The sequence below is a fragment of the Eucalyptus grandis genome, chromosome 7 (assembly GCF_016545825.1).
Source record: "Eucalyptus grandis isolate ANBG69807.140 chromosome 7, ASM1654582v1, whole genome shotgun sequence".
NCBI classification, from domain to species: domain Eukaryota; kingdom Viridiplantae; phylum Streptophyta; class Magnoliopsida; order Myrtales; family Myrtaceae; genus Eucalyptus; species Eucalyptus grandis.
Genome location: NC_052618.1, coordinates 21,591,984 through 21,736,162, shown reverse-complemented (window position 1 = coordinate 21,736,162; position 144,179 = coordinate 21,591,984). Strand labels below are relative to the sequence as shown.

The 144,179-nt window shown below is 39.0% G+C and overlaps 7 protein-coding genes and 3 long non-coding RNA genes across 35 annotated transcripts in view; 2 read left to right on the top strand and 8 right to left on the bottom strand.

Annotated features, from left to right (window-relative positions):
* Positions 1 to 3,997: 3,997 nt before the first annotated feature.
* Positions 3,998 to 4,288, top strand: LOC120295711. The gene is made up of 2 exons (XR_005553031.1): positions 3,998 to 4,143; positions 4,220 to 4,288. It is a non-coding gene; the product is annotated as an uncharacterized LOC120295711 (long non-coding RNA).
* A 12,935-nt stretch (positions 4,289 to 17,223) lies between these two features.
* LOC104453001 (peptide methionine sulfoxide reductase B5) lies at positions 17,224 to 20,465 on the bottom strand. The gene is given in 5 exon segments (XM_039317109.1): positions 17,224 to 17,529; positions 17,705 to 17,868; positions 17,871 to 17,899; positions 19,805 to 20,126; positions 20,292 to 20,465. Coding segments are annotated over 4 exon segments (666 nt in total). The 5' UTR covers positions 20,113 to 20,126; positions 20,292 to 20,465; the 3' UTR covers positions 17,224 to 17,364.
* Positions 20,466 to 57,142: 36,677 nt separating this feature from the next.
* LOC120295316 lies at positions 57,143 to 59,432 on the top strand. The gene is made up of 2 exons (XR_005552664.1): positions 57,143 to 58,009; positions 59,281 to 59,432. It is a non-coding gene; the product is annotated as an uncharacterized LOC120295316 (long non-coding RNA).
* Positions 59,433 to 61,271: 1,839 nt separating this feature from the next.
* On the bottom strand, positions 61,272 to 79,492 carry LOC108960780 (TMV resistance protein N). Of its 15 annotated transcripts, XM_039318287.1 has the most exons (12): positions 75,486 to 75,600; positions 74,239 to 74,332; positions 73,771 to 73,902; positions 73,652 to 73,696; positions 71,985 to 72,084; positions 69,645 to 70,619; positions 67,797 to 67,983; positions 66,591 to 66,791; positions 64,992 to 65,057; positions 64,429 to 64,528; positions 63,036 to 63,495; positions 61,272 to 61,626 (listed from the first exon to the last, which is right to left on the bottom strand). In XM_039318287.1, exons 8-12 carry the CDS (start codon positions 66,753 to 66,755, stop codon positions 61,509 to 61,511), a joined length of 909 nt encoding a protein of 302 aa, XP_039174221.1. In that variant the 5' UTR covers positions 66,756 to 66,791; positions 67,797 to 67,983; positions 69,645 to 70,619; positions 71,985 to 72,084; positions 73,652 to 73,696; positions 73,771 to 73,902; positions 74,239 to 74,332; positions 75,486 to 75,600; the 3' UTR covers positions 61,272 to 61,508. The 15 variants fall into 15 exon arrangements, with proteins under 15 accessions (XP_039174221.1, XP_039174222.1, XP_039174224.1 ...); XM_039318288.1 differs by lacking the exon at positions 71,985 to 72,084; XM_039318290.1 differs by lacking the exon at positions 73,652 to 73,696.
* Positions 79,493 to 87,321: 7,829 nt separating this feature from the next.
* Positions 87,322 to 94,037, bottom strand: LOC120295731 (toll/interleukin-1 receptor-like protein). The gene is made up of 6 exons (XM_039317190.1): positions 93,841 to 94,037; positions 92,659 to 92,853; positions 91,102 to 91,167; positions 90,539 to 90,638; positions 89,168 to 89,627; positions 87,322 to 87,777 (listed from the first exon to the last, which is right to left on the bottom strand). The coding sequence occupies exons 2-6, from the start codon at positions 92,821 to 92,823 to the stop codon at positions 87,708 to 87,710; spliced, it is 861 nt and encodes a 286-aa protein (XP_039173124.1). The 5' UTR covers positions 92,824 to 92,853; positions 93,841 to 94,037; the 3' UTR covers positions 87,322 to 87,707.
* A 2,317-nt stretch (positions 94,038 to 96,354) lies between these two features.
* Positions 96,355 to 104,163, bottom strand: LOC108960745. Of its 2 annotated transcripts, XR_005553068.1 has the most exons (6): positions 104,020 to 104,163; positions 102,772 to 103,014; positions 101,298 to 101,391; positions 100,829 to 100,960; positions 96,923 to 97,821; positions 96,355 to 96,599 (listed from the first exon to the last, which is right to left on the bottom strand). It is a non-coding gene; the product is annotated as an uncharacterized LOC108960745 (long non-coding RNA). The 2 variants fall into 2 exon arrangements; XR_005553067.1 differs by lacking the exon at positions 96,355 to 96,599 and having other exon boundaries at positions 96,607 to 97,821.
* Positions 104,164 to 105,981: 1,818 nt separating this feature from the next.
* On the bottom strand, positions 105,982 to 122,496 carry LOC104455267. 10 transcript variants are annotated; one of them, XR_005553061.1, is made up of 13 exons: positions 122,081 to 122,496; positions 121,170 to 121,401; positions 119,704 to 119,797; positions 119,228 to 119,358; positions 119,109 to 119,153; positions 114,196 to 114,390; positions 112,269 to 112,368; positions 111,351 to 111,496; positions 110,773 to 110,871; positions 109,858 to 110,003; positions 109,281 to 109,380; positions 107,609 to 108,069; positions 105,982 to 106,334 (listed from the first exon to the last, which is right to left on the bottom strand). XR_005553061.1 is itself a non-coding variant. In XM_039317193.1 (7 exons), exons 3-7 carry the CDS (start codon positions 120,105 to 120,107, stop codon positions 118,648 to 118,650), a joined length of 312 nt encoding a protein of 103 aa, XP_039173127.1. In that variant the 5' UTR covers positions 120,108 to 120,124; positions 121,170 to 121,401; positions 122,081 to 122,496; the 3' UTR covers positions 117,503 to 118,647. The 10 variants fall into 10 exon arrangements, 3 of the variants coding, with proteins under 3 accessions (XP_039173127.1, XP_039173128.1, XP_039173126.1); XR_005553060.1 differs by having other exon boundaries at positions 119,228 to 119,283; XR_005553064.1 differs by having other exon boundaries at positions 110,773 to 110,859; positions 119,228 to 119,283.
* Positions 122,497 to 123,476: 980 nt separating this feature from the next.
* On the bottom strand, positions 123,477 to 126,158 carry LOC120295975. Its single transcript, XM_039317609.1, has 3 exons — positions 126,121 to 126,158; positions 125,459 to 125,788; positions 123,477 to 123,746 (listed from the first exon to the last, which is right to left on the bottom strand). Exons 1-3 carry the CDS (start codon positions 126,156 to 126,158, stop codon positions 123,611 to 123,613), a joined length of 504 nt encoding a protein of 167 aa, XP_039173543.1. The 3' UTR covers positions 123,477 to 123,610.
* A 1,463-nt stretch (positions 126,159 to 127,621) lies between these two features.
* LOC104454930 (disease resistance protein RPV1-like) lies at positions 127,622 to 133,745 on the bottom strand. Its single transcript, XM_039317191.1, has 5 exons — positions 133,492 to 133,745; positions 132,055 to 132,283; positions 130,524 to 130,623; positions 129,246 to 129,705; positions 127,622 to 127,855 (listed from the first exon to the last, which is right to left on the bottom strand). Exons 2-5 carry the CDS (start codon positions 132,211 to 132,213, stop codon positions 127,780 to 127,782), a joined length of 795 nt encoding a protein of 264 aa, XP_039173125.1. The 5' UTR covers positions 132,214 to 132,283; positions 133,492 to 133,745; the 3' UTR covers positions 127,622 to 127,779.
* Positions 133,746 to 142,321: 8,576 nt separating this feature from the next.
* LOC104455269 (TMV resistance protein N-like) overlaps positions 142,322 to 144,179 on the bottom strand; it is a 2,485-nt gene continuing 627 nt past the window's right edge. For both annotated transcript variants that reach the window (XM_039316259.1, XM_039316260.1), the window contains exons 2-3: positions 142,763 to 143,859; positions 142,322 to 142,676 (exon numbers count right to left, since the gene is read on the bottom strand). In XM_039316259.1, coding sequence (XP_039172193.1) covers positions 142,473 to 142,676; positions 142,763 to 143,170 — 612 coding nt within the window. In that variant the 5' untranslated portion in view covers positions 143,171 to 143,859 and the 3' untranslated portion in view covers positions 142,322 to 142,472. The remainder of the gene's footprint in view (positions 142,677 to 142,762; positions 143,860 to 144,179) is intronic.

Sequence of the window (144,179 nt, the reverse complement as noted above, 5' to 3'; positions counted from 1 at the left end):
AAATACCAAAATTACTCTATTTTTGGAATAAATACCTAGTATTAAAATTTTCATTTAATTTGTACAAATCAACACTCAATTAAATAAACCACGCATACCATTACAATCAGCATGAAATTATGGTCACCGGCTATCCAACCTAATTTCGGGAAAATATTTAATAATTAAATAATTACGGAAATTAATTAAATAAATAATTTAAATTCTAAAAATACTAACTTAGGCCAAAAATGCCTAAATAAATATCAAAACGAGCCCAGAAAATTTCTGAACCCAACTAGATAAATAATACAATTTATCTAGTCCATATCTAAGCCGTTTTAACCACCTAACATGCATAAATAAATAATTTAATTTTTAATTTAATCTAACTAACCACCTAATTTCAAATTAAATTAATCTAAATACCCCTTAAATGTCATTAGCCTATTAAGAAGAGTTTAGTACATAAACTCACCGGTTTAAAAATGAGAACCGGTTCACCACGACAACGGCCGAACTTGGGCTCTCGACGACACCAACGGGCTTGGACCGGGCCTAGAACTAGCCCAACAAATCTCAGCCCAAGCTGTGACTTGTTGCTAAATTGGGCTGGGCTGACGTTGGGCTGACTTCGTGGGCTTCAAAGCTAGACTGGACTGAAGATTTTCGCTGGGCTGAGCTAGAATTCAAGTGGGCTGTCGCTGGGCTGATCCACAAACTAGCTGGGCCAAGCGAGGATGGGCTGAAGACGGGCCCAACTGCTGGGCTTGTGGACTGAATTCGCTGGGCCAAAGAAATGCATGAGCTGCAGGCCTTCGCTGGAAATGGAGGAGGATCGGTGGGCTGAAAACACGCGAACTGGGCCGATTGAAGCAACAAAGAGAGAGAAGCAGCATCGTTGTTGGTTGGGGAAGAGACGAACGACGAGGTTGTCGCGGGACGTGGCAGAGTCGAAGCTGGGACGATGCGTGGCTGCAGCAGGCGGTGGAGTGGAGCAGCTGGCCGCAATGTGGAGGTGAAGTGGTCGACGAAAGGCTTCGGTGAAGGGAGTGTTGACCATGAGTGCTGCAGGGAAACGAAACGTGAAAGTGGAGAAGGTGGGGTCAACCTCGTGAAGTTGCTTGGGGGAGGGGGGCGGGGGTGTTGACTGAATGGGATTGTCACACGAAGAGAGGGGAAATAAAAGGGAAAAATGGCAGCAGAGGGGATTGTTTCGGTGGAGATGAAAAATAAACGAAGATACAGAGGAAATGAAAGCAGAACCGAAGGGGATGAAGCTGGCGTGAGGTGAAGAGAGAGAGAGAAGAGTCGGTCGAAGATGATGGGAAAAAATAGAAGAAAAGTCAATAGTTATCTCAAATTTCATCATGAATTAGTCCCCCAAAAGCCCACAAGCATATCCTCTTGTCCCAATTACTTTCTTGCAATAATTTCCCACCAATTAACTAAATTGAAGTCAATTTTGCTGCCCCAAAATCCAGCTCCGAATTTCACTCAAATACTCTTAGATTTCTTTCCCAATTCTCCAAATCGAGGTCCAATTTTGCTGAAGAAAATCCTGTACAATTTCCTGCAAGTCCCGATACTCAAAGGCTTGGCTCAGAAGTCTAAATTTCCATCGACTTAGCATATCTGAATTTCCACTAATTTTCCGAATCGTTTGAAACGATTTTCGGTAAAAATCTCGAAATCTCCGAAAAATCTTCGAAGGATGAGTCAACATTCTTAAAATAAATCGTGAAACGACAGAACTAGAAATCGGGTTCAAATTCGCGGTTAATTTCAATCTGACGCGACTTTAACGTGACCTGGTCTACTGAGTAGCTTTTAGGAATTTTTGGTGCAATTGACCCATTAGTCACAATGTACATTTTCGACACATTAGCGACTCTCGGTTGTTGTGAAAATCTCGAGATTTCAATACGGACGCCGGTTACAGAAACGACGGGAAAATCGATCTAGTGTCCTTCAAAAGAAATTTTACAATTATGTGGAATCACCCGTACACTAATCATATATTTCTATCAAATTGACCTATCTCCGGTCTCTAATCGATTTTTGACGGTGCCATAATGACCCTTGTAGATCGACACGGTCGAGTAATCGATTCCAGGTTGAATTCTCAAGTCCATTGCGTTAAAATCCCTTAATTACTCCCCCAGATTAGGGGTGTCAAAAAAGCCCGACCCGACCCGACCCGAACCAACCCGAACACGGCCCGAACACGAAACAAGTAGTATACTTGTTTCGGGTCTTGATACTGTTTGAAACACAGACATAAAACAAGCAATAAAGATATGTTTAGGGTCGGGTAGGGTCGGAACATTGTTCGACCTGAAACACGATAACTTCGAATCCAAACATAAACAGTAAACACAAACACGTTCTCATCTTTCTCGGCTCCACCTTCTTTCCGATGACACGACTGTGCCTACGCTCACGACCGCCGGAACCCTAGCCACCGCCGAATCAGTCGATCGTTGCCGTCCGTCGACACACCTCCGCCTCGCCGTCTCCATCGCCACCCCTCGTCTCAACGCCGGAACCCTAGCCGCCGCCGAATCTGTCGATCGTTACCGGCGACGCCGAGGAGGAGGACAAGTCGGCTCTTGACCCCGAGCTCCGATCTGACTTCCGGTGGAATTTCAAGGTTCGCTTCTCCCCGTAGTTCTCGATTACGCTCTATATAGGTTTGATCCGCTGCTTCTTGATTTCCGGGTTTTCGTTTTTGTTTTGTTTCTGCGAGTTGTCTGGTTTTCATGTCGAGCGAGTGCGGCATTCTTGTTCGCCGAAATTTATAGCTAAAATGATCGATGGGTCTCTCTGCATCGTCTTCTTTAGCTTTGGATGATTTCGAGAAATGGGGTGAGTCGTCTGGTGGAGTTGGATTTAGGAAGCTGAACAAGAACCGGAGAGTTGCCGTCGGATTTGTGTAATTGGTGTTTGCCAAGAAAAGAAGAGATTCGGCAGCTTGACTTCTGAGAGAGCATCTTCTCTCTTTCCAGGATTAGGCTAGAATGAAGGAACTGCGAAGATGCTCGCGAGAGAGAAAAAGTGCTGCAAAATGTGCCGTCTTTTTGTGCTAATTAGGTGATGTGAGCTGTTAGGGGTATACTTGTTTCTCATGGAAATGTGATTCCTTTTTACTGGAGAGTGGAAGGCTGTGAATTAAAGTTAGATCTTGCGCATAAGTTTAAGTACCCCGCTTCTGATTTTCGTGTCTCTGAAAAGAAGCAATTTCACATGTAACAACAAATAAGACACGACGACTTGACAAATTAATTTAGGTTCATACCCCACATGACATGAGTGATATCCATAATGGAAGCAGATAGCGCATATTTTTTTATCACAAACAAACTGGGATCTACAAGCACAAAAGAAAGTTCATTTTTTCAATGCAAAGGGAAGTAGAAACAGAGGACTATATTTTCTTTATATGACATACCTCCCTGTTTATTGACTCTCCCTTGAAAGCCACATTCTACTCCTTGGCGAAACACCACCCAATCCTAACAGAACAAAGCATAGCTGAATTGTACTTTAAACAAAACAACAGACAATAGAAAAGAAGAAGAGCAAACAAAGAACTTATCATAGACTCTCACAAAACCATCAACCAATTTATTGGTACACGAGTGCTTTCTTTCGTGTTACTTCTTGATGTCTTGTTAGACCGGTAGCTGGAGTTCCATCATAATTATCTGGTGCACATTGAGATAAGCATTCCTATTCTCAATGGAAGTTCCAGGTCGCGGACATCTTAATTTTGTTGTTTATGTAATTGAAGCAAAAAAGGTCTTTGTAGATAATCTAGTTTCTTTCTAGATGAAGTTGCTAAATTACTGTTTTTGTTTAAATATATACCATTGTGGCAGATTCTTTACTTTGTAGATAGAGTAATGGGAAATGAATTTATAGTAAGAGGATGTATGTTGATCGATTTACTTTGTTTGGAAGAATAGAATGTTAACTAGGCCTCCTCCTCATGCGTCGATGGAGATCGACTATTAGTTTTGTCCTCCCTTTTTGGCATGTTTGGTACATTGAAAACAGATATGTTTTCTTTTCCAAGTTCAAAGTGATCATTTCGAGAAGTTTTTCGCCCTTGAATTAGACAAACATGGTTATGAAGCTTTATACAAGAAAAAAACGATCGAGGTTATTCATGGACTTCTCCTTTTATGTTGTCTTAGGTTTTACGTCCCTTATTTATTCATATGTCCATTGTCTGCAGGTTTATGGTGGGAATATCAATACAATAGATGGTTGTGCTACATTTTTTCACAAAGACAGGTTTTCTAATGTAAAAAAATACAAGGTAAAAGAGTTGCTGCATTTGATGTCTTCTCCATCTTTGTATCATCAGAAGCTAAAGGATTCAATGTGTCTATGCAAGTTGCAGCATAGTCCTTGACAGAATGCAGCAGAGTCCTTGACAGAAGCATTGGTTCCAAGCACCCAGAAGAAAGTTGCTTTAAATCGATTAATTAAGATTGAGAAGCTTCGTGACAAAGAACTACAGCCTCAAATTCTCGAGCTTTTAAAAGGATTTAACGAACCCCGAAAAAAAAAAAAAAAAAAGTAACCCTACCCGACACGGACCCGAACCGACACGAAACACATTAGATGGTCTTATGTGTTTCGGGTCGGTCGGGCCGGGTCACGCTGTGACCATTGTGTTTCGGGTCGGGTCGGGTAACAACAAGACCCGACTCGACCCGACCCATTGACACCCCTACCCCAGATAGTCTAATTATCTCATGAGTGATTAGCTCAAAGAATGGCACTATCGATGTGTCAATGAAATGCCCAATTTATTTAATCGAAAACAAATTTTGAAAATTCTATAAATCAATTCGACCGGGAGTGCGTAGTCGATTTGCGGGTGATTTCGCACGATTATGATATAACTGAAAACCCAAGCTAATATATTTATAATAAATTTACAAAAAAAATAATTTTTAACTACAAAAATCATAAATTGGTAGATCTATAAAAACTTTACCCTCTATTAATTTTTATTAAGTCGGGTTAATACCATAAAAATTACAAACCGGTACACTAATGATAAATAGAAGATAAAATCTCAAATTTTATGATAAAATTTAACATAAATTAATTTATGTTAAATTTTACATAGATGTATTAATTTATGATTTTTTGTGGTTAAAAAATTAATTTGAGATAGATTTATCATACATCATGTACCTATTTGAAATTTTTATGCTATTAGCCGAAAAATAAATGCGGTTCAAAAATAAATGCCGGGGCCGATGAAATTGCGAAAATGAAACACGAACTACCCTAATAAATAAAACAAGTCATCCTAACAAAAACAATTCATTATCATTATTATTATTATAAAATCTGGGCAAATAATTATGATCGTGGTCCCGCTTCATTTACACGAACACGGACCGACACCCAGATCTGGAAACCGCGAAATCGAAACGGAAACGGAAACGGCGCGAGCGAGCGCGCGCTCGCTGGCTTCCTGGGGGTCAACGCAGAACTTAACGGTCAAACCGGGCCGTCCGCCCGCCCGCGAAACGGACTCGGCTGCCCGGACCATCTCGTGTCGCGAGAAATTGGCGAGAAAACCAAACCCCCGAACACCAACCCGTACGTTGTCATTTTTTCAGCGAGAGAGAGAGAGAGAGCGAGAGGGGGGGAGTAGGATCTGCTCACGCGGACTTAAATATCCTGTCCCTCTTAATAAAAATTAATAGTGTAAAGTTTTTACAGATCTAATGAATTTTTTGTAGTTAAAAAATTAATTTTTTTATAAATTTATTATAAATATATTAGCTTGGGTTTTACACACCATTCACAGCAGCCGAAGGCCGCATTTCTAGAGAGAGAAAAGAGAGAAGACACTGTTTGACCGACTTCAAGTCGTTCTTGGTCACCAAGCATAAACTTCCCCCCTTTGCTCCTTATTCTAACCAATCGCGGAGAACGTGCTCCACTCCTCTTTTTAACTAAATTTTTTAATATTCGCATGCGACACGGAAAGAAGGAAGGAAAGGTTGGAGTGAGGGGAGAGGCCACTTCACTTCGCTTCCGACAACTTGTCACGCAACTTCCTCCTCACCCACTTCCCCCTCTCCTTTACAAAGCCCCCTTACTCACGCCCTCTTCTCTCCCTCTCTCCTGCAGAGCTCGGTCTGAACTCGCAGAATCCACGCGCAGAGCGACCCAAGAGTGTTTCAGAACAGTCCGTCCATGGCCTCTGGGCAACCGGCCAAAGGAAGAAAAGGAGAAAAAAAAAAAGGGGGAAGAAAAGAGAAAAGAAATTTAAAATATAAAAAATAATTAAAAATTCGAAAAAATGTTAAAAATAATAAATTTTATCCATATAAGCATTGACCGTGCCACATAAAACAGTCAGCGTCCACATTAGTAAATTTCAGCTAAAATTGACTAGATGGGTTCAATTGGTAAAATCGAAATATGTGCCAATAAATTAAAAAAATGCCTGACTCATTTTGCAAGGCAAGCTCATCAATGATTTGAAGCAAAACATGCCTGACTCATTTTGCAATTTCACAGTTTAGAAAGCTCGATAAGCACAAAGTGGAAGATGTCATCTATAGCAAGCCGTAATAGAAATCGACTTCAATCAGAACCGTCTTTAGTTACTTGTGACCACACGTTTAATTGATACAAAGAGAGACTCACAGTGCAGGTATAGCTCCTGGGAGGCCCTCGTAGAAAGCGGGCCAGCCACAGCTGGAGTTAAATTTAGTTGTAGAACGGTAAAGAGGAGTCCCACATCCTGCACAATTGTACACCCCCTCTTCAAAAAACTTGTTGTATTCACCCGTGCCTGGATATCTACATTTTAGAGAAACAGCAACAGATGAGACAGATCAAGGTGACAGTTTTTTGTTCGAAGATAAGACATGAATATATATGTCCAAGGATTTATCACAAATGATACCCAATATCAAACCAGAGGAAAGAGTTGCTTCTTGTACATAAACATAGTAGAGGAGGCATCGAAACGTATTCAGTTATGCTCCTTTGTTCTCCATTGGTTTGATACTTGAATTAGAAAAAAGGATGAGATTGCATTCAAAAAGAATATACATGAGTCTTCAACTACTTGCATCTGGCTCGGCAACATTTAAGTCCTCTCAGTTCACTTCCGAGCCATTAAGGATAGTTGAAGAGGATTGTTTGTGTGTATAACAACTCAACAAGTAAATACTATACATAACCACAGGAATAGATTTCTTTCCCTAAAGCATTATATGAGGCGATCATCCACCTATTTTAACAGCTTTCTTTACTCGTGGGTGTATACCTATGTCGCAGCCCACACTAACATAACTAACAGAATGCATCTTATTACACAGCATTTTGAAAAAATCAACCATTGTGCTCCCAATGTCATTTGATTTATCCATATCATGCGTTTTCTTTCTTGTTTTCTAGTCGAATATTTGCCCAAGCAACACATAGTACCAAAACTGTAGTCCATCAGGTGCATGAGGTCCATCAATTGATTGATTACTAAAGCAAGAAAGCCCCACAAAGAGGGTTGACAAGACCTTAAGCTATCGCGATCAGCCTTAGCAGGCAATCGATGGTAAAAGCATGATCATGAGAACGACAAATGAATCATTTTCTAAAATGCCGCAGCAGTAACGAGAGGATATTATTCTTAGTTCTGCGATTCTCTTAAAAACAGCACAGGAACTTAGCCGTTTGATCCCTCCTATATCCTGGACGTGTTCATCGGAGTTGTTATTTAGAAAATCAAATGAAAATTGTATTAAAATAGTATAAGGGAGTGAAGAATAACACCCCATCCTAGTCACTATTAGATCCAATCAATCGTAGGAGCAATCCTAGCGTTGGCATCCCAAAATTCTTGCATAGGCTCACTTATATGGTTAGAAAGTTATTAATTATTGTTATAGAATGACTAAACCTATATGGATCCAAGTAGGCTAGACTCGAGAAGGGATTTAGGGTGCGTTTGGCTGCACCCTATTTCTGTTCCTAGGAACAAAATTTCTGTTTTTGTTCAAAACAAAAAAACAAACGCGTTTGGGTGCGTTTCTATTCCTTTTTTCTTTTGTTCCCGAACAAAAAAAAGAAACAGAAACAAGAAACACAAAATTTGTGTTTCTTGTTTCAAACACAATTGAGGAACAAAAAGGAACAAAATTGTGTTCCTTTTCTATTTCTTGCTCCCTTCGAACACCGCCTCTCTCCCCCTGCGACGAGCTTCTCCTCCTGCGACGAGCGACGAGCGACGAGCTTCTCCTCTTGCGACTGCGACGAGCTTCTCCTCCCGCGACCGACGAGCGACGAGCGTCTCCTCCTGCGACTGCGACGAGCGTCTCCTCCTGCGGGAGAGAAGTCCATCGTCTTCTCCGGCGCCGACAGCGACCTCTGTCTCGACAGCCCGCTGCTCCTTCACCGGTAAACGTGGTCACTTTGCTCCTCCTTCACCGATTGTCTTCACTTCGGCGAGAGCCACCCCTCGCAGATCTGGGCAATGGCTAGTAGGAGCTCGAGTGTTAGGGCTCGCTCGAGCCAGCGCTTGCCTAGATCTGCGAGCCGCTTGCTCGAGCGAGTCTCGCAGATCTGGGCGAGCGTTGCTCACCCAGATCTGCGACAGCAGCTCGTCTGCTCGCTCGAGATCTGGGAGAGAGAGCAGAGCAGCGAGCGTCGCTGTTGCTCAAGCTCGAGCGAGCAAAGCAGCGAGCGTCGCTGCTGCTTAGGCTCCAGCGAGCCGCCCGCTGTGTGCCGGAACTGGAACCATCGGCGGCTCTTCTGCCGTGCCCAATGGTGCTGGCACTGGTGATGGGGAAAGGGCACGAAACGGGGCAAATATCTGGCCTTTGCTGGCGTTCCTCGACACCATGAGGAGTTGCTGTTCCGTTGATCTTTGTCCCGCGATCCTGTTGTTCTGTGGCAAAAACGACGCCCTATCTAGGCCAATATCTTCCGGGGTATTTTCCTAGTCTTTCTCCATTTATTGATCTATTAATGTCAATCAAAGTAGTCAGCAAGAATCATGCAAATGCCTGAATCGAGCGAGCAGAGCAGCGAGCGTCTGCTCACTTGCTTCTCCGCTCGAGCCAGCAGAGCAGCGAGCCCTGCTCTGCTCGCTCGAGCGGTCGCAACAGCAAGCATAGAAGTTATTGTTGCCAAGCGAGCGTCTGCTCACTGCTGCTACACTTTTCATTGTGTGTGGACTATCAATTGACAACATCGGGCATGACAAAATAGCCTTTTATCACTCTCATAGTTCTATACATTATTGTTTCTTTAATCTCAATCTCTATGACATCATGTAGATCTATGGATTTGTGGCTGAATATATCAAAGTGATGTGAATCAATGTCGAAGTTATTGTTATTTATTTTTCTGCCTTTGAGTTAAAGCTTCTCAATTTGCATTTTGTCCTATATTGCTTGGATTTGGTCTAATATTAGTATTTTCTGTGTGTCTCTATGAACCCTTGCGGCTCAGCCACATTTTGATCCAATCGGAAGTCGATGAAGAAAAAGGAAAAAATGGGTGTTAAAAGTGAGAAAGACAAAAGGAAGAAGATGACGCCCGAAGAAGAGAACGTGTAGAGGGGTAGACTAAAGGGGAGGAGAAAAATAAAAGTAAAAGAAAAGAAAAGAACAGAAAAAAAAAGGCACGTGAGAAGAGAGTGGCTCGATTCTCTCCCTCGCTCTGTTTTGTGCTGGTGTTTTCTGTGTTTCTTCTCCTCCCCTCCCCCCTTTGGGTAGGTCGCGACAACTACTTAGTGAAAATTTGTGCCCTACCATGTCATTTTCATATGCGACCGCATATGACGTGTAGTTCATTTAGTACATTCTTTGTGAATCTATAAGAACAACGTTGTTCGACTTTTTTTTGTAGGAATGTTGGGGATTATACATTATGCGAGATCCTTGGTATCTTATGGCTATAATGCTTCGATTTTTTCTCTTTAAGTTATGGATTTGCAGAGAATGGAGGGTGTTGTTTCGTTGTTGGCTTATTGCTTATTGTCTTGAATTTTTCTTTACTTAAGGTACATCCTCAATTGGTTGATTCATTCTCAGGTGAACGCTGATGCTTTGAGAACTTCGGTGGATCCATCCAAAGTTCCGGATTGCCAGTGCCAATCCACGAAGACATATTCTTTTTCCCTTGCTTTGTCCGGAATTTGCCAGTCCCTGCCACATAAATCGCAATTTGCTGAATTTGGAAACAATCATCCGCATGCTAAGGTTGGATAGAAACTTTTCCCTATATGGAGATCCAGAATATCTATGCGAACCTACAGAATTGGAGGTTGCAGATGATACATTGCATGATGCACCTGGAATAAACATGCTTAGGACAAGGATTGCAAATAAAATGGCGAGGGATCATAATATGCCTGAAATTTCATGACTTTGTGTTTCCGACTTTTGTAATTTTGTTTTTAAGTATTCACTTATCAAATCCAATGTGATGAAGTTGAACAATGAACTATATTACTTCATTATTGTGATGTTATGTATGAAAGGGTCTACGTAGAGATCTATGAAGTATTCTTCTTTTAGGTAGCTCTTATTGTGGGATTTTTACTTACGAAATTTTGTTCCAAGTATGCACATGACCATATTCAAAATGTTTGTCTTCACCAACCATGAACAAAATTAAATTGATGAGCATTTCATTAGAGTGATAATGCAATACCAAGTTTACACTTTATTGAAAAAAAAAAGGCACGTGAGAAAAATTTGGAACAAAGTTTATTTATAAAATTTTCTTCAAAGTATGCACTTATAACCATGTTCAGAATGTTTGATTTTACTCACCATGAACAAAATTAAATTGATGAACATTTTATGATAATGAGAATTCAAAGTCAAGTTTACACTTTATTTTTAAAAAAAAATAAATGGGAAAATTTTGGTACGAACTTAAAAAAATTTCTTCCGACTAAGCAAATATGATCAAGTTTAGAATGTTTGTTTTCACTTAATATGAACAAAATTAAATTGATGAGCATTTCATGAGAATGATAATTCAATACCAAGTTCACATTTTATTAAAAAAAAACAATTGAAAAAAAATTGGAACATAAATTTTTTACAGTTACCAAACGTGTTTCTGTTCTTTTTCTATTCCAGAAACATAAATTTTATACGATTACCAAACGCGTTTTTTGTTCAGAAATTGTTCCCGGAACATAAACACTTTTTTCTATTTCTGTTTCCTGGAACAATTTTTAAACAGAAACGCAAACAAACGCACCCTATATGCCCATACCGACACACATTTTACCATTTTTATTCAACTAGGGCTCAGCGAGCCCGGTAAGCACCATCGATCCAGGGTTAGTCGAGAATTGACTTCCGTGAAATATATTGTACCAATTTCATATGAACCAAATAAGATGCAAATAAAAAATAACTTAGTTAGGGCCTATACCGTCTGTGTTTGTAGTTGGTGAAGTGAAAAATTGAACTTGTGTTATGCACTTCATCCACATGTATACATTCTTTCTTCTCTTTTAACTAATAGATCGATCTCATGTGCTTGTTTATTTTTTATTTTTTTTTACAATAGTTCAAAGCAAATCCTAGCATACAAATGCATTATTTCAACCAAAGAATCTAAAATAGTAATCCAAATTAAGAAGATTTTCAATTACAATTTCGTCCATTCCTTATGAATATATGAATCAGGGCTAGAAAATATTTGAAAAGAATTGAGTTACATTAGAAAATGGATTCAAAAGAAGTCAAGATGAGAAAATTCCATCCCATATTTCTTTCCCGGCATGGTGGCGGATGATTGATCAAGAAATTATAAACACATGCATGGCATGGCACTGGTCGCTGCCAAGTTAAAAGAAACTTTCACTGCATCGCATTTCGACGGCAATCGATCGATTGAAAAGAAGAGAGAAGGGGACATCTTCGCGGCGAAGGTTAGTACCAACGTATAGTTCAAAAGGCTAATCAGATCAATTATGGCTGATTCCTTTGACTTTATCAAGCTTCCTTTTCTATAGGTTGCTTTCGAAAAGCATAGACCTTTTTATGGATTTGCCCCCATCCGATCCTTCTTTCGAATTTCACTGGGGAACTCATTAACACGAGAGCCCTATAGAGCAGTCGTCATTTCGACCACTTGCTTAGTGCTAACCAAGAGAAGTGCGGTATTATAAACTTGTTTATGTTCATATGTTCACCAAACAAAGCAATCGATGCCGTGTAAAGTTCCCAAAGTGGTGTGAAAAATATTAGTATGGGCCGTGTCACATAAGACAGTCAACGTCCACGTTAGCGAATTCTAGCTAAAATTGATTGGATTTGCTCAATTGGTAAAATTGAAATGTGTGCCAATAGATTTAAAAAAATTTGGATAATTTCCCCAATGACATGATCGGTGAAATTATAGAAACGCCCTTGTGTTGATTTGAACCGTTAAATTCTAGTAACGTGATGCAGCCCGTTGGATCAATTTTCAATTCATAAAAAGTTGGGCAATTGGGCGAATGGGCTTTCAGTTTTGAATGTTGGCAACTTAATTGATGAGAAAAATAAATTAAATAAATAGAAAATTATTGATTTTTGATAAATAGATAATTACTTTTTTATTTTGATAAGTTATATGCCGCATTAGAAAGGTTATTTATTATGACCAGTGATGTATTTGAAGAAAAATTTTTATATGAGAAATTAATAATCACACATGCAAAATTCCTTGGCAATTACTTTTTTTTCATGGAAAATTATCACTGACCCCGAAAAAAAAACTAGTAATTAACAATATCGAAAGTTGAAAAGTACTTAGTAATAATTAATCTTATTGAAAATTATATATTTGTATCCAATTTATTTTACGCCATAAAAATAAATTATTGACACATTCGTTGCCCGATAAGCCACATGTGGGGTTGAAATTAATTCTATACCATAACTAATCCTTCTACATGTCAAAAATTCAATAGTGTGGATAGAAGGTTCTTTTTACACTAACAATGGACCTATAAAAATCACAAAAGGTTAACTTTATTATTAAATTAAGTCTACTTTCATTTATGAAAGTTCATACCATCTCATGTTTATAGTGAATGCCAGGTAGTGAAAGCTTGGTGATTCCAAGCAACATTTGCTCTTCTTCTCAAAAGATCTATACATCTGTTTATTGTAATAATTACAGATTTACTATCAACCTCGTTATATTATGAGTTATAAACTAATGAAACTCTCTGTTGTCATTTCCAGCTATTCATCTTTAACTAACTATTATAATGGATTTTTTTAGGTCATTTTAGAATATCTTGATCAATTAAATCATTATAAAATTTCAGCTTTATCCAAACATGAAAAAGTGTGGCTCTTGTTGTACTCATGGCACAACAAAGTCTCCGTTCGAATCCGGATTTGGCCGTCCCATTTTTAATCAGACAATAGTCTCTACTTTCTCTAATAACTTTCTCTGATACCGTCATCTGATAAAGTAGAGACATTTGTCTGCTCCACCAACGAGATTGGAACATAAAGGGTCTAACATCTATAAATCCAACCCCCCAATCCTTCAGGCACTCCTCACAACTGACCATCATTTGATACACTTTCCCAATCCTTTGCACATTCGCCCTGTTCTTGCAGCTTTGTCTCTCTTCCTATGTTTCTTCCTCATCTTTCCCCGCATTTAAAAATGCCAAATCAGCCAGACAATATTGATGCCATTGTCACGTTCATCGTTCCAGTTCTAATTAACTTCATTGTCCTGAAATATCAAGGGACACGGGATTCTCCATTTGATACCCATCCCTTCACTATCTTTCTCATCATTTTCACGCTTCTTCTTTATTCATTTTTGTCCCTTCCACTTATTGCTCGTTTGCCTATCTTTAGTACCGCTCATGGTGCTTGCATCTTTTTTCTCAGGGTCCTTTCCTCTCTCTCCATAGCTTTCCTCACGTTGTTGTTGTTCCGAGGACTCTCCTTTTTTCTCCTCTTTTTGCCGTTGCTGATAATGCTCTTTCCAGCTTACTTATGGGTCTCATTCAAAAGCTCAAGCAAAAGATGATAGTAGTCGCATTTCGTATGTTCGGCCGCCGAGGAACTCTTTTGCCATATTGATTCATACTATTAGTCGGTCTTTAACTAGTCAATGTTTTTAGCCAAAAGAAAAAAAAAAAAAACTAGTCGCTATTTAACTAGTCATGTCAATTAAATATTTAGCAGGTGCATAATTTCTTATATCCAATTACATACTATCATTGGATTTAAGTAGTTCTTAAAAGGCTTGAGTGAAGAAGAAATGAGCAGAAGATGATGTCTTTGCCAACCTCCACGTCCACCCATCCTTGCGTTCCGGCAGCTGAGCGGCAAATTTGAAAATGACGAGCAGCGAGCTCGCGGCCAAAACTCCAGATCTTGAAGTTCGTCGACCTCCACATGGATGCAGATTAAAAGAAGACATAATATAGGGATTTCTTTGTATTTATAATTTTCCTTTTGCATCCATTTGGTTAAGGGAAGTTATGATAAAGAATTCTATATCTAAAATTTTGGCTTGGGATGCGTTTGAGAGTAGCATTTACAAGGACTTTGAACGCCAGTCCAGTGCACTCTTCTTTTTTTGTCGAAATTATCCTCACGAACTTTTTGTTTTCTCGTTATTTGCCCTTGTTATGAGACACTGTTCATCTTCTCCGTCGAGAATAGCCGGTTTAGTTCTAACTGACTGCGAGGGGCCGGCGACGGCTAGAGGGACGCCGGCGTGGTCGCGACAACCTAGGCGATCGTCGTCGGAGAGTGGAGCGACCTCCGCGAGTCGCGGCGTTGCACGTCCCCTCATGAGTCGCCGCGCGACCATGGCGAGGGGCCGCCCCGGCGATCCCCGGCGGCTCAGATCTGGGTCGCCGCGACCCAGATCTGAGTCGCCGCGACCAGATCCTCGCCGATCTGGGTCGCGCGACCCGGCGAGCCGCGGCGGCCCAGATCTGGGTCATCGCAATCCACGACCCAGATTTGGGACAACGACGACGGCGAGGGAGGCAGGCGGTGAAGAATCGGTGACGCGGAGGGCGAGGGAGCAGAGGGCGTCCTCGCGGGCGGCAGAGATGACGGCGAGGAGGCGTCGGTGACGCGGGGGCCAGAGGGACATGTCGACGGCGACGGGATTGGGGCAGGGAGCGAGGGCGGAGGGCGGAGGAACTTGCAATGGTGGGATTCGTCGGCGTGGAAAGAGCAGCAGAAGGACTTGCGGTTGAGAAGAAGATGATGAAGATGAAGAAGATGAGAAGATGTTGTGCAGCGACCGCATCAGATCTTACAACCTGATACCTATTTTTTCTTTCTTTCGAAAGGTTTAAAAAAAAAAAAAATTATTCTTTCATTTAATTTTATAATTTTTTTTTCCAAATTCTTTACAAATAGGTTCAAAAAAATGAACGATGTTTTTTGGGAGAACCAAAAGGAAGTTCAGTTTCCAATCTCCAAACTGTTAAAAAATAAAAATCATTTTTTTTGTTCTTTATTTCTCAATGGATTTTGGGGTGGCACTTTAGATCCATGCCAAGGTTTAAGGCAAAAAGGAAATAAGATCTTTTGTCAACCAATTTTTTGAAAATTCGATTTATGATAATTGAACACCATTATAGTATTCTAATCTTTTAAGTCATTAGACCACTCAACAAATCAAAACAATAACATACTGGCTAAAAATTGCGGACGATAGATTTCGAGCGCTACCAATGGCCGCCTATCCTTCAACAGCCAACATCTTTTCTTTTTTTTTAATCACAAAAGTCCTTTAGAAATATAAATTTCTCCAAATACTATTTTGCTCAAAGGTAAATTCCTAGTGGACTTACAAAATATAATTTACTAAACACACTTTACTTTTTAAAAAACTCGTTTAAGTTAAAATCCTTTGCATTTTTCCAAAGGCTTTTCTCAAAAGTCCAACCAAACGTACTTGTAATCAAGACATCATTGGAATTTGATATTGAATATATTGTCGATTTTTTAATATGATTCAATTTTGTTTTACTTCTTTATCCATAGGATTTTACAATCATTATAGATGATATTATTTTGCATTTAATTATCAGGCCTACTTTTCGAGTTTTTTAGGTTACGACTTTTTTGCTTATATTCATATATAATGTAATGGAACTTGCCCCTTGAATATATATTTAGATAAAATTGAGAGTTTTTCTTTACTTTGCGGTTTGTGCATGATTAAGATTTCACTCCGGCACATTTCTATTCCTATCACCTTCCACCAGTCAAGTGGTATCAAAGATCATCGAAGAGCAAAGTCATGTCTGGTTTAACATCGAGCAGCCTTTTTCAACATGCCACGTTAGAACAACATGGCGAGAAACATCTGCGAGATGGATAGCAACAAAAAGATTTTGACTTTTAGAGTGCGTTTGTTTGTGTTTATTCAAAAATTATTTCGAAACAATTTTGGCCCAGGAACGCGTTTTGGTAAACTTGTTCGAAAATTAAAAAAAAAAAAAACAAAAACACGTTTGGTAATTTTGTGTTCTTTTTTTTATTTCTTTTAACTTTTAATATTTTTATTTTCTTTTTCTTTATTTTCTTTTTCCTTCTTTTGGCGCCTCGACCATGGCCTACGACCCGGTCGACGAGGGCGGCGGCCTCGCCCCGGCCACCAAGTGAGGCTCGCCGGGCCTCGGCGGGCCGAGCCTCGCCGTGGTTAGGCAAGGCTCGGTCTCGACTTGGCTGGGCGAGCTCAGCCTCGCCGGATCTGGGCGAGCTCGGGCTCGCCCAACCAGTGAGGCTCGACCGGTGCGGGGCGCGGGGTGAGGTTGGGCAAGCTCGGACTCGCCTAGATCCGGTGAGGCCGAGCTCGCCCCCAAGTTGGGACCGAGCCTCGCTAGGGACCAATGATGCTCGGCCTCGCCGGGGCTCGCGACACTCCAGCAAGGTTGCCGGCCCTTGATGGCCAATCGTCGCCATGGTCGAGGCCAGCGACCTCAAAAGAAAAAGAAGAAAATAAGAAGAAAAAAAAAAGGAGAAAGAAAATTTGTTCTTAAAAATTATTCCAGAAACAATAAACATGTTTTTCTTGTTTTTGTTTCTATTCCAAATGTGTTCCTGGGAACAAAAAAAATAGATTTGGAATAAAAACGCAAACAAACGCGTTTCTGTTCTTTTTTTTGTTCTCCAGAACAAAAAAGCAGAAATTTTGTTTATAAACAAACAGGCCCTTATTTACTCAAGAGACAGCAGCAAATATCCAAGTTCAATCCAGATTGGGAAGATTTATGGGAAGCTTATTGTACATAGTGCAGAAATTGGAAGCAAACAATCTCAGATAACAGCAGCAGTTGAAGGTCGCGTCTGGTGATCGACCGACCAGTCTAGTTGCAGAAGTTTACTGGGAAGGATAAGAGTTGGCAAGAACGAACTTGAGTGAAATACTATTGACACAATGCCGGTCATCAGTCGGTGTGGGGAACCCTTCGCCCTTGAACACGTGACCCAGATGGCCGCCACATGCAGTGCAAGTGATTTCCGTCCTCATCCCATCTGGATCCGACTGAGATCACAAAGCAAGGCAAGCCCATCAATGATTTGAAGCAGAACACCCCCGATTCATTTTGCATTTCTCGTCATTTTCACAGTTTAGAAAGCTCGACAAACACAAAGTGGAAGATGTCATCTAGAGCAAGCCGTAATAGAAATCGACTTCAATCAGAACCGTCTTTAGTTACCTGTGACCACACGTTTAATTGATACAAAGAGAGATTCACAGTGCAGGTTATAGCTCCCGGGAGGCCCTCGTAGAAAGCAGGCCAGCCGCAGCTAGAGTTAAATTTAGTTGTAGAACGGTAAAGAGGAGTCCCGCATGCTGCACAATTGTACAACCCCTCTTCAAAAACTTGTCGTATTCACCCGTGCCAGGATATCTACATGTTAGAGAAACAGCAACAAGATGAGACAGATCAAGATGACACTTTTTTGTTCGAAAATAATACACGCATATATATGTCCGAGGATTTATCACCAATGATACCCAATATCAAACCAGAGGAAAGAGTTGCTTCTTGTACATAAACATAGTAGAGGAGGCATCAAAAAGTATTCAATTATGCTCCTTTGTTCTCCATTGCTTTGATACTTGAATTAGAAAAAGGATGAGATTGCATTTAAAAAGAATATACACGAGTCTTCAACTACTTGCATCAGGCTCGGCAACATTTAAGTACTCTCAGATCACTTCCGAGCCATTAAGGATAGTTGAAGAGGATTGTTCGTGTGTATAACAACCCAACAAGTAAATACTGTACATAACCACAGGAATAGAATTCTTTCCTAAAGCATGATATGAGGCGATCGTCCACCTATTTTAACAGCTTTCTTTACTCGTGGGTGTATACCTATGTCGTGGCCCACACTAACATAACTAACAGAATGTATCTTGTTACACAGCATTTCGAAAAAATCAACCATTGTGCTCCCAATGTCATTTGATTTATCTATATCATGCGTTTTCTTTCTTGTTTTCTAGTCGAATATTTGCCCAAGCAACACATAGTACCAAAAATTAGTCCATCACGTGCATGAGGTCCATCGAATTGATTGATTACTAAAGCAGGAAAGCCCCAAAAAGAGGGCTGATAAGAGCTTAAGATATCGTGATCAGCCTTAGCAGGTAATCCATGGTAACAGTACGATCATGAGAACGACAAATGAATCATTTTCTAAAATGCCACAGCAGTAACAAGAGGATAGTATTCTTAGTTCTGAGATTCTCTTAAAAACAGGATAGAAACTTAGCCCTTTAATCCCGCCTATATCCTGCACGTGTATAATGTATTGAGCCTAAAAGCCAGCAGTTGAGGAGCTTGACTACTGGCTCTGCATTGCTTTCATAATTTAACAGATTAAGAGACCCTTTGAACAATCAAAGTGAAATGAGTACAAACAAGATACAGAGTGTAAAAAAAGAGCATTACAAGGACGATGCAAAAGCTTTAGATGAGTCAAAATGGAGATCACACTCCCTCACAACAGATAGAAGTTGTTTCAAGAACCAAGAATTATTTTTTTTTTAAAAAGAAGCTCTCCAAGCACAAAGCTTCGCACCAACTGCACGTGATAACCCTACGATCCACACTTTAGGATGATTTCGACACCTTTTCACCTTTGTTTTGATGAAAAGTGAGAAGTATAAGACTTCATAAGTAACCAAGATGTCAGCACTCATGCGGTAACAAATCCTTAGCACCCAACATGAACCTAAAAGGGCCGATATTTCCGAATAAAAACAAAGCCTTCCAGACACAGGACAGTGCCAGCGAACTAAAGTAATAGCTAAAACAACACATTCCCACAAAAACCCAGATAAAAATGACCCTCCCCACACCTCGAAAAACACAGAGAACATCCTAACCCGCATTTCCTCAGTGGTTTCTCCTATTAAAACGTAATTCACAAAGAATCCACCTCCAACACACCGCTTGACGCACTAGAAATGTGTTGTACCGTGCTGAATCAAAACTCATCAAAACTCAAAGCCCAATTCTAATTCAACCTATCACATACGTCACATAAATAGACAGCCCAAGAAAGCCTCATTGGACAGAATGTCTCAAACCTCGGTGCACCCGAGCTTCAAGGAGACAGCATGGTAATCACGTCTAAACCAAACCAACCGGATTCAACAAACCCCAACCCAGTACAGAAAGCCAAGCATCAAGAAGAGCAGGAACCCAAAATCAAGAACGACAAACCCACAATCAAGATAAGCTAGCAGTAAAACAGAGACCCCAAAAAAAAAAAAATCAAGGGAATTCAAAGGAATTACTAACTCCGTCCCCTTCTGCCTCAGGATACGGAACTGCTCGGGCGACAGGACCGCTTGCCACTCCTCCGACTTCTGGACCGACCCGGGCGCGGCCGTGGCCACCACCCCGCCGCGGAAGCTCCTCCTCGAACGGCCCGGCGAGCCGAAACCACCACACGGAGCAGCGGCGGAGACGGGACGAGACGGCGGAGGCGGCGGCCTTATCGGGCGGAACGCGAGGTGGGTCTTGAGGCGAAAAGAGAGCGGAGCGGCGAGGAGAGTGAAGGGGCTGGTGGCAGCACTCAGCATTCGAATAATCATACGAATAACCATCTTTCCAAAACACTCTGAGCCATTTCACACGACAGCCCCTCAGACGCCATTCAATCCAAAGGCGGTCACTCGGCACAAATTATCAAAAACTCCGAAACAAAATGCTCAAAACATGGACGAAAGAGCCAAGCGCGCATAGACAGACGAACCCAGAACAAGAAACCGAAGAGGGTACGTACTCTCGGGAAGTGGCACAGGTTGAGCGACTCCCACATGGCGGCACGACCGGCTCTAGGAGGAGCTCAATCGCATGCGGGATTTCCGCTCCAAGAACCAATCTCGACGCTTTTTGGGTCGCCGTCGTCCTTTGTAATGCTTTGAAGGTGGCGAAGGTGAGGCTGTGACGAGGCCGCGCAGCAGAATTTAGAGATTGCGAGAGAGAGAGAGACTGTGGAGGAGATGCTACCGCTCGCCCGTGGGAGGAGGAGATTCTTGGATTCTTGCTCCTCGTCAGGATTTCACTCCCGGCGGGCTGACGTGGACGCCACGTGGATTATTACTTGTGATAATGACACGGGAAAAATTGTCCAAAAAGTGTTAAGTATATTAAACTTTTGTTAATCATAAACCTTTCAATTTTATCAAAGAAATCATAAATTTTTTACTTTTTGCCTTCATTCAATCAATTTATACTGGAATTTGCTGACGTGCTAGGTGGATAAAATTTATTAATTTTTTTAATTTTTTCAAATTTTTAATTTTTTTATGTTTTTAATTTCTTTTTCTTGTTTTTTTTTAATTTCTTTCCCTTTTTTTCTCTGGCTAGTCGCATAGCCCTGACAATCGACCAAAGGCCACAACTTCGCTAGTCACAAGCGAGCCGAGGCTCGCGAGGCCGACCCTTGTCCGTCGTGGCCTTTGGGCAACCAACCAAAGGATAAAAAGGGAAAAAAACAGAAAAGAAATTAAAAATAAAAAAATAATTATAAAAAGATTATAAATTATAAATATTATCCACGTAACACCTAACATTGTACCATATAAAACAATCATTGTCCACGTCAAATAATTCCAATTAAAATTGGCAGATGATGGACTCAATTGAAAAATTGAAATGTGTGTCAATAAGTTTAAGATTTTTGGATAATTTTCTAATGACATGATCACTGAAATTATAGAAATGCGCTTGTGTTGATTTGAACCGTTAAATTATAGTAACGTGATGCAGCCATTACTGGATCAATTTTCAATTCAAAAAATTGGGCAATTGGGCGAATGGGCTTTCAGTTTTGTACGTTGGCAACTTAATTGATGAGAAAAATAAATTCAATAAATAGAAAATTATTGATTTTCGATAAATAGATAATTACTTTTTTTATTTTGATAAGTTATATGCCGGATTAGAAAGTTTACTTATTATGACCAGTGATGAATTTGAAGAAAATTTTTTATACGAGAAATTAATAATCACGCATGCAAAACTCCTAAGTTGGCAATTACTTTTTTTTTCATGGAAAATTATCACTGACCCCGAAAATAAAATAATTAGTAATTAACAGTAGCAAAAAGATTGAAAAGCACTTAGTAATAACTAAGCATACTGAAAATTATTTATTTGTATCCAATTTATTTTTACGTCATAAAAATAAATTATTGACGCATCCATTGCTCGATAAGCAACATGTGAGGTTGAAATCAATTCTATACTATAAATAAATCCTTCCTCATGTCAACAATTCAATAATGTGGGTAGAAGTTGCTTTTACATTAACAATGGGCCTAATAAAAATCACAAAGGTTAACTTTATTATTAAATTAAGTCTACTCTCATTTATGAAAGTTCATACCATATCATGTTTACACTGAATGCTAGGTAGTGAAAGCTTGGTGATTCCAAGCAACGTTTGCTCTTCTTTTCAAAGGATCCATAAACCTATTTATTGTAATACCATAAGATTTACTATCAACCTCATCATATCGTGAGTTATAAACAAATGAAACTCTTTGTTGTCATTTCTAACTATCCATCTTTGACTAATTATTATGATAAATTTTCTTAGGCCATTTAAAGATATCTTGATCAATCAAATCATTACAAAAGTCCAGCTTTATCCAAACATGAAATGTTAAGTCTCTTTACAATTAAATAAAAGAAATTGGGAACAAAAATTTTATGTTCATACCAAATGCATTTTTTCTTACTCTATTTTAGAATTAGAAATTTTGTTTAATTACCAAACGCATTTTTCGCTGCTCAAAACTCGTCTAGAGAATAAAAATAGAACAAAACTATTTATAAATTGAAATTTTTTTGGAACAAAGATGTTAGCAAACGCACCTCTAATTTGGGATCTAATATGGGCAACAGATCAATGCTAGGAAATTTGAAAAAGTCTGGTTTAAATGGAAAGATTGGAGTTAGACAACTTGGGTTGAAAGATACCAAGGTTTAGATTGAAGTCCATAATTACCAAGGTTGACTTCTTTTGGCTTTGTAAGCACAATATATTCTTCCAATCTCGATTAGAAGAAAATGGGTCATTTTTTAAAAGTATTTTTAAAATTATTGATTTTTCACTAAACAAATAGAACAGTGCTTGACTATCTGGATTCGTTAAGTAAATAAGCATAGTGCATCTCAATAGAAAGAAAAAGAAAAAAAAAAAAAGAAAAAGAAATCGGTGTAGTGCTTAGGATGATTGCACTATTCTATGTGTGTCAGGACTGCAAACCATCGGATGTAAAAACACTTTTTTACACTTTTTCTATCTACCACTATCTGCTGCCTCTCCATACTTTTTTTTTTACACTTTTGTCACTTTTTTATACTTTCTCTATCTATCACTATATGCCTCCCCATACTTTTTACACTTTTGTCACTTTTTCATACTTTTTCTATCTATCACTATCTGCTGCCTCTCCCGTATAGACTATCTGATTGAAAATCGGACAGTCAAATCCGGATTCGGAACAGAGACTTTCTTGTCCCATGATGGCGCTTAGATCACCAACGAGATTGAAACATCAGGAGGCTCAACATTTATAAACCCCCTCCATCCTTCTGGCACTCCTCACAACCGAACATCATTCGATACACTTCCCCAGTCTTTTGCACATTCGCCTTGCTCTTGCAGCTTTGTCTCTCTTCCTTTGTTTCTCCCTCATTTATCCCCGCATCCAAAAATGCCAAATTTCTTACCGAATCAGTGAGACAATATCGATGCCATTGTCACATTTATTGTTCCAGTTCTAGTTAACTTCGTTGTCCTAAAATATCAGGGGACACGGGATTCACCATTTGATACCCACCCCTTTACTATCTTTCTCATCATTTTCACGCTTCTTCTTTATTGCTTTTTGTCCCTTCCACTTATTTTTCTTCTGCCGGTCTTTAGTACCGCTCGTGGTGCCCGCATCTTTTTCTTTCTCAAGGTCTTTTCCTTTCTCTCCGTAGCTTTCCTCACATTGCTGTTGTTCCGAGGACTCTCCTTTTTTCTCCTCTTTTTGCCATTGTTGATACTGCTCTTTCCAGCTTACTTATGGGGTCTCGTTCAAAAGCTCAAGCAGAAGATGTTAGTAGTTGCAGGCCAGATGTTCGGCCGCCGAGGAGCTCTTTTGCCATATTGATTCGTGGTACTAGTCGGTGTTTGACTAGTCAATATTTTTAGCCAAAAAAAAAAACTACTCGCTATTTAACAATTTCTTATGTCCTATTACATATTGACAGTGAATTTGAGCAATCCTTAAAAGGTTTGAGTGAAGATGAATTTGAGCAGTTCTCAAAAGGTTTGAGTGAAAAAGAAATGAGCGGGAGATGTCTTGGCCGACCTCCGCGTCCACCCACTCTCTTGTTCCTATGGCTGAGCAACAGATTTGGAAACGCCGAGCAGCAAGTTTGCGGCCAAGACTCAGATCTCGAAGTTTGTCGACCTCCGTGTGGGTGCAGATTAAAAAAACATAACTTAGGGATTTCTTTGTATTTATGATTTTGCCTTTGCATCCATTTGGTTAAGGGAAGTTGGTTATTATGATAAAGAATTCTATATTTAAAATTTTGGAAGTTATGATAAAGAATTGTATATCTAAAATTTGGACATCTAAAATTCTTTGGGTCAAATAATATTAGGTGTTTAGCAAAAGTTTTGCAAATCCTATTAGAGGAGAAAGCTGAAAGCCCAGGGCCCACTCCTTTTTTTTTCCCGAAATTATCCTCACGAACTTTTTATTTTTCCGTTTTTTACCCTTGTTATGAGACACTGTTCATCTTCTCCCTTGAGGGTGGCCGGCTTAGTTCCACCTGACTGCGAGGGGCCGGCGTCGGCTAGAGGGACGTCGGCGTGGTCGCGACAACCTAGGCGATCGTCGTCGGAGAGTCGGGCGACCTCCGCGAGTCGCGGCGCGACCATGGCGAGGGGCCGCCCCGGCGAGTCACGGCGGCCCAGATCTGGGTCGCCGCGACCCAGATCCTCAGTCGCCGCGACCAGATCCTCAACGATCTGGGTTGCGCCACCCCCGGCGAGCCGCGGCTGCCCAGATTTGGGACAACGAAGACGGCGAGGGAGGCGGGCGGTGAAGTATCGGTGAGGCGGAGGGCGAGGGAGCAGAGGGCGTCCTCGCGGGCGGCAGCGATGACGGCGAGGAGGCGTCGGTGACGCGGGGGCAGAGGGACATGTCGAGGGTGACGGCATTGGGGCAGGGAGTGAGGGCGGTGGGGAGGTGCTCGGTGCGGAGGGGGCGGAGGAACTTGCAATGGTGGGACTCGTCGGCGTGGAAACAGCAGCAGATGAAGGAGGACTTGCGGTTGAGAAGAAGATAAGAGGAGATGATGGTGGCTAAGATGAAGAAGAGATAGAGGAGAAGATGTTGCACGAGATCTGGCAACCTCATACGTATTTTTTTCTTTCTTGTGAAAGGTTTAAAAAAATTATTCTTTCTTTTAAAACCTGTATAACTAAAAAAGAATTCTTTTGTAATTTTATAATTTTTTTCTGAGTTCTTTAAAAATGAGTTCAAAAAAACTGAACGTTGATTTCAGGAGAAGCAAGAGGAAGTTCACTTTCCATTCTCAATTCATTAAAAAACAAAAACCATAGATTTGTGCCAAGGTTTAAAGCAAAAGGAAATGTGCTAAGGTTTAAGGCAAAAAGGAAATAGGATCTTTATCTTCGAATACCATTTGTCAACCAATTTTTTTGAAATTCGGTTTCTGATAATTGAACACCAATAGGTGCATTTAACATGCATTTCTCTATTCCAATCTTTTAAGTCCCTTGACTACTTAGGAAATTGAAATAATAACATATGGGCTAAAAATCGCTGGCAATAGATTTCGAGCGCCACCAATGGCTGCCCATCCTTCAGCAACCGACAATTTTTTTTTTTTTTTAATCACAAAAGTCCTTTAGAAATAAAATTTTCTCCAAATACTATTTTGCCCAAAAATACTTCCCAATGGACTTACAAAGTATAATTTACTAAACGCACTTTGCATTTTAAAAAACTTTTTAACTTAAAATTATTTGCATTTTCCCAAAGGCTTTCCTTAAAAAAATCCAACCAAATGCACCCGTAATCAAGACATCATCGGAATTTGATATTGGATATATTGTTGATTTTTTTTTTACGCCTTTTTAGTTTTGGATACGATTCAATTTTGTTTTACTTCTTTATCCATAGGATTTTATATATTGTTTAGTATTATGGATGATATTATTTTGCATTTAATTATTTTGCCTACTTTTCAAGTTTTCTAGGTTATGACTTTTTACTTATATTCATTTACTTATATTCATGCATGATGTAAAGGAACTTGCACCTTGAATATATATAGATAAAAGTGAGAGTTTTTCTTTACTTTGCCCTTCGTGCTGATTAAAATTTCACCTCGCGGCACATTTCAATTCCTATTACCTTCCACCAGTCAGGTGGCATCAAAGCCAACAAAGATCACCGTAGAGCAAAGTCACGTCTGGTTTAACATTAAGCAGCCTTTTTCAACATGCCACATTAGAACAGCTTGACAAGAAACATCTGCGAGATGGATAACAAAAAAAAAAAGATTCCGATTTTTATTTACTCGAGAGACGGCAATAAATATCTGAGTTCAATCCAGATCGGAAAGATTTATGAGAAGAGCTTATTGTACATAGCGGAAATCAGAAGCAAACAATCTCAGATAACAGCAGCAGTTGAAGGCTGCATCCGGTGACGACCGACCAGTCTAGCTGCAGAAGTTCACTGGGAAGGATAAGAGTTGGAAAGAACAAACTTGAGTGAAATACTATTGACGCAATGCCGCTCATCAGTTGGTGTCGGGAACCCTTCGCCCTTGAACACGTGACCCAGATGGCCGCCACATGCAGTGCAAATGATTTCCGTCCTCATCCCATCTCAATCCCCTGAGATCAAAAGCAAGGCAAGCCCATCAATGATTTGAAGCAGAACACACCCGATTCATTTTGCATTTCTCGTCATTTTCACAGTTTAGAAAGCTCAACAAACACAAAGTGGAAGATGTCATCTATAGCAAGCCGTAATAGAAATCGACTTCAATCAGAACTGTCTTAGTTACCTATGACCACACGTTTAATTGATAAAGAGAGATACTCACAGTGCTGGTTATAGCTCGGGAGCCCTCATAGAAAGCAGGCCAGCCACAGCCAGAGTTAAATTTAGTTGTAGACTGGTAAAGAGGAGTCCCGCATCCTACACAATTGTACACCCCTCTTCAAAATACTTGTCGTATTCACCCGTGCCTGGATATCTACATGTTAGAGAAACAGCAACACATGAGACAGATCAAGATGACACTTTTTGTTCAAAGATAAATACACAAATATATATGTCCGAGGATTTATCGCAACTGATACCCAACATCAAACCAGAGAAAAGAGTTGCTTCTTGTTCAGAAACATAGTAGAAGAGGCATCGAAAAGCATTCAGTTATGCTCCTTTGTTCTCCATTGGTTTGATACTTGAATTAGAAAAAAGGATGAGATTGCAGTCAAAAAGAATATACATGAGTCTTCAACTACTTGCATCAGGCTCGGCAACATTTAAGTCCTCTCAGATCACTTCCGAGCCATTAAGGATAGTTGAAGAGGATTGTTCGTGTGTATAACACCTCAACAAGTAAATACTATACATAACCACGGGAATAGGATTCTTTCCCTAAAGCATGATATGAGGCGGTCATCCACCTATTTTAACAGTTTTCTTTACTAGTGGCTGTATGCCTATGTCACAGAACATACTAACATAACTAATCAGAATGTATCTTCTTACACAGCATTTCGAAAAAATCAACCATTGTGCTCCCAATGTCATTTGATTTATCTATATCATGCGTTTTCTTTCTTGTTTTCTAGTCAAATATTTGCCCAAGCAACACAATGTACCAAAACTGTAGTGCATCACGTGCATGAGGTCCATCGATTGATTGATTACTAAAGCAGGAAAGCCCCAAAAAGAGGGTTGATAAGAGCTTAAGATATCGTGATCAGCCTTAGCAGGTAATCCATGGTAACAGCACGATCATGAGAACGACAAATGAATCATTTTGCAAAATGCTGCAGCAGTAACAAGAGGATATTATTCTTAGTTCTGAGATTCTCTTAAAAACAGGATAGGAACTTAGCCCTTTGATCCCTCCTATATCCTGCACATGTGTATAATGTATTGAGCCTAAAAGCTAGCAGTTAAGGAGCTTGACTACTGGCTCTGCATTGCTTTCATAATTTAACAGATTAAGAGACCCTTTGAACAATCAAAGTAAAATGAGTACAAACAAGATACAGAGTGTAAAAGAAAGAGCATTACAAGGACGATGCAAAAGCTTTAGATGAGTCAAAATGGAGATCACACTCCCTCACAATGGATAGAAGTTGTTTCAAGAAATAAGAATTATTTTTAAAAAAACTCTCCAAGCACAAAGCTTCGCACCAACTGCACGTGATAACCCTACGATCCACACTTTAGGATGATTTCAACACCTTTTCACCTTTGTTTTGATGAAAAGTGAAATGCATAAGACTTCATAAGTAACCGAGATGTCGGTATTCATGCAGTAACAAATCCTTAGCACCCAAAAGGAACCTAAAAGGGCCGATGTTTCCGAATAAAAACTAAGTCTTTCCAAACACAGGATGGTTCCAGAGAACTCAGTAATAGCTAAAACTGCTCATTCCTGCGAAAACCAGAAAACTATAACCCTCCCCAGCAGCTCAAAAAACACTGAGAACATCCTAACCTGCGTTACCTCAATGGATTCTCCTATTAAAACGTAATTCACAAAGAATCCACCTCCAACACACACCACTCAACGCACTGGAATCTGTTGCAATGTGCTGAATCAAAACTCAAACCCCATTTCTGATTCAACCCATTACATTCACAGGTATCTCCCGAAACAAAAGAGCAGCAACCAATCTGATACTTTAAGGCATAAGGCAGTGCATGGACTTGCTGGCTAAAGGAATACGAATCCAAATGTCCACAGCCACATGAGATGGAAGTAGAGAAAGCTACAACCACATGTCCATGCTTTACCATGCCATATCCCTGGAAGTCGAGAAAGGGGTAACACATAGCATCACTTCAATTAATCATGGTATCGTCATAGCCAAGAATGATGCTAATCCATACGATGCTCAGGATACCCAGTAGAAAGAATCCAAGAATTTGTATTGTGTTTACTTTTTACAAAACGGGAACATTCTTGGTATGCAAGAGAGATCCCGAGCAGCACTCAGCATTCGAATAATCATATGGATACACTTCAATTAATCATGTTATCGTCACAGCCAAGAATGATGCTAATCCATACGATGCTCAGGATACCCAGTAGAAAAGAATCCAAGAATTTGTATTGTGGGTTACTTTACAAAACGGGAGCATTCTTGGTATGCAAAAGAGATCCCAAGCAGCACTCAGCATTCGAATAAACATACGAATAACCATCTTTCCAAAACACTCTGACCCGTTTCAAACGACAGACCCAGACTCCATTCAATCCAAAGGCGGTTACTCGGCACAAATTATCAAAATCTCCGAAACAAAATGCTCAAAACATGGACGAAAGAGCCAAGCGCGCATAGACAGACGAACCCAGAACCAGAAACCGAAGAGGGTACGTACTCTCGGGACGTGGCACAGGTTGAGCGACTCCCACATGGCGGCACGACCAGCTCGAGGAGGAGCTCAATCGCATGCGGGAACTCCGCTCCAAGAACCAATCTGGACGCTTCTTGGGTCGCCGTCGTCCTTTGTGATGCTTTGAAGGTGGCGAAGGTGAGGCTGTGACGAGGCCGCGCAGCAAGAATTTAGAGACTGCGAGAGAGAGAGAGAGAGAGGAGATTGGGAGATGCGAGCGCCGTGGGAGGAGCGCGGGGCGGGCGACGCGCGGGTGCGCGCCGGCCCGACGAGCGAGCAGGTCGGCGGTGGGCGAAGGGGCGGTCGGGGCCTGCTGGTTTCATTCGGTTCTCCCTCTCTTCCCTCCAAGTTCCAACATAACTCCTTGATTCAAGGAAGAAGAAAGGCTTGATGTGACACCCCCACTTTTGGTGAGCCAATGGGCTTGCGACACTTGTCAACACCCCATTTGCTAGGCTTCAATCATCATGACATCACCCGCATGATGTCTCTTCCACTATCTCCTCTCCCACAACATTCTTCAATGGGTGCAATTTCATTTTCCGCCGGGGCATAAAATCTTATACCTTAAATTCCTCAATTCCAATCAATTCTCTTCCAATTGGGTCCAATTAAAATCCATAAAATTAATCCATGATCTCATAAGATATGTGACACCCCGAGACTTCTAATTTCTAAATCGATCTCAATTCACGGTTAATTTCACTTTGGCACGATACTAACGGCCCAACCTCTTTTGGTAGCTTTTAGAAATTTCCTGCATTTTGACTTGTGGTTGATCATCTCAAGCCCAATGTACATCTTTGAAACATTGGCGACTTTCGGTTTATTAGGAATTAATCTCAATGTTTCAAATACGAACACAGGGTACCCCAATCGATAGAAGGTCGGTCCGGTGCGATCGACAAGCAAAGTGTGCGATGCGGGTGGAATCACCCACACACGATCACATGCCTGTCGGAATCAACCTATCTCCGATCTCTAATCGATTTTTATTTATGCTGTAATGACCATTGCAGATTAGCTCAGTCGAAAGATCGCTTCCTAGTCAAATTCTCAGTACGATGCATTAGAAACTCTTAACGGCTTCACCCGATAGACTAGTTTCCATATGAGTGGCAACTCAAGGAAAAGAACTATATGCGTGCCAACGAAATGCCCGTCTCAATTTATTGAAAATAAATCGGAAAAATCGGGATGTCACGAGAAGACTCCGAGGATACAGGCTCTCCGAGTCATAAGAAGTGAGGAAGACTCGAGGATACAAGGCTCTCGGGTCATGAAGTGAGGAAGACTCCAAGGGATACGAGGCTCTCGGGTCATAAGAAGTGAGGAAGACTCCGGGATACGGGGCTCTCGGGTCATGAGAAGTGAGGAAGACTCGAGGATACAAGGCTCTCGGGTCATGAGAAGTGAGGAAGACTCCGAGGATACAAGGCTCTCCGAGGTCATAAGAAGTGAGGAAGACTCCAGGGATACAAGGCTCGGGTCATGAGAAGTGAGGAAGACTCCGGGATACAAAGCTCTCGGGTCATGAGAAGTGAGGAAGACTCCCGGATACAAGGCTCACGGGTCATGAGAAGTGAGGGAAGACTCCCGAGGATACAAGGCTCCGGGTCATGAGAAGTGAGGAAGACTCCGGGATACAAGGCTCTCCGGGTCATGAGAAGTGAGGAAGACTCCCGGGATATAAGGCTCTCGGGTCATGAGAGGTGATGAGACTCCGAGGATACAAGGCTCTCGGGTCATAAGAAGTGATGAAGACTCTAGGATACATGGCTCTCGGGTCATAAGAAGTGATGAAGACTCCAAGATACAAGACTCTCCGGGTCATAAGAAATGAGGAAGACTCGAGGATACAAAGCTCTCCGGGTCATAAGTGATGAAGGAATGAGGTCTCCCCGTGTAACAACGGGTTTTCGACCGGTCGAAAATGCATGATTTGAGGAGAAAACCAATGAACCTTTGTAGATAACGTGGTTTAAGGTTGACCATGAACCTTTTGAAAAAATTGCAGTTTTAAAAATAGACTCATGAACATTTTAAAAGTGTGGTTTAAGATTGACCCACGAACCTTGAAAATAACATGGTTTAAGGCTGATCCACGAACCTTGCTTTTTTAGGGAAGTACTTGCTAACCCTTGAAAACTGCATGGCTTCACTAAGGAATCATCAAACTCAACTTGAGCAAATGTCATTAGAGGCGTCATTAAAGACGCATTGGCAATATTACAGCATTAATTGGGAAGCTAATTAAAAGGTAAGTTTTATTTCTTTAGAAAAACACTCGATGTCAATTAGCATCATGTGGCACAAAATTGTCATCTCGCTTGGAGATGTATCATTAATCATCAAATTTCTTTAGAGACGAGTTCTCATCAGAACGGCTACGACTCGAGAAAAAGGTTCATTAAGCATGCCAAACTAGAGCTTCTTAGTCAGAAAGGGTTTCTCACGCACTCTCAATAAAATGGCTACTTGATCACATCCATTCATGTGGGGAGATAATTGGTTTCTGAAGTATCTCACACATAACCTACGTCGAAGGCTTTCGGAAACATTCACAATGAGCACAATCGATCGATCAAAGGTCTTTTGAAATGGCGCAATATAGGCTTGGTTAGGGCTTACAAAGGAATTATTGCTTTGAGGCCAATAAAGGAACATTTGTCACTATCTTCAACAGCTTTACAAGTCGAGCTTGGAAGATGAGACAAGACAGAATTACTTCCACTCCTTCAAGCAGTAGCTTCTTTGTGGCATTCTCATTTTCACTCAAACCATCCCAATCGGAAGAGACTTGGAAGAGGGTTGTAATGTTGGCTTGGGCGAGCTCGAAAGGCTTAAAATTTTCAAGAGAGTTTTTTAAGAGTCGGTATCATAATGGCATCATGATCAAGTCACTCGATCTTTCCAAATCATTTGGCTTTTGAAATACAACGTATCTCGAAAGTCCCTTGATTAATCATTCCTGCATGGGAGCTTTGCCCCTTTTTCTAATTTCCATTGCACTTGCAATGATTTTTTTTTAGGCACTTGGACCGTGATAATTTTTCACATAAGATGCAGCCTTTTGGCCCTTTTTTTTTTTTTCTTTTACGGGCATTGGCCTTGCTCTTACCGAACACACTGCTTTTTCATGCCCCATAATTTGTCAAACTTTTGCTCTTTGAACCTTTGGAGCTCTTATGACTTTCGAGATGCTTTTCATATTTTCTCGTGACTCCAATTATATTTGGTCAATTCTTATGCCTTGCCCCAGTGAAGGGAGATGATCACCTTTCGGGTTCAAAAATGAATAATCGGTCCAAATTGGTTAAAGCAATGGATATCGGTGTTTGGGTAGAGAATGAAATGCTCTTCTTCACTTTGGGATAAGTCGAGATTTAATGAGAATTCCTTTGAAGCTATCACCAGAAGATTGATGCAAATGAAAGTAATAGAATCTTTCTCAACCTTTCGCTTTACAACAGGCCGTAACCTCCTATGTTGCCCCAATGTAGAGTGGTCCTCGACAGGGGTATTTTGAATGATCATCTTTATACTGCCGAAGGGTAGGAAGAGATTAGTGCAATGCTTGGGATTGATGAAGGAAACGCTTTTTATCATTTGATCTTTGCGCTCAATGCGAATGAATCATTCGTTCTAAGAGAATATGCGTTTTTCACTCAACTCTCAAAAGTGTTTGAAGGACGTGTTTGGAAATGGGCTTGCCTTTCTTCATCCTAAGCACTTTTTGCTTGGCATGGTTAACGTCTCAATCTCACTCTGTCGAGATCATCTGAGTAGATCAATCTCCATAAGGAAATTTGATTTTAAATGAATAACCCACAAAACCCAGAAAACAATTTTGAGATAAAAATGATGCTAAAAAAGTTTGAAGAAATTTTTGTTTTCAATTTTCAATTTTTGCTTATTTCTAGGAAAAGCCAAAGGATCTTTTGTAATGGAAATTCTCTTTCTTTTTTTCTTTACTTTTTTTTTTTTTACTAAAAAAAAATTGAAAAATGGTACTTACCTGCGGCGTGGTGACCCGGTAAACCTGTAAAGAATGTAAAAGAATATGTTAGTGCAAACATCTTTAGGGATTGATGTGTTGGAAACGATACATTATTACCCTTCATTCGCTTTCATCCTTTGGGCGCTAACATCTCTTGGATTCACCTTCGTGGATATTTGGTAGCTCGACAATATCCTTCCTTTACATTCGTCTTTAGCGTTTGACGTTTTCCTAATTCCTTGGTAGAAGACACCGCTTCTACGGTCAAGATGCAACTTTTTTATCACCCTATAAGAAGGGAAGATGAAACGAGTTATCTCATTTCTTAGTTAGGTTCAACTGAGGAACGATACATCCTTCTTGATGAATTTGACAATGTTGTTCCAGCACACTTCATTGATGGGTGAATGAGAGATTTTTCTCTAAATCAAACATTGTTCTCCCATTCTTTATATGACAAACCTTTGTTCTTTTCGAATCTATCACGTACCAAAGAAAGGATATGTCATTTTTTATATTGAAGAGAATCAAGTTTAGGAAACGAAATACATCCCTTTCCATAGTCGAGCAATCGGCATCCCGAGGTGTCCTTATGAAGGAAATGGGTAATATTGCCCCTTTGTTTTATTTGAATCCTTCTTTGTTTAAGATGAACATGACTTCATAACACTCCATCGCATCTGCTGGAATGTTACAAAATTTGTACTTTTGATGTCTCCTTGACAATGAAAAAGAAAGTCATGTCAAACTATATCAGAAATGAATAAGTGGAATCGATACAATTTACTCTTCCTTCAATTTCCGCCTTTTTGGATGCTTGGCAACTCCCTTCATTTGTCTCATCATGCAAAGTGAACGAGATTGATGGGTTGTTTTGGCATCTAAGAAATTTGCGAATAACAAAACTTCATAGAATAGAATTCAACTTCGTTCCGCCTCTATGGAAAATTGGTCTTTGAGGCTGCTTTGATGCATGCTTACTCCTCAAGTTCCCTAAGTCTACACTTTTATCTTTAGAATGAGCAAATGTCAATCTCAAATAAACTCATCGTCCTACCGGAGAAAGCGATTTTGTGAAGAGAGGGCCTTAAGCAAAGTTTTCTTGAAATTCATTTTGGAAGATAGACGTAAAGATTCACTTGAAACACTTATGAATCCGTTTTTTTTTTTTTTTAAGGGATGATTTGCGTGAAGTTGAATTCCATCATGAAAAAATGAGTCGCATGATTTACAAAGGCATTAATTGGATTCACAATCAAAACTCAAAGCGGGAAACACAACTCTTAACAAGAGTAAAGACAATAATAAAATACAAGAAACACTTGCACAAATGAAAGTAAAAATCAACTCTTGTCCTAGTTCTTGAATTCACTTCTCTATGTGGTCACACACGAGAATTTCATGGAACATTACACATAACCTGCAAAAAAGATGACAATGTCAATACATGAATGAGAGAAAATGATATCTTAATGAGGTCGCTTCTTACAATAAAATCGAGGCGATGATACATGCCCCACAATCCTTGTTACGGGTTTTAGTATTTCGCCAAGATTTTATCATAATAAAAGACATCATTAAAATTATCAATCCACGGCCATCGATCGAATGTCCACTTTATTCCAAAGTTTCTTATGCAAAATGACATTGATTTTTAAAAGATTGATTTCTGATTTTACTCTTAAAAAAAATGAAGTGACTTCTATTTTGAGAAATTTGTATACAAAATGATTTGCGTTATAGTCTCAAAATGTGAGAATGAGAAAATTTGATAAAAAATGCAATTTCAATTTGTGTCACAATATAATCACAACTTGAAAGTTTTTTCTTTCTTTTTCGAAATGATTTTGAGCCCCTAACTAGAAATTTAAACAAAACCATGTGTTCAACAGGGCCAAATCAAAATGTTTAGAACTTGCATTCAAATGCTCACTTGTCAAAAGTGATTGTCAATTTTCAATCATAAGCTTGCATCATCGAGGGCATTCGATTGATTTCCGCAAATTTCAAGCTGAAAAAGCAATACAAAATGAGCAAATAAAAAAGGAAATGATACCTACAATGGGTGCCGACCTTGTCTCATGCTCTTTTTTTTTCAATCACATAGACATGCACATGGAATGTGGTTGATTTCTACTCTATACGGCCCAAAATGGAGCCATAGGATCACAGGGACAACCAACAAGCTCGTGGCTAGGTCATGTCACCCATGACTGGGCTTCGTCAAAGATTTGACCCGTGTCGCATGCTCGCACCGGGGTGGGTACCTTCGATGTGAAGAAAGAAATTTCGAGGTAGAGATGGGCGACTCGTACTACGCAGTTGTAGTCGGAGTGGTATCCACCTCAACACCATCCTATGTGATCCTATGTGGCACAGGTCCGGCGGCAGGTTGTGTGTGCTAGGGTGTAGTGCAATGCAAAAGATACATGCACAACAATTTATAAACAAACAACACTCCGTACATAAAAAATAAACCATACATTCCAACATCTCCCTGCAAGACAAAGGTGAGCAAACACTTCCCCTTATACCTCCATTCTGCAAAAACATTTAACACCTTTAATGTTAGGGACGTACACGGAATCCTCGTTGCTAAACAAAAATATTTTTTAAACAAGATTAATTTTGGCCTAAGTCCTTTAGGTTCAAAACCAAGTCCCCGGCCAAGTCGCCAAGCTGTCGCGACCTACCCTCGGGGAACAGGTTTAGGGGTAGTTGCCTAAGGACGGGCCTAAGGCCCGTCATCACCGCGGCTCTCCCAAACCCATACCCCGCGTGACATTGGGATATTCTTTAAATTTTTCACAAAAGGAGTCGCCACTAGCCTATTGGGGTCGGCTAGAAACCAGAGTGAGGTATGGGAGGGTACCTCACTTCCTACGCAACCGGAGAATCTAGGGCCGGGGGACTTGATTACATTAATTGATCAATTAATGCCCTTTCGTACCTAATCTTGTTCATTTTAACAAAATAATTATTTGGCAGACAGTTTGAATTAATTTTATACCTATCCACTAACATGTGAGGTGATAATGCGAGTGCACAACCATTAAAGTAACAACAATAGTTACCAAGATCTTAATTGCGGCAAAAATTAAACACGTACAATTAAACATAATTAGATATGTAAATTAAGCATACAATATAATCAAAATACAAGCAAATAAAAGTCTAATTATACTAGAAAGGCAAAACATAAAGAATTCCTAACCAAACCCCATCATTTTTGGATTTTAAATTTTAATTTTTTTAATTTTTTTATTAATTTTTTAATATTTTTAATAATAATTTTTTTATTAATTTTTCTTTTTTTAAAAAGTATTTTTGAATTTTAAAATTTTTAAAATAATAATTTTTATTAAAAAAAAAAAAAAAAGGTGAACCGGGTTGGGTTCGGCCGACCCGACCCGGTCCCAGCGCGGATCGGGTCCGGTCTCAGGCCGGACCCGGGTTTGGTCCAAATAGGGGGCGGCTTGACCAGCCTTGCCGGGCCTTTCTTTGATTCGGATCGGGCCCAGCCAGTGGGCCCAATCTCTTTATTTAAAAATGAAGCCCACAACTCCCTAAGCCCACAAGTTCTTAAATCCTAAGCCCGCAAGCAAAACAGCCCAAGCCCAAAAGCAAAAAGCCTAAACTCAGCCAAATCGTTCAAAACCCTACCCGTTTCACCTTTGCCTGACCCGGCCAAGACCTGGTTCGCCTCCTCTCACCCCTGTTTGTTTACGGCACCGAGGAGGATGCTCGGGGCGTCGACGACTCGGCGGCTACGGCGCGGTGGGCGGCGGAAGAATAGCGGCGGCGGGGACGGCAATTGCATTGCGGGGGCGGAGGCATCACAGGGGCTGCGTCGAGGTTGCGGCGAGGCCGAGGCGTCGGGAGGCCAGGGAGCTCGAACGGCGTCGAGCTTAGAGGGCGGCGGCGAGGATGGCACGGTTTGGCGGCAAGAATTTCGACGGCAGCAGCGTCGGCAGCCGGGCTGCGGGAAGCGGCGTTCGGAGGGGCAGCCTTGACGACGTCGGGCAGCGAGGCGGCTCGAGGACTGGTGCTTTGCGTGTTGGACCGAGGCGGAGGCGTGCGGTGGCTCAAAGCGGCAGTGGGCTGGGCGGCTTAGGCGAGGGCAGACGGCGACAAGCGTCGAAGCTCCCGGCGACCACGAAAACAGCAGCTACGGTGGTGGAGTCCCCGTCGCTCGAAGGTGTGCTTCCGGACAACGTCAAGGACGGAGGGCGTCGGGCTCGATCGATTCCGGATCTAGCCCTTGCCCGACCCTCGTCCTCAGATCAGGTCTCTAGACCTCCTCCGATCTCCTTCCTCTCTCGGTTGGTCGGCGTCGGGGACTACATTGTAGCATATGGTGGTGGGCGGAGATCTGGTGCAGCGGCGACGGCGTCGGGGACGGCGCGCGGCTCGCGGTGAAGCGGGGTGCGAGCTCGCGGGAGAGGAGGAACTCCGAGTTTCTGGCGGACGGCGGGCCGACTCGGGTGGAGCGGCAACGACGTGAGGAGGCTCGGACGGCGTCGGAGACCCCTCCTCCTTCCTCCCTCGTTTCTCCCCCGTGTTGTCTCTCTCTTCTCGTATCCCCCTGTTTTTTTTTCTCTCGCTTTCTTGCGCGAAGATGGAGGAGTGAGAAGGGTGGTGGGCCAAGACAAAGGGGAAATGGGCCTGGGCGCAAAGGGAAAAATAAGCATTTTTCTTTTCTTTTCTTTTTTTTGTTTTTTTTTTTTCTCTTTTTCTCTAATTTTTTATATATTAGAAAACAAAAATTAGATGTCAACAACACTCAACTCACAACGATTGTAGAGAAAAAACTTCTAGAGAGAGAAGCTACGAATTGTATTTACTTGTAAATGGATGGTTCTGATGAGAGGAGGGAGACCCATATATATACAAATACAAGGCAAACCATATCCGTAGATCTCTACTTGATCTAACAATGGAGTTGCATCTCCCAACTACCATATACCCACATTTATTACATACGAATACATTTACGTATTGCCTGCCCCTAGGAGTATTCTAGAAGACTCGAGAAAACTCTAGGTTTCAGGGATACAAGCCGAGGGTTGCTTGATCCACAGATATGTCATGCCCATCCCTTAGAACCCTGTTGGATTGGCATTTTTTCGGGCCGTGACACATGCCTACATGTAAAATATCCGATCACCCTTGTTGTCCAATTTTTTTTTTTTTTTTTGGTCATAAAGATGCATTAGATTTTTGAACAAGAAAATCCACCCTTACTTATCAATATGATCAAATCAATGAGATGAGTATATATATGATTTCTCAGAATGGACATGTAAGTGGCAACTTTATGACGTTGAGAGTCTTCACAATCGTAGAATCCCAGCAACTTGTGGAATAAGTTTATTGGTTAACGAGACTCAAGCAATAAAAGCAGCTCCACATTGCAGACATATTATAACGAAGTAAATGCTTTAAGCAGTCTTTGAACTGGATTCTTCTACGTGGAACAATGCTAGAGTGCAATTTTGGCAGACTAAGCATCTTAAGTCAAAACATCCGACCTTAGCTCAATCTAAGTAGATGCTAAATTTCTGATTATTACCCTTAGATAAATCCTCCATTAATCTTAAGTTCAAACCACCAAGCAGCAGAGCCAGCCATTTCAAATGGACAAGGACAATCAAGTTCTTCCTTTGCAAATTAATGATGTTGAGTGTCTTCACCAGCTTAGAATTGTGTCTTCTTCTTCTTCTTCTTCTTCTTCTTCTTCTTCTTCTTCTTCTTCTTCTTCTTGCAGAAAATAGCCATACTAACTATAAAAAACGGCTGGTTATCGTCAAACAATGGACATGCAATAGAATTATCGTATTAACTCAATAATTCTCTTGAATATAGGTTTCATACATAAGTAATCTTCCTTATCCCACACTAATTTAAGTCTATTTCCTTAAGTAACTCGTATTTTTCTTTCTTCCATTACTATATCCTTGATATCTTGGCAAACTTCTCAATGTGTGTATACTTTTTTTAATACTATATAATCAGAGCAGTAGGTTGGCCAAAATAAAATTATTATTATTTTGGATAAGAATCAAAATAAAGCATTAGCATCTCATTTTCAAGTGCTAAAATTATTCAAGAATATGAAATTGAGTGGGGTTTTTCTCTTCTTCTGTTTTTGGCAGAAAACTTGCTCCATTCATTGCAGAGAGACCCAATCCGCCACTTTATTCACTGCTTCCCTTGGACAGTACGCCAATCGTACGCTTTTGAAGGGCAAAGAGCTACTGTCTGAACTGAAGAAGTAAAAAGAAGTCTTTCCCGACGAGCTCAGGTGTTGCCTTTACTCGTGCACTAAGTTCTCTGACATGGAAATAGCAATTTTTGGCATATTCATTTGTTCTAAATGAACAACTTTACACTGGCAAAGAGCTACTGTCTGAACTGGAAGCGGCAGAAAGAAGTCTTCCCCGACAAGCTCAGGTGTTGCCTTTACTCGTGTACTAAGTTCTGACATGGAAATAGGAGTTTTGGCATATTCATATGTTCTAAATCAACAACTTTACACTTTTGCTCAAGTCCTTTATTTTTTAACCTCTTTTTAACTGTTTTGCCTCTTGGACCAAAAAAAAAAAAAACTGTTTTGCCTCTGATCCTTTCTCAGTAAAGAGAAATTTTGGACCAGATTATGGGCGTGGATTGATTGTTAATAATGGAATATTCTCCTTGATTAATATTATTATTTCACTAATAATAGAATATGCGGTGTAGACTTGTACCATCACTCTCTTAAGAGTATACACCTAATAACAATATAGTCAGCTCATCATTTTCATTGTGATGTTTTTTTCATGAGACATTATCATATCCCGTGCGAATGATGCTACTGTCTAATTCATCGATCTCATGCGCGTGTATCCAACAAACTTTTCCTTTGTTTTGTTTTGTTTTGAAATTGCCAAGCTAATGAAATTAAACTTATTGATTAAGTGAAAAAGAGAGTGAAAAGAAAAACACCAGAAAAGCAAAGTTTCAGATTTTCTAAATGCTTTTCTATAATAGTGGTTTCATGCTAGGCATCGAGGCACTAAATTACAAATACAAGAATGTATTCGTCAAAAGAGAATGTGTAAATTTATTGCTTAATGGCCCGTGTGCACTAATTTGACAAGTTTGATGATAGCGGACTCCATTACAATAATTTGACAAATTTTAAAATTGATTATGTTTTTGAAAGTTTTAAGGAATTAATTGTGTTTTTAATAAGTTTCAGGACTTTTGATGCTCTCATTAAAAAATAAAAAAAATAAAGACCCTCAATCCTCTCTCATATTCATTTGACATATGAAGAGTGAGAGAAGAGGGTAAGAGGTGGAGGACTGGCTCCTTCCCCCTTGTTGGCCTTTGACGGCTACGGCGTGGCTATCTCGGCCTCGTCCGGTCCATGCATGCTACATGTACAATATCCAAAAACCCACGCTCTGTCGCAGCTTTCCGTGCTCTTCATCACTTCCAACTATGTCATCCTGCAAAAGGATGACAATGACACCTTGAACAAAGTACAAGTAAATATTCCGATAGATGTTTGACATGGAAAAACTCAGTGCGTTGGTCGTGTCCCCTTATAAGTGAACATGATACCCAAGACTCTCTAATGCATATGCCGAGTGTCTCATCGTGACATCCTGAAATTTAGTCTATTTCGAATATATAAAATAGTTATTTCATCGATACGCTTATAGTTATTTTATTCCTGAACTAATTATTCACAAATTAATTGATCTATTTGGTGAGACCATATAGGGCTAAAACGCAATAAATTAGAGAATTCGATCAGGAATAGACCACTCAATCATAAAGATCAATAATGGTCAATACTACACTGTATAAATCAATTAGCAAACAAATACAAATCGATTCAACAAAAATGCGTAGTCAATTTGTAGGTGATTCCATATGATTATGATATTATAAACTGATTTTCTATTATTATTATATTTCAGGTACGTAATTGAATCATCACAATTACATAACAACGAAGGTTGGCTGCAATTTAAAGAGGCACAAACATGGATCGAAATTATCGACCACGGGTCAACCACGCAAGAACCCCTAAAAGCCACCCGATAAATTAGGTCATACTAAATTCGCGTTCATTTTATTTTTAACTATGAAATTTAATTCGATTTTGGATATCAAACTTTCGAGGGTTTCAAGATTTAATTATTGGACGTCATCTCATTGTCCGTCAAACTATTGGCGAGTTTGAAATTTTTGGAAAATAAATTATTGAATGAAAAAAATGGAGATCGGAAATAGAGAAAATTCGGATCCAATGCAAAATGGTGATTTTTGGACCAAAAAAGCTTGTTTAAAAAAAAAAAAAATAAGAGGAGACGAAGCATAAGGCTAGGAGGGTTTTAAGGGAAGTGAGTGAGAGAAATCATGGATTTTGCTGAGAAAAATCTAGTCCCTCTCTCTTTCCCGCGCGTCCACCCCACCCCCTTCCATTTCCCCTACTCAGCCGAATCATCCCCTCCCTTTTCTTTTATTTTTTCTCTCTTCTTTCCCTCACTCTCCCTTTCCTTTTCCCTCCGCCCATCCCCTGCAGCCCCCTCCCCTTTGTCTTTTCTTCTCTCTCTCTCTCTCTCCCTCTCGCTTCTTCTCCTTTCCCCCAGCTTGAGCCAAGCTTTCACCTTCTGCTCGCTTTCATTTTCCCTCAGCTTCTTCAGCATTTCATCTTCATCTTCTCCCCTTTTGGCTGCCCCATTTCCTTTCCCCTTGCTCAGTCGAACTCACCACACCCCCCACACACACACACACACTTTCTCCATTTACTTTTATTTTCTTCAACTTCTCATTCTTGTTTTTCTTCCCTCATTTGCCGCAAGTCACGCCATTCCTCACCACCGTTCTTGCCACCGTCGTCCACCGCTTGACCGCCGTGCAACCATCACCAAACCACAACCACCGTGAGCCACCATCCTTGCCATGGCCCGCTCACCGCCGCTAGCCACCATTGCCGGTTCACCACCAAGCCAAAACCACCTTCGGAGACCGTGAACTTGAGGAGCTGCCACCATCTTCGCCATGCCGTTCGTGCCGCTGTAAGTTCCGTGAAACTCGTGTTTTCATGTTGTCGAGGCCGCCATTGCCGGGAAATCCGTGAGTTAACTTCCTAATCGTGAATTAGGACATTAATTATGTTTAAGGGGTAGATTAGTTTAATATTAATGGTGGTTAGTATGAGTTAATTTTAGTTTAGCCTTAATTGTGATTAATGATGGTTTAGATTAAATTTAAGTGTGATTAGTTTAAGTAATTACGATTCAATTAATTAATCGTGAGATGAGATTGTGGTTAATTTTGATTGTCTGAACTTATGATGCTATGTTATTGATTGCCAAAGTATAGATTTTATTTATTATTTTTTTTAAAAAAGTTAATGGGCAAGAGAATAAAAAATTTTGAGGTGTCGGGTTTGGACGCTTAAATTTTATGTGCTAAATAAAACAGTGGGGTTCTAAAATGGAAGTATGCAAAGTTTGATGGATTGATTTCAAATACATGATCACATACAAATATTTTACTAGAATTTTAAGTGTGAAAAATTGCCAAAGTTGATTATTTGAAAATGAACTCTTTTGTTCTACGGTAATTAATGGCAATAATAATTGGTTTGATTGTTAGTGTGCTGGTCCTGGTCATTTAAGTGAACAAGTCACCAAACGGAAGTTTGGAGACGATGCCTTATTTTTATTAGATGCCCAGCGGAGTCCAAACGCTAAGTCACGATTAAGGCTAGACCAATGCTCCTTTATGGAATGCCGTCTAGGCGGGGGTTCTAGACGATACCGTGCTTGATGGGCGGGACAATACCCGGTCATGCCGGAACACCACCAACTCGTATGTTGGCCTTGACTTGAGACGTTGAAATAATTGGAACACGTGTGAATGATTTTGATGCATTGTGCTTAATTTTGGAGTAAAACTATTAGGCGTGGTATGGGATGTAATTGAGACTCGTGTAAATGTTTGGTGCATGAGAGTTATGTGTTCTGATTATTGATTATGCTTATTGTATTGATAATGGCATATATGACGTACTAAAATGCAGGGGTGTGCCAAGACGAGGTAAAATTGTATGCTGTTGCATGTTTAGGCTGCCTCCGATACGAATTTGCATCCTAATTGGGGCTTAGACCATTAACTCGCTGATATTTATATTTCACCCTGTTGTTGTTAAATATTTGCAGGCTCATAGTATGAAGGACCATCGTGTGTGGTTTCAAGTCCCAATGGCATCACTTTTGGTTGGCCTCATGTTAGTGAAGTTTAGGCTAACCTTGACTCCTTTGCTGATTTTGAGATGGTTGGTAAGGAGTTGCAAAGCTTCCTGGATTTAGCAAACAAATAAATAAAAACAATGTTTTGAAAATGTTTGTCTTGTATGTACTATCCCCAAGTATTTGTTGGTTGACTAGGTGTTTATATAATTGCCTCAGCATACGTTTAATCAAAAGATAAAAAGAATGGGTTGGCGACGTGTCTTGGGATGTCGCAATTACTCGACTTTGTTGTGGGATGTTTGTGCGCTCAAGGTTTGGGGTGTGACATCAACCATAAAGACATCATATGCTATTTTGATAAGGATGCCAAAAAATTAATCTTTTAAATTCTTATGGCCATCCAAAGCACTTAAAATCAATTAATGAGGAGTAATTGTATTTTTGTATGTTGGGTTCTTCGTAAAAGTATGTGGGTGGTATTGCAAAAATAAAGACATGTAAGTAAGTGATCGTTGGATCGAAAGGGAGGCATGCTTTTGGAATTTTCTCTCATTATGATAAACTTGTGAGGAAACTTTCAAGCCCAGAAACTTTCAGACACGTTAAAGCTTAATGACTCTTATACGTAACTATGCATAAATAATCCCTTATTAAAACATGTGTATTTATATGACAAGAAAAGTGAAAAGGGCATGAATTACCCATCAGTTCTAATACACCCCTCAGTGTCGGTTAGTGTATTAAGGCTCTTACTTTTCCATCTTCTTATAGCCAAGCCCCGAAGTGCAATGGTGTATGAAGATCAAGCATTGAGGCAGTAAACAGAGGGTGCAAGATACATACGATTTCTTTTTTGCTAGTCATAAAAATACATTAGATTTTTTCAAGCAAGAAAATCCACCCTTACTCATCAATATGATCAAATAAATGAGATGAGCATTTATATGATTTCTCATAATGGACATGTAAGTGACAACTTTATAATGGTACATGCTTTAAGCAGTCTTTGAACTGGATTCTTCTACGTGGAACAATGCTAGAGTGCAAATCCGACCTTAGCTCAATCTAAGTAGATGCTAAATTTCTGATTATTACCCTTAGATAAATCATCCATTAATCTTAAGTTCAAACCACCAAGCAGCAGAGCAAGCCATTTCAGATGGACAAGGACAATCAAGTTCTTCCTTTTGCAAATTTATGATGTTGAGAGTCTTCACCAGGTCTTTTTTTTTTTTTTTTTTTTTTTGCCAGAAAATACCCATACTAACTATAAAAAATGGCCAGTTATCGTCAAACAATGGACATGCAATAGAATTATCGTATTAACTCAATAAATCTCTCAAATATAGGTTTCATACATAAGTAATCTTCCTTATCCCACACTAATTTAAGTCTATTTCTTTAAATAACTTGTATTTTTTTCTTTCTTTCATTACTATATCCTTCATATCTTGACAAACATATAAATATGTTTATATATATAAATTTTTAATACTATGTAATCACAGTAGTAGGTTGGCCTAGCCTCGCTAGCTACGACAAGGCACGGTTGTGCTATGGAGAGCAAGGCTTGCCCTTGCCCAAGCAAGACCTAGCGAGGTTGGTCCTTGCGCAGGTGAGACCTAGAGAGGTTGGCCTCAACCAAGCCAAATTTGGTGAGGCTAGTTCTCACCTAGGCCATGGCAGCCCTAGGCCATGGCAGCCCTAGGGCCATGGCAACCTTGCTAGGTGTTGACTAGGCAAAGCTAGAGGTGTTAAAATGGGTACACAACCCATTTATGGACCCATGTTTGCTTAAATGGGTCAGTTAATGGGTCAAGCCTTATTTCCCAAAGTACCTATGATAGGTTTTAAAAATAAAATGACTAAAATATATGGGTCTTAAATGGGTCTACTATGTACCCATTTAAGACCCATTTACCACTCATTAAAAATGATCCACGATCTAATCTACTCTACTAGAGGTGGTAAAATTATAATTATTTTGTATATTTTTTCTTTTCTTTTCTTTTTTCTTTCCTTTTTTTCTCTCTTCTTCCTCCGGTGGCTCGGCACGGCGATGGGCGACAACTAGCCAGCGAGCCTCGAGCTCGCCGGATCTAGTGAGGCTTGAGCCTTGCCAATGGGCGAGACTCGAACTCACCGGCATCGAGTGAGGCTCGAGCCTCGCTAGATCCAATGAGGGATGAGCTTGCCCATTTGGCGAGGCGAGGCCTCGCCAACGTCCAGTGAGGCTCAAGCTCATCCGATGCTAGCGAGCCTTGAGCTCGCGGACCGGCAAGGCAAAGGCCTCGGCTGACTCCTAGCCCAGGCTCGAGCTTCGTCGATCCGGCAAGACTCGGGCTCACCGGCGTCGGGCGAGGCTCAAGCCTCACCAATCTGGCGAGCCTAAAGCTCGCCGACGTCGGGCGAGCTTGAGGCTCGCTGTGGCGGTCGTCGGTTGTCGTTGTGGCCGATGGCCGGCCAAAAGAACAAAAGAAAAAAAGAAAAATATATTTTAAAAATAATTAAAATTCGATTTTTAAAATAATTATGTTAAAAAATTATAAAAATTGTCCATTAAATTTGTATTGTATAAAACTATTTTAGCAATACCATTTTTAAAAAATTATATATATAAGAAATAAGCTTGGAAGTATTTTAGTAATATAATCTTAAAAAACATAGGAATAAGTTTTTCTAAATTTGGTTAAGTATGAAAATATTTTATTAATATGGGTTGGTCGGGTATAGGTTGGGTATGGGTCGGTTCGGGTATGAGTCGAAAAATTTACATTAGGCATAAATTGGTTATAAATAGGTTAATGGGTCAATTTGGGTTGGACCATTAATGACCCGACCCAAACTAGACCCGACCCACCATGTTTAATAGTTCTGTGAGGCCACCCTAACCTAGGTGAGGCCGACCCTTGCCTGGTGAGGCCAACCCTTTTCTAGGTAAGGCAGCCACGCCGAGCATCACCTAGGCAAAGGTGACGCCCGATGAGGCCGCCCTAGCTTGGGGGAAGCTAACCCTCGTTGGGCCTCACCTAGGTGAGAGCTTCCATGCCCGGCCTCGCCCTCACGCAGGCATGGCCAATGGTTGATGGCCAACCATCCATAAAAGGAAGAAAAAATGGAAAAGAAAAGAAAGGAAAAAAATCGATAAAAAAATTCCAAAAATATTTAAGTATTATTTAAAAAAATTGTCACTCTAGCACCGACCATACGATGTAGGATAACCGGCATACATGTCAACAATTTGTTTGACACATGCTTTCTTTCTTCTTCCCATGCGCAGACCCCTATATTATTTCCCCTTGCGCATGCTCTCTCTTTCTATCTCTGTTCAGCGCCCATGCCCCGCCCATTCCTTTTTATTGATCCTTTTCTTTTTTTTTTTTTTTGCTCCTCCCACCAATTTCAATTGATCTTTCTTTTATTGCCCAGAGGTGTCTCGGTCGACTTGGTGAATGACTAAAAAATCACAAATCACATTGCACCAGATTTGTTTCCCTCATTACAGTTTCCGTCACAAAGCATAAAGCTCGATTGGGTTGCTGAATCTTGATTTTTTTCTAGTCTATCACATTACAGTTTCCGTCTCAGATCTCTCGCATTTCCTCTGGGTAGGCTTCTTGACGAAGCAGCCACCCATTTTCATGTCTATCATGCGCATGTTTTTCTCGTACCTTTGAAAAGGGGCCTTCATTAATTGAAGTAGATCGATTTGTGTAAGCTACCAGTGTTGTGATTCAATCAATGCTACTCCTCTCTTCCCAAACATTTAGAATAGCCTAAGTTGTGCTTAGAACTTGTACAATCTGTACAAGTATCGAGTTCAATCGTTCTGATAGATCTAACTGGACCTGTCAAAATGGGTTCAAAACCCATTTAATAACCAAAAAAGTAGTGAAATGGGGCATAAAAATTTAGTAGCCCAGCATAAAATGGGTTTACAAAATAAGAGTGTGTTATAAATGGGTCCATTATGAATCAATTTACAACCCACTTAACCCATTTATAATTAAATGGGCACAGCCACAGGCACGGCCATCTTCACGTCCCAGTTCTCAGGTCTCACTTATGGGCTTAGCCATCTCTTCTTCTTCAGTTCTTCGGCCTCAAACAAATCCGAATTGGCCAACGACCCGAGTATCAAGCCTGCTGTTCGAGCTTGTTCCAATCTTTAGCCGCGATTTTGAGCAAATAAAGAACCGCCCATTGTTGACACTTCCGGGGCCGGTCTTGGAGGCGAATTTGGCGTACAGATCGGCCAAGCTGAGGGCTTGAGAGGACTTACCTTTGGAAGGGGGTGGGTGGGCGGAGCGGTGCTTGATGGGCTTGGTGAGGGCGACAGCTCAGGGCCGACCGAGGGCTGAAACGGCTGGAGAGGATGAGGAATGCTTGGTGGAGCGAGCTCTGGAAAGGGAGCGAGTTGGGAGCGATGGGGTCGCTGGGTTCTGGGAGAGCAAGCGGAGGACGAGTTCTTTAACTAGACTGCGACCTGTGCAGGTTTTCTTCTTCCATTGTAGAGCAAGAGAGAAAGTGAGAGAGAGAGAGAGAGAGAGTTGGAGTGGGGCGAGTGAGAGTGGTGACTTCATTTGATTGTTTAAGGGCGCGGAAATGATGAATTTCGTAGTTTTTTTGTTCACTTTTGTATGTATATTAGAACTGCATAATAAGCAATTAAAATCGAAAAAAATCACATCAAATAACATATTATCAAACGGACAATAACCAATATATTAAGATTATCAAAGGAGTTGGCGAGACAGTCCATGGAGCCATTTATTTTTCAAATAGAACAATATAAGGAAAAAAAATGCTAAAAGTGAATGTTGATACAAGTTGACTACAGGTCACAAAATTTCCATTGCAATTGAGGGGTCATAAACATGTTAAATGGGTCAATTTGACTCAGACCAAATCTCACCCAACACAAACTCGATTCAATACACCCATTTGACAGATCTAGATCCAACCGTATGATGGTAGGGCCATTCCGCGAGTGGCCACTAATGATTTGAAGCGGTGGAAACTTGTGGCCACCAAGTTTTCCTTTTTTCTCCTTTTTATTAATTCATTTTATCACTATAAGAAGCCATGAAAAAGAAATAATTATTATGAAATACTTCAAACCAATATACATGTGATAAATTTATCTTCTATTAGTTTTCGTTAAATTTCCATTAAATTCTTGGAGTTAGATAATACGTAATAATTAACGGGTGTACCAATTTAGAGTTTTACACTCCATTTGTATTTTTCCGTGATATTAATCCAATTTAATAGAAATTAATAGAAGGTAAAATTGTTACAAATATACTGGTTTAGGATTTTTGGTGGTCAACAAATTATTTTGGATAAATTTATCATATGTGTACTCGTAAAAATATTAGTTTTGAGTAAATTTATTATAGATGTACTAATTTGAAATTTTTCATGTGATTAACTCTAATAATTAATGGGTTACTGTCATTTTCCCATTTTGACCATCACCCACCTCAAGCCACTCGACATTTTAAATGGAATTGGCTGATTCATTGATCTCTAGCATTTTATGAATCGGCCAAATTTATGATCGAGGAACCGCCTAGAGATCACCCGGGAGAATCACACAACCTTTTGATGCTCAGTAGAACCGCCAGTCGGGCCGCCGCAAGCCACTATTTATACGTAAAATCTCGGGGCTGGCCTAGTAATTCATCCCTAGGAACTCCACTTAAATCATGGAAATGCAATTAGAGGGTTTGAACTCTCAACCTCAGCGATGAGGAAGAGCACTCATGCTATTTGCGCTGCCCATGGATGGGTACAATATTGAATATTTTCATATAGGTCAAGGCTCAAAATGAACATTTACAAAATTTTTATAGATCACATTAAATAAATTAGAAGTTTAGGGACCACATTGTACATTAAAGTAAATTTCAGGAATCACATTAAATAAATTGAAACTTTATGAAGCATATTGCACATTAGACCAAAGTTCAAAGATCATTTATATCACTATCCCTTTTGATTTCTTCCATTTTTTTCAGCTTTTGTGCTGTTTTGTCAAGATACTTATGGAGTTCACATCAGAGGATGTGTGTAGGTATGTGTATAGACAGATGGAGTCGATGTTGGGAACGACACAAGTCCTTTTGTTAGATTTCTAATCAATTCGGTGGCCTTTTAGGGCTATTTTGATGTTTTCGATTTTCAATGAATTAGTCTTTTGTGTAATTTTTGAGGAATCCAAACGTTTAGGAGGAAAAAAGGTATCGATAGTTTTTGAAATTTTACAATTTGTTTGATGTTGATCTCTAAATATTTTAAAGGTTTATCTTCGCATCCAATATGCAAATGAAAATATTGACCTTTTTTTTTTTTGGTTTACAAACATGGATTTTCATTGCTAAACCGAAGATGCTGAATTACAAAAAAGTTCAAGATCTGAACATTATATTAACCAAAGGGAATGCGGGGGATGTGTAACCCAATTCGTCAGAAGAGAGCCAACACGATGGGCTTTAGCAACCTAGTCGGCCGCTTGATTAAATTCTCTCGACTCAAACCGGATGAAAACTCCTTTTAACTGGCTCAAAAGGTTAGTGCAATCTTTAGTGATGGATCTGGGGGCCATGGCGTTTCTTGTGGCACGAAGCATAAGCAATTTGATTTGATGATTTTGAGTACCAACAGATTTTCTTAGGCAGATCATTGTTAACACGTGGAGTCTCCTCAATCAACGATTCTCGTCATGGTCAAACGTGCAACAAACAACATCGTATGACCAGACCAAAAAAAAACACATCGTATGGCCTCTCACGGACTCCGGAGCAAAGGCAATCATTTCTAGCACAGACCTGGATAACTTGAGCAAATCGAACCTCAATTTTCTTAGGACAACATTATTATCTCAAACATATGCAGCAATGTTTTTCAATTGATTTTATGACACGCGTAGAGAAACCAAGAGGGTGAAAAACATTACCCTGATAAAGAGAATAATTAAGCAGAAGGCCTATTGCATCCGCAAAAGTTGAACGTGCCAGGTTTCAATAGGAAATGACTACATTTTGGTAAATTATATCCACATTTATGACAACCAAATGGGGGTACTGAGTCTACATTTGGTAATTTTCGCGAGCAAATCATGAACTAGATTGCACATCCTTCAAAAAACTAGTATTAACGAAGAGGCATTGCTATTTACTTCTTAAGCAAAGCTTCTGTATGTTAGATTAGACAATTGCTAGAATCTGATGTTATCAAAGGGTTATGCAATGAGTGAAAATTGTTTCTATGAACCTTTAGCCCTAAATTTTATAAGCACATTCACCGAATATTATCTTGACTATTAATTATGTGAATCTTTGCTGTGAAGACCACAAGATCAACAATAGAGATGCGCTGTCGCAATTCATTTAGCATTTGTTGTTCTCCTAAGATAGTAGAGAGAAAGCTAGAGAGAGAGCTGAATCCGTCACGACATCGTCTTTTTGCGCGTGCTCGAATTGCTTTGTTCAGTTCAGCTCTTCCATGAGCACGCCCATTGACATTTTCTTTTGATCGTCTTTACAACGAAAAAGAAAGACAAAAGCCGTGCAGGACCACTATTGTCAAAATTCAAAGTGTATGGACTCAATTGCCATCAACACAGCTTACGGACTAAAAGTAGTCCACCCAAAAAAAAAAAAAAAAAAAAAAAATTGTCGTGTGATCATCAATAAATAAAAACTTGTGAGAAGTTCGTTAATTATATTTTTCCAAAAGCATGAAAAATATTTAGTTGTTTAATGTTTAATGGGAAATGATCCTCATTTATCTCGCGTGATTTTTTCTTTATCGATACCATTTTTAGTGGGTATAGTGCGCTCACCAAATAAGTCCTCCTAATAAGGATTTTAAAGATTCGGTTTGCGAATCTGTTTTGTCCTCGATCAATTCTCCTCTCCTGACTTTCCCGTCGACCTCCTTGATGTTGATTCTCCCTGCACTCTCGGTCACTTTTCATGTCCTCGAGTCAGATTCGGTGCAGTGCACTTGCTACCCAGTGTTGTGTCATTTCGGGAGATACACAAGTATGCTGCCGGGTCCGACGTGAATGCCTGAGGGTTGCACCGTCACGATTCTTTCTGATAAATTGGGGCGCCACCGCAACGTGGGCGGGATATTGGATTTGAGTCCTGGAGCTAGGGTTTTCGTTGTGGATGATACGCGGTCTGATTCATTTGCACAATTGGAACGAGACCAATGATAAGGTGGTCGTACTTTTATACTTGGGATGGACGAGCACAGGCCGCCTTGGCCTATGATTTTGATGGGTCGGCTTGGCTAACGCTAGCGATTTGATGAGTGATGAGGTCTTGGAAAGCGACGAGGAAAACGACAGTGATGGCGAGGAAGAGGAAAACATGTGACTATATAATGGAGTAGAATAGTCCAATTCTCGACATGACAAAATCCTCTTATGAGAAAAGATGTTAACGAAAAAAGTCGACTCATTGATTATATAAAATCAATATGCTAACAAATTGTAACTTTTTTCTTAATATGAAGTCAATTTTATTAATTTATATGGAATCACCTCTGTCGAGGTCTAGAGATAAAAAGCGGGTCAGGGTTGAAATAGAACTAGTAGGCCGGGGCAAGGGCCCTCCATCTTATACGTAATTTCCAAAAACAATACACTATATGCTAAATGTGTCAGAAAGCGATAGAAAAAATGGAGAGCGTCTTTGGGAGAAATTGTAATATGTATATTTTCTATGTATCCATGTACATGAGCATTGCTCTATATATGTTACAAGAGAAAAACAGGAAATAGAATATACACGATTGTACTATGATTACATTCCCACTTTACCAAGCTAATCACAGATTAACTAAATCGATTAATTGGCAACTTAATCAATATGGAATCAATATTTGCCATTCATATTTCCAACACTCTCCCCCTCAAGTTTGTGGCCTATATATGTCAATGACACCTAGCTTGCTCAAAAGGTATGTATGTTGTCTTCGACATAATGGCTTGGTAAAGATATATGCATGTTGCTCTACACTTCTAATTCCTCTTGCTGTGATGATCTTTTTCTCGAATTTTGTCTCGAGTGAAATGACAATCCACTTCTATATGTTTAGTCCTTTCATTAAAAACTAGATTTGCCGCTAACTTGAGCACAGCATCATTGTAACAAAATAATTCACTGGATCCGTCGATTTGTACTCTAAGATCTTAGAGTAGCCCACGTATCCACACTATCTCACAAACAGTCTTTGCCATGAATCGATTTGATTCAACTTATGATAGTGATATTGTTGACTGCTTCTTTGTCTTCCATGAAAATGAGTGACTTCTCAGTTTGATACAAAAGCTAGTAACTGATCTTCTCATCATTGGACAAGTAGCATAATCTGTATCACAATAGGCTGTTATTAGGGGTGAGCATGGTCCGGGTTGGTCCGGGCCACCCCCTAACCCTAGGACTAACCCGTACAGTGTCGGTCCTCAATTTTTAGGACCAAGGACCGACCCTGTGAGCCTGGGACAGGACCGGACCGACCCAATGGGTTCGGTCCGGTTCAGTCAACCCGGGGACCGATCAATAATTTTTTTTTGTCTTATTTTTATACTTCCTAAAAAAGCAAACCTACAAATTCAAATTACGCATCCATGATCCATCAACAATACGATATTGTGCAACTAAATTATAAAATACCAATACATATTTGGCAAATTTAAGATGACATAATAATAGAAATTTCATATCCGCTAACCGCTCATCAAGATATGGGACAAGATGGAAAGTTCTTGTAATCATCTATCTTTATTTTCCTGATCATGTAGAGTTTACTCAACCAAAAAATGAGCTTCGCACCACTTGACTAGCATTTGATCATGTAGAGTCTACTCAACCAAAAAATGAGCTTCACACCACTTGACTAACAAATCACCTAGCAAATCAAGTAAAGAGACTACTCTACTCTTCAAAAAAACTTCTATCATTTAACACAAATTGAAAAGCAATTAAATCATAAAAAAAGTTTAAAATACTTAATATAAACCATGAATATATAACTTCACATCTTGTTAATTCACTTGAACTTCTAAACACTTGAAAACAAAACAAACGACACATAATTAATACTTAACAAAAGTTTTAAATTGAAATTACTATTAGTGCTATTGATAGAACATCTCAATATAATATAATATAATAGACATTTTACTTAGGTTTGAATATATAAAAGAATTATAAATAATATAATATAATATACGGGGTTGGTCCCGGGGTTGGACCGACCCAAACTCTGGGACCGAGGACCAACCCGCACAGTGTTGGTCCTGGAATTTCAGGACCAAGGACCGACCCGGTCCCCTTGGAACCGGACCAGGACCGGCAGGGTTGGGCCGGTCCAGGGTCGGTCCAGGGTCGACCCTAAACCGCTGCTCACCCCTAGCTGTTATCTTCATATTGCAATCATGAGATAGAAAAATACCAAGTCCTAGATATCCCTTCAAGTAGTTCACAACCTTCAATGCTGCATTCATATGGGATTGCTTCGGCTTGTGCATAAACTAACTGAGTATCTGTACTGCATAACATCTGTCGGGTCTTGTCATGGTGAGGTAGATAAGTTTTCCAACAAGACGTTGATATCCCGATGGATCCTCTAGCAATGGATTAGAAATAGATGAGTGCAAGCTCATATCAAATTCATGTGTCGTCAGCTTCACATTCTGTTCAACCGGTATGGCAGTTGGTTTGCATCCTAATAACCCTGCTTCTGAAACTATCTCCAAAATGAACTTTCGTTGACTAAGACTGATTCCCTTACTAGATCGAGCTATTTCAATACCTAGGAAATACTTGGGAGGTCCCAAATCCTTGATATGAAAAGCAGAGTGCAAATATTTTTTGAACTTTGTGATAGCCATCTCATTGTTCCCCATGATAAGAATATCGTCAACATATATCAACAAATAAATTGTTCCCCATGAAAAGTAGTCATGCTTGGAGTGCTGAAATCGGGCGCTAATCAATGCAGTAGTGAATTTGGTATACCACTGCTTGGAGGCCTGTTTAAGCCCATACGGGGATTTGCATAGACGGCACACGTGAGACTCCCCTTGTCTGCGTAAACCCTGTGGAAGTTTTATGTAAATTTCTTCATCTAGGTCCCCATGTAAGAATGCATTATGAACATCCATCTGATGTAGTTGCCGATTACGGAGGGCTGCAATGGATAAAAAAGAACGAACAGTAACTTCCTTAGTTACAAGGGAAAATGTTTCATGATAATCAAAACTTTCCCATTGTGTGAAAGCCTTTGCAACTAACCAAGCCTTGTATCTTTCAATGGAACCATCTACCTTGAACTTGATCTTGTAAATCCATTTGCAGCCAATGGGTCTTCTTTGCAAAGGTAATGGAACAATGTCCCATGTGCAATTTTCAACTAGTGATTTAAGCTCAGCCTCCATTGCATCCTGCCATTTGGGGTCACGTGCCGCCTCATAATAGGAAGATGGTTCCTTTTCTTCAGAAATCCGACTAATGCAGCACATATGTTCCGGTGACAACCGACTAAAAGAAACATATGAAGATACCGAATACTGTGTACCTGGAGAATCTGGCGTAGGACATATGTAATCCTTTGTCCAAGTGGGTGGTCGTATATGTCGACCAGAATGCCGAGGTTGTTCTATTCTTCCTTCTTCAAATATAACAGGTAAGGAGTCCTGTGAAGAATACTGCAATTCCTATTGTGAAGACGTGATTGGAGATCCAGATGGCTGATTTTCTCCATCTGAAAGAATGGGTGATTCAGCTGCATGTTATGGTGGATTTGTTGTAACCTATGTAGGCTGATTTGGTGCAAGGATCACATATGAGGACTCCATAGATAGATCTTCTTCTGATAAAAAAGGGTGACGATTTGAAGTTGAGACTGAGGATGAGGGGGTTATTGTCTCGAAATGGAAATATGTCTTCATGAAAAACTACATCTCTGCTCACGAAGAAATGTCCTATAGAGATCTCTGACTCTATAACCTTTCTACAAAGAGGGATATCCCAAAAAAACACATGGAATGGCCCGAGGATCCATTTTTTCGTGAGGCCCTACAGTTGTAGCATAACACAAGCATCCAAATACTCTCAAATGATCAATTCTTGCTTCTTTTCCATATAGCAATTGAAAAGGGGTTCGCCCATTGAGAATCTGTGTTGGCATTCGATTAATCAAATAGGCTGCCGTAACAACACAGTCTCCTTAAAAGTCTTTAGGAATCGAAGCTTGGTATTTAAGAGCTCGAGCAACCTCCAAGAGGTGCTGATGTTTACGTTCTACAATCCCATTCTGTTGAGTGGTATAAGTGCAGGAACTTTCATGTATTATCCCCTTAGAAGATAGAAAAGATCCACACTCTCTAGTATAGAACTCACGTCCGTTGTCCGTATGAATTTTTTGAACAAATTTGTTAAATTGATTTTCAATGAGAGTGAGGAACTTGGATAGGATTGGAAAGGTCTGACTCTTTGATTGCATAAGGAAACCCAAGTTGCCCGGCTATAATCGTCAACAATAGTAAGGAAGAATCATGACCCATCTCGACGTGCTATATGATACGGTCCCCAAATATGAATGTGAAGTAAAGAGAAAGCAATGGTAGTTCGAGATGTGCTAGTGGGAAAATGTGTTCGAGACTGTTTAGCTAAGGGGCAAATGGAACATTTTGAGTAAAGAAAACGTGCACTATGATACAAGCGTTGATGGAAAATGAGATTCTTATCATTGATAATAGCATTACAAGAGGTGCTTTTATCAAAAACTTCAGAAAAACTAATCCAAAAATAAAGTCCTTGTGCAACACTACCCAAGCCCATCGATCTACCAATCAAAAGGTCCTGAAAGAAACAATTGTCGAAGTTGAATATGACACGATAAGAATTATCTTCGCAAGCTTTTGAGACAGATATTAGGTTGAATTCAAACTCTGGGATATGAAGAACATTTTTTAGGACAATATTGGAGCTAAGGTGGACAGTTCCAACCTTAGTGACATGAGTAACATTACCATTCGGAAGACGTACGGAATATGAGTATGGACTTTTCTGGGCATGGGAAAATAATTTCTCATCGCAAATCATATGATCACTGACACCTGAATCTATAATCCATGCATCAATTGATATTGAATTTGTTTTTCCAAGGATAGTACCTGAAAACTTGCAGTCTTGTCATTTGTGGTCAAACGATCCAGAGCTCTCATGATATTCTGGTGCGGTCATGAGTAATTAGTTGGTGTGCCTCATCACCCTCGGTGTTGAAACCGATAAGTAGAAAACTCTTTCTGCCTTTTTCTTTATCACCGGGCTTCCCATGCAGTTTCCAAGTTTCAATTGTATAATGCGGACATCCGCAATATTCACAAAATTTTACTTTATTTTTGGAAATTTGCCCACCTAGTCTATGCGATGACGTGGCATGACGTGGTCTGTTTGATCCCATATAGATGGGTGCTGACGTGGCCAAGTGAGAGCTGTTAGATTCAGCCGCACCAAAGGAGGGATATCCATCGTTGGATGTCTTTTGATGTCCACTGTCGGATCCAAAAAAAAGTGCTAGGTGAAGGGGAGCCGTCGAATGGCTTCTTCTAATCTTGGCTGTCCATCCTTGGGTTCTTAGGGTTCCCAAGGTTTGTCTTCCTCGCAGCTGCAAGGTGTTTGGCGCTCCCAAGCTTCCGCTCCCTCCATGGCCGCCGAGCGTCAAATCTAGCAAACCAGAACCACCCGCGAGCATAGCAGCAAGGGCAACTCCATCAGCTGTTTGTGCGTGCTCGACCGTCGCCAACTGTTGACTCTCTTCCTAAATGGCCAGTTGATAGATTTGGCCGAGTGGCGGCATCGGCTCTATCGTCATAATCTGTGACCTAAGGGTAGCGTACGTCTTATTCAACCTCAGTAAGAACTGTGTCGCCTTCTCCCTTTCCTTTATGGCCCTGTATTGACGAAGTGTGATTTCGGGCCCCTCCAATCATTCCTTGGCTGCCTCGAGCCGATTGAAGCAAGCGGTAAACATGAGGTTCCCTTGCTTCAATTCGGAGAAGCCAGGAATTGACCCACCAACTGCCCTTCATTCCTCTTTCTATTTTGTGCGTTGCCTAGCAAAGACCGAACGCTGCATCTCCACCATTTCGGTCTTTGCTTTACTTGATCAAACACCCCAGAGAATCGAGTCCAGCGGCTCCATTTCATGCCTCAACCTCACGAAGTTGCTTCCTCCTTCAAATTACGCAAGAAGCTCCATCGAGTCCACCCTTTTGCTGGTCCTTCACGCTTGGCCACATTTCCAGCAATTTTGAGTCCAACAGTCGTCCGCAGCCAAGCCCATCTTCAGCCCAACTTGCGCGTCTCAACCCATCAACTAAGCTTAGCTGAGCCTAACAATTTTTGTTGTGGTTTTGCGAGGCTTTTTCGGGCCCACCCGAGCCCCCGTTGGTGTCGCCGTGAGCCCGAGTCTCGGCCATTGTCGCCCCACCATCGTCATGAACCGATTTTCATGCTAACCGGTGAGTTGCGTTGTAATCCCTAATTAGTAGGCTAATGACACTTAGAGGTGGATTAGTTAGGTTAATTAAGCTTAGGGTAATTTAGTTAGATTAAGTATATAGTTAGTATTTAGTTAGTTTAATTAGAATAGTTAGGTAGATTTAGTTAGGAATTGGTAAGCTTATTTAGTTAGTGTAATTAGATTAAATTAAATAGAATTGTTAGATTTAATTGTTAGTTAGATTAATTAGCCTAGTTAGTTTAAGTTAATTTAATTAAGTGCTTTAATTTATTTATTTATTTTGTAATGTATTTAATTTCCGGTAATTTATTTAATTATTATTTATTTTCCGGAAATTAGATCGAAATAGTCGTGACCGGAATTTTGTGATGATTGCAATGGTGTGGTTAATTTCTACAATTGAGCATTAATTTATGCAAATTGAGTGCTGATTGGATTTTTGGTCATTTATTCTAAAATTTGTGAATTTCCGATATTTATTTAGAAAATCTCGAGTGTCAGATTTTAACACCGAAAATGGTTTTATATATTATATAAAACAGCGGGATTTTAAATTGGAGGTTATGAATTTTCTGGATCCAATCTAACCGTGTATCCACACACTACTATTTTACTGTGTATTTTTAATACAAAGAAAATAGGCCAAGATCACTATTTTAATTGAGGCATTTGAGTGCAATACACGGTGTTTGTGGGCTGAGATTGATTGGTCGTGTGTTGGTTAAGAGAAACTGTCTCGAGCAATTATGCCGGACATTACTAAATCCTTTTTCGGGTTACCCATGCATTAGGGTAGCGGGTCGCAGTAGGTTTTTGACCTATGCTCCTTCGAGAATACCGTCTTTGAGAGACGAACCGTGCTCTGCCTGGCTACGCTAGTACATCGCCAAACTTGGGAGTCGGCCGTACCCATAAGAGGTGTAATTATCAATTGAAACGCATGATTGAATGAGATAGATGCGCTGGATTATGGGACAAAATTGTGTGACATGGTATGTGACGTGTCATAACGATTTGGTTCTATAATCGGAGCTCATTGTTTTGTTGAGATAAAACTGTTGGCGTTCCAATTGGTTGAACATGAATGCCGTGTATATCTATGATGTGAATTGTATTGACCTGTAGGGAGGATCTGAGATGAGGTAAGTCTCTGTGATTATGTGATTGTGTGGTTAGGACGCTTCTAGGCGTATTTCCCTCCTAATCGGGGCTTAGAACGCGAACTCACTAAGATTTATATCTTACACCACCGTGGGCTTAAATTTTCAGGACCATAAATGGAGGACCTAGAGCTAAGCTAAGGTGACCGGAAGTATAGGTCAAATAGGACAATCTTTTTGGGAGTCAGTCTTTTGAAATCTTTTGAGCATGGGATTTTGTACATGGCTCGGTATATTTATATAATCATGGTTGTTTGTGAATGTGTTGTCCTGCTTTTCTATCCCAAAATGGTTACTGTTAGGGGCTATGTTATTTGCTTCCGCATGTACAATAAAACGAAAGGGTCGGCAACTCGTCTTGAGAAGTCGCAAAATTTTATCGACCATAGAGGGATGGGCACGCGCTCGAGGATCGGGATGTGACATATGGTGGGGAAAGGGACGTGTTGCCGAAGGTCGTTAGCCACAGTCCAGGGACAATGCTATTGGAGGAACTCTCTCACTCTTGGCTCTCTCTCTCTCTCTCTCTCTCTCTCTCTCTCTCTCTCTCTCTCTCTCTCTCTCCTTCCTTTTGAAGGCCGTTGACAGGCGCGCATGGCCTCTGCCACCGCCAGTTGCCTTGTTAGCCTGGCCCACCTAGCAATCGCATCGCACAATTTGCTCTGCTCCTGCTGTGTCTCTGCTGTACTGTTGTAGAGAAGGTGGGTGACACAATGGAGGAAGAGATAGGAGTCGGGCCGGGCCAGGCCAGTCTAAGGAAAGAAAAGTGGGCCAGCCCAGGTGAGAAAAAGAGAAAAAGGAGAAAAGGAAAGGTTGGGCGGCTCTACTTGGCCGGTTTTTTACTTTCTATCTTTGTTTTTTAAAGGAAAAAGCCAACAAAAATCCCAAACTTTGCCGAAAGTCACAAATTTACCTCAAATGCTCCCAATACCTATATATTATGCAATTTAATGAAAATCATTTTTGTTTACTGGTTAAATTAATCCCTAAATTTCTATGTAATTAATGAATGATGAAACAAGTCGCCAAAATTTAGGTATCAATAAAATCTTATCCAAGCCCCCTATGCCACAATGAAGAAGTGCTATTCGTCAAAGACGTTTGGGACGAAGAGGAGAATTGGCACCTTGACACAACTTTTGTCTTATCGGAGGATGTCATGCTACTTTTGGATAGACAAACCTAACCCGCTGCCTTCTATGGAAAACTTGATATGCCTGCTGTTTTCAAAACCACATTGCTTGAATTGCATCCTCTTACATGCCAAACCTCTCTTTGGAATAGTTTATGGAAGTTAGATCATGGTAACTAAATTAAGCGCTTCCTTTGACTATGGGTTTGTAACCGTATCCCATCAAAAGATAATCTTTTCAACCTTATGATTTCTACCCATTGATTATGTTCATGAGGGTGTCCATACTACTACCCACATTTTGCATGCCGACAAATTGCTTCATTGATTATTCATCCATTGCATATCATCGATTTCTTTAATTCCACTGCTACATATTGGATAACAACTAGCATTCGTCTACATGATAAGTCAACCCAAAATACCTCAGAACATTCTCATTGATATGCTGTTTGGATACTTTGGAAAAATCCTCAATGAACTCATCTTTCATGACAAAAAATTATCACTTACTTTCTACTGCAAAAGGCCAAAAAATTATCACTTGCTTTCTGCTCCAAAAGGTAGTTTGGCTATTGATTCCACATTTATAATAATTTATCATATGGCATTACAATGTGTAAGATTATCTCAGTCGATTGGAAACCACCATTACAAAAATGGTGTGATTTGACTATAGATGGGGCTTCCTTAGGCAATCCTGTGAAACACAGGCACCGGTGGCCTATTGAGGGATTGGTAAGGCAATTGGCATGTCGGGTTTAGCAAAAGTATTGGCATTACAAAGAGCACGGTGGCAAGAATTATGGGCACTTCCTAATGGGCTCAAGGGAAAATAACTTTGGTCCAATCTGTAACACGGTATCCGAACTTTAGCTTAATGTGCAATGTTATTCATGAACTTTTAATTTATGCGCTCTCTAGAATTTTGTATATTATTAATTTAGTCTCTAAATCATATGAAAATGTGCAAATTAAAGTTTATAGATCGCATTGAACAAATTAAAAAGTTAGGGATCAAAACATCCAAAAACTAGTATTTGCGCATTGGATGCTGAAGTTGTTATTTAAATGCATCCTACACCACCCGCAAGCCCACAACCAAGCTTAATTCTTGCGCACGCAATGGAAGAGCTTCCTGCAAAACTTTTCTCCCTAAGTACATGTCGTGCATCTTCCCGCAAAGCCACTTCAGACGGTGTTGATCATTTTACTGACTTAACTGCAGGCTGGATGGGAGTGACGTTTGACACTGAACGCTTGAGCTTGGCTGCAATTTTGTCCGCAAGGACCTTGATCACTTCAGCTTCAGTTTTATCCAAACTGTAAGCACCAAGAGTCACGTCTGGTCATTAGTGCTAGTCGACACCAAGAAAATATCAAGAGGGTCAAAATTTTTCTAACCGATGTTCAAAGTTATTTTTGAGAAGAAGAAAAACAAGATGTCTAGGTTTCGCCTCAATGTACAGATAATTTTTCCAAGGTAACATATTCTGGTTATGGGTGAAGATCAGCTAATCCCACACTCGAATCTCTATCACCTCTTCACCAATCCGGTACTGGCACGTGTTCGTTTTTATCTTTTCTCTGCCATACACGACGACAAAAATGCAATCCCCTCGGAAAGTATTTCATGAACCTAATACATAAATTAAACTGAATCAGAATCCTGGTGGGATTCACATAGGACCCAGCTCAGCATACGTACAACATGTAACAATCTATCCAATCTCTCTCTCTCTCTCTCTCTCTCTCTCTCTATTCTTGTATCTCTCCACACATGAACTAGCATTAATTGCCTCACATGAAACTTAAAGTTCAGGCATCATGTTCAACTCGAGCATTAATATTAGTATTCTCCTCAAAAACATAATCATAATTGCCCCACTAATCACACGCTCAAACAGAAAACACTGTTCATCATAGGAGAAATAATTGAACCGCCTACTAATAGCCCAAGATTACAAGGTATAACATCGTAATACACACATATTTTACAGGCGATGAACTACACGAGCCTTCAAGGATTAGAGATGTGGAACAAGATCAACATGCATATTTTGATCAAAAGTTTACTTTTCTAAAGAACAGAAAATCTAATGACTTTCCTTTTTGTCTCTATACCTTTGAACGACAAATGTAAAATTCTAAAAAAACATCTCCAACCATAGATTTCCAAGAGTATGTTTTAGATGAAGCAAACATAAGTCCACTTCATTAACATTTTCACTTGCAGAAGCACGAAAACATAATCAACTCCTAACGTGGTATTTCAGTGTCTTCAAGTCTAAATCTTATAGAACAGTATTAGATTGATGGAGAATCACTGAATATATTGGTTTAAAGTAAGAACTAACATCCTAATTTTATTTGGATATAGATTAATGCTTTCTACCAACAGAGCACTATTTGAACATAAAGATTTAATTATAACTAGATGGATAAGGGCTTAACCCAATAATCATCACATTATTTCATATCACCAACTCAAATTAGTATGCCAGAGATATTAGAGTGTGGCTAATGACCATATTACATTGCCTCGTGCAGATATACCAATGCCCAAGGGAAGAGATTCCACATTTCCAATTATTAGTTCCTACTGACCATAACAGGCAGCCTTTCAAAGTAAGTTTTGTGTTCTCATGCACTAACTAAGTAACTTTCTTCAGCAATTCTCAAAAAAGTATACTTAGAAGAAGACAGAGCTTAGAAAGGAAAGAGTTTAGTACCCGGCATTAACAGGAAAGCCAATGATCCCGCCCACTGCTTGCAAAGCTTTTCTCCACGTCTGGACCTGGTGTGGATTCTCCTGCTTGAAACCCTCTTCGCCTTGGCCAATATTCTCCACAAAAGGACTGGACAGCTCTCGCAGCTCTCTTGCATCAATGCCCCAGAAAATGGGCAATACAATCAGACCCCCTTTTTCTCGGCACTCGAGGATCTTCACCAGCTCATTGAGGCACCACGGTGAGGAATGGTAATTCTGAGAAACAACCACAACAGCGATATATGAAAGCTCGATCGCTTTCTCAATCGCTGGCCAGATCTCTTCTCCTTCATCCAGTGTAGAATCGACGACCGTTCTTATCCCCCTCTGCTGAAGAGCACCCCTAAGATGGCTCACAGGATTGAGCGTGTCATCCCGTTTGTAACTAATAAAAACGTCATTTATCCTAGGATGACGTTGACCTGCACAATGGGATATACATTGTTTGAGATCAGAAGAGAGGTATGGAGGGATTAAGAATTTGATAAAAAGGCTTATTGAAAAACAGAAACTGTGCTAGTTCTTGTATACGATAATAAAAAAAATTTCTTCATCCTCAGCCAAGTCTCAATCACATGCATTTCACGTTTAAAAAAAAAAAAATACTGATCCAACAGATAGAAAAGAAATTGATAAGGAGGAAAATGACCCTCGCTCAGATTGCCATACTTAATCAACTTAATAAAATAATTTTCCACTGGAACCACCCAAAAGATGAGTTGGATATTCATTAGAACACATACCATGTTTTTATACAACACTTCATCAGGAATCTTCTCAAACAACCCTTGATCTCAACAATAATTGAAAGAGAAGAAATGGGGATTCATAACAATAATTGGTTAACCAATTGATACCATGCAACACTAATGGACTTGTTGCTAGAAATGCCTTCATGAGTTACTTGGAGCACAAGCCTAACCCAAAGCCAAGTGGTATCCCACTCTTTTTGCAGGGTCACAAAGGGTAACTTTCGGTAAATATATGTTCCACGATAAGTTTCCAAAATAACCTTTTGGCTTTTGCTCATAACGTTGAGACTACAGTATTCATCCAATCCATTGGTGATCATCCCCTTGATAGCTTTTCCAATAACATTTTAATGACAAACTAAACATAAATAAGTTTAAGAACTTAACCATGCAATTGATTTTGTGCCAGCAATGATGGACATTGTGACAATGCTTGCTAACGCCATGATATCTACACGCAAAACTGAATACATCAACTGATTTCTCATCTTGGCAAGGAAGGGGGAAAATATCAAAAATGATTTTCTTTCAAGTTACTGCATCTAACCAAAGTGTTGAACATTGATGTAAGTGTTTCAAGTCAGAAGGCAAGAGGGAAATTACCATGAATCCCAATGATGGATTTGAACTTCTCAATTGCAAACTTCAGAATTTGGTCATAGCTTGGGAGAAAAGCAATAGCGAAAGACAATTGTGGAAAAACCTATTCAGTAAAAACTGCAGCATCAGAAAATGATCTCAAAAACGAATGAAGGGAAACGGAAATATAAATTAAGAGTACTGTAACCATTCTACAATTGCCGGGGATGGTTGCACATATACATCACTATCTCTACACTACAAGGATCTTTAGTATGATCAATTTGATGTAATGTTACTGAGCAATTTCAACCTAAAAGGTAGCATTATTTAAAGGATATTTAACTTGCAATCATCAGGAATGGATGGCACCACATGAGAGTAACACATAGTATGGGAAATTTCAACAGCAGTATCACAGATTTACTTTCTCTGATTAGGAAATAATGCTCGGTTAGTGAATATAATCTAACTAGAATCAATCATACTGGACCTTGAACTGCCCATTAGAAGGAGAACAGGATTTGGTAACGATGAATCAGTCTCTTCAAGTATGACAGAAAGCATAAAGTAACTTCCAGTCTTACCTCCTTCGATACGGATTTAATTGCAGCAAATTTACTACCTCTTCCTAAGGATTGAGTGGCTGCAGCCTGAAAACAGAGATCTATTAGATAAAGGAACTACAAAAATAAAAGAACACATTTGTCATGGAAAGAGCATCCCTCCTATATTGAAATAAAGGGTGCTAGATCCCCACGACATTCAGACAAAGATGCCATCTTTTTAGAAAGAAAATGTTAAAGGGTGCATCCCAGGACTTGTTAAGTTCAAATATCGTGCTTTGGAAATTATAAAAAGATGAAGTTTACAATTTAATATTCTGGTTTTATATGAGATTGGTGCGATTCTATTCTGCACTCCAAATGCAAAAGAGAATTCCCAGGCAAATGATGTACATATTACTCAATAACAAAAGAAAGTAAGACACAAAAACTAGAAAGGATTAGTCCTAACAATTTGACAACATTAGTAAATTTCACATTCTTCCAGTTACTCTCGAGCTGGTTAGGAGAGGAAATAGGTTGGGCAGGAATTCATTAATGACTTGACCAGCATCTTGGAGTGGAAAAGGAAAAAGTTTGCATAAGTGCTTCAACTGTTTTGTAACTTGCTCGGGGCATGAGACTTGATGGTTCAATCATTTCATATTTACGATACTATGCCAGAATTCCAACAAAATGCCCTGTTGTCTATTGTTGCTATAATTTCAACTCCTCCAAGTAGAGGATTGGCCAATTCATGCAGAGGCCGAACATTATGTTTCCTTCTTCAATGTTTCAAACTTATTTAAACTTGGATAATTAGGAAAAGGAAGAGACCGATCCCATCACCACCGAAGGTACCATAGCATAAGAAGATGGAAAATCTTTCGGAATCTAAGAAAGAGATAATATTTGGCACCTAGAGTAATTGTCCATGATGATCTTATGCTATAGATATAAAGCGGTTCACACACAAGCATGTGTCATTTGAGACAAACCCAATGGAACAACATAAGATTCTTACATACATACATACATACATACATACATACATACATACATATATATATATATATATATACAAATTTATTTTCCTACTGATGGTAAGTTAATAAAATCAACTACATTATCCAGTAATAAAAGGAGTATACTAGACAAAACTTGTCATGTATTAAAAAGAGCACATAATCAGGGAGGAACAGAATAATTGACCTCATATCCGTAACTAAAAACATTTCATCCCAAGTGATGACCAGCCAGGAAAATCAAAAGCATTATAAACTGCTTTTCCCATTTACTATCATAGAAGAAGACCAAAGTAGCTAATGACATTCTAGGAAATCAATCGATGTGTTAATTAGCCAGTTGCACTAGTTTGAACTAGTTGCAGCGACAGTCAATCTAGAAAAGGCATAAAAATCTCCCAAATACAATCGCTCAACCTTACTTACTCCAACACTGTGCACAAAAATGCTCAAAAGTTCAGCCGAGGTTCAACAAGAAAGCAGCCACGTCATGTCACATTGACATGAACCATCAGCCAAAAAACCAACAAATAATGAAAAATTAGCAGCAAACAGTCAAAAAGGATCATCATTGAAACCGTTAACAAGAAAGAAGAAACTCAAATGAATTTCTTACCACCATGCCTTCTTTCCTCGATAGAGTGCTATGAACAGTCCTTGCTGTATTTCTTTTGGTAGAGACAACTTCTAGTTGCCGCGAAGACTGAGAAGCACAACAAAATTCAGGTTTCCTAAGCTGACCACACCAAGTTGATGTAAGAGGTGATGCCATAGCCAGCATTCTGAATATGCTGATTCCTCCACGTCAACCCTATTACTAAATCAATGAAAGAAGAAACAATTGAAACACTTCATATCCAATAATAGTAGTTTTCCATACAAAATTACCGATAGAAGTAGCATGTTGCCATCTCTAGAAGACAACATCACAGTTATAATCATTAGTCACTGCATATCTCAGTACAATGAACTCTGTACAGTCCAGCTAATACTTGCGGCTCACAAGTGATTGCTAAGAGGAAACTGAAGAATGAGTAGCTTTAACTGTTAATACAATAGGGTTTGATAAGGTGTAACATATCCAGCTGCCACTTGCTGATCAAGCTGTTTCGTGATTGATTCGTTGTGATCGGCAAAGGGAATTAAATGACAGAATGCTTTCCTCGCCAAAATGGGGAAAAGAAGAAGAAAAGAAAAGAGAGTCAATGCTGCAAATTTCTCAACTCATTTGATGACCCGATCATTCATTGCTTGCATTTTGGACTGGATAAGTTATGATATTATGAGGAATCAAGAAGCTTCTCATATTAGACATTAAACCGATACCACAAAAAAGATCATGTAACGATGATGACTATAATTAGAATGCCAAACAATCCCCCTTCCCCAACCCCCCAACCAAAGGTTCAGATATCGCTGAGGGAAAAAAATTACAAGCAAATGTTACCGCAAAATAAAATGACACAAAATCTGAAAGGGAAAAAAGAAAAAAACAATCATCTAATCTGGCAAATAAATCATCGCAGTGAAGCGACTTTGTCCTCAAGCAAACACACAGCAGCATCTGGCAAGTTTAAGATCTAATTAACGCAAGCTCAACGTTGTAAAGGAACTAACAGAATCAACAACATTTTGGAATTCAAATTGATTCCACCGTTCTCCGATCAGCCAAAACGGACAGGTATGTGAAACGGTTTAGAGAAAACACTTGCAGACACCGGTCACAAAGTCCGGGTATCAGCCATTGATTCGGCAGCTAGGTTACGAGAGAACGCGGCGGAAAGGGACAGAGAGAGGGCTGTCGCCGGCGAGTCCCCGTTACCTGCGACGGAGATCGTGGCCGGGCCTTGTGCTCGACGGGGATGATGGCAGTCCCTCGGAGATGGAAGAAGGCGAAGGGACCAATGATTTCAGTTCTAGGGCTTCCCATCTGATCGCCATAGACAGGGTCACAAGCTGCTGCTGCTGCTGTCGGCAAAGTTTCTCGAAATGGGTATGCAGACGAAAGACTGGAAAAATGGAAGCAGGGTGATGATTCCGGAAAAATGGAAGCAGGGTGATGATTAGGCGGAGTATCCCTTTTATGGTCGTGTATTTATTTTAGTGCTTGCGTCAATATGGAAATTTTCTTTTTGGGGGAGACGTAACACTTTTGCTTTGCTTATTAAAATAAGGCCATTCCAATGAAAATTAAACACAACTCACAAGAGGCTCAGCCCAAACCTATTGAAACTAAGCCAGGCCCAATTATTCTTTTATTTCTCTTCACCCACCCACCCCCTCTCCCCCTCGCCTCCCTTTCCTTCTTCTTATTGTCGATTTCTTACTCTTTTTCCTCCCATCCTGTCTCCTTTTACTGCCCAGGTAGCTTTTAACACTCATTGGTTCCAGAACAACAAAGCTTCAACAACGGCATATCCATTTATTAAACATCTATCAACATTCATTCATTCCTCAAAACTATGCTGCGATTTGCTTATCATCAAGCCGCCATCAAGATTATTAACTACTACCTTTAATCACAGACTTTAACCATTCTCCATTCGTTGAACAATTCACTCACCTACAATTGGATCACTACGGAAATGGTCGATGCATGGGTTAGGGGGACTAATCGATGCAAACACCTCAGGGAACCATCACTCTAGGGATCGAGACGAGTCATTGCCTCGCCATTGACCACCGACGAACATCACAGGGACATGTTCATGAACACATAGAACAAAACACAAGGAAAGTCAGTGTTACTTCCGATCATACATCCGAATCTCAGGAAACAAGACCGACATGGGTGAATTGAAATCACCAATCGTGATTTGAACATGTTAATTCGGTCAATGTTTTCCAATTTTAAAATCCATTTCCACAGGGGTACTTAACCAAAGTTGTCCCTTAGGAATCTTTTCATTTAGCTACACGTCGATACGCTGAGTACTTGGTTAACTAAACTAAAGTCAACATATGCTGTAGTTAAAGTCCAGTATACCATGGTTACAAAGCTTGTAGATAGAGGAAAAAGAGGCCGATGAGTTAATTAAGTGATTAAGAGCTTAGAGTGGAATCCAGTAAATCCCATATTTAAATCATAGTTTCTCTCATTCAAAGTACCCTTCGGGGCTTAGGCCACCTTCATCGTCTATTGAGTGGACTTAGGCAATGCATATGAACATAATAGTTCGCGTATGTCAATGGAGATTAGTCAAGTCGAAAGGTTTATACATCTCGTTATTATATTTTGTTAATCAATCAATGAGAAATAGAAAAATGAAAAAATTTCATGTTTGGTCTAATGAGGTTTTTACACTTTTAAGTGCACTTGTGTCAATCCTATAACTTATAAACGGAAGTTATCCACTCCTGTTGATAGGAAAAGAAATGAAGATCCATTTTAGAAACTCATTACATTTATCTTGCTAAAGAGGTTTATATGGGTTTGTTTGCCAAAAATGGGTTAACGACGAAGTATCTTCCAAAGGCTTGACCTCTGATTTTTAGAATGAATCGGGTTTTGTGGTGGTTCGGGAAATTATTTGCGTATCGAGAACTGCTGACGATAACTAGGTATAAACTAAAGGCTAATTAAACCACCGCCCGCAACGGCGCAGCTGGCTTGGGCTCTCTCCTCCTCACGAAAGGGAAAAGTTCGAATCTCATCGTTAGGGATACTTACTTGGAGTACTGTGGTGGTGGGTCTTGCAGTCGCTCCCTAAAGGTTTGCTCACCAGCTGTCAGCTTACGGGATTCCTGGGTTACCAAAAAAAAAAAGAAAAAAAAAACTAAAGGCTAATTAAAAGGATAAGGAGAGACTAATAAATAGACTGGAAATTGGAAAAGGATAAATTTTGATTAGTGTTTTCCATTGTGGATCCTTTATAATTGATGCTTCCTGGACCTATATCCTTGGACTACATATAACTATCATTGTGCGGTTATCTTTTGAGTTACAACTTGTAAATGCTTCCGAGATTCTTGGCTTCACGGTGAAAACTCAGATACATTTTTTCATCCATAAGCGGTTATAATCTTCAGGGTATCTTCTAGGCTTCTAGCTTGGCTTTTCTTCAATTTTTCTTACTACTGTAGTAGACCGTATGTCATCATACATTGAAAACCATCCCGGTGTGCTACTCTTCATCAATGACCCAGACACAGGTGGCATCTATATTACATTGGCCACTCATCGATTCGTGATCATGTTACCTTTTTGCTCTATCGACAAGTTAACATCGACCCTTCACCGACCCATCATGACTTGAGTCATTTTTGGATGTAAATATATGCCCCTTTTAAAAGAATTTAAAAGGCATTTAATTGTTTCGAGTATACTGGAATATTTGAAGTCGCCCCGTTGAAGTCTGAGCAAAACGCCGGTTGCGCTTCTCCATTAGTTTATTGATCTTCACCAGCTTGTTAAGGCACCATGCTGAGAAATGGAAATTCTGAGGGGCGACCACAATGGCAATCTCCGACTGCTCAATCGCTTCGTTGATCGCTGGCCGGAACCATACACCTCCGTCCAGTGTAAAATCAACAAACGTTCTTATCCCTCCTCGCTCAAGAGCACTCTTGAGATAGCTCACAGTGTGGAAGCATGTCGTTCTGCTTGTAACAAATGAATGCGCCGTAAACCCTGGAGGACGCTGACCTGCGCAGTGGGGGATGGGATTAAGAATTTGATAAAAAGACTAATAGAAAAACAGAAACTGTGTGAAACCTTGTATTCTTGTAAAAACCAAGATATGATAATTAAAATTTTTGTACTTTATCCTCAGCCAGGTCCCAATCAGATACACTTCCAAGTTCACAAACATATCCTAATCCAACAAACAGAAAAGAAATTGATAAGGAGGAAAAAGACCCTCGCAGACTGCCCAACTTATTCAACTTAATAAAACAATTCCCCATCGAATCAACCCAAAAGATGAGCTCGATGTTCATCAGAACACAGCCCATATTATTATATTACACCTCATCAAAGATCTTCTCAAACAAGCCTCGATCTCGCTCCAACAACCATGCTGAGCGGTGTCTCCCTCACTCTCCAAGTAAATTCAAACGAACCCCAGCTCCTCTAACCTGTAAATTCTCTACAAATTGGGTTGATACATCCGCATCAGCGGGTTTACTGTTCATTAAGGGTTAACTTGAAGCACATTGTAATTTTTCTTTTCTTAATTGTATTTTAGAGTCAACTTGGAGGATATGACTTTCCAAACCAGATTTTTTTTTTTTTTTGTCAGTCCTACTCTATTCATACTCTATACTCACTCTCAGACTTTTGTCCTGCCTCTTACAGGGCGTGGGAGTCGAAATCCACTCCTAAAACTTACGTGTCCCCACCCCCATCCCCCTTGAGAAGGTGGGGATATGAACCCCTCACCTCCCCCTTCCATGTTGGAAGGATGGCCACTGGGGCGAATCCCAGTGGTTTTCCAAACCAGATTGAAAGAGAGAAGAAATTGGGGTTAAAAAAAAAAAATGGTTAGCCAATTGTTTTTCTACCATGCAACTAATGGACTCGTTCCTAGAAACGCCTTTGCGAGTTCATTAAGGGTTAAACTGGAGCACAAGCCTGACCCAAAGCCAAACGGTTTCTCACTCTTTCTGTAGGATCACAAAGAGTCACTTTTGATAAAAATACGTTTCACGGTAGATTTCCAAAATAACCTGTTTGGCTTTTGCTCATAATGTTGAGACTATAGTATTCATCCAATCCATTGGTGATCATCCCCTTGGTAGCTCTTTCAATGATATTTTAACGAAAAACTAAACAAGTTTGAGAACTTAACCATGCAATCGAGTTTGTGCCAGTAATGAGGGCATGATGACAATTCTCACCTACGCTATGATATCTACATGCAAAACTGAATACACTCTGCTGATTTCTTATCTTGGCGAGGAAGGGGGAAAAATTAAAAACTGATTTTCTTTCAAGTTATACATCTAACCAATGTGTTGTGCATCAATTAAGTGTTTCAAGTTATAAGGCAAGAGGGACTTTGCAAATTACCATGAACCCCTACATGATTTATGTCGGACATGGACTTCTGAAAGCCAAACTTCAGAATTGGGTTTTAGTTTGAGAATATAGCAATAGATTGCAGAACAACCTATCCAGTAAAAGATTGCAGCATCAGAAAATATCTCAAAAATAAATGAAGGGACACGTAAATATACATCAAGAGTACTGTAACCATTCTACAATTGCCTGGGATGGTTGTACGTACACATCACTACCTCTACCCTACTAGGATCTTTAGTATAAAATGGGAGCACTGAATTTGAGAAGATCAATATAATGTAATGTCATTGAGCAATTTCAACCTAAAAGGTAGCACTATGTGAAGCAAATTTAACTTGCTATCATCAGCAATGGACGCCACTACAAGAGAGTACCACAGTATGGAAAATTCCAACAGCAGTATCACAACTTAAATTTCTCTGAGTTGGAAATAATGATAGCTTAGTAAATTCAACCTGACCAGAATGAATCATACTAGACCTTGAACTGTCCATTAGAAGGAGAATAAGATTTGGCAATTATTAATCGGTCTCTTCAAGTATGACAGCAAGCATAAAGTAATTTCAGTCTAACCTCATTCAATGCGGCACCATAAGAAGATTAATGAGATAAAGGAACAAAAGTTTGAATAAAGAAACTTCAATTGTTGTGTAGCTAGTTCTGGACATGAGACTTGATAGTTCACTCATTTCATATTTACCACCCTATGCCAGAATTCCAACACAATGCCTTGTTGTCTATTGGTTGCTATAAATTCAACTCCTTCTCAACTCATGCACAGGCAACATTTCCTTCTTCAATGTTTCAAATTTATTTAAAATTGGATGATGAGGACAAGATCGATCCCATCACCACTGAGGGCACTATACCATGAATAGAGGGAAAATCTTTTGGAATCTAAGAAACAGATAATATTTGGCTTCTAGAGTGATTATCCATGATGATCTTATGCTATAGACATAAAACAGTTCAAACACGAGCAAGTGTCATTTGAAACAAATGCAATGGAACAACATGAAATTATATTGTATACTAATTTCTTTTCCAACTAATGGTAAGTTCATAAAAAATAAGTATATTATCCAATTATAGAAGGACATGAACTTCTCGACTCCAAGCTTTAGGATTTGGTGAGAGGATGAAGCAACAGGGGAAATTAATTGTGGAACAACCTACTCAGAAAAAACTGCAGCCTTAGAAAATGATCTGAAAAACAAATGAAGGGAAACAAAGTTATAAATCAAGAGTATTGTAACCATTTTAAAATTGCCTGGGATGGTTGCACATATACATCACTCTTTCTACTAAGATCTTTAGTATAATATGGGAACACTGACTTAGAGATGATCAATATGATGTAATGTCACTGAGCAATTTCAATTAAAAGGCAGTATTATGTGAAGCAAATTCAACATGCTATCATCGGGAATGGATGGTACTACGTGAGAGGACACATAGTATGGAAAATTTCAACGGCAGTATCACAAATGTTACTTCTCTGATTAAGAGGAAATAATGCTAGGATAGTGAATATAATCTAACTAGAATCAATCCTACTGGGACTTGAATTGTCCATTAGAAGGAGAATAAGATTTGGCTATGATGAACAGTCTCATCAAGTATGACAGAAAGCATAAAGTAACTTCCAGTCTTACCTCCTTCAACGCAGGTATAGTTTAACCAAGTTCAGTACCCATTATCTATAAACAAAGATCTATCAGATGAAGGAACAAAACTTCTAATAAAAAAACTATATGATATTGAAATAACTAACCTTCACCATTGGCGAAACTACTACGGCACCAACATATGAAATATTCCACCCAATATCCGAATCACATAAGTAAAACGCCTCCGACGCTTGTGCATTGGTTGAAAGGTCAAAGACACTGGGAAGGCATGCCACCTTCGCCCAAAGAAAAAAAAACATTTGTCATGGAAAGAGCATCCCTCCAATATTAAAGTAATGCCTGCTAGATGCCCACCACATTCAAACTAAAATGCCATCTTTTTAGAAAGAAACTGTCGAAGAGTGCCCCCCGGGTTTTGTTGAGTTCAGATGATGTGCTTTGGAAACTATAAAAGTTCAAGTTTACAAATATATATTCTTGGGATACAAAAGATTTGTGTGATTCTAGTCATTCCATACTCCAAATACATTGAAATTACCGGGCAAATGATGTCCATATTTCTAGATAACAGCAGAAAGTAAGACATAAAAAATAGAAGGATTAGTCCTCACAATCTGATACCATTAGTGATTTCACATTCTTCCTGTTACTCTCAAGCTGGATAGAGAGGAAATACGCTGGGTAGGAGTTCTTTTGAGACTTGACCTGCATTTGGAGTTGAAAAGGAACAAGTTAGCATAAGTTCAACTGCCATGTCACACGAGCTTATGCTATAGACATAAAGCAGTTCACACAAGAGTATGTGTCATTTGAAACAAACCCAATTGAACAAACAGGAAATTATAACGTATAAAAGTTTCCTTTCCAACTAATGGGAAGTTTATAAAAAGCAAGTACATTATCCAATTATAAAAGGAGTATACTAAAGTTAACTTTTCATGCATTCAAGAGCACATAAGTCATAGGGAGGCACAGAAAGATTCACCTCATATCTGTGAGCGCTACATCTGCGCATTCCAAGCGACAACCAGCCTAGAAAATCAAAAGCATTACCTATTGCTTTTCCCATTTACTATCATAGACGAATAAACCGAAGAAGCTAACGTTATTTGAGGAAATCGATCGACATGTTAATTAGCCAGTTGCGTCACTTTGAACTAGTTGCCGTGAGAGTTAATCTAAAAACGGCACAATAATCTCTTGAATACAATTGCTGAACCTTACTTATTCCAAATACTCTGCACAAAAATGCCCAAAATTCAACTGAGATTCAACAAGAAAGCAACCACGTCATGTGACATTGAGATGAACCATCAACCAAAAACTGACAAACGATGAAAAATTTGCAGCAAACAGTCACAAAGGATAATCATTGTGTTGGAAATTGTGATCCATTTTCCACATTCTCTAGAATTCTCAAGAACTGGTCAACTAACATAATCTCAAAGAAAGTCTTAGGTGGTGGATAGCTTGAGGAAAAGAATGGGCACTTAACCATGATGAAAGAAGAGTCAAGAACATGGACAACATCTAGAACCAAGAAACTTCCAGCTAGAAATATGCTGTCTAAGTCAGTGCAAGGGAAGAACAAGCCAAGTTGAAGAAGATTTCATAGTAAAAAAAAAGAAAGAAAAAAGTCAACTAAAACAAGTCATCTAAGGCCCAGCAAATGTCTAGCTGCCTAGGGTGGTGGCTAAGTTGGTTGTAATTGCTTATAAATAGGCTTGGAGTTCATCCATTTGGTGTGTGTGAGACACATAATGATATGCAAGACAAGAGGAGAGACACATAATCTGAAAAGAAAAAAGAGAAATCATCCAATTTGGCAAACAAATCGTCACATCGAAGCAACTTAGACCTCCAAGCAAACGCAATTCAGAGTCTTGGAAGTTCACGCCATCTGAACATTGAAAAGGCACCAACAGGATCAACAGCATTCTGGAACTCAAATTCATTCCACCATGCTCCGCAGCAAGAAACACTCGCAGATGCCGGTCACTTGGACCGGGTATCAGCCATTGAACTCCGCAGCAAAGGATACAAGAAAACGCGGCGGAAAAGGGCAAAAAAGAATGGCCGTCCCCGTCGCCGTCGCCGGCGAGCCGCCGTCCCCTGCGACGGAGATGGTGGGCCGGACCTGGTGCTCGGCGGCGATGATGGCGGTCCGTCGGAGATTGGAGAAGGCGAAGGGACCCATCGGTGGTAGGGTTTTTGGAAATGCGGAATTTCTATTTGGTGATCGAAAGCTACTTGGGTGGGTATGTGCGAGTCGTTGGATCGAAGCCTATTTGGGGGAAATGATGTACGAAAGAAGTGACGGATTCCAAAAAAGGAAAAAGGAAAAGAAAGAAAAGATGGGAGACATTGTCATGAATCATTGTTGATGGGGGCACATTGTCATGAGTCATTGCAGCGTCATCATTGGACTCTATTATTATTCCTATAATTTCAAGTTAATCCAAAGTTAATTTATCTCTCCACATAATTGGATTATATTAAAGCATCGTCGACACCCGCCATTTGAGTTTATCGTACTCTTGACGCGTTAAATTCAAATTTCTCAAAATAAATTCAAGTGACCTAAATCATATTTTTAAAATAAAAAATAATTCATTATTTTTGAGATTTTAATCCAGACATCCATTTAAAGTTCCGCCAAAAGGGGATAAAACCCAAACTTGCGGAAACTTTATAATTAGAATAAAAAAATTCTGAAACTAGGCTTGGTACTTAATTTTTTTCTTTTTTTATCTTCTTTATCTATTTGTAAGGGCAAAACAATTATGTAGATCTTGATAATTTTTTTCAACAATTAGTCTTTAGGATCTCCTTATTTCATTTAACAAAGAAAACTTAAATAAATTTTCAATTTTCAAACTTCCGCCTAAAATCTGACCAAAAAAGAAAACTTTTGCATACCAAATTATCAGAAAATACCCATACGAGCTAAAAATAACAGGTATTGTCAAACAACAGACAAGATTGTAGTTTAAAGTGCCAATAAATTATCATAATTACTCAATAAATCTCTCGAAAATAGATTCCATATATAAGTGATTTTCCTCACCCCACACTAATTTAAGTCTCTTTTCTTAAATAACTCGTTTTTCTTTTTCTTCCATTACTATATATCCTTCATATTTTGGCAAACATACAAGGGCGTATTCTTTTTTTATATACTACGTTGGCCAAAATAAATTTATTCTTTTTGGGATAAAAATGCAAAATAAAGCATTAGCATCTCCCTTGCACGGGCTTAGATTATTTCATAGTAAAATTAAGAATCCAAAATTCAAGATAATTCGTCTTTCCTCATACAAACGCTGCCGTTTCAGTCTCTAGTTGGACGCTCGCTCTCTCTTCCTCTCCCTCTCCCTCCCTTTGCTGGATCGCTCTTTCTGAAGTATTTTTTTATTTCTCATTTCCAAATTGCGAACTCGAGTTGCTGCAGAATGAGAAAATAACGAAGTGAAGCTCGATGACACCCCATTTTCGCAGGCTTTAAACTGCTTTGTTGGCCTTCATTTGGAGGAGTTTCGTGACAGATTCGGACCCTGCAAAGTTGTACCAAATGGATGATCTTCAATACAAATTCCTTTCTGGAAAGACAATTTCATAGGAAGCCCCTCGAGCAACCTGTTGCGATCTAATTTTTCTGTCCGGAGTGGAACAAATATTAAGGTTTAGCCTCGGTCACCAAAATATATATATATATATATATATATATATATATATATATATATATGTCCATACCTCACGTGGTGTGTTTTAAATTTTAGCTTCAATTGACACTATAATGATTTTCTAATAAGGAGTCATCACTAACATACTAGGTCGGCTAGAATCAAGTAACACATGAGAATATATCTCTCTTCCAATGCAATCAAAAATCAAAAGTTGGAGATTTGATTACATTAATTAATCAACTAGTACCCTTTTAGTATTTAATCTTGTTCAATTTCAGGTAATCTGAATTTGATTTTAAATTTATCCACTAACATGTAAGGTGATTATGCAAGTACACGATTATTGAAATTATCGGCAACCAAAGATAGTGTTAAATAAATTACAAAGAAAAGAAAGAATCTAACACTTAAAAATAACAAAAATGTCATTCCTTACTACGTCGAAGAGAAACTACAATCAACATATTGAAATTGCATAACCAAGTGATGATCGAAATAGAATTGCTCAAACAACAACCTAATATTTGTCTCTAAAAACATTCAAACCCTATCATAAATCCCTAAGAGTTTGTTCAATTTCGAACAAATTTTTTTTAGGATTTTCACATATTTCAAGAGAAAAAAATACTCAAAAATATTAAGCTTTTTCTTAATTTTTAGAAAAAAATAAATTGTTTTGGATTTTTATAAAATTTTTAAAATGTTTTTTTAGCCCAAACCCAACAAAACTTGGCCTGAGCCCCCCTCCTCCACTCCCGTATCCATCATCTTCTACCAACAAGACAAATCGAGGCACACGAAAGTTCAAAGAAATCTCAGGTCAAAACCGAAATGATAGAACACAACCGCCACGCTTCACGATGAATCAGCCTACATCTACCGCCGGACCTCCATCACAGGCTAGTTCCGGTCACTGGAAAAACGCCGCCGCCATCCTCACGGCACCTCCTCGAACGTCTCTACTCACTGAAATGCCCATGTTCAGCGCAAGACCCACACCAATAACCAATCGCTACGCCCCCTCCTCGGCCAGTAAACCCACACCACTCACCCTCTCTTTCAGCCATAACAAGCAAAGAAGACAACCGTGAAGACTCGCCCCTGTCCTAAAAACGAGCACTCACATAGCCATGTCTAATGACCAAAATACGCTAAGGACAGAACGAGAATCAAAGAAGACAATGTGAATCTGGTTCAAGCATTTCATCAAACAGGTGGGGTGCATTGACTAAAGCGTGAACGTCACCTCATTCGGGACTCGGATTTGCATTCGGGTTCACAACACCAAGAACAAAAGGCCCGAGCACAATCCGGCGGGACCCGAACTCGCGTGAGCCGAACCACGATGAATCCCAGTCCTGCGAGTCCGAAACGAACCAAAACAGGGCAGAGAAAATGGGGTCGGCGGTGCTCCCTACCCGGCTCGGGGTGGCGAATGAGGGCGAGCTCGATAGATTGGACTACGTCCAGTCGCCTCGCACACCTCTGAGCCGGGATCCTCGGGAAATCGACATGGCCCGAAAGAAATAAAAGAAAATAAAGCCGAGACCTACCGTGGGGAAAGGAACGCGTCGGCGAGGGTCGTCGGCCGCGCTCCAGGCGCAATGGCTATTGGAGGAAGCCTCTCACTCTTGGCCTCACTGGCTCTTCGTTTCTCGCTCCCTCTGTCTCTCTCTCGCTATCGAACCCTGTGGTCCTTCCCGAAAGTCCCTCCTCCAGCCTCTCTCTCTCCCCCTCTCGTTTTGAAGGCGCCGGCGGGTGCCCATGGCCTCTGCCACCGCCGGCTGCCCTACCGGCCTGGCCTCACGTAGCAATCGCCTATGTGTCCGTGCTTCTGTGTCGTGTCAGAGCGTGTCGGACACGCGGTCAACGCGTGTCGAGTTTTCCGACACGTAGTCAACTTTTCGCTAGAAACCGCCAGAGAAAGAGTAGAGACTGAGGCGAGGGCGGTCACAATGATGCTGCGGGATCGGCGACAAGGCTGCAACTGCAAGTCACGAAGGGCCGAAGGCGAGGCGGAGGAGGAGGAGAAGGATCGAGAGGAAGAGGAGAGGAAGGGGATCATATGGAGGTCGTGCGGCGAGGAGATGGAGATGGATCGAGAGGAAGACCGTGCGGCGAGGGGAAAAAGTGAGGAGAGGAAGGGGTTGCGAGGTCGTGCGGCGAAGGAAAAATGTGTTTCGGTAGCTAGGGTTTTGGAAACGGTGAAGTGAGTCAGTGACAGCCCGTGACGTGGATGGGGGAGGGGAAATGAGTGAAATAAATTTGGGGTGGGGGGAAATAGTCTCTCGTGGGGGAGGGACGGAAAAAATTGAAATAAATTTGGGAGTGGGGGAAACTATTTTTTAATCGGAAAATATATAAATGAAATTAAAAAAATAATTTAAAAAAGTACTGAATTTTAAATGATAATAAATTTTGATCATCATAAAAAATCATAGATTTATTTAAATAAGTTTATTCTACTTTCTTGTTAGTCATCGGCTTTATCAATAACTTTTGTTAAAATTAAAAACGTATTTCCAAACATGGATACGTATTAATTATGAATATGTCTTTCAATTTCCAATGAATTAATCTATTAATATTATTAGTGTAAATTCATTGTAGGCTCTTTTTTTTAATTAATTAATTATTTATGAATTTAAATCAAATTAATTAAAAATAAAAATATTTATTTAATATTTAATGTGTCGGAATTCTCTACTTTTGAGAAATGATGTGTCGCGTGTCGTGTTGTGTGGCGTCACGTGTCAGTGCTACATAAGCAATCGCGCCGTGCGATTTGCTCTACTCTTGCTCTGTATCGGCTATACTGTGTTTTTTATAATGCAAATGCTCCTAATATGCAATGTAATGAAAATCATTTTTGTTTATAGGTTAAAATTAATCCCTAAATTTCTATACAATTAATGAATGATAAAACAAGTCATCAAAATTTATGTGTCTACACAATCTTATCAAAGGCGCACCACAATGAAGAAGTGCTAATCGTGAAAGATGTTTGGGACAAAGATGGGAATTGGCACCTTGAAACAATTTCATTCGTCTTGTAGGAGGATGTCATGCTACTTCTGGACAAACAAACCTAACCCGCTATCTTCTATGGAAAACTCGATATGTCTGTTGTTTCCGAAAATGCAATGCTCGAATTGCATCCTCATACATGCCAAACCTCTCTCTGGAATAGTTCATGGAGATTAGATCATGGTAACTGAATTAAGTGCTTCCTCTGACAATGGACTTGTGACCATATCCCATCAAAAGAGAATCTTTTCAAGCATTAATCTTAAGATTTCTGCCAATTGACTTTGTTCGTGATGGTGTCCAAATTACTGTCCACATTTTGCACACCGACAAATTGCTTCATCAGTTATTCATCCATCTCATATCATCGATTTCTTTAATTCCTTTATTATAGATTGGATAACTACTAGCATTTGTATCGACGATAAGTCAACCCACAAAATACCTCGGAATATTCTCATCGATATGCTATTTGGATACTTTAGAAAAAGTCTTAATAAACTCATCTTTCATGACAAAAAATTGTCACTTCCTTTCTGCTGCAAAAGGCTAGTAGTTTGGCTATTGATTCCACATTTATAATAACTTATCACACGGCATTACAAAGTGCAAGCTTATCTCAGGCGATTGGAAACCTCCATTACAAAAATGGTGTAATTCGACTATAGATGGGGCTTCTTAGGCAATCCTATGAAACACAAGCACCGGTGGCTTATTGAGGGATTGGTAAGGCGAGGTAGAAGTATCGGCATTACAAAGAGCACGGTGGCAAGAATTTTGGGCACTTCCTAATGGGCTCAAGGAAAAATGACAAATTATCCCTAAACTTTGGCCCAATTTTCAATATGGTATCTGAACTTCAACTTAATGTGCAACGTTAACTTTTAATTTATTTAATGCATTCCCTAGACTTTTGTATATGGTTAATTTAGTCTCTAAATCATATGGAAATGTACAACTTAAATTTTATAAATTGCATTGAACAAATTAAAAATTTAGGGATCAAAACATCCAATAACTAGTATTTGCGCATTGGGTGCTGAAGTTGTTATTTAAATGCATCCTACACAACCCGCAAGCTAACACCCAAGCTTTGAACTCATGAATGATTGCAGAAATACATGATATGTCAATTACCCTTAAAAGAAATTCGGAGGGTTTCTAAGTCTAGCTTGAAAGACTGGACACCAAAGATAAGTAGAGTACTCAAGATTTACACGCGAAACGTGCGAGGCGGAACGAAGTTAACCATTGCCAGATTTTGCGGAAACCTTTTTTTTATTCGTACTTTTAAGTTTCACAAATGGTTCAACGGCAAGAGAAAAATGTTTTGAAGTTATTTATTTCATGATTGCAACGACTTGCTTAGGTTTATGATGGTCCATTCTAAAAAATATTAAAAGCGTTGTCAAGTTTAATATATGACAATTTACACATATTAATCAGGAAAAAGTAGTAAATTTATTTTCTTTGCAGCACCATAACATAACGAATAGTACCACATGATGTGTCCATTCTAAAAAATAACTTATTATTTGTTATTTATACAACCATGAAAAAAACTAGGAAGTCTATATCAGTATATAGTTCAGATAAAGAGTTTATGTAAAAATTATAGCATTAAGTGCAGTAACAACAAATTTTTTTTTTTTTTGGGTCAAACAATAACAGCATTCAAATAACACATTTTAGGTGCTTGTAGCAAACAAGTTCACTAAACGTGACACTCATAGAAAGATTGGCAACATGGAAGCTTTTAGCGAGGTCAATGACTAATCGTTATTACTCTAGTCTTGTGTAAATGATCCTTAGATCTAAGGCACACTGTTAACTTGTGTGTCGGACGGCTATGATTCATGGGTATGCATATTGGCGGCTCATTGATCTGTCTCTATACTTGATGGTCATAACTCGTTCACATACGAAGTTACACATGTGCGCAACATGGAATTTGTCTCCTTGTTACATGCAAGGTACAGTAATAATGTCTTATGCGATCTAATTGTTACACTGCATTGAAATCCTCGGTCGGGGTTGTAATTGAGAATAAATTGTTTATGTCTCGTATAAAATGCAAATCAATTAGGTTTGTGCGGATGATCAAATTGGTGACTTGATAAATATTCCATGGTCTTTGTTTGATCGGGACATAGTAAAATAGAGGGATTGAATTACACTGTAGTCAAAGTTGATAGAGTCATTATGTTCTTAAAGCATCCATACTGTTTGGATAGCCATGACATATTGCTAGATGTCAATCATGGCTTGTAGGACCTACATATTAATCGGGACAATCAATTCTCTTGGAAGTACTAATGTGTTAGTACAAATCTTACTACCAGCTTAGTGATCAATCTAGGGATGTCACACACCATAACCAATTCACTCGATTGGACACAGCCCACTCACAAGAGCTGTTCTCTTGCTCACCCAATTTTTGGAGGAAGTAGTTGATAACTTATTTGAGAAGTTATAGACTAGCTTATGAAGGAAGTGGTCAATAACTTATTTGAAAAGTTAAAGACCAACTTTTTGGAAGAAGTAGCTTTTGGAAAAAATAGTCAATAATTTCTTTGAGAGGTTAAAGACTAGCTTCTAAATGAAGTTAAATGTTGACTTCACAAGGACATTATAAGTAGAGTAGAGAGAGGGTGAGTGGGTTATGTTAAGAAAAAGAGAGAGAGAGAGAGAGAGATAGAGAGAGAGAGAGAGAGAGAGAGAGAGAGAGAGAGAACTATATGGTTAGCAAATGGTTGCTAACCACATGCAGAGGATTGTCTCCACGAGATTGCTAACATAATTATAGTGGTGATTACCTATGAGCTCTTTTTTGTTCGAGGTGCATTGGTGTTGTGTCTGAACTAGAGGCCCGATGTTTGTGGGGCTCGAATTGAAGAACATTTGAATCAAGTCATTTAAAGCGCGCTTCAAAAAGTAATCTGTAAACCCCTTTTGATATTTTGATTTTTGATTAAAACGCACGAACAACGCCTTTGGAAGAACATGTATAGTAGAATTTTATCTTTACTTCCGCTGCGTTTATGTTTATTTAGCGTATACATGTTCCGTAAAATCCCAACAAAGGGTCATCGACCGTGGTCTAGGCACGATGGCTACTAGAGGAAGCCCCTCACTCTTGGCTCTTTGTTTCTCGCTCTCTCCATCTCCCAATCTCTCTCTTGATCTCTCTCTAGCTATCGAACCTTGTGGTCTCTCCCGAAAATCCCCCCTCCAGCCTCTCTCTCCCTTTCTCCTTTTGAAGGCTGCCAGCAGGCGTGCATGGCCTCCGCCACCGCCAGCTGCGCTTTGCCCTTGCTCTATCTCAACTATACTATTGCTAAGAAGGTGAGCGATACGAAGGGGAGGGAGGAAGAGATAGGGGCTAGGCCAGGCTAGGGAAAGAAAAGAGGAGTGGGCGGCCCAAGTGAGAGAGAGAGAAAAAAAAAAAAGGAAAGAGGCCGGGCCGCTCGAACAAAGCCCATCTCTCTCTCTCTCTCTCTCTCTCTCTCTCTCTCTCTCTCTCTCTCTCTCTCTCTCTCTCTCTCTCTCTCTCTCTCTCTAATGCAAATGCTCCTAATACCTATATGTTATGCAATATAATGAAAATCAGTTTTTTAGGGGTTTAAAACTAATCCATAATTTTCTATACAATTCATGAATGATGAAATGAGTTGTCAAAAGTTAGATGTCAACACAATGTTATTCAAGGCCCCCCTACGCCACAATGAAGAAGTGCTATTTGTCAAAGATGTTAGGGACAAAGACAAGAATTGGCACCTTGACACAATTTCTTTTGTCTTATCGGAGGATGTCATGCTACTTCTGGACAAACAAACCTAACCGGTTGTCTTCTATAGAAAACTTGATATGTCTGCTGTTTTCAAAACACATTGCTTGAATTGCATCCTCATACAAGCCAAACCTCTTTTTGGAATAGTTCATGGAAATTAGATCGTGGAAACTGAATTAAGCGCTTATTCTGACTACGGGCTCATAACCGTATCCCATCAAAAGACAATATTTTCAAGCGTTAACATTAAGATTTCTATCGATTGGTTCTATTCGTGTGGGTATCCAAACTACTATTCACATTTTGCATGTCAACATATTGCTGCATCGATTATTCATCCCTCGCATATCATCGATTCCTTTACCTCCATTGTCACAGATTGGGTAAAAACTAGCATTTGTATAGACGGTAAGTCGACCCACAAAATACCTCAGAACTTTTTCATTGATATGTTGTTTGGATACTTTGGAAAAGTCTTAATGAACTCATCTTTCATGACAAAAATTTATCACTTCCTTTCCTGCTGCAAAAGTTTAGTAGTTTGGCTACAGATTCCATGTTTATAATAACTTATCACAAGGCATTACAAAGTGTAACATTATCTCAGTCGGTTGGAAGCCACCATCACAAAAATAGTGTAATTTGAGTACAGATGGGGCTTCCTTAGGCAATCTTGTGAAACACAGGTGCCAGTGACTTATTGAGGGATTGATAAGGCAATTGGCTTGTTAGGTTTAGCCAAAAGAGCGTGGCAAGAATTATTGGCACTTCCTAATGGGCTCAAGGGAAATGATCCCCAAATTTTGGTCCAATATGCAAGATGGTCCATGAACTTTTAATTTATTTTATGCGGTCCCTATACTTTTTAGATGGTCAATTTAGTCCCTAAATTATATGAACATGTGCAAATTAAAGTTTAAAAATTGCATTAAACAAATTAAAAATTTAGGGATCAAAACATCCAATAACTAGTATTTGCGCATTGGATGCTAAAGTTGTTATTTAAATGCATCCTACACAACCCACAAGCTCACACCCAAGCTTTGAACTCATGAATGATTGCAGAAATACATAATACATCAATTCCCCTTAAAAGGAATTCGGGAGGGTTTCTAAGTCCAGCTTGAAAGACTGGACACCAAAGATAAGTGGTGTACTCAGGATTTGTACGTGAAACGTGTGAGGCGGAACGAAGTTAACCATTGCCAAATTTTGCGGAAATCTTTCTTTTTATTCATACTTTTAAGTTTTGCAAATGGTTCAACGGCAAGAGAAAAATGTTTCGAAGTTATTTATTTCATGATTACAACGACTTGCTTAGGTTTATGATGGTCCATTCTATCAAATACCAAAACTGTTGTCAAGTTTAATATATGACAATTTACACATATTAATTAGGAAAATTTTGTAAATTTCTTTTCTTTACAGCATCATAGCATAACAAATAATACCGCATCATAAAGACGTGTTGGCTTATTTTTTACTAATGAATATTTACACTAAGTATGGATGTGATAACAAAAGACAACACCATTGTCTCACCAGTAATACCACACCATAAAATTGTGGCCATTTTTTTTTTTTTTACTTGGTAAAAAAAGAAGAAAAAGGTCTCATGCATCCTATAGTACCACACATAAAACTGAGTTTTTTTCTTTTTTAACTAATAACCATTTACCCAAAGTGTGTGACGGTTGTGGTAGAGGGAGAGATGGCCGCTGGGCGGAGGCTTCTCATGAAGTGGGGAGCCTTCTGGCGCCCTTATTTCACTAGAATTTGCGAATCCAGATGAGTTTGAGCTTGGCGATGTATTGACTCAAATCGGCTTAATTTTACACGTCTTGATTGGACCGGTATTTTTGTAAAAGAGAGAGCCTATAATGGACTAGAGGATCGCAAATAGTCCTAACACGAGTGAACATTCCCCAAAGGGAAGGGAAGCCCAAAAGCGTAAGAAAGTCCATGGACGCCTTTGCGCGTCCTAAGTAAAAGCTGCATATAGAACAATAGCACAAGCAAGAAGTCATCTTCATGGGTTCCATCATGGTTTTTCTTTTTCTTTTCTACCAAAAACGAAAAGATATCACAAGATCCAAGGGATAATGTATCAAATCATGGATCGTCTAGACATAAGCATCCGCCTTGAACAACATGAAACTAGACAAACACATCGAATTATGAAGGCCTAGATAATTCAGCCAAGCGTATATTAGCCAACGACCCATCCATTGATCAAAGCTATTGAGGCTAAAATAATTTATAGCTATATTTTTTATTGTAAAATTGAAAAAAAAAAAAAATTACTTATTATTTGCTATTTGCACAGTCATGAAAAAACTTGGAAGTCCATATCAGTACATAGTTCAGATACAGAGTTTGCGTAAAATTATAGCATTAAGTGCAAAAACAACATAATATTTTTGTTTGAACAATAACGGCATTCAAAATAACACATTTTAGTCAATTGACTTTTTTTATTCAAAGTCAATTAATTAAAATTCATTTTTAAGTGACACTTGATAATACCAGGATAAACCACGATCCTTTATTAGAATATCTGAGTTTTTTTTTTTTTCCACTTTGATCTAACATAATTAAAATCACTCAAACGTTGTTGTTAATTAGAGGGACACCATTTTTGTTGAAGGATGTATCCCCACTCTTTTTATAAGAGTTGTATTCTTCCTTATTGCCAGCTCCGATTGCTGGTTTATTTATTTATTTTTTGTTGGTCGGTTGATTGCTGGGTTACAACTTGCAAAGGGTGATGTCCATATATAAAATCTACCGATTAGAGAATGATTGGAGGAATTAGGGGCGGAGGAAAGCATGACTCATCATTTGTGCTTCTGATGACTATTGGCTAAGAGTCTTTGGACTTTAATTCTCTTTTCTTCAAGATTCAGCATAAAAAGCGTTCCTAATTCCACCTTGCTAACTCAAACAAACGTAATCTAAGGGGAAAAAAATAGTAAAAGTTACACTTCAATTTTTTCAATTTTCTTTGCTTTATCGCTTCCATAACTTTACTTTTGAAATTGCAAGTTCCTCAGTCAATTTCACTGAAATGACTAACTCACCTTTCTTTGCGATAAAGCCCCAAAAATCACTAGCATCGACTGAATCTCTCAACCCAACTCCACCATTCTCCATTTCACTGGCCACCCTCCCATCGCCTTTTACCGCCCTTTTGCCATCTCTCTCTCTCTCTCTCTCTCTCTCTCTCTCTCTCTCCATGGTGACCTTGGTGGGGGCCTCTGCTGAGGACACGGCAACAATGAGCAACCTCGATCAAGGACTTTGCAGCCATGGCAAAGGCCACTATGTCATCATGTGAGAGTGATAGAGAGAGCGTCGGGGCAAGTACAAGCTCTGTATCTTATATGTAGTATCCAAAAATGAAGATTGCACATCTATTGAAATTATAACTGTGGCACTATACGCTAGGGCTATGTTTGGCAGTTAGAATAAAATTTATGATAAGATAAAATTTATCATATCTTGTATTTGATATTTGCTCAAGACAAAATAAAGTCAGATTGAGAGTAACCAGCTGGATGGGAAGCAACGTTCACACCTACCGTGTCAGCTTGGCTGAGATTTTGTCCGCAAGGTCCTCGACCAATTCAGCTTCATTTTTATCTGAACTGTAAGCACCAAAAGGCATGTCCGGTCATTAGCGCTAGTCAACAGGAAGTAAATATCAAGAGGATCAAAATTTTCTAATCGTGTGCTCAAAGTTATTTCTGACAAAAGAAAATAAAAGACAACATGTCTAGGTTTCGAATCTCCATCACAATCTGGTACCAGCACGTGTCCATCTTCAATCTTTTCTCGCAGCACACGATAATAGCAACACAATCCCCTCAAAAAGTATGTCATAAATCTAGTACATCTATTAACCTGAATCACAATCCTAGTGAGAATAGAACTCAGTTTAGCATATGCACAACAATCGTGTAATGATGTGTGCATGCCGCTGTCTATGTTCTTGTATCTCTCGACACACAAACTAGCATTAGTTGCCTCACATGAAACTTAAAGTTCAGCCATCATGTTCAACTCAAGCATTAACGTTAGTATTCTCCTCAAGAACATAATCATAATTACCCCACAAATCACACGCTCCAACAGAAAGCATTGTTCATCATGGGAGAAATAATTGAATCGCCTACTAATAGCCCACGGTTACAAGTTATGACCATCATAATAGATGCTTATATTACAGGCAAGAACTACACAAAACTTTAAAAATTAGAGACGTGGAATAAGATCAACATGCATATTAATTTGATCAAAAGTTTACTGTTCTCAAGACCAGAAAATCTAATCACTTTCCATTTGTCTCTATACCTTCGAACAACAAATGTAAAATTTTAAAGAAACATTTAATCCAACACGGATGCAGTATGGCTTGGATACCATCAATGAAAGTGAAATATGAATTACTCATAAGTTCAAAGAGGAACACATATACCACCAACCATAGATTTCCAAGAGTATGCTTTAGATGAAGCAACCGTGAGTCCCACTTCATTGACGTTTTCACTTGTAGAAGCACGAAAACATAATCAACTCCTAATGTGGTGTTTTGGAGTCTTCAAGTCTATATCTTATAGAACTTCAGAAAAATACTAGATTGATGGAGAATCACTGAATATATTGGCTTAGAGTAAGAACCAACAATCTCGTATTACTTGGATATAGATAAATTGAACATAAAGATTTTAATTATTACTAGATGGATAAGGGCTTATTTCAATAATCATCACATTAATTTGTATCACCAACTCAAATTAGTATGCGAGAGATAGTAGAGTGTGGCAAATGACCATAGTATGTTGCCTCATGCAGATATACCAATGCCCAAGTGAAGAGATTCCACATTTCCAATTATTAGATCCTACTGACCAGAACAGGCAGCCTTTCGAAGTAAGTTTTGTGTTCTCATGCACGAACTAAGTAACTTTCTACAGCAATTCTTAAAAAAAGTGTACTTAGAAGAAGACAGATCTTAGAAAGGAAAGGGTTTAGTACCAGGCACTAACAGGAAAGCCATTGATCTTGCCCAATGCTCGCAAAGCTTTTTTCCACCTCCAGACCCGGCGTGGCTTCTCCTGCTCGAAACCCTCTTCGCCTTGGCCAATATTCTCCACAAAAGGACTGGATTGCTCTCGCAGCTCTCTTGCATCAATGCCCCAGAAAATGGGAAATACAATCAGACCCTGCTTTTTTTGGCAATCAAGGATCTTCACCAGCTCATTAAGGCACCATGGTGAGGTATGGAAATGCTGAGAGACAACCACGACAGCAATATTTGACTGCTTGATCACTGCTTCAATTGCTGGCAGGATCTCTTCTCCTTCATCCAGTATATAATCAACAAATGTTCTTATCCCCCTCCGCTCAAGAGCAGCCTTAAGATGGCTCACGAAATCGCCTGTGTCCTTTCGTTTGTAACTAATGACTACGTCAAAAATCCTAGGAGGATGCTGACCTGCACAATGGGGAATTCATTGTTTGAGATCAGAATAGAGATATGGAAGAGGTACTAAGAATTTGATAAATAGGCTTATGGAAAAAACAGAAACTGTCCTAATCCTTGTATACGATAATAAATTTATTTGTTCTTCATCCCCAGCCAAGTCCTGATCACATGCATTTCACGTATAATCCTAATTCAACAGACAGAAAAGAAATTGACAAGGAGGAAAATGACCCTCGCTCGGATTGCCATACTTAATCAAGTCAATAAAATAATTTTCCACTGGAAACACCCAAAAGATGAGTTGGATATTCATTAGAACACATACCGTGTTTTTATACAACACTTCATCAGGAATCTTCTCAAACAACCCTTGATCTCAACAATAATTGAAAAAGAGAGAAGAAATGGGGATTCATAACAACAATTGGTTAACCAATTGATACCATGCAACTAATGGACTTGTCACTAGAAATGTCTTTATGAGTTACTTGTAGCACAAGCCTAACCCAAAGCCAAGTGGTATCCCACTCTTTTTGCAGGGTCACAAAGGGTACCTTTCGGTAAATATATGTTCCACGACAAGTTTCAGAAATAACCTTTTGACTTTTGCTCATAACGTTGAGACTAGTGTATTCATCCCCTCGATAGTTCTTCCAATAACATTTTAATGACAAACTAAACATAAATAAGTTTAAGAACTTAACCATGCGATTGATTTTGTGCCAGCAATGATGGACATTGTGACAATGCTTGCTTACGCCATGATATCTACACACAAAACTGAATACATCAACTGATATCTCATCTTGGCAAGGAAGGGGGAAAATATTAAAAATGATTTTCTTTCAAGTTACTACATCTAACCAAAGTGTTGAACATCGATGTAAGTGTTTCAAGTCAGAAGGCAAGAGGGAAATTACCGTGAATCCCAATGATGGATTTGAACTTCTCAATTGCAAACTTCAGAATTTGGTCATAGCTTGGGAGAAAAGCAATAGTGAAAGACAATTGTGGAAAAACCTATTCAGTAAAAAATGCAGCATCAGAAAATGATCTCAAAAACGAATGAAGGGAAACAAAAATATCAATTAAGAGTACCGTAACCATTCTACAATTGCCTGGGATGGTTGTGCATATACATCACTATCTCTACACTACGAGGATCTTTAGTATAATCAATATGATGTAATGTTACTGAGCAATTTCAACCTAAAAGGTAGCATTATTTGAAGGATATTTAACTTGCAATCATCAGGAATGGATGGCACCACATGAGAGTAACACATAGTATGGGAAATTTCAACAGCAGTATCACAGATTTACTTTCTCTGATTAGGAAATAATGTTTGGTTAGTGAATATAATCTAACTAGAATCAATCATACTGGACCTTGAACTGTCCATTAGAAGAAGAACAGGATTTGGTAACGATGAATCAGTCTCTTCAAGTATGACAGAAAGCATAAAGTAACTTCCAGTCTTACCTCCTTCGATACGGATTTAATTACAGCAAATTTACTACCCCTTCCCGAGGATTGAGTGGCTGCAGCCTGAAAACAGAGATCTATTAGATAAAGGAACTATAAAAATAAAAGAACACATTTGTAATGGAAAGAGCATCCCTCCTATATTGAAATAAAGCCTACTAGATCCCCATGACATTCGGACAAAGATTGCCATCTTTTTAGAAAGAATATGTTAAAGGGTGCCCCCCAGGACTTGTTAAGTTCAAATATCGTGCTTTGGAAATTATAAAAAGATGAAGTTGACAATTTAATATTCTGGTTTTATAGGAGATTGGTGCAATTCTATTCTGCACTCCAAATGCAAAAGAGAATTCCCAGGAAAATGATGTACATATTACTCAATAACAAAAGAAAGTAAGACACAAAAACTAGAAAGGATTAGTCCTCACAATTTGACAACATAAGTAAATTTCACATTCTTCCAGTTACTTTCGAGCTGATTAGGAGAGGAAATAGGTTGGGCAGGAATTCATTAATGACTTGACCAGCATCTTGGAGTGGAAAAGGAAAAAGTTTGCATAAGTGCTTCGACTGTTTTGTAACTTGCTCGGGGCATGAGACTTGATGGTTCAATCATTTCATATTTACGATACTATGCCAGAATTCCAACAAAATGCCCTGTTGTCTATTGTTGCTATAATTTTAACTCCTCCAAGTAGAGGATTGGCCAACTCATGCAGAGGCCGAACATTATGTTTCCTTCTTCAATGTTTCAAACTTATTTAAACTCGGATAATGAGGAAGAGGAAGAGACCGATCCCATCACCACCGAAGGTACCATAGCATAAGAAGATGGAAAATCTTTCCGAATCTAAGAAAGAGATAATATTTGGCACCTAGAGTAATTATCCATGATGATCTTTTGCTATAGATATAAAGCGGTTCACACACAAGCATGTGTCATTTGAGACAAACCCAATGGAACAACATAAGATTCTTGCATACATATATATATTAATTTATTTTCCTACTGATGGTAAGTTAATAAAATTAAGTACATTATCCAATAATAAAAGGAGCATACTAGACAAAACTTGTCATGTATTAAAAAAGAGCACATAATCAGGGAGGAACAGAATAATTGACCTCATATCCGTAACCAAAAACATTTCATCCCAAGTGATGACCAGCCAGGAAAATCAAAAGCATTATAAACTGCTTTTCCCATTTACTATCATAGAAGAAGACCAAAGTAGCTAATGATATTCTAGGAAATCAATCGACGTGTTAATTAGCCAGTTGCACTAGTTCGAACTAGTTGCAGCGACAGTTAATCTAGAAAAGGCACAACAATCTCCTAAATACAATCGCTCAACCTTACTTACTCCAACATTGTGCACAAAAATGCTCAAAAGTTCAGCCGAGGTTCAACAAGAAAGCAACCACGTCATGTCACATCGACATGAACCATCAGCCAAAAAACCAACAAATAACGAAAAATTAGCAGCAAACAGTCACAAAGGATAATCATTGAAACCGTTAACAAGAAAGAAGAAACTCAAATGAATTTCTTACCACCATGCCTTCTTTCCTCGATACAGTGCTATGAAGAGTCCTTGTTGTATTTCTTTTGGTAGAGACAACTTCTAGTTGCCGCGAAGACTGAGAAGCATGACAAAATTCAGGTTTCCTAAGCTGACCACACCAAGTTGATGGAAGAGGTGATGCCATAACCAGCATTCTGAATATGCTGATTCCTCCACTTCAACCCTATTAGTAAATTAATGAAAGAAGAAACAAGGGAAACACTTCATATCCAATAATAGTAGTTTTCCATACAAAATTACCGATAGAAGTAGCATGTTGCCATCTCTAGAAGACACCATCACAGTTATAAGCATTAGTCACTGCATATCTCAGTACAATGAACTCTGTACATTCCAGCTAATACTTGCGGCTCACAAGTGATTGCTAAGAGGAAACCGAAGAATGAGTAGCTTTAACTGTTATTACGATAGGGTTTAATAAGCATAACATACCCAGCCGCCACTCGCCAATCAAGCTGTTTCATGATTGATAAATGACAGAATGCTTTCCTCACCAAAATGGGGAAAAGGAGAAGAAAAGAAAAGAGAGTCAATACTGCAAATTTCTCAACTCATTTGATGACCCGATCATTCATTGCTTGCATTTTGGACTGGATAAGGTATGATATTATGAGGAATCAAGAAGCTTCTCATATTAGACATTAAACCGATACCACAAAAAGATCATGTAACGATGATGACTATAATTAGAATGCCAAACAATCCCCCCCTTCCCCAACCCCCAACCAAAGGTTCAGATATCGCTGAGGGAAAAAACTTACAAGAAAATGTTACCACAAAATAAAATGACACAAAATCTGAAAGGGAAAAAAGAAAAACCAATCATCTAATCTGGCAAATAAATCATCGCAGTGAAGCGACTTTGTCCTCCAAGCAAACACACAGCAGCGTCTGGCAAGTTTAAGATCTAATTAACGCGAGTTCAACATTATAAGGGAACTAACAGAATCAACAACATTTTGGAATTCAAATTCACTCCACCGTTCTCCGACCAGCCGAAGACGAACTGGTAAATGAAACGGTTTATACAGAACACTTGCAGACACCGTCACACAGACCCGGGTATCAGCCATTGAGTCGGCAGCTAGGTTACGAGAGAACGCGGCGGAAAGGGACAGAGAAAGGGCTGTCGCCGGCGAGTCCCCGTTACCTGCGACGGAGATAGTGGCCGGGCCTTGTGCTCGACGGGGATGATGGCAGTCCCTCGGAGATGGAAGAAGGCGAAGGGACTAGTGGTTTCAGTTCTAAGGCTTCCAACACTGCTTCCCATCGGATCGCCATAGACAGAGTCACAAGCTGTTGCTGCTGCTGTCGTCCTCTGTATACTAGAAATGGAAATGTAGAAGAAAGGCCAAAAAATGGAAAGCAGGGTGAGGACCCGGCGGATGTCTGTCTTTTTATGTCATCTTTTTAGTACAGTGGGTGGGCAAAAAAGGAACTGTTTTGCTTTTTTGGGGGGGAAATAAGGCCATGTCAATCAAAATTAAACCCAACTCACAAGAGGCTCAGCCCAATCCTATTTAAACTAAGCCAAGCCCAATTATTCTTTCATTTCTCTTCACCCACCCCTCCCCCTCCCCCTCGGCTCCCTTCCCTTATTCTTATTGTCGATTTCTTACTCCTTTTCCTCCCATCCTATCTCCTTTTACTGCCCCGGTAGCTTTTAACACTCATTGCTTCCAGAACACCAAAGCTTCAACAACGGCATATCCATTTATTAAACATCTATCAACATTCATTCATTCATTCCTCAAAACTATGCTGCGATTTGCTTATCATCAACTTGCCATCAAGATTATTAACTACTACCATTAATCACAGACTTCAACCATTCTCCATTAGTTGAACATTTCACTCACCTACAATTGGATCACTACGGAAATGGTCGATGCATGGGTTAGGGGGACCAATCGATGCAAACACCTCAGGGAACCACTGCTCCAGAGATCAAGACGAGTCATTGCCTCGCCATTGACCACCGACGAACATCACAGGGACATGTGCATGAACACATAGAACAAAACACAAGGAAAGTTAGTGTTACTTCCTATCATACATCCGAATCTTAGGAAACAAGACTGACATGGGTGAATTGAAATCACCAATCGTCATTTGAACATGTTAATTCGGTCAATGTTTTCCAATTTTAAAATCCATTTCCACAGGGGTACTTAACCAAAGTTGTCCCTTGGGAATCTTTTCATTTAGCTACACGTCGATATGCTCAGTACTTGGTTAACTAAACTAAAGTCAACATATGCTGTAGTTAAAGTCCAGTTAACCATGGTTACAAAGCTTGTAGATAGAGGAAAAAGAGACCGATGAGTCAATTAAGTGATTAAGAGCATAGAGTGGAATTTGGTAAATCCCATATTTAAACCATAGTTTCTCTCCTTCAGAGTACCCTTCGGGGCTTAGGCCACCTTCATAATCTACTGAGTGGACTTAGGCAATGCATATGAATAGAATAGTTCGTGTATATCAATGGATATTAGTCAAGTCGGAGGGTTTATACATCTCGTTATTATATTTTGTTAATCGATCGACGAGAAATAGAAAAATGAACAATTTTCATGTTTGGTCTAATGAGGTTTTTACACTTTTAAGTGCACTTGTGTCAATCCTATAACTTATAAATGGAAGTTATCCACTCCTATTGATAGGAAAAGAAATGAAGATCCATTTTAGAAACTCATTACATTTATCTTGCTAAAGAGGTTTATATGGGTTTGTTTGCCAAAAATGGGTTAACGACGAAGTATCTTCCAAAGGCTTGACCTCTGATTTTTAGAATGAATTGGGTTTGTGGTGGTTCGGGAAATTATTTGCGAATCGAGAACGCTAACGATAACTAGGTATAAACTAAAGGCTAATTAAATCACCGCCTGCAGCGGCGCAGCACTTGGGGCTCTCTCCTCCAAAGGAAGAAGTTCGAATCCCAAAGGCGTCGTTAGGGATTATTACTTGGAGTGCGTAGTGGTGAGTCCTGGGTCCCTTCCTAGGGTTTGCTCACCTACTGTTACCAAAAAAAAAAAAAAAACTAAAAGCTAATTAAAAGGATAACGAGAGACTAATAAATAGACTGGAAATTGGAAAAGGATAAAGTTTGATTAGTGTTTTCCATTGTGGATCCTTTATAACTATGCTTCCTGGACTTATATCCTTGGACTACATATAACTATCCTTGTGCGGTTATCTTTTGAGTTACAGCTTGTAACTGCGTCCGAGATTCTTGGCTTCACGGTGGAAACTCAGATGCATTTTTTCATCCATAAGCGGTTATAATCTTCAGGGTATCTTCTAGGCTTCTAGCTTGGCTTTTCTTCAATTTTTCTTACTACTGCAGTAGACCATATGTCATCATACATTGAAAACCATCCCGGTGTGCCACTCTTCATCAATGACCGCAACACAGGTGGCATCTATATCACATTGGCCACTCATCGATTCGTGATCATGTTACCTTTTTGCTCTACCGACAAGTTAACATCGGTACTTCACCGACCCATCATGACTTGAGTTATTTTTGGATGTAAATATATGCCCCTTTTAAAAGAATTAAAAAGGCATTTAATTGTTTTGAGTATACCGGAATATTTGAAGTCACCCCATTGAAGTCTGAGCAAAACGCCGGTTGCGCTGCTCCATTATTTTATTGATCTTCACCAGCTTGTTAAGGCACCATGCTGAGAAATGGAAATTCTGAGGGACGACCACAATGGCAATCTCCGACTGCTCAATCGCTTCGTTGATCGCTGGCCGGAACCATACACCTCCGTCCAGTGTAAAATCAACAAACGTTCTTATCCCTTCTCGCTCAAGAGCACTCTTGAGATAGCTCACAGTGTGGAAGCATGTCGTTCTGCTTGTAACAAATGAATGCGCCGTAAACCTTGGGAGGACGCTGACCTGCGCAGTGGGGGATGGGATTAAGAATTTGATAAAAAGACTAGTAGAAAAACAGAAACTGTGCGAAACCTTGTATTCTTGTAAAAGCCAAGATATGATAATTAAAATTTTTGTACTTTATCCTCAGCCAGGTCCCAATCAGATACACTTCCAAGTTCACAAACATATCCTAATCCAACAAACAGAAAAGAAATTGATAAGGAGGAAAAAGACCCTCGCAGACTGCCCAACTTATTCAACTTAATAAAACAATTCCCCATCGAATCAACCCAAAAGATGAGCTCGATGTTCATCAGAACACAGCCCATATTATTATCTTACACCTCATCAAAGATCTTCTCAAACAAGCCTCGATCTCGCTCCAACAACCATGCTGAGCGGTGTCTCCCTCTCTCTCCAAGTAAATTCGAACGAACCCCAGCTCCTCTAACCTGCAAATTCTCTACAAATTGGGTTGATACATCCGCATTAGTGGGTTTACTGTTCATTAAGGGTTAACTTGAAGCACATTGTGATTTTTTTTTCTTAATTTTATTCTAGAGTTAACTTGGAGGATATGACTTTCCAAACCAGATTGAGAGAGAGAGAAGAAATGGGGGTTAAAAAAAAAAATTGGTTAGCCAATTGTTTTTCTACCATGCAACTAATGGACTTGTTCCTAGAAACGCCTTTGTGAGTTCATTAAGGGTTAAACTGGAGCACAAGCCTGACCCAAATCCAAATGGTTTCACACTCTTTCTGTAGGATCACAAAGAGTCACTTTTCAAAAAAAAGGTTTCAGGGTAGATTTCCAAAATAACCTTTTGGCTTTTGCTCATAATGTTGAGACTATAGTATTCATTCAATCCATTGGTGATCATCCTCTTGGTATCTTTTTCAATGATATTTTAATGAAAAACTAAACAAGTTTGAGAACTTAACCATGCAATTGAGTTTGTGCCAGTAATGAGGGCATGATGACAATTCTCGCCTACGCCATGATATCTACATGCAAAACTGAATACACTCTGCTGTTTTCTGATCTTGGCAGGGAATGGGGGAAAATAAAAACTGATTTTCTTTCAAGTTATACATTTAACCAATGTGTTGTGCATCAATTAAGTGTTTCAAGTTAGAAGGCAAGAGGGACTTTGCAAATTACCATGAACCCCTACATCATCTGAAAGCCGAACTTCAGAATTGGGTTATAGTTTGAGAATATAGCAATAGATTGCAGAACAACCTATCCAGTAAAAGATTGCAGCATCAGAAAAGATCTCAAAAACAAATGAAGGGACACGTAAATATACATCAAGAGTACTGTAACCATTCTACAATTGCTTGGGATGGTTGCACGTATACATCACTACTTCTACCCTACTAGGATCTTTAGTATAAAATGGGCGCGCTGAATTTGAGAAGATCAATATAATGTAATGACATTGAGCAATTTCAACCTAAAAGGTAGCACTATGTGAAGCAAATTTAATTTGCTATCATCAGGAATGGACGCCACTACAGGAGAGTACTACAGTATGGAAAATTCCAACAGCAGTATCATACTAGAATTGGAAATAATGATAGCTTAGTGAATTCAATCTGACCAGAATGAATCATACTAGACCATGAACTGTCCATTAGAAGGAGAACAAGATTTGGCAACGATTAATCGGTCTCTTCAAGTATGACAGCAAGCATAAAGTAATTTCAGTCTAACCTCATTCAATGCGGCACCGTAAGAAGATCAATGAGATAAAGGTACAAAAGTTTGAATAAAGAAAAAGAAACTTCAATTGTTGTGTAGCTAGTTCTGGACATGAGACTTGATAGTTCACTCATTTCATATTTACCACCCTATGCCAGAATTCCAACACAATGCCTTGTTGTCTATTGGTTGCTATAAATTCAACTCCTTCTCAACTCATGCACAGGCAACATTTCCTTCTTCAATGTTTCAAATTTATTTAAAATTGGAAGATGAGGACAAGATCGATCCCATCACCACTGAGGGCACTATACCATGAATAGAGGGAAAATCTTTTGGAATCTAAGAAACAGATAATATTTGGCTTCTAGAGTGATTATCCATGATGATCTTATGCTATAGACGTAAAAAAATTCACACATGAGCATGTGTCATTTGAAACAAATGCAATGGAACAACATGAAATTATATTGTATACTAATTTCTTTTCCAACTAATGGTAAGTTCATAAAAAATAAGTATATTATCCAATTATAGAAGGACATGAACTTCTCGACTCCAAGCTTTAGGATTTGGTGAGAGGATGAAGCAACAGGGGAAATTAATTGTGGAACAACCTACTCGGTAAAAACTGCAGCCTTAGAAAATGATCTGAAAAACAAATGAAGGGAAACAAAATTATAAATCAAGAGTACTGTAACCATTCTAAAATTGCCTGGGATGGTTGCACATTGTTGGAAATGGTGATCCATTTTCTAGAATTTTCTAGAGTTGCTAAACTTCTAGAATTTCCTAGATGAAGTTTCTGGAAGAAAGAGAAAAATATAGAAGCACATATGTAGATCTCTCTAGAAGAAGAGAGGATAAACTACAATCTAGAACTCTCTAGATTAAGCCTAAGTGGACAACATTCGACACAAATCTAGAATATTGGTAGAGCACCCTATAAATAGGAAATAGGGGAAAGCATAGTAGCACAACAAATGTAAAGGTATGAGAGGTAAACCCTCCACCTTGTGTGTGAGGTGAACCCTCAGGTCAAGATCTCTATTGTACCTCCATCAAACTATTTTGTTCAACTAATGAAACTATTTTCCCCATGTCCAATATCCTTCAATTATCACCAACACTTCCAAAAAATTTTAACATGGTATCAGAGCTAGGCATATTTGGATGGTTATGGGCAATTGTCCTCACCATCCTCAACTAAAAAGGCCAGGCCCGGAGCTAGAGCCAAGAGAGCTAGAGCCGAAGCTAGAGCCAGAATCAAAGCCGGAGCTGGAGCCAGCGCCTACAAGAGCCAGAGCTAGAGCCCGAACTAACAATTACAACTAAGAGCATTTTGATGCCCCGAGACATATGGGACATCGTTGAAGAAAAGTCATGCATATTCAAAGGCAAGTGCAAGTGGTTCGACAAGAGAATGCAAGGGATCGTGGAACGAAGACAACACAAAAGGCATGGGACAAATTAGAAGAGAAATTTCAAGGTATGTTGGCAACTTTATGATACAATGTCCGAAGTATCATGAAAATGGATCAAGGGGGATTGTTGGAAATGGTGATCCATTTTCTAGAATTTCCTAGAGTTGCTAAACTAGAATTTAGAATTCCCTAGATGAAGTTTCTGGAAGAAAGAGGAAAATGTCCAGCAAGTAAGAGAAGTTCAGAAAAATCCAGCATGTAAGAGAAGCCCAGAAAAATGCAACATTGAAGAAAAGTCTAGAATGTACTTAGTTGATGGAAATGCCTATAAAAAGGCCATAACCCATTGATGTAATAGTGTGAGAGGTAAACCCACCACCTTGTGTGTGAGGTGAACCTTCCACCATGAGAGGTCATAGATCTCTACTGTACCTCCATCAAACTAGTTTGCTCAACTGATAAAACTACTTTCTCCCATATCTCATGTCTTATATCCTTCAATTAATCATATCTTGTCCCTTATCCATCATCTACAAAATATACCAAACACTTGCACACATCACTAACCAAAAACTATAACAAATACCAAAACCATGCGTTCGCGCGCACACATCCAAAAAATTTTTAACACACATATACATTGCTCTTTCTACTAAGATCTTTAGTATAATATGGGAACACTAACTTGGAGATAATCAATATGATGTAATGTCACTGAGCAATTTCAATTAAAAGGCAGTATTATGTGAAGCAAATTCAACATGCTATCATCAGGAATGGATGGTACTACGTGAGAGGACACATAGTATGGAAAATTTCAACGGCAATATCACAAATTTTACTTCTCTGATTAGGTGGAAATAATGCTAGGATAGTGAATATAATCTAACTAGAATCAATCGTGCTGGGACTTGAATTGTCCATTAGAAGGAGAATAAGATTTGGCTATGATGAACAGTCTCATCAAGTATGACAGAAAGCATAAAGTAACTTCCAGTCTTACCTCCTTCAACGCAGGTATAGTTTAACCAAGTTTAGTACCATTATCTATAAACAAAGATCTATCAGATGAAGGAACAAAACTTCTAATAAAGAAACTATATGATATTGAAATAACTGACCTTCACCATTGGCGAAACTACTACAGCACCAACATATGAAAGATTCTACCCAATATCTGAATCACACAAGTAAAACACCTCCAACGCTTGTGCATTGGTTGAAAGGTCAAAGACACTGGGAAGGCATGCCACCTTCACCCAAAAAAAAAAAAAGCACTTGTCATAGAAAGAGCATCCCTCCTATATTAAAGTAATGCCTGCTAGATACCCACCACATTCAGACTAAAATGCCATCTTTCTAGAAAGAAACTGTCGAAGGGTGCCCCTTGGGTTTTGTTGAGTTCAGATGATGTGCTTTGGAAACTATAAAAGTTCAAGTTTACAAATATATATTCTCGGGATACAAAAGATTTGTGTGATTCTAGTCATTCCATACTCCAAATACATTGAAATTACTGGGCAAATGATGTCCATATTTCTAGATAACGGCAGAAGGTAAGACACAAAAAATAGAAGGATTAGTCCTCACAATCTGATAACATTAGTGATTTCACATTCTTCCCGTTACTCTCAAGCTGGATAGAGAGGAAATACGCTGGGTAGGAGTTCTTTTGAGACTTAACCTGCATTTGGAGTTGAAAAGGAACAAGTTAGCATAAGTTCAACTGCCATATCACACGAGCTTATGCTATAGACATAAAGCAGTTCACACAAGAGTATGTGTCATTTGAAACAAACCCAATGGAACAAACAGGAAATTATAATGTCTAATAGTATCCTTTCCAACTAATGGTAAGTTTATAAAAAGCAAGTACATTATCCGATTATAAAAGGAGTATACTAAAGGTAACTTTTCGTGCATTCAAGAGCACATAACTCATAGGGAGGCACAGAAAGATTAACCTCATATCTGTGAGTGCTACATCTGTGCATTCCAAGCAACAACCAGCCTGGAAAATCAAAAGCATTACCTACTGCTTTTCCCATTTACTATCATAGAAGAATAAACCAAAGAAGCTAATGATATTTGAGGAAATCAATTGACATGTTATTAGCCAGTTGTGTCACTTTGAACTAGTTGCCGCGAGAGTTAATCTAAAAACGGCACAATAAACTCTTGAATACAATTGCTGAACCTTACTTATTCCCAACACTCTACACAAAAAATGCCCAAAATTCAACTGAGATTCAACAAGAAAGCAACCACGTCATGTGACATTGAGATGAACCATCAACCAAAAAACTGACAAACAATGAAAAATTTGCAGCGGACAGTCACAAAGGATAATCATTGTGTTGGAAATTGTGATCCATTTTTCACATTCTCTAGAATTCTCAAGAACTGGTCAACTAACATAATCTCAAAGAAAGTCTTAGGTGGTGGATAGCTTGAGGAAACCTTGAAAATAAGTCAAGAATGGGCACTTAACCATGAAGAAAGAAGACTCAAGAACATGGACAACATCTAGAACCAAGAAACTTCCAGCTAGAAATATGCTGTCTAAGTCAGTGCATGGGAAGAACAAGCCAAGTTGAAGAAGATTTCATAGTAAAAAAAAAAAGAAAAAAAAAAGTAAACTAAAACAAGTCATCTAAGGCCCAGCAAATGTCTAGCTGCCTAGGGTGGTGGCTAAGTTGGTTGTAATTGCCTATAAATAGGCTTGGAGTTCATCCATTTGGTGTGTGTGAGGTTTAGATCTCCACCGTGTGTGGGGGAGTAGAACTAAGTTTCTATGCCATGAAATAGTCCTTCATCACCAAAGCATCTTGTACTGCCCATTTCTATCAACCAGATAAACTATATCCCATGGCCTATGTCCTTGAACTATCCTACCTTATTCCCTTGTCCATCCTCTATCAAAGACATACTACACTTATACACTTGCACGCATTACTACCCAAAAACTATCATAGATATCAACACCATGCATTCCACACTCATCCAAATTTTCAACACATTGAAACCGTTAACAAGCAAGAAGAAACTCAAGTGAAGGTCTTACCTTGCCTTTTCTTCTCAATTTAGAAATGTCCCAGATATGCTAATTGTCAATTCAGTGCTACAAGCAGCCATCATTGTACTTCTTTTGGCAGAAACACCTGGTGGTTGCGAAGACCGAAACACCCACCAAGATATGGGTTTCCTAAGCTTAACAAAGCAAGTTGATTTAAGAGCTGATGCCATACTAGTGTTCTGGATATTGGCTTCAAAAAGCTTATGCCACCGCTTCCATCCTATTAATGAACTAACAAAAGAAGAAACATGTAAAATACTTAATATCAAATAATAGCAGTTTTCCAAACAAAATGACTAATAGAAACAGCATGTTGCCATCTCTGAAAGATAACATCACAGATGTAATCACTAGTCACTGCATATCTCAGTACAATGTAAAATCCAGCTAATACTCATGGCTCACAAGTGATTGCCAAAAGGAAACAGAAGCAATGAGTAGCTTTAACTGATAGTACAATAGGTTTTGAAGAGCATAACATATGCAGCCACCACTAGCGGATCAAACTGTTTCATGATCAATTCTTTGTGTTCGGCAAAGGGAAATTAAATGAGAGAACGCCTTCCTTACCAAAATGGGGAAGAAGAAAAGAAAAGAGAATGGATGCTGAATTTCTCAAATCATTCAATGACCCAATTTTTCATCGCTTGCTGGACTGGATAAGTTATGATACCATAAGGCATCAAGAAGTTTCTCATTTAATCCAATATCACAAAAGAAGAAGGTCATCTAACCATGATAACTACAATTATCATACTGACAGCAAACTAAGAAGCAAATGTTACCGTAAAACATAATGATATGCAAGACAAGAGGGAGACACATAATCTGAAAAGAAAAAGAGAAATCATCCAATTTGGCAAACAAATCATCACATTGAAGCAACTTAGACCTCCAAGAAAACGCAATTCAGTGTCTTGGAAGTTCATGATCTAATTCACGCCATCTTAACATTGAAAAGGCACTAACAGAATCAACAGCACTCTGTAACTCAAATTCAATCCACCGTTCTCCGACCAGCCAGAGCGAGACGACTGGAAAATGGACTGGTAAATGAAACGCTTAACAAGAAAAACACTCGCGGACGCCGGTCACTCAGACCGGGTATCAGCCATTGAACTCCGCAGCAAAGGATCCGAGAAAACGCGGCGGAAAAGGGAGAAAAAAAAAAAAAAAGAAGAAGAAGGGCCGTCGCCGTCGCCGTCGCCGTCGCCGTCGCCGGCAAGCCGCCGTTACCTGCGACGGAGATGGTGGGCGGGGCCTCGCGCTCGGCGGCGATGATGGCGGTCCATCGGAGATGGGAGAAGCCGAAGGGACCCGGGGATTACAGTGCTAGGGTTTCGAAGTGCGCATCACGATCTGGAGGAAGTGATGTTGAAAGAAGTGACGGATTTCGAAAAAGGAGAAAGAAAAAGAAAGAAGTGACGGGGGACATTCTCATAAATCATTACAGCGTCATCATTGGCTCTATTATTATTACTATACTTTCCAAGTTAATCCAAAGTTAATTTATCTCTCCACATAATTAAATTAAAGTAAAATAACGTTGAGACCTGCTATTTGAGTTTATCTTACCCTTAATGTGTTAGATTCAAATTTCTTTGAATAAATTCGAATGATCTAAATTGTATTTCTGAAACTATTTTTGAGATTTTAATCCGACCATCAATTTAATATGCATGGCCCATGCAAATGCAGGTTACCAAGACTCCTAATGCTGATTAGAGAATAGAATTAAAGAGACTCTAGAAAATTAGACAGTTGCTAGAATTTGATATTATTGAAGGGTTATGTGATGAGGGAAAATTGTTTCTATGAAATTTAATCCTAAATTTTATAAGCGTGTTAACCAAATATCATCACGACTATTAGTTATTTGAGTCTTTGCAACGAAGACCACAAGATCAATAGCAAAGATGCGCTTGATGAAATGAAACTCGCAATTCATCTAGTATTCCACTATTCTCCTAAGATAGTAGAGAGAGAAAGCTGAATCCGTTACCGCGCCGTCTTTTAGCGTGTGCTCGAATTGATTCGTTCAGTCCTGCTCTCCCGTTCCCGTGCCCATTGGCATTTTCTTTTTGAACGTCTTCACAAAGAAACGAAAGGGAAAAAAAAAAAAAAAAAGAAACGAAAGACTCTGCAAGACCACTATTGTCAAAATTCAAAATGTAGGAGCTCCGTTGCCATCACCACAACTTACGGATTAAAAGTAGTCCACCCAAAAATAAATAAATAAATAAAATTGTCGTACAATCACCATTAAATAAAAAGCTTGTAAGAATTCGGTTAACTGTCTCTTCATGAAAAGTATTTAATTGTTTAGTGTTTAATGGGAAATGGGTCCCTTACGTAAGTCGCTTGATCTTTTGTCGATATGACGTTGGCGCGTACATAGTGCTACTGCTCACCGAAGAATTCCTGCTAATTAGGATTTTAAAGACTCGGCTGTGCGAATCTCCTGTTCTTGGCCAATTCTCCTCTCCTCACTTTTTCCCCAGTCCTCAAGTCGAATTTGGTGCAATATGCTTTCAACCCAATGTCTTGTCATTTCGGGAGACACAAGTTCGAATTTGGTCTTACGCGAGTTCTCGAGGTGGCACCGTCACAATTCTTAAAGCACGTATGATAAAATTTCTTGAACAAAATTGAGAATCAATTTCTATTTCAAACATTAAGTTAAAATTTTTAACTTATGATTTCTTCTTCAAATCTATTTCTGGAATATAAATCTGTTCTAGAAATAAAAAAAAAAATCAAATTGTGTTAACAAACAGATTTACTCCAAACATATTTCGAAAACCCGTTCCGAAAAACAGAGAAACGGAGAAATAGAAAAGTAAAAATTTTATAATGCGCACCCATAGATTTTAGGATTTGTGTCCAGGAGCTAGGGTTTTCATTGTGGACGGTCCCCGTCCAATTCATTTGCGCAATTTGAGCGAGGGCAATAAACAGTTGGTCGTACTTTCATACTCGGGATGGAAGCAGATTTGATGAGTGATGAGACCTCTGAAAGCGAAGAGGAAAGTAGGACTGGCTCTAGGAAGCGGAGGGTCTCTGAAGAAAATGCGGATGATCCCAAGTGGATAGCTTGTGACTGCATAATAGTTCAGTTCTTGACATGACAAAATCCTCCTATGAGAAAAGACGTAAATGAGAAAGTCTGACTCATTGATTACATAAAATGCCACATGCTAACAAATTGCAACTTTTATCTAAATATAATGACAATTTCATTGATTTATATAGTCATCTCTGTCGAGGTCGCGTCAGCCATGGGTGACTACACGTCACCTTGGGAGAGGGATAGAAGAAGGGGTCAGGGTTGAAATATAAAGTCATTACAAAAAATGGTACGCGATATGCTAAATGCTATAACTACTGCCAGAGTTTATTTATCGGCCTATCGTTTTTCTGAGATCCCAGTCTTCTACCTGAGAAGAGACGAACCCAGCTGGACGGGAAGCAACGATCACACCGAACGGTCCAGCTTGGCTGAGATTTTCTCCGCAAAGTCCTTGATCACTTCAGCTTCGGTTTTATTCATACTGTAAGCACCAAAAGGCATGTCCGATCATTAGTGCTAGTCGACAGAAGAAAATGGAAAATATCAAGAGGGTCTAAATTTTTCAAACTAGTGTTCAAAGTTATTTAAGATAAGAAGAAAAGATATATAGGTTTCGTCTCCATGTATGAATAAGGGTTGCAACGTAACATGTTTTGACTATGATCCCACACTCGAATTCGTATCACCTCTTCACCGATCTGGTGCTGGCACGGGCACATGTCCATTTTCACCTTTTCTCTGCTGCACGAGATGATAACTACACAATCCCTTCAGAAATTCTCTCTCTCTCTCTCTCGCGACCTCCCTCCCGACTGAAACTTAAAGTTTGGCCATCATGTTCAACTCAAGAGCATTGATATTAGTACTCTCCCTAGAAACATAAACATAATTACCCCACTAATCACACGTTCCAACGGGAAACGTTGCTCATCATAGGAGATATAATTGAACCGTCCACTAATAGCTCAAGTTTACAAGGTATAACCATCATAATAGATGCATATATTACGGGCGACTGACCAAACAGAACTTCAAGGTGTAGAGATGTGGAATGACATCAAAGTGCACATTAATTTGATCAAAAGTTTTTACCTTTCTTAAGACCAGAAAATTTAATGACTCTCCAATTCGTCTCTCTACCTTTGAACAACAAATATAAAATTCTAAAAAAACATTTAATCTAATAAAGATGAATTATGGCTCGAATACCATTAATGCAAGCAAACTATTGATGACTCATAAGTACATATCGAAACAAACACATAGATTTCCAAGAGTAAGGTTTAGACAAAGCAATGTCCACTTTATTGATGTTTTCAATTGTAGAAGCACGAAAACATAATCAACTCCTAATGTGGTAGGTGGTGTATTCAAGTCTATATCTTATAGAACTTCAGAAAGTATTAGATTGATGGAGAATCACTTAATAAATTGGCCTAGAGTAAGAACCAATATCCTAGTTTTATTTATAATGCTTTCTACCAAGAGAGACTTTGTATCGCCAACTTGAATTAGTAGACTAGAGATGCTAGAGTGTGGCAAATGACCACAATATGTTGCCTCGTGCAGATATACCATCGTCTAAGTAAACAGATTCCACATTTCCAGTTACTAATTCCTACTGACCAGAGCAGGTGGCCATTAAAAGTACGTTTTGTGTTCTCATGCACAAACTTTCTCCAGAAATCTCCCCCAAAAAAAAAAAGGTACGCTTAAAAGAAGACGGAGCTCAGAAAGGAAAGGATTTATTAGCACCTGGTACTAAAGGACCATCCCTTGATAAAGCCCAGTGTTCGCAAAGCACCTCTCCACTTCTGGAACAGGTGGGGATTATCCTGCTAGAAACCCTTTTTCACCTTGGCCAATATTCTCCACAAAATGTCTGGGCTGCTCACGCAGCTCTTTCGCATTCACGCCCCAGAAAATGGGCAACACAATAAGACCCCACTTCTTTTGGCATTCAAGGATCTTCACCAGCTCGTTGAGGCACCATGGTGAGGAATGGAAATTTTGGGAGACGACCACGACCGCGATCTCTGACCGCTTGATCACTTCGTTAAATGCTAGCCGGAAGTCTACCCCTCCTTCTAGTGCAAAATCAACGAACGTTTTTATCTTCCTCAGATCAAGAGCATCCTTGAGATGGCTCACAGGGTGGAGTGTGTCATCCTGCTTGTAACTAATGAATACATCGTAAGCCCTAGGAGGACGCTGACCTGCACATTGGGGAATACATTGTTTGAGATCAGAAGAGAGGTAGGGAGGAGGGGATTGAAAAATATGATAAAAGGCTTATCAAAAATAGAAACTTTCTTATATTTTACACCCAAAAACAAAAAACTGTGCTAAACCTTGTGTTTAGGTAAAAACAAGAAATGATAATAAAAAATTTTGTTCTTCATCCTCAGCCACGTCCCAATCACATGCATTTCACATTAAAAAACATATCATAATCCAACAAACGGTGAAGAAATTGATAAGAAGGAAAAAGACCCTCGCTCAGATTGCCAGACTGACTTAATAATAAAATATCCCATTGACACCACCAAAAACATGAGTTCTACGTTCATCGAACAAATCCCATAATGTTATATAACACCTCATCAAAAATCTCTCAAACAAGCCTTGATCTTGCTCCAACAACCATGCTGAGTGGTGTCTCTCTCTCCCTCCCTGTGAATCCAAACAACCCCCAGTTCCTCTAATATTCAAATTCTCTATAAATTGTGTTAATACGAACGCATTAGTGGGTTCACTGTTCATTAAGGGCTAACTTGGAGCACATTGTAACGAATTTTTACAGTTCTTTAATTACTTTTCAGGGTTAATTTGGAGGATTTCATTTTCCAAGGCAGATTGAAAGAGAAAAGAAATGGGTGCTCAAAAAAATAATCGGTTAACCAATTGTTTTTCTACCATGCAACTGATGGACTTGCCGCTAGAAACGCCTTCGTGAGTTCATTAAGGGTTCACTTGGAGCACAAGCATGACCCAAAGCCAGATGGTTTCTCACACCTTATGTAGGGCCACAGAATAATTTTTGGTAAAAACGTGTTCCACGATAGAAATCCAAAAAAAAATTTTGGCTTTTGCTCATAATGTTGAGACTATAGTATTCGTCCATCCATTAGTGATCACCCCTACGATATCTTTTTCAATAATATTTTTATGAAAAACTAAACCAAATAAGTTTAAGAACTTAACAATGCAATCACGCATGTGCCAGAAGTGAGGGCATTATGACAGTGCTTGCCTACACCATGATATCTACATGCAAAACTGAACACACTCAACTGATTTCTCATCTTGGCAAGGAAGAGGGAAAAAATATAAACTGATTTTCTTTGAAGTTACTACATCTAACCAAGGTGTTGTACGTCAATGCAAGTGTTTCAAGGCAGAAGAAAGAGGTAAACTTGCAATTTACCATGAACCCCTGCATTATTTATAATGGACATGACTTCCTCAACGCCATGCTTCAGAGGTCAGTTACACTTCGAGAATAAAGCCAGACATTGCGAAACAACCTATTCAGTAAAAACTGCAGCATCAGAAAATGATCTGAAAAATGAATGAAGGGAGATGAAAATAAAAATCAAGACTACCATAACCCTTCTACAATTGCCTGGGATGGTTGCACATAGACATCACTACCTCTAAACTACTATGATCATTAGTATAAAATGAGAGCACTGAATTTAAGAAGAACAATATGATATAATGTTACTGAGCAATTTCAACCTGAAAGGTAGCATTATGTAAAGCAAATTTAACTTGCTATCATCAGGAATGGACGGCACTACATGACAGTATGGAAAATTTCAAAGCTGTATCACAAATTAAATGTTGCTGGTTAGGAAATAATGCTGGGTTAGTAAATATAATCTGACAAGAATCAATCATACTGGACCTTGAACTGTCCATTAGAAGGAGAATAAGATTTGGCAATTATTAACCAGTCTCATCAAGTATGACAGAAAGCATAAAGAAACTTTCAGTCTTACCTCTTTTAACATGGATATGATTGCATCCTCAGAAAAAATCTTCTCAAACAAGCTTCAATCTCGCTCCAACAACCATGCCGAGTGGAGTCTCCCTCTCTCTCCCTGTGAATCCGAACAACCCCCAGTTCCTCTAATATTCAAATTCTCTACAGATTGGGTTGATACAAACACATTAGTGGGTTCACCGTTCATGAAGGGTTAACTTAGAGCACATGGTAATGACTTTCCCAGTTTTTAAGTTCTTTTTCAAAGTTAACTTGGAGGATATGACTTTCCAAGGCAGATTGAAAGAGAGAAGAAGTGGAGGTTCAAAAACAATAATCGGTTAACCAATTGTTTTTCTACCATGCAACTAATGGACTTGCTGCTAGAAATGCCTTCGTAACTTCATTAAGGGCTAACTTGCATCACAACACTGACCCAAAGCCAGATGGTTTCTCACACTTTCTGTAGGGTCACTTTTGGTAAAAATATGTTTCATGATAGATTTCCAAAAATGACCTTTTGGCTTTTGCTCATAATGTTGTGACTATAGTATTCAGCCAATCCATTGGTGATCATCCCCTTGATAGCTATTTCAATAATATTTTGATGAAAGGCTTAACTAAATAAGTTTAAGAACTTAACCATGCAATTGATCACGTGCCGGAAATGAGGGTATTATGACAGTGCTTGCCTACAACATGATATCTACATGCAAAACTGAGCACACTCAACTGATTTCTCATCTTGGCAAGGAAGGCACCATGATATCTACATGCAAAACTGAACACACTCTTAACTGATTTCTCATCTTGGCAAGGCAGGGGGAAAAATATAACCTGATTTTCTTTCGAGTTACTACATCTAACCAAAGTGTCGTGCATCAATGCAAGTGTTTGAAGCCAGAAGAAAGAGGTAAAACTTGCGATTTACCATGAACCCCTGCTTCACTTATAATGGACATGACCTCCTCAACACAATGCTTCAGATGTGGTTATGCTTTGATAATAAAGCCAGAGACTGCAAAACAACCTACTTAGAAAAAACACCAGCATAAGAAAATGAGCTTAAAAAGGAATGAAGGGAAACAAAAATATAAATCAAGACAACAGTAACCCTTCTACAATTGCCTGGGATGGTTGTACATAGACATAACTTACCTCTAAACTACTATGATCTTTAGTAGAAAATGGGAGCACTGAATTTCAGAAGAACAATATGATGTAATGTTACTGAGCAATTTCAACAGAAAAGGTAGCATAATGTAAAGCAAATTTAACTTGCCACCATCAGGAATGGATGGCACTACGTGACAGTATGGAAAATTTCAGAAGCAGTATCACAAATTCAATTTCTCTGATTAGGAAATAATGCTGGGTTAGTAAATATAATCTGACTAGAGTCAATCATACTGGACCGTGAACTGTCCATTAGAAGGAAAATAAGATTTGGCAACCATTAATCAGTCTCATCAAGTATGACAGAAAGCATAGAGTAACTTCCAGTCTTACCTCTTTTAACATGGATATAATTGCATCCTCAGAAAATATCTTCTCAAACGAGCCTCGATCTTTCTCCAACAACCATGCTGAGTGGTGCCTCCCTCGCTCTCCCTGTGAATCCGAACAACCCCCAGTTCCTCTAATATTCAAATTCTCTGCATATTGGGTTGATACAAACACATTAGTGGGTTCACCGTTCATGAAGGGTTAACTTAGAGCACATTGTAATGACTTTTCCAGTTTTTAAGTTCTTTTTCAAAGTTAACTTGGATAATATGACTTTCCAAGGCAGATCGAAAGAGAGAAGAAGTGGAGGTTCAAAAACAATAATCAATTAACCAATTGTTTTTCTACCATGCAACTAATGGACTTGCTGCTAGAAATGCCTTGCTAACTTCATTAAGGGCTAACTTGCATCACAACCCTGACCCAAAGCCAGATGGTTTCTCACACTTTCTGTAGGGTCACTTTTGGTAAAAATACGTTTCATGATAGATTTCCAAAATGACCTTCTGGCTTTTTGCTCATAATGTTGTGACTATAGATAGTATTCAGCCAATCCATTGGTGATCATTCCCTCGATAGCTATTTCAATAATATTTTAATGAAAGGCTTAACTAAATGAATTTAAGAACTTAAACATGCAATCGATCATGTGCCAGAAATGAGGGCATTATGACAGTGCTTGCCTACGACATGATATCTACATGCAAAACTGAACACACTCAACTGATTTCTCATCTTGGCAAGGAAGGCACCATGATATCTACATGCAAAACTGAGCACACTCTTAACTGATTTCTCATCTTGGCAAGGCAGGGGGAAAAATATAACCTGATTTTCTCTTGAGTTACTACATCTAACCAAAGTGTCGTACGTCAATGCAAGTGTTTGAAGCCAGAAGAAAGCGGTAAACTTGCGATTTACCATAAACCCCTGCTTCATTTATAATGGACATGACCTCCTCAACACAACGCTTCAGATGTGGGTTATGCTGTGATAATAAAGCCAGAGACTGCAAAACAACCTATTTAGAAAAAACACCAGCATCAGAAAATGATCTTAAAAAGGAATGAAGGGAAACGAAAAATATAAATCAAGACTACTGTAACCCTGCTACAATTGCCTGGGATGGTATTACATAGACATCACTACCTCTAAACTACTATGATCTTTATTATAAAATGGGAGCACTGAATTTAAGAAGAACAATATGATATTATGTTACTGAGCAATTTCAACCTAAAAGGTAGCATCATGTAAAGCAAATTTAAGGGCTGGAGAACGTGCTTGAGGATCAGAATATGGAAAACCCAGATCAAATTTTGCTGAACACCATAACTCAAGTAACTTCGAGGCTTGTGCAGTGGTTGAAAAGTCAGATTGAATACTGTTGACAGGAACTAATGCCACCTTCTCAAAAACGAAAGAACATATTTGTAATGGAAAGAGCATCCTTCCTATATTGAAATAATGCCTGCTAGATCCTCATGACATTCGGACTCAAAATGCCATCTTTTTAGAAACAAAATGTCAACAGGTGCCCCCCAGGACTTGTTGAGTTCGGATAACGTGCTTTGGAAACTATAAAAGTTGAAGTTTACAATTCAATGTTCTGGTAATATATGAGATTGGTGTGATTCTACTCATTCTGTACTCCAAATGCAAAAAGTTTCCAGGCAAATGATGTTATTTCCAGACAACAAAAGAAAGTAAGACACAAAAACTAAAGGATTAGTCCTCACGATCTGATAACATTAGTGATTTCACAATCTTCCAGGTACTTTCAAGCTGGTTAGGAGAGGAAATAGGTTGAGCAGGAATTCTTTTATGACTTGAACTGCATCTTGGAGCGAAAAGGGAACAAGTTCGCATAAGTGATTCTACTGTTGTGGAGCTTGCTCTGGGCATGAGACTTGATGGTTCAATAATTTCATATTTACCATCCTATGCCAGAATTCCAACAAAATGCCTTGTTGTCTATTGTTGCTATAATGTCAACTCCTCCAAGTAGAAGATTGGCCAACTCATGCAGAGGCTGAGCATTATATTTCCTTCTTCAATGTTTCAAACTTAGTTAAACTCCGGTAATGAGGAAGAAATCGATCCCATCACCACCGAAGGTACTATACCATGAGAAGAGGGAAAAAATTTTGGAGTCTAAGAAAGAGATAAAATTTGGCTCCTAGAGTGATTATCCCTGATGATCTTATGCTATAGACATAAAGTGGTTCACACACAAGCATGCATCATTTGAGACAGACCCAATGGAACAACATGAGATTCTAATATGTATTAATTTCTTTTCCAAATGATGGTAAGTTAATAAAATTAAGTACATTATCCAGTAATAAAAGGAGTATACTAAACATAACTTGTCGTGTATTAAAGAGCACATAATCAGGGAGGAACAGAATGATTGACCTCATATCCGTAAGCAAAAACATTTCATCCCAAGTGATGACCAGCCAGGAAAATCAAAAGCATTATAAACTGCTTTTCCCATTTATTATCAGAGAAGAAAACCAAAGTAGCTAATGATATTCTAGGAAATCAATTGACAAAGTTAATTAGCCAGTTGCACTAGTTTGAACTAGTTGCAAGGACGGTTAATCTAGAAAAGGCACAACAATCTCCTAAATACAATCGCTCAACCTTACTTACTCCAACACTGTGCACAAAAATGCTCAAAAGTTCAGCCGAGGTTCAACAAGAAAGCAACCATGTCATGTCACATTGACATGAACCATCAGCCAAAAAACCAACAAATAACGAAAAATTAGCAGCAGACAGTCAAAAAGGATCATCATTGAAACCGTTAACAAGAAAGAAGAAACTCAAATGAATTTCTTACCACCATGCCTTATTTCCTCGATACAGTGCTATGAACAGTCCTTGTCGTATTTCTTTTGGTAGAGACAACTTCTAGTTGCCGCGAAGACTGAGAAGCACGACAAAATTCGGGTTTCCTAAGCTGACCACACCAAGTTGATGTGAGAGGTGATGCCATAACCAGCATTCTGAATATGCTGATTCCTCCACTTCAACCCTATTAGTAAATTAATGAAAGAAGAAACAAGTGAAACACTTCATATCCAATAATAGTAGTTTTCCATACAAAATTACCGATAGAAATAGCATGGTGCCATCTCTAGAAGACAACATCACAGTTATAATCATTAGTCACAGCACATCTCAGTACAATGAACTCTGTACAGTCCAGCTAATACTTGCGGCTCACAAGTGATTGCTAAGAGGAAACTGAAGAATGAGTAGCTTTAACTGTTAGTACCATAGGGTTTAATAAGCATAACATACCCAGCCGCCACTTGCCAATCAAGCTGTTTCATGATTGTTACTTTGTGATCGGCAAAGGGAATTAAATGACAGAATGCTTTCCTCATTAAAATGGGGAAAAGAGAGTCAATGCTGCAAATTTCTCAACTCATTTGATGACCCGATCATTCATTGCTTGCATTTTGGACTGGATAAGTTATGATATTATGAGGAATCAAGAAGCTTCTCATATTAGACATTAAACCGATACCACAAAAAGATCATGTAATGATGATGACTATAATTAGAATGCCAAACAATCCCCCTTCCCCAACCCCCAACCAAAGGTTCAGATATCGCTGAGGGAAAAAACTTACAAGCAAATGTTACCGCAAAATAAAATGACACAAAATTTGAAAGGGAAAAAAGAAAAAACCAATCATCTAATCTGGCAAATAAGGCTGCGCATGGTAACCTTCCCTAGCCCAAGAATTTCTATTCTTTTGTTCCTCGAAACAAAAAAAGAATAGAAACCCGTTTGATGATGGCACATTATTTTTTTGTTCCCGGGAATGGTTTTGGAACAGAGAAACGAGAAGTAAAAAGTTACTTCTCCTTCCCGGCCAAGAATTCCCAGGAACAAAAATAAGAAACAAATTGGGCTAAACCTAATTTCACTTTCACAATCTTCCATTTTCGACTAAACAAATTGGGCTAAACAAATTGAACAAAAAGAAAAAACCAATCATCACAGTGAGGCGACTTTGTCCTCCGAGCAAACACGCAGCAGCGTCTGGCAAGTTTAAGATCTAATTAACGCAAGCTCAACATTGCAAAGGAACTAACAGAATCAACAACATTCTGGTATTCAAATTCACTCCACTCCACCGTTCTCCGACCAGCCGAAGACCAATTGGTAAATGAAACGGTTTACACAGAACACTTGCAGACACCGTCACACAGACCCGGGTATCAGCCATTGAGTCGGCAGCTAGGTTACGAGAGAACGCGGCGGAAAGGACAGAGAAAGGGCTGTCGCCGGCGAGTCCCCGCTACCTGCGACGGAGATAGTGGCCGGGCCTTGTGCTCGACGGGGATGATGGCAGTCCTTCGGAGATGGAAGAAGGCGAAGGGACTAGTGGTTTCAGTTCTCGGGCTTCCAACACTGCTTCCCATCGTATCGCCATAGACAGAGTCACAAGCTGCTGCTGCTGCTCGTCTGTATTCTCGAAATGGAGTATCTATCCTTTTATGGTCAAGTAGTGTTTGCGTCAATATGGAAATTTTTTTTTTTTTGGGGGACGTAAAATAAGGCCATGTCAAGAAAATTAAACACAACTCACGAGAGGCTCAGCCCAAACCTATTGAAACTAAGCCAGGCCCAATTATTCTTTTATTTCCCTTCACCCACCCCCACCCCCTCTCCCCTCTCCCCCTCGCCTCCCTTTCCTTCTTCTTATTGTCGATTTCTTACTCTTTTCCTCCCATCCCGTCTCCTTTTACTGCCCAGGTAGCTTTTAACACTCATTGGTTCCTGAACACCAAAGCTTCAACAACGGCATATCCATTTATTAAACATCTATCAACATTCATTCATTCATTCATTCCTCAAAACTATGCTGCGATTTGCTTATCATCAAGCCGCCATCAAGATTATTAACTACTACCATTAATCACAGACTTCAACCATTCTCCATTCGTTGAACAATTCACTCGCCTACAATTGGATCACTACGGAAATGGTCGATGCACGGGTTAGGGGGACTAATCGATGCAAACACCTCAGGGAACCATCACTCTAGGGATCGAGACGAGTCATTGCCTCGCCATTGACCACCGACGAACATCACAAGGACATGTGCATGAACACATAGAACAAAACACAAGGAAAGTCAGTGTTACTTCCGATCATACATCCGAACCTCAGGAAACAAGACCGACATGGGTGAATTGAAATTGCCAATCGTGATTTGAACATGTTAATTCGGTCAATGTTTTCCAATTTTAAAATCCATTTCCACAGGGTTACTTAACCAAAGTTGTCCTTGGGAATCTTTTCATTTAGCTACACGTCGATTTGCTCAGTACTAGGTTAACTAAACTAAAGTCAACATATGCTGTAGTTAAAGTCCAATTAACCATGGTTAAGAAGCATATAGACAGGAAAAAGAGGCCGACGAGTTGATTGTGTGATTAAGAGATTAGAGTGGAATATGAGAAATCCCATATTTAAATCATAGTTTTTCTCATTCAGAGTACCCTTCGAGGCTTAGGCCACCTTCATCGTCTACCGAGTGGACTTAGGCAATGCATATGAACAGAACAGTTTGTGTATATCAATGGAGATTAGTCAAGTCGGAAGGTTTATACATCTAGTTATTATATTTTGTCAATCGATCAACAAGAAATAGAAAAATGAACAATTTTCATGTTTGGTCTAATGAGGTTTTTACACTTTTAAGTGCACTTGTGTCAAGGTAGATTTCCAAAATAACCTTTTGGCTTTTGCTCAGAATGTTGAGACTATAGTATTCATCCAATCCATTGGTGATCATCCTCTTGGGAGCTTTTTCAATGGTATTTTAATGAAAAACTAAACAAGTTTGAGAACTTAACCATGCAATCGAGTTTGTGCCAGTAATGAGGGCATGATGACAATTCCCGCCTACGCCATGATATCTACATGCAAAACTGAATACACTCTGCTTTTTTCTTATCTTGGCAGGGAATGGGGAAAAATAAAAACTGATATTCTTTCACGTTATACATCTAACCAATGTGTTGTGCATCAATTAAGTGTTTCAAGTTAGATGGCAAGAGGGACTTTGCAAATTACCATGAACCCCTACGTCATCTGAAAGCCGAACTTCAGAATTAGGTTATAGTTTGAGAATATAGCAATCGATTGCAGAACAACCTATCTAGTAAAAGATTGCAGCATCAGAAAAGATCTCAAAAACAAATGAAGGGACACGTAAATATCCATCAAGAGTACTGTAACCATTCTACAATTGCCTGGGATGGTTGCACGTACACATCACTACCTCTACCCTACTAGGATCTTTAGTATAAAATGGGAGCACTGAATTTGAGAAGATCAATATAATGTAATGTCATTGAGCAATTTCAACCTAAAAGGTAGCACTATGTGAAGCAAATTTGACTTGCTATCATCAGGAATGGACGCCACTACAGGAGAGGACCACAGTATGGAAAATTCCAACAGCAGTATCACAACTTAAATTTCTCTGAATTGGAAATAATGATAGCTTAGTAAATTCAATCTGACCAGAATGAATCATACTAGACCTTGAACTGTCCATTAGAAGGAGAATAAGATTTGGCAACGATTAATCGGTCTCTTCCAGTATGACAGCAAGCATAAAGTAATTTCAGTCTAACCTCATTCAATGCGGCACCATAAGAAGATCAAAGAGATAAAGGAACAAAAGTTTGAATAAAGAAACTTCAACTGTTGTGTAGCTAGTTCTGGACATGAGACTTGATTGTTCACTCATTTCATATTTACCATCCTATACCAGAATTCCAACACAATGCCTTGGTGTCTATTGGTTGCTATAAATTCAACTCCTTCTCAACTCATGCACAGGCAGAGCATTACATTTCCTTCTTCAATGTTTCAAATTTATTTAAAATTGGATGATGAGGACAAGATCGATCCCATCACCACTGAGGGTACTATACCATGAATAGAGGGAAAATCTTTTGGAATCTAAGAAACAGATAATATTTGGCTTCTAGAGTGATTATCCATGATGATCTTATGCTATAGACATAAAACAGTTCACACACGAGCATGTGTCATTTGAAACAAATGCAATGGAACAACATGAAATTATATTGTATACTAATTTCTTTTCCGACTAATGGTAAGTTCATAAAAAAAAAGTATATTATCCAATTATAGAAGGACATGAACTTCTCAACTCCAAGCTTTAGGATTTGGTGAGAGGATGAAGCAACAGGGAAAATTAATCGTGGAACAACCTACTCAGTAAAAACTGCAACCTCAGAAAATGATCTGAAAAACAAATGAAGGGAAACAAAATTATAAATCAAGAGTAATGTAACCATTCTAAAATTGCCTGGGATGGTTTCACATATACATCGCTCTTTCTACTAAGATCTTTAGTATAATATGGGAACACTGACTTAGAGATGATCAATATGATGTAATGTCACTGAGCAATTTCAATTAAAAGGCAGTATTATGTGAAGCAAATTCAACATGCTATCATCAGGAATGGATGGTACTACGTGAGAGGACACATAGTATGGAAAATTTCAACGGCAGTATCACAAATTTTACTTCTCTGATTAGGAGGAAATAATGCTAGGATAGTGAATATAATCTAACTAGAATCAATCATACTGGGACTTGAATTGTCCATTAGAAGGAGAATAAGATTTGGCTATGATGAACACTCTCATCAAGTATGACAGAAAGCATAAAGTAACTTCCAGTCTTACCTCCTTCAACGCAGGTATAGTTTGACCAAGTTTAGTACCCATTATCTATAAACAAAGATCTATCAGATGAAGGAACAAAACTTCTAATAAAGAAACTATATGATATTGAAATAACTGACCTTCACAATTGGCGAAACTACTATGGCACCAACATATGAAATATTCCACCCAATATCTGAATCACATAAGTAAAACACCTTCAATGCTTGTGCGTTGGTTGAAAGGTCAAAGACACTGGAAGGCATGCCACCTTCGCCCCAAAAAAAAAAAAAAAAAAAAACATTTGTCATGGAAAGAGCATCCCTCCTATATTAAAGTAATGCCTGCTAGATACCCACCACATTCAGACTAAAATGTCATCTTTTTAGAAAGAAACTGTCGAAGAGTGCCCCCTGGGTTTTGTTGAGTTCAGATGATGTGCTTTGGAAACTATAAAAGTTCAAGTTTACAGATATATATTCTTGGGATACAAAAGATTTGTGTGATTCTAGTCATTCCATACTCCAAACACATTGAAATTACCGGGCAAATGATGTCCATATTTCTAGATAACAGCAGAAAGTAAGACATAAAAAATAGAAGGATTAGTCCTCACAATCTGATAACATTAGTGATTTCACATTCTTCCTGTTACTCTCAAGCTGGATAGAGAGGAAATACGCTGGGTAGGAGTTCTTTTGAGACTTGACCTGCATTTGGAGTCGAAAAGGAACAAGTTAGCATAAGTTCAACTGCCATATCACACGAGCTTATGCTATAGACATAAAGCAGTTCACACAAGAGTATGTGTCATTTGAAATAAACCCAATGGAACAAACAGGAAATTATAATGTCTAATAGTTTCCTTTCCAACTAATGGTAAGTTTATAAAAAGCAAGTACATTATCCAATTATAAAAGGAGTATACTAAAGTTAACTTTTCATGCATTCAAGAGCACATAACTCATAGGGAGGCACAGAAAGATTCACCTCATATCTGTGAGCGCTACATCTGCGCATTCCAAGCGACAACCAGCCTAGAAAATCAAAAGCATTACCTACTGCTTTTCCCATTTACTATCATAGAAGAATAAACCGAAGAAGCTAATGATATATGAGGAAATCGATCAACATGTTAATTAGCCAGTTGCGTCACTTTGAACTAGTTGCCGTGAGAGTTAATCTAAAAACGGCACAATAATCTCTTGAATACAATTGCTGAACCTTACTTATTCCAAACACTCTGCACAAAAATGCCCAAAATTCAACTGAGATTCAACAAGAAAGCAACCACGTGACATTGAGATGAATCATCAACCAAAAACTGACAAACGATGAAAAATTTGCAGCAAACAGTCACAAAGGATAATCATTGTGTTGGAAATTGTGATCCATTTTCCACATTCTCTAGAATTCTCAAGAACTGGTCAACTAACATAATCTCAAAGAAAGTCTTAGGTGGTGGATAGCTTGAGGAAACCTTGAAAATAAGTCAAGAATGGGCACTTAACCATGAAGAAAGAAGAGTCAAGAACATGGACAACATCTAGAACCAAGAAACTTCCAGCTAGAAATATGCTGTCTAAGTCAGTGCAAGGGAAGAACAAGCCAAGTTGAAGAAGATTTCATAGTCAAAAGAAAAAAAAAAGTCAACTAAAACAAGTCATCTAAGGGCCAGCAAATGTCTAGCTGTCTGGGGTGGTGGCTAAGTTGGTTGTAATTGCCTATAAATAGGCTTGGAGTTCATCCATTTGGTGTGTGTGAGGTTTAGATCTCCACCGTGTGTGGGGGTGTACAACTAAGATAGTTTCTATGCCATGAAATAGTCCTTCATCACCAGAACATCTTGTACTGCCCATTTCCATCAACCAAATAAACTTATATCCCATGGCCTATATCCTTGAACTATCCTACCTTATTCCCTTGTCCATCCTCTATCAAAGACATACTACACATATACACTTGCATTCATTACTACCCAAAAACTATCATCAATATCAACACCATGCTTCCGCACTCATCCAAATTTTCAACACATTGAAACTGTTAACAAGCAAGAAGAAACTCAAATAAAGTTCTTACCTTGCCTTTTTTCCTTGATTTAGCAAATGTCTGAGGTATGCTAATTGTCAATTCAGCGCTACAAGAACCATCATTGTACTTCTTTTGGCAGAAACACCTGGTAGTTGTGAAGACTGAAACACACACCAAGATATGGGTTCCCTAAGCTTGACAAAGCAAGTTGATTTAAGAGCTGATGCCATACTAGCATTCTGGATATTGGCTTCAAAACGCTTATGCCACCACTTCAATCCTATTAATGAATTAACAAAAGAAGAAACAAGTAAAATACTGAATATCAAATAATAGCAGTTTTCCAAACAAAATGACCAATAGAAACAGCATGTCGCCATCTCTCAAGGATAACATCACAGATATAATCACTAGTCACTGCATATCTCAGAACTATGTAAAATCCAACTAATACTCGTGGCTCAATAGTGATTGCTAAAGGGAAATTGAAGCAATGAGTAGCTTTAACTGATGGTACAACAGGGTTTGATGAGCATAACATATGCAGCTACCGCTAGCTGATCAAACTGTTTCTTGATTAAAACTTTGTGTTCGGCGAAGGGAAATTAAATGAGAGAACGCCTTCCTCACTAAAAGTGGGAAAAGAAGAAGAAAAGAAGAGAGAATCGATGCTGAATTTGTCAAATCATTCGATGACCCAATTTTTCATTGCTCACTGGACTGGATAAGTAATGATACCATAAGGAATCAAGAAGTTTCTCATTTAGTCCAATACCAAAAAAGAAGAATGTTATCTAACCACGATGACTACAATTATCATACTGACAGCAAACTAAGAAGCATATGTTACCGTAAAACATAATGATATGCAGGACAAGAGGAGAGACACATAATCTGAAAAGAAAAAAGAGAAATCATCCAATTTGGCAAACAAATCGTCACATCGAAGCAACTTAGACCTCCAAGCAAACGCAATTCAGAGTCTTGGAAGTTCACGCCATCTGAACATTGAAAAGGCACTAACAGGATCAACAGCATTCTGGAACTCAAATTCATTCCACCATGCTCCGCAGCAAGAAAACACTCGCAGATGCCGGTCACTTGGACCGGGTATCAGCCATTGAACTCCGCAGCAAAGGATACAAGAAAACGCGGCGGAAAAGGGCAAAAAAGAATGGCCGTCCCCGTCGCCGTCGCCGTCGCCGGCGAGCCGCCGTCCCCTGCGACGGAGATGGTGGGCCGGACCTGGTGCTCGGCGGCGATGATGGCGGTCCGTCGGAGATTGGAGAAGGCGAAGGTACCCATCGGTGCTAGGGTTTTTGGAAATGCGGAATTTCTATTTGGTGATCGAAAGCTACTTGGCTGGATCGAAGCCTATTTGGGCGAAATGATGTACGAAAGAAGTGGCGGGCTCCAAAAAAGGAAAAAAGGAAAAGAAAGAAGTGATGGGGGACATTGTCATGAATCATTGTTGATGGGGGCACATTGTCATGAGTCATTGCAGCGTCATCATTGGACTCTATTATTATTCCTATAATTTCCAAGTTAATCCAAAGTTAATTTATCTCTCCACATAATTGGATTATATTAAAGCAATGTCGAGACCCGCCATTTGAGTTTATCGTACTCTTGACGCGTTAAATTCAAATTTCTCAAAATAAATTCAAGTGACCTAAATCATATTTTTAAAATAAAAAATAATTCATTATTTTTGAGATTTTAATCCAGACATCCATTTAAAGTTCCGCCAAAAGGGGATAAAACCCAAACTTGCGGAAACTTTATAATTAGAATAAAAAAAAATTCTGAAACTAGGCTTGGTACTTAATTTTTCTTTTTTTATCTTCTTTATCTATTTGTAAGGGCAAAACAATTATGTAGATCTTGATAATTTTTTTCAACAATTAGTCTTTAGGATCTCCTTATTTCATTTAACAAAGAAAACTTAAATAAATTTTCAACTTTCAAACTTCTGCCTAAAATCTGACCAAAAAAGAAAACTTATGCATACAAAATTATCAGAAAATACCCATACGAGCTAAAAAAAAAATAACAGGTAATGTCAAACAACAAACAAGATTGTAGTTTAAAATGCCAATAGATTATCGTAATTACTCAATAAATCTCTCGAAAATAGATTCCATATAAGTGATTCTTCTTACCCCCACACTAATTTAAGTCTATTTCCTTAAATGACTCATTTTTCTTTTCTTCCATTACTATATCCTTCATATTTTGGCAAACATACAAGGGCGTATTCTTTTTGTATATACTACGTTGGCCAATATAAATTTATTCTTTTTGGGATAAAAATGCAAAATAAAGGCTTATATTATTTCATAGTAAAATTAAGAATCCAAAATTCAAGATAATTCGTCTTTCCCCATACAAACGCCGCCGTTTCAGTCTCTAGTTGGACGCTCGCTCTCTCTTCCTCTCCCTCTCCCTCCCTTTGCTGGATCGCTCTTTCTGAAGTATTTTTTTATTTCTCATTTCCAAATTGCGAACTCGAGTTGCTGCAGAATGAGAAAATAACGAAGTGAAGCTCGATGACACCCCATTTTCGCAGGCTTTAAACTGCTTTGTTGGCCTTCATTTGGAGGAGTTTCGTGACAGATTCGGACCCTGCAAAGATGTACCAAATGGATGATCTTCAATACAAATTCCTTTCTGGAAAGACAATTTCATAGGAAGCCCCTCAAGCAACCTCTTGCGATCTAATTTTTCTGTCCGGAGTGGTACAAATATTAAGGTTTAGCCTCGGTCACCAATATATATTAAGGTTTAGGGGTATTGCTTGAAATGCAGGTTTACAAGCCCTCGATTAGACGTTAGCTCTCCTAGATCCATACCTCACGTGGTGTGTTTTAAATTTTAGCTTCAATTGACACTATAATGATTTTCTAATAAGGAGTCGTCACTAACATACTAGGTCGGCTAGAATCAAGTAACACGTGAGAATATATCTCACTTCCAATGCAATCAAAAATCAAAAGTTGGAGATTTGATTACATTAATTAATCAACTAGTACCCTTTCGATTTAATCTTGTTCAATTTCAGGTAATCTGAATTTGATTTTAAATTTATCCACTAACATGTAAGGTGATTATGCAAGTACACGATTATTGAAATTATCGGCAACCAAAGATAGTGTTAAATAAATTACAAAGAAAAGAAAGAATCTAACACTAAAAATAACAAAATGTCATTCCTTACTACGTTGAAGAGAAACTACAGTCAACATATTGAAATTGCATAACCAAGTGATGATCAAAATAGAATTGCACAAACAACAACCTAATATTTGTCTCTAAAAACATTCAAACCCTATCATAAATCCCTAAGAGTTTGTTCAATTTCGAACAATTTTTTTTTAGGATTTTCACATATTTTAAGAGAAAAAAAAAATACTCAAAAATATTAAGCTTTTTCTTAATTTTTTAGAAAAATAAATTGTTTTGGATTTTTTATAAAATTTTAAAATGTTTTTTAAGCCCAAACCCAACAAAACTTGGCCTGAGCCCCCCTCCTCCACTCCCGTATCCATCATCTTCTACCAACAAGACAAATCGAGGCACACGAAAGTTCAAAGAAATCTCAGGTCAAAACCGAAATGATAGAACACAACCGCCACGCTTCACGATGAATCAGCCTACATCTACCGCCGGACCTCCATCACAGGCTAGTTCCGGTCACTGGAAAAACGCCGCCGCCATCCTCACGGCACCTCCTCGAACGTCTCTACTCACTGAAATGCCCATGTTCAGCGCAAGACCCACACCAATAACCAATCGCTACGCCCCCCTCCTCGGCCAGTAAACCCACACCACTCACCCTCTCTTTCAGCCATAACAAGCAAAGAAGACAACCGTGAAGACTCGCCCCTGTCCTAAAAACGAGCACTCACATAGCCATGTCTAATGACCAAAATACGCTAAGGACAGAACGAGAATCAAAGAAGACAAGGTGAATCTGGTTCAAGCATTTCATCAAACAGGTGGGGTGCATTGACTAAAGCGTGAACGCCACCTCATTCGGGACTCGGATTTGCATTCGGGTTCACAACACCAAGACCAAAAAGGCCCGAGCACAATCCGGCGGGACCCGAACTCGCGTGAGCCGAACCACGATGAATCCCAGTCCTGCGAGTCCGAAACGAACCAAAACAGGGCAGAGAAAATGGGGTCGGCGGTGCTCCTACCCGGCTCGAGGTGGCGAATGAGGGCGAGCTCGATAGATTGGACTACGTCCAGTCGCCTCGGACGCCTCTGAGCCAGGATCCTCGGGAAATCGACATGGCCCGAAAGAAATAAAAGAAAATAAAACCGAGACCTACCGTGGGGAAAGGAACGCGTCGGCGAGGTTCGTCGGCCGCGCTCCGGGCGCGATGGCTACTGGAAGAAGCCTCTCAATCTTGGCCTCACTGACTCTTTGTTTCTCGCTCCCTCTGCCGATTTCTCTCTTGGTCTCTCTCTCTCGCTGTCGAACCCTGTGGTCCCTCCCGAAAATCCCTCCTCCAGCCTCTCTCTCTCTCTTCTCCCTCTCTCCTTTTGAACGCGCCGGCGGGTGCGCATGGCCTCTGCCACCGCCGGCTGCCCTGCCGGCCTGGCACCACCCAGCAATCGCACCGCGCGATTTGCTCTGCTCCTGCTCTGTATCGGCTGTACTGTTGTAGAGAGGGTGAGCGACGCGAAGGGGAAGAAGGAAGTCATAGGGGCCGGGCCGGGCCGGGGAAAGAAAAGAGGAGTGGGCCGGCCCGGTCTAGCTTTCTTTCTTCTTCTTTTTTAATGCAAATGCTCCTAATACCTATATGTTATGCAATTTAACGAAAATTATTTTTGTTTACAGGTTAAAATTAATCCTTAAATTTTTATACAATTAATACATGATGAAACAAGTAACCAAATTTTATGTGTCTATAAAATCTTATCAAAAGCTCACCACAATGAAGAATTGCTTATCATGAAAGATGTTTGGGACAAAGATGGGAATTGGCACCTTGAAACAATTTCTTTCGTCTTGTAGGAGGATGTCATGCTACTTCTGGATAGACAAACCTAACCTGCTATCTTCTATGGAAAATTTGATATGTCTGTTGTTTCCAAAAATGCAATGCTCGAATGGCATCCTCATACATGCCAAACCTCTCTCTGGAATAGTTCATGGAAATTAGATCATGGTAACTGAATTAAGCGCTTCCTCTTACAATGGGCTTGTGACTATATCCCATCAAAACAGAATATTTTCAAGTGTTAACCTTAAGATTCCTACCAATTGACTTTGTTTGTGATGGTGTCCAAATTACTATCCACATTTTGCACACCAACAAATTGCTTCATTAGTTATTCATCCATCGCATATCATCGATTTCCTTAATTCCATTATTATAGATTGGATAACTACTAGCATTTGTATCGACGATAAGTCAACCCACAAAATACCTCGGAATATTCTCATTGATATGTTTTTTGGACACTTTGGAAAAAGTCTTAATGAGCTCATCTTTCATAGTTTCATGGCAAAAAAATTGTCACTTCCTTTCTATTGCAAAAGGCTAGTAGTTTGGCTATTGATTCCACATTTATAATAACTTATCACATGGCATTACAAAGTGCAAGCTTATCTCAGTCGGTTGGAAACCTCCATTACAAAAATGGTGTAGTTTGACTACAGATGGGGCTTCTTAGGCAATCCTATGAAACACAAGCGCCGGTGGCTTATTGAGGGATTGGTAAGGCAAGGTAGAAGTATTGGCATTACAAAGAGCGCGGTGGCAAGAATTATGGGCACTTCCTAATGGGCTCAAGGAAAAACGACAAATTATCCCTAAACTTTGGCCCAATTTGCAATATGATATATGAACTTCAGTTTAATGTGCAACATGAACTTTAATTTATTTAAAGCATTTCCTAGACTTTCAAATATTTACCAACAAAAAAAAAGACTTTCAAATATCCATAATATAAAAGTTATTTTTATCGGATAATAAACTTTTCAAATTAACAAAATTAAAATTGCATTTCAATGTAAATAATATTTGACTTCTAATATAAGAAATTCAAAATAAAAAAGTAGCAAGTTAGTTATTTTAATTTAATTCTATTTTATAATATAAATTCATTATATAATATAAATATATTTATATTTATATTGATTACAAATTTTAGGTGTTTTAGTGTTTTAGGTATATTAATATAGTTTACTATTTGATAAAATTTTATTAGAGAATGATGGAATATGAAGAAAGAAAAAAAAAAAGAAAAGCTACTTAAATAAAGAGAGGAAAATAAAATGAAAAAAAGCAAATAAATAAAGTAGACAAGAGTATCGCATTGCAAAATGTTTGGTTCATTTATTCTATTATGCCGTTTTATATAAAATAATATACATGATATGATGGAAATATATCTAACTTTATTACTACAATCATCAAATAATAAATAGGATATAGATATATATCCTATTTATTATATCTATATCCTATATATCTATATCCTAGATTTTAATGTATAAATCACCAGACAACCAAAGTAACCTAAATGCTATAATGTAACGACACTACATTACAGACCTTCCTGCAAAACCTTCCCCCCTCCATATACGTTTAGGATCTTCAACTTGAGATTGAAACTAACCCCGCTGGATGGGAAGCAACGTTCACACCCACCGGGTCAGCTTGGCTGAGATTTTGTCCGCAAGGTCCTCGACCAATTCAGCTTCAGTTTTATCCGAACTGTAAGCACCAAAAGGCATGTCCAGTCATTAGCGCTAGTCAACAGGAAGTAAACATCAAGAGTATCAAAAATTTTCTAATCAGTGCTCAAAGTTATTTCTGACAAACGAAAAATAAAAGACAAAATGTCCAGGTTTCGAATCTCCATCACAATCCGGTACTGGCACAAGTCCATCTTCATCTTTTCTCTGCTGCACACGATAATAACAACACAATTCCCTCGAAAAGTATTTCATAAACATAGTACATATACTAACCTGAATCACAAACCTAGTGAGAATAGAACCCAGCTTAGCGTATGCACAACAATCATGTAATGATGTGTGCATGCGCGCTGTCTATGTTCTTGCATCTCTCCACACACGAACTAGCATTAATTGCCTCACGTGAAACTTAAAGTTCAGGCATCATGTTCAACTCAAGCATTAACATTAGTATTCTCCTCAAGAGCATAATCATAATTATCCCACTAATTACACGCTCCAACAGAAAGCATTGTTCATCATAGGAGAAATAACTGAATCGCCTACTAATAGCCCAAGGTTACAAGGTATAACCATCAAACAGATGCTTATGTTACAGGCAATGAACTACATGAAACTTCAAAAATTAGAGATGTGGAATAAGATCAACATGCATATTAATTTGATCAAAAGTTTACTTTTCTCAAGACCAGAAAATCTAATGACTTTCCTTTTTGTCTCTATACCTTTGAACAACAAATGTAAAATTCTGAAGAAACATTTAATCCAACACGGATGCAGTATGGCTCGGATACCATCAATGAAAGTGAAATATGAATTACTCATAAGTACAAAGAGGAACAAATATACCTCCAACCATAAATTTCCAAGAGTATGCTTTAGATGAAGTTTCACTTGTAGAAGCACAAAAACATAATCAACTCCTAATGTGGTGTTTTGGAGTCTTCAAGTCTATATCTTATAGAACTTCAGAAAAGTACTAGATTGACGGAGAATCACTGAATATATTGGCTTAGCGTAAGAACCAACATCCTCGTATTACTTGGATATAGATTAATGCTTTCTACCAACAAAGCACTATTTGAACATAAAGATTTTTATTATAACTAGATGGATAAGGGCTTATTTCAATAATCATCACATTAATTTGTATCACCAACTCGAATTAGTATGCGAGAGATAGTAGAGTGTGGCAAATGACCATATTATGTTGCCTCAAGCAGATATACCAATGCCCAAGTGAAGAGATTCCACATTTCCAATTATTAGTTCCTACTGACCAGAACAGGCAGCCTTTCGAAGTAAGTTTTGTATTCTCATGCACAAACTAAGTAACTTTCTACAGCGATTCTTAAAAGAAGTGTACTCAGAAGAAGACAGATCTTAGAAAGGAAAGGGTTTAGTACCAGGCACTAACAGGAAAGCCATTGATCATGCCCAGTGCTCGCAAAGCTTTTTTCCACCTCCGGACCTGGCATGGCTTCTCCTGCTTAAAACCCTCTTCGCCTTGGCCAATATTCTCCACAAAAGGACTGAACTGCTCCCGCAGCTCCCTTGCATCGATGCCACAGAAAATGGGAAATACGATCAGACCCCGCTTTTTTTGGCATTTGAGGATCTTCACCAGCTCATTAAGGCACCATGGTGAGGTATGGAAATTCTGAGAGACAACCACAATGGCAATATTTGACTGCTTGATCACTTCTTCAATCGCTGGCAGGATCTCTTGTCCTTCATCCAGTATATAATCAACAAATGTTCTTATCCCCCTCCGCTCAAGAGCACCCTTGAGATGGCTCACAAAGTCACGCGTGTCATCCCGTTTGTAACTAATGATTGCGTTAAAAATCCCAGGAGGATGCTGACCTGCACAATGGGGAATACATTGTTTGAGATCAGAATAGAGGTATGGAGGAGGTACTAAGAATTTGATAAAAAGGCTTATTGAAAAAACAGAAACTGTCCTAATCCTTGTATACAATAATAAAAAATTTTGTTCTTCATCCTCAGCCAAGTCCTGATCACATGCATTTCATATATAATCCTAATTCAACAGACAGAAAAGAAATTGATAAGGAGGAAAATGACCCTTGCTCGGATTGCCATTCTTGATCGACTTAATAAAACAATTTTCCACTGGAACTACACAAAAGATGAGTTGGATGTTCATTAGAACACATACCGTGTTTTTATACAACACTTCATCAGAAATCTTCTCAAACAACCCTCAATCTCAACGATAATTGAAAAAGAGAGAAGAAATGGGGATTCATAACAATATTTGGTTAACCAATTGATTTTCACCATGCAACTATTGGACTTGTCGCTAGAAACACCTTCATGAGTTCATTAAGAGTTACTCAGAGAACAAGCCTGACCCAAAGTCAAATGGTTTCCAACTCTTTTTGCAGGGTCACAAAGGGTAACCTTCGGTAAAAATATGTTCCACGATAACTTTCCAAAATAACCTCTTGGCTGTTGTGCATAATGTTGAGACTCCAGTATTCATCGAATCCATTAATGATCATCCCCTTGATAGCTTTTTCAAAAATATTTTTCATGAAAAACTAAACATAAATAAGTTTAAGAACTGATTTTCTTTTAAGTTACTACATTCAGCCAAAGCGTTGTATGTCAATGTAAGTGTTTCAAGTCAGAAGGCAAGAGGGAAACTTGCAAATTACCATGAATCCCAATGATGGATTTGAACTTCTCAGTTGCAAACTTCAGAATTTGTTTATATCCCGAGAATAAAGCAGTAGTGGAAGATGATTGTGGAACAACCTATTCAGTAAAAACTGCAGCATCATACAATGATCTCAAAAACAAATGAAGGGAAACGAAAATATAAATCAAGAGTACTGTAACCATTCTAAAATTGCCTGGGATGGTTGCACATGTACATCACTATCTCTACACTACTAGGATCTTTAGTATGATCAATATGATGTGATGTTACTGAGCAATCTCAACGTAAAAGGTAGCATTATTTGAAGAAATTTAACTTGCTATCATCAGGAATGGATGGCACTACATAAGAGTAACACATAGTATGGGTATGCAACAGCAGTATCACGGATTTACTTTCTCTGATTAGGAAATAATCTAATAACATTAGTGGTTTCACAATCTTCCAGTTACTCTCAAGCTGGTTAGGACAGGAAATAGGTTGGGCAGGAATACTTTTATGACTTGACCTGCATCTTGGAGTGGAAAAGGAAAAAGTTTGCATAAGTGCTTCTACTGTTGTGTAGCTTGCTCTGGTCAGGAGACTTGATTGTTCAATAATTTCAAATTTACTGTCCTATGCCAGAATTGCAACAAAATGCCTTGTTGTCTATTGTTGCTATGATTTCAACTCATCCAAGTAGAGGATTGGCCAACTCATGCAGAGGCTGAGCATTGTGTTTCCTTCTTCAATGTTTCAAACTTTAAGCTTGGATGATGAGGAAGAGATTGATCCCATCACCACCAAAGGTACTATACCACAAGAAGAGGGAAAATCTTTTGGAGTCTAAAAAGGAGATATTATTTGGCTCCTAGAGTGATTATATATGATGATCATATGCTATAGACATAATGCGGTTCACACACAAGCATGTGTCATTTGAGACATACCCAATGGAACAACATGAGATTCTAATATATATATATATATATATATATTAATGTATTTTCCAACTGACAGTAAGTTAATAAAATTAAGTACATCTCCAGTAATAAAAGGAACATACTAAACCTCACGTGATGGTATTAAAGAGCACATAACTCAGTGATGCACAGAATTATTGACCTCATATCTGTGAGAAAAAACATTTCATCCCTAGCGATGACCAGCCTGGAAAATCAACAGCATTACCAACCACTTTTCCCATCTACTATAGTAGAAGAAAACCAAATTAGCTAATGATATTCTAGGAAATTGATCAACATATTAATTCACTAGTTGCACTAGTTTGAACTAGTTGGTGGCAAGAGTTAATCTAAAAGTGGCACAACAATCTCTTAAATACAATTGCTCAACCTTACTTACTCCAACACTCTGCAAAAAAATGCTCAAAAGTTCAACTGAGGTTCAAGCAACCACGTCATGTCACATGGAGATAAGTCATCAGCCAAAAAACCGACAACAATGAAAAATTTGCAGCAAACAGTCACAAAGGATAATCATTGAAACCATTAACAAGAAAGAAGAAACTCAAATGAAGTTCTTACCACCTTGCCTTCTTTCCTCAATCTAGGAAGTGCCTCAGAGATGTCAAATCTCGACACAGTGCTACGAAGAGTTATTGTTGCATTTCTTTCAGTAGGAAAAACTTGTACTTGCCAAAGACCGAAAAGCACAACGAAATCTGGGTTTCCTAAGCTTAACATGGTAAGGTGATTTAAGAGCTGCTGATGCCATACCCAAAGTTCTGGATATGCAGATTCCTCCACTTCAATCCTATTAATGAATTAATAAAAGAAGAAACAAGTAAAACACTCAATATTAAATAATAGCGGTTTTTGAAACAAAATGACGGGATAGAAGTAGCATGTTGCCATCTCAAGAAGATGACACCACAGTTATAATCACTAGTCACTGCATATCTCAGTACAATGAACTCTGTACAATCCAGCTAATACCCACGGCTCACAAGTGATTGCTAAGAGGAAACTGAAGCATGAGTAGTTTTCACTGTTAGTACGATTGGGTTTGATAAGGCATAACATATCCAGCCACCACTTGCCGATCAAGCTGTTTCATGATTGATTCGTTGGGATCGGCAAAGGGAATTAAATGACAGAACGCCTTCCTCACCAAAATGGGGAAAAGAAGAAGAAAAGAACAGAGGGTCGATGCTGCAAATTTCTCAACTCATTCGATGACCCGATCATTCATTGCTCGCCTTTTGGACTGGATAAGTTATGATAACATAAGGAATCAAGAAGTTTCTCATATTAGACATTAAACCAATACCACAAAAAAGATTATGTAATGATGATAACTATAATTAGAATGACAAACAATTCCCCCTGCCCCCAATCCCCACCCAAAGGTTCAGAAATCACTGAGGGAAAAAACTTACAAGCAAATGTTAGCATAAAACAAAACGACACAAAATCTGAAGGTGGAAAAGAAAAAAAAAATTAATCATCTAATCAGGCCCATAAGTCATCACAGTGAAGCAACTTTGTCATCCAAGTTATTAAGTTAAACACAGCAGCGTCTGGCAAGTGTATGATCTAATTGACGCAATCTTAACAAAACCAAAAACATTCTGGGATTCAAATTCATTCCACCGTGCTCCGATCAACCGAAGACGAACCGGCAAATGAAACGGTTTATAGAAAAACGCTCGCAGATACCGGTCACACAGACCGGGTATCAGCCGTCGACTCAGTAGCAAGGTTACAAGAGAACGCGGCGGAAAGGGGCAAAAGAAAAGGGGCAGGCGCCGCCGACTTAACAGAATCCTGGAATTCAAATTCACTCCACCATGCTCCGATCAGCCGAAGATGAACCGGCAAATGAAACGCTTTATAGAAAAAACACTCGCAGAAACCGGTCACACAGACCGTGTATCAGCCATCGACTCGGCAGCAAGGTTACGAGAGAACGCGGCGGAAAGGGAAAAAAGAAAGGGGCCGACGCCGGCGAGTTGCCGTTACCTGCGAAAAGAGATGGTGGCCGGGCCTTGTGCTCGACGGAGAAGATGGCGGCCCCTCGGAGATGTGAGAAGGCAAAGGGACCGGTGATGTCAGAACTTGCGTTGCGAATGTTGCCTCGCATGCTTTCCCCATCGGTAGCGTCCTCGGCCGCCGCCTATGTCGAGAGGAACTTTGTTTAGTGTTGCTCATCTGAAAATATGACATGATTGGTTGAAAGCCGATAATGAAGCAGGCCGGCAGTGAAGAAGTCGGAGAAGAAAGATGTTGTCAGAGGGAATTTTTTTCTTCTTTTTTTCTTTTTCTTTTCTGTCGTGAGGGAAGTTTTGTTTTTTTTTTTTTTTTTTTTTTGGTCGGTGCGCGGGAAGTTGAAGATGTCTACAATTGTCTAGCCTTGATTTGCTTATTAAAGTAAAGCCCATGTCAATCAAATTAAACCCAACCTATCCATTCGTTTCGCTTAAAATATTTTTTGGAAAAATGTTTTTCAAATTTTCCGACGTTCGTTTACGAAAAATAAATTCTTGGTGAAAATATTTTTTCATAAAAGAAAAAAAAAATCTTTTAAATTAGAGAAAAATATTTTCAAAAATGAAAATATTTTCCTCACTCGATTTCTCTTTATCTCATACATGTACAAATCATCACTTCATTCTCTTCTTTTTTCTTCTTCTTTTCTTTCTTTATTCGAATTATTTTTAATTTTCTTTTTCTTTTTAATTCGAGTTATTTTAAATTTCTTTTTCTTTTCTTTTTTTCTTTTTTTGTTTCCTATCTTCTTCTTTTGGCTTGGTAGTTGTCAACCATTGCTAGGTGAACCTCAAGCTCATCAATCTCAAAGCTTACGCTCTACACTCTTGCTTATCATTTTCTTTATTTACTCTAACATGCAGTTTTACATTACTTTTGTTTAAGTAAAGGGTTATACATGTTTTGCTTCTTTTTTTCTTTTGTTTTTTTTTTCTTTTGTTTATTAGAACACAAAAGACGTAAAGGCGGCCTTTGTCTAGAAGATTCGTTAGGGCTGTACATGCTTTGCTTCTTTTCTCTTTTACTTCTTTTTTAAAATTCATACGAACATTTTTTAGAGTAGATGAGCGTTTCCTGAGTCACAATGAATGAACAAATATATTAAGCAAATTTGTTTCTCTTTTGATTTAAAGGTAAGTTCATATTTGATGGATTTATAGGTTGGTAAGTGATGCATGCTTAAATAGTAAAGTTTTAGAAAATATTTTCCTTACCGAACACCGAAAAATATTTTCCGAAACATTTTCAAGTTTTAGCTTAACACCAAAAAATATTGTTATTTTCCTGAAAAATAACTTTTGAGAAAATAATTTTCAGAAATGGTCAATTTTTCGCGAAACGAACAGACCTTCAAGCCCAATTAATCTTTTCTCTCTCTTCCTCGCATCTTCCCTTATTCCTATCATGCATTTCTTGTTCCTTTTCCTCCATCGCCTTCCTCCCATCCTCTCCTTTTACTGCCCAGGCAGCTTCAAACACTTTACTTCGTTCCAGAACACCAAAGCTTCAACAACGGCATATCCATTTATTAAACATCTATTGACATTCATTCAATCTTTCCTCAAGACTACACTGCGATTTGCTTATCATAAAGCCGCCATCAAGATCATTAACTACTAATATCAATTGCAGACTTCGACCATTCTCCATTCGCTGAACAATTCAATCGCCTACAGTTGGATCGCTACGGATATAGTCGATGCAAGGGTTAGGGGGACAAACCGACGCAAACACCTCAAGGAACCACTGCTCCAGAGATCGAGACGAGTCATTGCCTCATCATTGACTGCCAACGAACATCATGGGGACATGTACATGAACACGTAGAACACGGAACATAAGGAAAATCGGCGTTGCTTCCGATCATACATCCGAATCTTAGGAAACAAGACAGACATATAGATGAATTGAAATTGCCAATCGTGATTTGACCATGTTAATTCAATCGATGTTTTTCAATTTTAAAATCCATCTCCACGAGGGTACTTTCTACCTACAAAGTCGTCCCTTGGGAATCTTTTCACTTGGCTACACTTTGATACGCTGAGTACTTGATTGACTAAACTAAAGTTTACACATGCTGTAGTTAGGGCCTGTTTGGTTCGGCTTTTGAGGAATGCATTTACTAAAATACAAATACCTTTGGTGAATGGGGTTTTCCGAATTGCACGTATTATTTGGTAAAATTTGCATTTGTAAATGACTTTAATTAAATTAAAAAAACAAAAAAAAAACATCTGTATTATTTTTTTTAAGTTCGGCCACCGAGATCGCCGGATCCGGCGACCGGATGGCCGAGCGCGACCTCTAGCGGTTGCTCGAGGTCATGCAACCTAGGTGACGTCGCTTGGGTCACGCGACCTCAAGCAACCGTCGCGAGTCAACGGTCGTAGTCGCTTGGGTCGCACGACCTTAGGCGATCGTTGCCGGGGGTCGCGCGACCCGGGCCATCGGTCGGGGTCGCGCAACCTTGACGTCACTTGAGGTCCGACGACAGTCGCCGGGGTCAGGCAACCCTCAGGCGGTGGTCGCCGGTGCCTCGCCGGCGCGCAGGACCCCTCGGCCGGCGATCGTTGGCCTCTGTGCGGTGGTTTTCCTCGCCTGATGAACAGTACCCTCGAAAATGAACAGTACCCAAACTTGCATTCTCAAAATACAACTTCCCAAAGCACCTCCGGATCTCCATTTGGCTAAAGGTCCTTAGAGCCACTTGGAGATACAATTGCATCTCGCCAAAATTGCCCAAAAAACCGAACCAAACACGTTTGCATTTGACCAAGGGATTTTAGAGTCCAAATGCTCATCCCCAAAGCTAAACCAAACAAGGCCTTAAAGTCCAGTCCAGTTAGCCGTGCTTAAAAAGTACATAGATAGAGGAAAAGGAAACCGATGAGTCGATTAAGTGATTGAAAGCTTTAGAATGGAATCGATAAATGCCATATTCAAATTATAGTTTCTCTTTATTTGGATTACCCTTCGGAGCTTGGGCCACCTTCTCTATCTAGTGAGTGGACTCAGGCGATGCATATGGACAAAACGGTTTATGTATATCAATGGAGAATAGTCAAGTCGGAAGGTTTAGACATCTCATTATTATATTTTGTCGATACCTTCACTGTCTAGTGAGTTGACTCGGGCGATACATATGGACAAAACGGTTTACGTATATCAATGGAGTATATCAACGGAGAATAGTCAAGTCGAAAGGTTTAGACATCTCATTATTATATTTTGTCAAACAATTGACGAGAAATAGAAAAATGAACAATTTTCATGTTTGGTCTAATGAGGTTTTTACACTGTCAACTGCACTTGTGTCAATTCTACAACTTATAAACAGAAGTTAAAAGAAATGAAGATCCATTTTAGAAATTCAACATTGTTGCATTTATCTTGCTAAAGGGGTTGATATGGCTTTGTTTGCCAAAAATGGGTTATCAACGAAATATCTTTCACCAAAGGCTTGATCTTTGAATTTTAGAAAGGATAAGATCTTGTGGCGATTCAGATAGGAAATTATTTGCATCCCAAGAATTGCTAACGATAACTTGGTATAAACTAAAGACAAATTTAAAGGATAACAAGAGAACAATAAATTGATAGAGTAAATTTTGATTAGTGTTTTTCATTGCGAATCCTTTATAACCGATGCTTCCTGGGCTTATATAGCTTGTACAAAGTATAACCGTCATTATGCAGTTATCTTTTGAGTTACAACTTGTAACTACTCCTGAGATTCTTGACTTCACGGCGATTACTATCAACTACATGTTTTCATCCAAAAGCGGTGATAATCTTCGGGGTATCATCTAGCTTGACTTTTCTCATTTTTTTCTTACTACTATAGTAGACCACTTGTCGTCCATCAAAAACCATCCCGGTGTGCTACTCTTCATCAATGACCATAAGTCACGAGGCATCGATCTTACATTGGCTACTATTCAATTTGTGATCGCGTTACCTAATTGCTTCATCGACAAGTTAACTCTCAACACTTTGCCGGCGCGAGTTATTTTTTGACATAGACATATGCCCCTTTTAAAAGAATTAAAAAGGTATCCGGAATATGAAGTCACCCCATCGAAGTTTGAGCAAAACCTCGGTTCCATTATTTTATTTTCGCCTATCCTGGTTGAACAAAACGGTTTGCATACGTCAATAGAGATTAGTCAAGCTGGAATGTTTAGACATCTCATTATTATATTTTGTCAAACGATCGATGAGAAATAGAAAAATGAACAATTTTCATGTTTGGTTGAATGAGGTTCTTACACTTTCAAGTGCACTTGTGTCAATCCTACAACTTACAAACGGAAGTTAAAAGAAATGAAGATCCATTTTAGAAATTCAACATTGTTACATTTATGTTGCTAAAGGGGTTTATATGGCTTTGTTTGCCAAAAATGGGTTATCGACGAAATATCTTCCACCAAAGGCTTGATCTTTGAATTTTAGAAAGGATCGGATTTTGTGGCAATTCAGATAGGAAATTATTTGCATCCCAAGAATTGCTAATGATAACTAGGTATAAACTCAAGACAAATTAAAAGGATAACGAGAGAACAATAAATTGATAGACTATGTTTTGATTAGTACTTTTCATTGCGGATCCTTATAACCAATGCTTTCTGGACTTATATAGCTTGTGCAAAATACACGTCATTGCAGTTATTTTTTGAGTTACAACTTGTAACTACTCCCGAGATTCTTGACTTCACGGCGATTACTCTCAACTACATGTTTTCATCCAAAAGCGGTGATAATCTTTGGGGTATCATCTAGCTTGACTTTTGTCTTCTTTTTTTCTTACTACTGTAGTAGACCATTTGTCGTCCATCACAAACCATCGACAAGTTAACTCGACTTGCCGGCCCGAGTTATTTTTTGGCATAGGTATATGCCCCTTTTAAAAGAATTAAAAAGGCATCCGGGAAAAGTCAACCCCTCGAAGTTTGAGCAAAACGCCAGCTGCGCTACTCCATTATTATTATTTTTTGTTTCTTTTAATTTTTTAATATTTTTATTTTATTTTCATTTTTTCCTTTCTTTTTATTTTTTTCTTTTTTTCCGGTCGGCTGGCGCCCTCCCTGACCACGGCGAGGCTCGGCCTCGCCGCGCACGCTGAGGCTGAGCCTCACCGAGGGCTGGTGAGGTCGCCGACCCTCAACGGCCAATCGCCGGCCATGGCCGAGGCCAGCGACCGGCGAAGGAAAAAAGAAGAAAAAAAGAAGAAGAGAAGAAGAAGAGAGAGAATAAGAAACATTTCTTCAAAATTGTTTCTGAACAAAGTAAGTTTGCGTTTCTTTCTTTTTGTTCCCATGAACAAAAAAACAAAAAGTGTTCCGAAAAACACTTTTTAAGAATGTTTCCATACAGCCCTTTATTTCCGACACCTTTCCTTCATGGTCGACCTTTCGTCACCTTCCTCTCGACTGGACATCTACTTCTTCCGTTGAAGTCACGATGTTGCCCAAGAGTCAATCTCCTCCGTACTCGCCTTCATAATTCCTGTCTCGCTTCGATCAGCTTCGATAAAGTGAAGATAGTAACAATTTTCTCCTCTCGCTGCTTGATGATCATGAATCCGCCCTTGAACATATAATCTCAGGTAGTTGCTTCGTCAAGCCTCGAATTCCTCATTCCCTCCGGGGATGCTTTCCTCAATATAAGGAAGAGGAACGCCCATTCCGAAAGAAGCATATTATTGAATTTGTGTGCTTTTCCTTCTTTTGATCCCACATTCTATTAGTGGTATTTAAGGACAAGGTCTCAAAAGGAATCAGTTTGGCAACCTGGCAAGATTGACAAGGCTCTCCAATTTTGTTGTTTTGATTAGAACCTTGATCTGGGTCTTCTGAATGGTTTCATAAGTTTTTGGTCCCCATCCACTAACCGTTTCTTTCTACACTCTGGGCCTATGTTGATTACCCTTCTTGATTTGTACGCTATTACTGGGCTTAGTCCTTGAGAAGAGGATACAAGTGCTGCTAAGGGTGCGTATGACAAAATTTTTAGAATATAAATTGATTTCTTGCCGTAAATTGATTTCTCAATTTCTATTTTCGTAAACCGAGAAACTAAAAATTTTAGCTTCGATTTATTCTTCAAATCTATTTCGGAATAGAAATCTGTTTGAAATAGAGAAATCAAATTGCATTACCAAGCGAATTTCTGTTCCAAACCATGCTCCTGGAACAAGAGAACGAAGAAATCAAGAAACATAAATTTTATCATGCGCAGCCTAACTCGGCCAAATGTTTTGCTTTTTTGATTACGTCGACGACTTTTCCTATGGTTCTTTCTTGAATCGCTATTGCAACGGGTCAGCGCAAAGTCACCCAAAAGAGCACACGGCATTCCTCTTGTTACGCTATTGAAGTATGTTTACTTCCATCCAGCGCTAAAAATTTCAGAGGATTTAGGACGCACATGACAACTATTCTTTCTCCGGAAATAGTTTACCGGAATAAAAATAGATTTTTCTATTTCTATTTCTATTTCTAGAAGAGTTTCTAAGCAAAAATAACCATTTGATAACGACACAAAATTTCTACTAAAATAGATATTTGTTTGATAACGATACAAAATTTCTTCTTTTTTGAACGGCGGCGGCGATGACGACGACCTTTAATATAAAAAATAAAAATAAAAATGATTTAGTAACAAAAAAATAAATAATAAAATAAAATAAAATAAATCATAAAAATAAAATAAAAATATCATTTTATTTTAAAATAAAAATATCCTTAAAATAAATTTATTTTATTTATTCTATTTTATTTTATTTTACGAATAAATTTATTTTAAAGTGAATAAACATAAAAAAAATAAAAATAAATTTATTTGGCAAAACACTCAAGGCAAAAAAATAAATTTATTAAATTTATTTTTAATAAAAATAAATTATTTTTATTTATCATAAATAAATTATTTTTAATAAATTTAATAAATTTATTATTTTTAAATGAATAAAATGAATATATTTATTTTTATTTATTTATTTATAATAAAATGAGGAGAGGCGGATGAGGAGGAGGAGGTAGAGACGTAGAGGAGATGAGGGAGGACTCACCGAAATTAGGGTTTAGTGGGAGAAATTATTTATGATTTTCTTCCGTAATCAAGTAGAAAATTTCTATTTCGATTTCTCATCCAAATCAATTTCTGGAATAGAAATCTATTCCGAAATAGAAAATTGAGTAGGTTTATCAAACAGGTTTTTATTCTAAAACATGTTTGGAATAGAAAATTATTTCTAGAACAGAAATTTTGATTATCATGTTTTGGAATAAAAAAATTTCTATTTCGAACTGATCTGGATCTTCTGAATGGTTTCATAAGTTTTTGGTCCCCATCAACTAACCGTTTCTTTCTTCGCTCTGGGTCTATGTTGATTACCCTTCTTGATTTGTACGCTATTACTGGGCTTAGTCCCTGAGGAGCGGATACAAGTGCTCCTGACTCAGCCAAATGCTGCTTTTTCGATTACGTCGACGACTTTTCCTATGGTTCTTTCTTGAATCGCTATTGCAACGGGTCAGCACGAAGTCGCCCAAAAAGAGCACACGGCATTCCTCTTGTTCTGGCTATTGAAGCATGTTTACTTCCATCCGGCGCTAAAAATTTCAGAGGATTTAGCAAATTTGGCTTTTTACCTTGCCGAAGGCAAAGTTTTGCCGCCAGGACAGCTTGAATTGGCTGTTCTTTACAAAAGAAAGAAACCATGCATCCACGTCAATGTATGAGGATACATCTGGTGCCTTCTATGGCCCCTTCTGGATTATCCGATAATGGGCAAAACTTTATTTTCCTTCTGTATTTTATAATATCACGCATGCTCTGCCCCGCTCTAGGACTATTAATCCTGTACCTTACATTCCAGACACCAGAGAATGCAGGCTATTGAGTTAAGAGCTCACGCCCATCCCTGTTGGTGTTTCCTCTTTTCAACACTTCCTTGGCTGGTTATGTGGATGTACCAGCAAATTTAGAGATGTGGAATAAGATTAACATGCATATTTATTCAAATGTTGTACTTTTCTTAAGACCAGCAAATTTATTGGCTCTCTTTTTTGATCTATTTTTCTCATTTACTCTCAGAGAGTTTTTAGAGAGTTGTAAGGTAAATCAAATGAAAGATATTTTCTTTTACTCAAATGTAATCAAGGTCGGAAAACATTTGCGTATGAGTGTGATTAAGGGATTGTAATCTCCTCTTTGCTAATTATCATTTAACTATCTCGTCAATCTTTTCGTGGCACACCCCTGAAAGATGTATGTTCACTGTATCAGCTTTACTTTTTTTTGCATTTATTTCTCACTCAAATTGCTTTATTTTTGTTTGTTCTTTCAACTTTGTATAACAACTAATTGAGACCCTATATTTTTAGTCTTTCTAATCAAGTCCTTCCACTTAACAAACTATCTAATCTCTCGATATTGGCCAAATCCAACTGATGTCGTCGCAAGAGGAAGCCAAAGAGTAAGGTGAATTAAATATTACTTACATTGACACCCATCCAAAGGTCGAAGATAGGGAATAAATCAAATGTTTATTCTCCCGCCAATTCCCTATCCACAGTGGGTTCTTTACCTATGCAATATTTAATTTAGGTCACGTGTCAGCATTTTTAACAACCATGTCAGTTGGATTAGGCTAGATTTTATGTTAAAAGGACTTGATTAGAAAAATTGAAAGTATAGAGACTTGATTAGAAAAGTAGTCAAAGTACAAGGATGAAAAGTAAAATAATTTAAAAAGAAAATATGAGAGAGAGAGAGAGAGAGAGATGCGGTGGCCTTCATTAAGTAACTGTGCCAAGCCTTTTGACAAGATAATTAAATTGGGCTAATGGGCCAAGGTCCAAGAAACTAAATCTATTGGATCCACATGCATAGACTCAAATTTGGACCCATCCAACCAACCTTCACGCAGAGGTTGATTTGGACCAATATCAAGATAATAAGATATTATTGTTGTTTCGTACGAAACATCTCCACAACTTTTCCGATAGATGTCCAGCTGGTCCACAATGAAGGACATGATTATCCATCATGAATAACCTGAGCTTCTTCATATTTTTGAACGAGTCTGCATTCAAGATCAAGTCTTGTACATCAATCTTGTCTAGTTTAATGCCTTCAATGGCATCTGTTCCCTGTTAGAGACAAATAAAAATAATTATGCATATTGGAAGCACTTGAAAATAATTATGCATATTGAAATAGGCCAATAAACTCTTACCGAATTTTGACTAAACAATCGTAGAGCATCCTCATGACACCATATTCTACTTCGCTTGCTGGGATTTTTAGGGCACTCTCGAATCACAATTCTTCTACCCATTTCTCGAAGCATATCATGCATCCAAATTTTGTTATTTTCATCAATGTATATGAGCGACTTTTGAGCCAAGATCTCAATACCACTATTGGCATGGACACAACATTGATCTAGGGACCTGATTATCTCTTCTTTGTCATATCCATTAAGAAAACATGCAATGTCAAGAAAAATCATCCTCTCGTTGGCCTCTAAGCCATCAATGGCAATCCTCAATATTTGATGAACCTTTCCCTGAGGAATTTCTTTCAATCGATCAAAAGCTCCTTGCCATTCTTCAACACTTTTGCCATTCAAGAAAGAACCCATCACAGTGAGTAACAAAGGAAGCCCTTTGAAAAGCTAGTGAAACAATTTGAGAGCATCTTATAATCAATTTTGGGATATCTTTCTTGGAATGCATTCCAACTGAAAAGCTCAAGAGCTCGATCATCATTTAGTGGTCTTACCTTATAAATATCCCCGCGTAAACCGATTAAGGTTTCTTCATGTCGAGGGATAAAAATGACTCTACTTCCTAAGCCTAAGTTTATTGCCTCGATCAGCTGGCTCAGTGGCTCTGAGAACCCTTCAGCATCATCAAATACTAACAAAACCCTTTTGTTTTGGAGCTTACTCTTCATGAGGTTTATTACTATAGTAATATCGTTGCCAAGCTCAGAAACTCCACCACCAAGAATGTCACCAAAATGGTCTCCTGCATTTTGACAAGGCCGTCTCGGCTCGAGATATCCTTCACGTCCGCAAGGAAGCAACTCCGATCAAATTGATCTGCAATTTGGTGGTACAAAGCTCTCACAAGTGTCGTCTTACCTATTCCACTACTCCCGGAAATTCCCACGATTCGGACCTCCTCAACCTCTAACTTGAGAAAGGAGCACAAGGTTTGTACTTGAGAATCTAACCCGACTGAATGGAAAGCAAGCAGGTTTGTGCATGAGCGGCTCAATCTTCTTGAGATTTTCTCCACAATGGAATTGATGAATTCAGCTTCAAATCTGCAAATTGTCATAACTGAAGGCGTGACTCTAGTCGTGCTAACAAAAGATGAAGAACAATAAGATTACATTCTAGAATTTACGAGTATCGTCCATATAATCTAATTTAATGTCCCATATCCAATCCACTATAATAGAAATTAGTGGGCATGTGAGAGGTTGACATGTGCTCTCATAATATGGCACATCTCCCTCTTTTTCATATTTGACTTTCTTTATTTTTCTTGTTCTTATTTTTTACTCAGGAAGATGTCTGGACTTGCCCACTTTCTCTCTAATATTAACGAAAATAAGGCATGAGACATCTGAGAACCTCCTAT

Coding starts and splice junctions, on each gene's coding strand:
- LOC108960780 (XM_039318291.1), bottom strand. CDS start 66,755: ATGCTGGCTATGGCATCACCTCTTACATCAACTTGGTGTGGTCAGCTT. Junction 65,058..66,590: donor CGAGGAAAGAAGGCATGGTG/GTAAGAAATTCA, acceptor CTCTGTTTTCAG/GCTGCAGCCACTCAATCCTT. Junction 63,496..64,428: donor ATCCATCATTGGGATTCATG/GTAATTTCCCTC, acceptor CCCATTGTGCAG/GTCAACGTCATCCTAGGATA.
- LOC120295731 (XM_039317190.1), bottom strand. CDS start 92,823: ATGCTGGTTATGGCATCACCTCTTCCATCAACTTGGTGTGGTCAGCTT. Junction 89,628..90,538: donor ATCCATCATTGGGATTCACG/GTAATTTCCCTC, acceptor CCCATTGTGCAG/GTCAGCATCCTCCTAGGATT. Junction 87,778..89,167: donor GGCTTTCCTGTTAGTGCCTG/GTACTAAACCCT, acceptor TGGTGCTTACAG/TTCAGATAAAAATGAAGCTG.
- LOC104455267 (XM_039317192.1), bottom strand. CDS start 120,107: ATGCGCAGATGTAGCGCTCACAGATATGAG. Junction 119,798..120,077: donor GTAGCGCTCACAGATATGAG/GTGAATCTTTCT, acceptor CTCCAAATGCAG/GTCAAGTCTCAAAAGAACTC. Junction 119,154..119,227: donor TAGTTTCGCCAATTGTGAAG/GTCAGTTATTTC, acceptor CTTTGTTTATAG/ATAATGGGTACTAAACTTGG.
- LOC120295975 (XM_039317609.1), bottom strand. CDS start 126,158: ATGACATCCTCCTACAAGACGAAAGAAATTGTTTCAAG. Junction 125,789..126,120: donor ACGAAAGAAATTGTTTCAAG/GTGCCAATTCCC, acceptor TCTCTACAACAG/TACAGCCGATACAGAGCAGG. Junction 123,747..125,458: donor GACGCGTTCCTTTCCCCACG/GTAGGTCTCGGT, acceptor ACATCTTTGCAG/GGTCCGAATCTGTCACGAAA.
- LOC104454930 (XM_039317191.1), bottom strand. CDS start 132,213: ATGTTAAGCTTAGGAAACCCAGATTTCGTTGTGCTTTTCGGTCTTTGG. Junction 129,706..130,523: donor ATCCATCATTGGGATTCATG/GTAATTTGCAAG, acceptor CCCATTGTGCAG/GTCAGCATCCTCCTGGGATT. Junction 127,856..129,245: donor GGCTTTCCTGTTAGTGCCTG/GTACTAAACCCT, acceptor TGGTGCTTACAG/TTCGGATAAAACTGAAGCTG.